The 144,179-nt window shown below is 43.1% G+C and overlaps 3 protein-coding genes across 9 annotated transcripts; all 3 read right to left on the bottom strand.

Moving 5' to 3' along the window:
* Positions 1–14,342: 14,342 nt before the first annotated feature.
* On the bottom strand, positions 14,343–21,706 carry SLC35E3 (solute carrier family 35 member E3). Its single transcript, XM_006267066.4, has 5 exons — positions 21,227–21,706; positions 20,499–20,609; positions 17,853–18,011; positions 17,231–17,313; positions 14,343–16,762 (listed from the first exon to the last, which is right to left on the bottom strand). The coding sequence occupies exons 1-5, from the start codon at positions 21,614–21,616 to the stop codon at positions 16,576–16,578; spliced, it is 930 nt and encodes a 309-aa protein (XP_006267128.1). The 5' UTR covers positions 21,617–21,706; the 3' UTR covers positions 14,343–16,575.
* Positions 21,707–24,240: 2,534 nt separating this feature from the next.
* NUP107 (nucleoporin 107) lies at positions 24,241–68,402 on the bottom strand. Of its 5 annotated transcripts, none has more exons than XM_059726076.1 (29): positions 68,323–68,345; positions 65,491–65,544; positions 64,841–64,926; positions 63,430–63,519; positions 63,015–63,130; positions 60,812–60,947; positions 60,301–60,404; positions 56,832–56,959; positions 55,333–55,381; positions 53,933–54,004; positions 53,333–53,421; positions 52,114–52,192; positions 46,930–47,043; positions 42,685–42,775; positions 41,741–41,817; positions 41,064–41,123; positions 38,128–38,273; positions 37,978–38,026; positions 36,651–36,720; positions 35,973–36,091; positions 32,253–32,291; positions 31,759–31,909; positions 30,469–30,575; positions 29,184–29,286; positions 28,772–28,932; positions 28,114–28,239; positions 27,192–27,305; positions 26,469–26,636; positions 24,241–24,590 (listed from the first exon to the last, which is right to left on the bottom strand). In XM_059726076.1, exons 1-29 carry the CDS (start codon positions 68,328–68,330, stop codon positions 24,483–24,485), a joined length of 2,814 nt encoding a protein of 937 aa, XP_059582059.1. In that variant the 5' UTR covers positions 68,331–68,345; the 3' UTR covers positions 24,241–24,482. The 5 variants fall into 5 exon arrangements, with proteins under 5 accessions (XP_059582059.1, XP_059582058.1, XP_059582060.1 ...); XM_059726075.1 differs by having other exon boundaries at positions 65,493–65,549; positions 68,323–68,344; XM_059726077.1 differs by lacking the exon at positions 65,491–65,544 and having other exon boundaries at positions 64,822–64,926; positions 68,323–68,402.
* Positions 68,403–77,030: 8,628 nt separating this feature from the next.
* RAP1B (RAP1B, member of RAS oncogene family) lies at positions 77,031–137,504 on the bottom strand. 3 transcript variants are annotated; one of them, XM_019493343.2, is made up of 8 exons: positions 137,346–137,504; positions 109,237–109,323; positions 100,181–100,249; positions 97,710–97,766; positions 94,094–94,234; positions 86,278–86,421; positions 83,103–83,218; positions 77,031–78,273 (listed from the first exon to the last, which is right to left on the bottom strand). In XM_019493343.2, exons 2-7 carry the CDS (start codon positions 109,291–109,293, stop codon positions 83,132–83,134), a joined length of 555 nt encoding a protein of 184 aa, XP_019348888.1. In that variant the 5' UTR covers positions 109,294–109,323; positions 137,346–137,504; the 3' UTR covers positions 77,031–78,273; positions 83,103–83,131. The 3 variants fall into 3 exon arrangements, with proteins under 3 accessions (XP_019348888.1, XP_006267129.1, XP_014451371.1); XM_006267067.4 differs by having other exon boundaries at positions 137,350–137,503; XM_014595885.3 differs by lacking the exon at positions 137,346–137,504 and adding an exon at positions 106,555–106,708 and having other exon boundaries at positions 109,237–109,324.
* Positions 137,505–144,179: the final 6,675 nt, after the last annotated feature.

Here is a 144,179-nt window from a genome sequence, read left to right as displayed (position 1 = left end):
TCCTTGGTGAGACTGGTACGAAGGAGGTCCTCGCCACAGCAGTGGAATGAGCCATTGCTTGTGCATGATTCTGGAAAAAAACATCTAGTTTATGACACAAAACAAAGAAGTAGCAGCTTTCTTTCTATGTTCTTTCTGAAAAAATAACAAATATACTCGTGAAGCAACTTTGTATCTTGATTCAATATACCTCATTTTCCAAGACAGCGACAAAAGTCAAATGATGCCACATCATGGAAGTAAGCAAGTCCCAGAAATGCTGGGACTTTGCTGGCTAAAATAAATATATAGCTGGCTCTACCCATAGGATGAAGAACTGATCATCAATCACTCAGTTAAGAACATGAATCTGTGTAGTCAATGTAGTTGTTTACTGGGCCCAGCTGGACTGGATGAGTAGCGTTCTTGCAAATGAATTGTTTTTGTTCTTAAAATAAACTATTTCCGTTAACTGTGGAACAAAGAAAGCACAAGGGGGTTCCCCCACTGCTAGCCCCATAGGTCCAAATGCTCAAGACAGCCTTGGGAGTTAAAGCAGATAAGAGACCAGGGGCATCAAACTCACTTGGCTGGGTGGTGCAGGACCTGCCCTATGAGCTAGATCCAGCACTCCAACCGGTCAAGGACTGGGTGGGAAGAGACCTGGCATCCTAGACACAGCTGCTGCTGCAGGAACAGGTTGCAGTGCTGGGCTGCTTCTGCAGTGCTTCTGGGGTTCCAGCACCGGTGCTTTTACCTGGGTGCTTGGCAGCCAAGACAGCAAGAGCCAGGTTTTGGCCCCTCAGCAGCACCATGCTTCTTCCCTATTACCGCAGTCAACCTGCAGTGCCAGGTTTCTTCCTGCGGCACAGTTGGGGGGGCTCCAGCACTGCAGGTCTCTCCCAGGTGCTTGGCTGCCACCAGGGGGAGGTCTCTCGTCAAGGCTGTGGGCTGGATGACACAACTCTATGGGCCAGATGTTTGGCATTCCTGAATTACAAGAACTGGTGCATGTTTTATGAAGGAGACAAGATTAGGGAAAAATAAATAAAATTTCTGGAGAAAGGACATCTGCAAAGGAAAGAGATGAAGAGGAGAGGGGACAGAGAAACTGCAAACTGAGAAGCTTCACAGTCAGTCAAAAAGGGCATTGTACTTCCTTTGCTAAGTGATTCCTTCAAGGTAAAATTTATTTTAAGAATCACTCAAGAGACCATTGTTTTAGGATCAGAGTAAAATCCATGTTCTTTACAAGGGCAGGCAAAGTTATTTGAGTAGATGTGATATCTTTTATTAGGCCAACTGAGTAGTTGGAAAAAAGGTCTTTGCAAGCTTTCAGGTGCAATCACCCTTCTTCAGGCATAGGGAGTCTCTGCTGTTCTGAGACTCCAAGGAATGAAAGAAGCTAAAAGTGTGACAGGATGTCTGTGAGAATGTAAATAGGTAGAAATTAGGAAAACCAAAAAGGTAGTGGTGCAGGGAAGAGAGGGGGGAAAAAAGCCAAAGGTAAGTAAGGGAGACTCTACTGTAGTAGTTTTCCAAGGTAGGAAAGAGGCTATCTGTGAAAAAAGGAAATAGCTGGAAATTAGGAAGACAGAGTAGAAAAGGAAGGGAAGGGCGGAAGCGGAGGGGGTGGAAAAGTATAAAAGGTCAGGTCTGGCAAGTAGCTGGTAAATCAGATGTCAGGCAGGTTGTAATGCGTCATAAATCCAATGTCTATATTGAGTCCATGATTTTTGGTATCCAGTAGATTTACAAGGGATAAGCAGAGGAATTTGCTAGTAACAGTGCCATCTAGTGGCAACAGAAGTAAGCTTTGTAAAAAAAAAGACCATTCAGATAAGGATCCTGGAAGTTAATGAAAAATACTATAGATCATTTAGTTTTGTGGGGGCCAATCTTTTTGGCAGGTGTCACGACCCAAAGGTCTGATTTCTTTTTGTGTGCGCTTCGGCACTAAGAATTATCCCTGTGGGTTTACAACTTCGTTGCACGGAGGAGTTCTGCTACGCAGAGAACCCGCATGCAGGGAAGTTTTCCCGCCACTTTGCAGCGATCTTTGCAGGGTGCATTTCCTTTGCAGCACAGAAATGCACAGTGCAAAGGTTTCCCGCTCGTCGTATGCAAATTTGTGCCCCGCAATTGGCTAGTTCTAAATTATTCACACGTGGCGGCTAGCGATTGGCCTGCTAGCCGTATAAGAGGCTTGAGCAGTTTCCGCCCAAGCCAAAGAGGACTCCGCATCCATCTCGTGGGGACTCTGGGTGTGCGCGGCAGGGTAATAGAAACCCTGTGTGTCGCTCAGAGGAGTTTTGCGGCCTGATCCACCGCCCACCTCTTCCCGTCCTCGAACGGAGCCTACTATAGGACGTAACGACGAGTTTAATGCGCGCTTGTCCTGGACATCCGGAGTTTGGCCGTGTGGAGCCTAGCAACCTCCACGTGTGTTCGTGTTCTGTCTGCATGGAGCCTTGCAACCTCCACGTGTGTTCTTGTTTTTTGTTGTAACCGCAACTCAAGCAAGTTCTCAGCCTACATCACGACCATCTCGGTGTAAGTAAAATAATCTTAAAATCAACCATTACGTGTCTGTGCCTAATTCTAGCTCGGCGCCCGCCCTCTCCGACCTGGCCTGCCCGGGCTGCTGGCCACAGCCCGCGTGCAGAGCGACGTAAGCGACCCGGGGTCAGACCTGGCGCGCACAGCAGGCATGCCACAAAGTAAGCCCCACACCCTCCAAATGTCTCTCCAATCCCCTTCCTGATATGTTGCTCTGATTTCTGCTCCCTGCCCTATCTGCCAGCGTGTTTCTTCCTCCCCAATCTGTCACGTGCCACACACACAGGCCCTCTGCTCTGCTTGTGGCGTAGATTCATAGATCGTAGAGTCGGAAGGGACCACAATGGATCATCATGTCCAACCCCCTGCCCCTGGCAGGAAAGAGGACCAAGGTCAGATGACCCCAGCCAGGTGACTGTCAAGCCTCCTCTTGAAGACCTCTAAGTTGGGTGATAGTACCACCTTTCTCAGCAGCCCGTTACAGATTCTGGCCACCCTTACTGTGAAAAATGTCTTCCTAATGTCTAACCTGAATCTACTCTCCATTAGTTTGCCCCCATTATTCCTAGTTATTCCCTGGTGTGCTCTGGTAAATAGCGCATCTCCAATTCTCTGTTATCCTCCCTTGATAAACTTATAGGTGGCTACAAGTTCTCCCCTCAGACGTCTCTTATTAAGGCTGATGAGATCCAGATCCCTCAACCTCCCCTTGTAGCCCTCCTCTGAACCCTCTCCAGATCCTCCGTGTCCCTCTTGAAGTGTGGCGCCCAAAACTGGACGCAGTACTCCAACTGCGGCCTGACCAATGCTGCAGAGGGGGAGCATCACCTCCCTCGATCTGTTGGTCATGCATCTGCTAATGCATGACAAGATGCAATTGGCCTTGTTGATGGCTTCGTTACATTGTCGGCTCATGTTCATCTTGGAGTCAATTATGACTCCAAGATCTCTCTCAGCCGCTGAGCTGCTGAGAAGGTCATTCCCCAACCTATAGGTGTGTTGGGGATTCCTCCTCCCTAGGTGGAGTACCTTGTATTTATCTTTGTTGAATTGCATCCTATTTCGTTCTACCCATTGATCCAACTTGTCCAGGTCAGCCTGTATCTGCTCCCTGCTCTCCGGTGTGTTAACTTCGCCCCATAACTTGGTATCATCTGCGAACTTGGAGAGGGTGCTCTCCACACCCTCGCCCAAATCGCTGATGAAGATATTAAATAACATAGGTCCAAGGACCGAAACCTGTGGGACCCCACTGCCCACCTCCCTCCAGGCCGACAACGACCCATGCACCACCACTCTCTGGGTGCGGTCCCCAAGCCAGTTGCCACCCACATGCATGTCATAAGTGGGCTACCCCTGCCACAGACCATCTAGAGTCAGTTCCTCTACGAAACCAGAGAAGTCTGAACATCAAATTATTTCTACTCTTGATCACAGAAGGCTGTACTCACTTTTCTATATATTCTGCCCCATATTTTATTTGATTCCATTCAAATTTGACACATAATATAACCTATCTTTTGCCTCCAAAGTTTAAGCCAAAGAGTTTCAGCTTAAGCACCTTCCTTACAGTTCATCACAGGCACAAATAAAACTGGACAAAGCAGATGCTGCAGCTTAAGAGGAGTACACTAATAAAAGAAAGAAATTACTGGGACATGCCCAGCATCACTCTAAAGCAGCTGCATTGCTTCCATTGAAGGAGGAAGCACATGTGGCATGCCTCACAGATACACCAGTTTAGAACGGTTTAAAACTTCCTGGAACATTTCAAAAGCATACCTGGATGATCAAGTCCCTTGTGAAACAGTTTGATGTCATGTATGGACACCAAGCTCCATGACTAGTATCTGGTCAGTCTTTCAGGCATCTCACAATGCATGGCTCCTCAATGCCCTGCTTCCCTACTCCAACTTTCACAGGACAACAACAACCACCATAAATGCTGACTTTCTGAAGGAACATCTTGAGAAGCTGGATACCTTCAAGTCAGCCGGCCCTGACAATCTTCACCCCAGGGTACTCAAGGAGCTGGCGAGCATCATAGCCCAGCCTCTAGCGCAGATCTTTGAAAACTCTTGGCACTCTGGTGTAGTGCCCGAAGACTGGAAGAAGGCCAATGTGGTGCCTATCTTCAAGAAAGGGAGGAAAGTGGATCCGGCTAACTATAGGCCCATCAGCCTGACTTCTATCCCGGGGAAGATCTTAGAAAAGTTTATTAAAGAGGCCATCCTCAATGGACTAGCCGACACCAACATCTTAAGGGATAGGCAGCACGGGTTTGTTGCGGGTTGGTTAAGCAAAACCTCTCTCATTTCCTTCTATGACCAGGTGACCTATCACCTGGACAAGGGAGAAGAGATTGATGACATATATCTTGACTTCAAAAAAGCCTTCGATCTGGTGTCCCATGATCACCTCTTGGAGAAACTGGCCAATTGTCGCCTTGGGTCCTCCACAATCCACTGGCTGGAAAATTGGCTCCGGGGTTGGACCCAGAGGGTAGTAATTGATGGAAGTCACTCATCATGGTGTCCTGTGACCAGTGGGGTCCCCCAAGGCTCTGTCCTTGGACCCATACTGTTCAACATCTTCATTAATGATGTGGACACTGGAGTCAGAAGCGGACTGGCCAAGTTCGCCGATGACACCAAACTTTGGGGCAAAGCATCCACACTAGAAGACAGGCGGGTGATCCAGGCTGACCTGGACAGGCTCAGCAAGTGGGCGGACGAGAATCTGATGGTGTTCAACGCCGATAAATGCAAGGTTCTCCACCTTGGGAAAAAAAAAACCGCAGCATCCTTATAGGCTCGGCAGTGCTATGTTGGCTAGCACTATGGAAGAAAGAGACTTGGGGGGTCATCACTGACCACAAGATGAACACGAGCCTGCAATGCGATGCGGCAGCTAGTAAAGCGACCAAAATGCTGGCTTGCATCCATAGATACTTCTCAAGCAAATCCCGGGACGTCATTCTCGCCTTGTACTCGGCCTTAGTGAGGCCGCAGCTGGAGTACTGCATCCAGTTTTGGGCTCCACAGTTCAAAAAGGATGTGGAGAAGCTTGAGAGAGTCCAGAGAAGAGCCACGCGCATGATCAGAGGTCAGGGAAGCAGACCCTACGATGACAGGCTGAGAGCCCTGGGGCTCTTTAGCCTGAAAAAGTGCAGGCTCAGGGGTGATCTGATGGCCACCTATAAGTTTATCAGGGGTGACCACCAGTATCTGGGGGAACGTTTGTTCACCAGAGCGCCCCAAGGGATGACGAGGTCGAATGGTCACAAACTACTTCGAGATCGTTTCAGGCTGGACATAAGGAAGAATTTCTTTACTGTTCGAGCCCCCAAGGTCTGGAACAGCCTGCCACCAGAGGTGGTTCAAGCGCCTTCATTGAACACCTTCAAGATGAAACTGGACGCTTATCTTGCTGGGATCCTATGACCCCAGCTGACTTCCTGCCCTTTGGGCAGGGGGCTGGACTCGATGATCTTCCAAGGTCCCTTCCAGCCCTAATGTCTATGAAATCTATGAAACTGTCTGTTCTGGTAATGCTCATTGCTCAGGGGGTGGGGAGGGATGAATTGGAATTAATTGAGCAGCTTTTTAGGAAAAATCTTTTTAAAGCTGCAGGCTTAGAGGCAGAAACCTTGTGCAGCCCCCAGAATACCTTGTCCCCTGGCAATGCACAAGCAGGGGTTCGGGCAGCTGTGACCAACCCCATCCAGGCAATTGGGGTCTTCCCCCCTAGCTAGGAGATTCCTGGGGTAGTTCCAGGCACTGGGAGGCATGCTGGGCTGGGTACTCACCCCCACCCCCTGGTCACAGTGTGTCAGCACTGCAATGCCTGAAGGCAACTTCTTTGATCCCTCCTTGGTTGCGTACAAGCAGATACCTCTGATTTATGAACCAGTTCCAAATCAGTGACATTCTTGAAACAGTTTACTTGTTATGTTTCTGCACCCTTGTTGTTTACAATGAATTGGGTCTAATCTCCAGCAGTTTTCCTCTGCCAATAATTATTCACAATTATTCTGTGTAGGAGAATTAAAAGGTGTATATATTACCTCTGACGCTTGCTTTAGCTTGCTCTGTCACATTGAACTGCAAGAAAAGTGGAAAAGTCATTTTCTCTGCAGCACTTGATCCAAGATACTGATTATAATCATTTTCAGGGCAGCTGCTGTTCCCTTTCCCCTAGTTCTTGGACCTGTACCTCAAGCTGAACCTGCTTTATGGAAACTTTTTCAGCTAAAGGGCTTCTTGTCAGCTATAAAGTTACACCTCTTTGTTTTGGAATCCTTCTGTACCTTGGCTTATAGGAATTACTTATTTATGATGGCAAGAGAGGCTGAAACTCACATCTTTTCAGCTTCATCTTAATTCCAACCAGTACTGAGAACTCCTTTCCTGGAGAATCCTTTGCAACTTGATCAGCAGAAGTTTCCTGCACTGAACACTTTCAAACTGCAATTTTGATACTCCTCTATTAGCATGCATGATTTGTCATTATAATTTAGATTAATTCAGTTAGTAACACACTTACTAGCAAATATATTCTTTATGAATACAGAAAGTAAAAATTGAGCAATGTTTACGGTTGTTTCTTTGTGTATCCGCCGGGCTTCGAACATTCGGTTGCGTGTGGCCTTGGTTTGGGTGGCCGGTAGAGGGCGTCCTACGGTCTCATGTAGGCCTGTGGACAGCCGTTTATCACTCGGGTGGCCTCCCCTGATCTTGCCTGCCACAACTTTGGGTATTATACCAATGGGGGGGCCAACCACCCAGGGCTCTGCTGCAGTGGGGAGTCTGCCTGGCAGTCGTCCATGGGGCTCCATCTCCCCTACACCCCAATCTCACACCAACCTCCAGCGAGTCACCAGATCTTCTCGGCCGTACCCCCGATGATGTTGTCTCCCTGGAACTCGATGGCCTTCATAGCCCTATCATGTTCTAGGCCCTGCCTCCCGAGATAACTAACTCAGCCAGTAGTAGGGCTTTGGAGAATCACTCCCTCCTGTCTCCCAGCAGTCCCTGCCTGGGACTCTAAATTTACCCTGCGCTCAAATGAAAGATTGAGGGCCAAAGAAAATACAATACAGCGCTATCCTGCCTGCATCGCCTTGTCCTACTTCTCAGCCCCTCCAGAAGGGGGAAACAAGAAAGGAAAACTCAATACGAACTAAGTGTGGAAGGACCTGTCCGGTCCTTTCCCCTGTCCTTCTGTTAGGCCAACGGAGCAACCTTCGTTCCCTATGATCCTGCTGGGGTTTGGCCCGTCGTATGGTCAGTGTCGACCGTGGCCCTTCACCCCGGGTCGTTTCGTCTCTCACGCCACCCCGCATGGTAAGTGCCGCTGCTGTCCTTCTCCGCTGTTGGAGACGTCCAGCTTCCAGCATCCTGTGGTATCTCCCCACATACCCAGCTACTTCTTATGGTATGGGCTGACACCCAGCCTCTGGCCGTTCTGCTCCGCAGCTCCGTTTGCTGCTCCCTTTTCTCCACCCGGAGGGAGAGCCTCCTTTGCCTCCTGCGTTCCCCCTGACACTCCCACCTCTGTTGGAGTAGAGAGCCTCTTCTGGCTCCCGTCTCCTCACCACGCTGACGTCTCTATGCCGTCTCCTCCCCACTGGCATAGAGAGCCCCTGCTGGCTCTCTCTCCCTCGGGGTATCCCAGACAGCATCCGGCATCGGAGTTTTCCCCGACTCTGCTCCGTTCTTCCCACCATCTTCCCCAGCAGTCCATCTTATCCCCGCTGGCCGGTGTTTGCTGATGACGTCACCAGCTGGTTTCAGCTGGATAAAGGGGCGGCTTATGACCTGCGCGGATTTCTTTTCTTGCTCCAGCTGTGCTGTGGGTCCTGCTGCTGGTAAGTAATTTGAGTTATTTTTGCATCTTTTTCTCTTTCGATGCATGCTTCCCACCCCAGGGGGTCCCCGTTCATTGTTTGGGGTTCTTTCCTCCGCTCTCCCCCGGGACAATTTGTCCTGATCTGTCCTCACTATTTATTCCATCAACCTCCTTGTTTGCAGTGGAAATAACCTTTCTTTGAATCTTGTTGCGTTTTCCTGCCTTCTTCTGGGCTACTGCTATATTAGAACAAAACCCCAATCTTAGTTTGTCATCTTCCTGTGAAAAATCTGTTTCTAGATTCATTTTATTTGAAAGCCCAACCCCCAATAAATACATCGCCTTGTCCTACTTCTCAGCCCCTTCAAAAGGGATCTTTTCTTTTAGGCAAGTGATTGCAACTTGTCTAATAACTGGTTTATTAATGCTCCTTTATTCATGAGGGCAAGGGCCGTTTATGCCAGGGGTATCAAACATCCAGCCCACTGGGGTATCAGAAGTTAACAACAAGTTAACAGACACGTTTAGACAGCATAGCCTGCCACAGAATTTGGGGCCCCTGGGGCCTGACAGACAGGGCCACTGGCAGCTGAGGGGAGGGGAGACAAGTGAGGGTTGTATAAATACAGCCCTCCTTGCCTTGCTGCTACCCAAACCCTGCCGCTGCCCTTGGACCCTGCTGCTGCAACACCTGTTACCGCCACCAGACTCACCGCAGCCCCAGTTTTACGAGATTTTAATTGCAGCGTTTTCAATCTGTAACTAATGTTTAGCACAGCAACATCACTGTCTTTGCAAAGCTAAACCTATCCAGTAACTCCAATCAGAGAAAAATGGAAATACAAAATAAGTTAATAGCATCGCTTCCCCCCCCACCGAAAAACAATAGTGCAAGAAGACAGAAATCTTGAGGGACTCACCTAAGGTATACAGGACAGAGGCTCTTTTTGTTAGAATGTATCACAGATACAATGTTTAAGGCCAGATATGTCAAAGTAATGCAAAGTAATGCAAAACTCCAAAGTAATGCATCTAAAAGAAAGCAGCCTCCTTTCAGGGTGCAAGAATCTGCCATTCCCTATTTACTGCCATGGAAGTAGAGGAAAACTGCCTGTTCATCTCTGAAAAGTCTGATCACTTTATCGCAATACCTAACAATGAAGTTTAATGCTCACCTTTAGGCAACATATTGAAAATTGTGGACTATTAATAGTTCTTGTGTATATTTCTCAGTTTATTCCCTTATCCGGTTATCTGATACTTTGTTTTCAGCCTAGTACTTTCTTCTGAAGCTTCCAAGCCTCTAATGGACATGCAGGTTCTACATGAACTTTCCCGTTCGAACATAGGCAGAGGTGGAGAAACTAACCCACTTAACTGAAAAGCTCTCTTTCCCAAGGTCATTAGAAATTACAATTCTTTTTTTCTTTTTTTTCATCCAGGGAAGACTGGCCAATTCAGGTCCTCTATCTGCTCTGAAGGTAACAGAGCCCACTATTCATGGTTCTCAAAATAAGTCTGTCTCATCTGCGACAAATTTCTTGTGAATCCTGTCGGTGTTAGTTAACTAGCTAGTTTTTTGGCATATTTTTGTGCTTTGATATGGAACACACATTCTCATTCCAAAAAAGTTACTGATATTTTTATGAGTTTTCCTCAAGCCTCTCTTAATTACTCACTTCAAACAAAATAATTTATTCCTCATTGCTGCTGCAGTTAGTTTGCCAACTAGACTGTCATGGTTCTTGCTTAATATAACACATAATAGCAAGCATGCCCATTCACTGCTGAACTACAGGAACTATGTAGGGATACACAAGTACCATATTGGCAAATTACATATTATCTTAGGTTACATGACTCCCTATATATTTCTTGGAAAAACTGACTTTTTACTATGTTGGAGGGCATATCCAGGGTGCACACTCTGTGCAACAGGTAAGGGATCCAGGTGAGAAGGGAAAAGGTAGAGGTCTTGGTAATAATGTAAATATCCAGGCATATTTTCTCTGATTTCCAGAACTAGTTGAAACATATAACATATATATTTAAATCATGGGTTTAAAACACCCTGAAACAGGAAAGAGATCTTTTTTTCTTGCTTCAGCCAAGGAGAACAGGGCAGGGTTTTTTGCTTGCCCAAGGCTGTGAAAGGTGGGGGACCTGCTCTGCACTCTTCCTTACCACAGGCCCAGTACAGAGGGGATCATAACCACCAGCCTAAAGCATTGGCTGGGTCCAGACAGCATAGCTGATCTGGTGATAGGATGATGTGTGTAATAGAATATGTACTCTCTAAAGGGCTGTGCCTTTTAGTTCCTGGAGTATTACAGCATAAGAACTTAAAAAAAAAGCAAACTAGACAAAAGGATTTTGTAATCCGAGTTCCACAAAAGCTCTCTCCTTCTCTCAGGAAGTGTAGGGCCTCCAAGAAAGCACTCTGGTAAAATCTCCATGAGATGCAGTTTTACAATGGCTGCAGCCAATTGTTTATTTTTCACATGGGATTCATATTTCCAAGCATTACTGAAAGCTACTCTAAACCAAATGTGCAGTATTATGGTGTTGTGAAAGTTCACATGTAATTCTGATCTTTGATAAAAAACTGCCTGGAGATAAACTAAGAGTCTCTTCTGCACTGTATTTCTTAGCCTGCAGGGGTTTCTCATGATGTTTATTTGTCTGAAACTAGAAACTTCATAGCTCAGGAAGTCATCAGCTCCTGCTGCTTATTTCTCCCTTCCTTAAGGTAATAATTTTCTGCAAGTGACACCACAATCTCCATAGTAATTAACTGTGATGTCAAATAGAAGGCTGGAACATTGGTAGGGGGATACAGGAAGCAGCAAAAGGAAAATGATTTTTTAAGGAACTAAGTTCAATGGCCCAGGAAGAGGTATTTAGTGATAACCGAGTGTAGAGAAGTATTTGAAAAGAAGATAGAGCTGCCTCATTAGAAATTATGAGAGTGAATCATGTTTTCAAGATCTTTTTCCAGCCTTCACTGTTTACTTACCATCACTATATATGTTTTGTTTTTGCTAAAAGGAGGTACTATTCTATAAGTAAGTTACTCCAGTGCATAATAGCTTCAGTTCTGCTGTAATTAAAATGCAGGTAAAGCACCCACTAATTCAAATGGGATGAGCACAGGGTGACTGGGGAACAAAACATTTTCCAAGCAGACTGACTGCTTGGAAGCAACTTTTCAGCCTCCTGCCTAGTTAAGCTTTCCATTAGTTTCTAAAAACTGCAGCCAAAGGGTTCTCTTGCCCATCATCTATTGAGTCCCTGTCGCCTCTGCCTCCTTCCTGCTTTTCCAAGTATGCTGGCAATCATCACTAGCAGGGCACTAGCACATGGCCTATAACTATATCATTGTCAAATGTATTACTACTATCTGTATAGCACCAAATTTGTATTCCCTCACAGGTGTTAAGCAAGAGCAAAATCCCTGAGCATTTACAACCCAAGTCCATAAATAGACAAAAAACAGATGGTGCAGGGGGTGTATTTCAGTGAGTTTTGCAGAGCAGATGTGCTAAATCAGCAGTTGGTTAGAACCAAGTTATATATCCAAATGCTTTAAATGTTTCTGCAGCTACTGCTGTGTGTGAAGTCATTTGGAAATCAGTCATTTTTATCTTCAGAGCTTCACAAATATTTTTTCCCTACCCTTATCTATAGAATAAACCCTTTATCAAAAGTGAACTACCTGCTGGTATCTGTCTCAGAGAAACTTAATCAACTGACAGGCAGACTGAATAAGGCTTTAATGTTCCTTTGGCCCCTGCTACAACTGTGCATTCATTTAGCATAAGCAGACAGAGCCAACATGTATTTCTGCTGAACTGGAGCTCTGTCCTAAAGGCAGACTTGCAGGAAGACAAGTTCCCTTTTCACTGAGAAGCTGTACAACACATTCCTTCTACCTCAAGTCTAAGAATTCAGCTGTTTTCCCATCAGCAAAAACTCCCCTGGAACTGTACACTGAACCCCTGCCCTAACTTATCAAGTCATACAAGATCAGCAGATACAAAATGCTGCCAAACGCACACAGTTATCAACGTTATAGAAAATAGCGGGCCTTGAAATAGCAAACAGTCCTAATGTGAGCCAAATTTAAAAAAAAAAAAAATCAAAGTGTAATCTTTACTTTTTTTTAGGGGTAAAAAAGACCCATCAGAGGACAGTGACCTCAGACATTTTTCCCCTAGAATTTCCTGGCAATATCTCTGATAGCAACAGTGCCAGTAAAGACAAGATGCCACAAGCCACTGGTGTTTCAACCAGTCAGTCTGCTTTGAGTATGCTCAGATAACACAGCGGTTGAAATGCCAGCAGAATGTCAAGCCAAGTACTCCAACTTGGAACTGCTGTGGTGGTGGCAATATCAAGAAAATTTAGAAAGAACAGCTAATATAGGGGATGCTTTGCATTTTCTTCATAAGATAGAACCATGGTCTAGCTCCTTAACACAGCTCAGTCACCTTTGGAAAATGAAGTCCAACAACAAGCAGCACATATTTACTACTCATTGCAGTTTTCCTGCAAAGTATTCTTACCTAGAGCTGGTTTTACTGGAGAACCCCTTGATTCCTCTCTCCCCAAACCTCAAAGACCTTTAAATAAAGAATATAACAATATTTTAGTGTACTGCTTGCTGCCCCTTCACTTCTAAGGAAGCGTAAAAGTGTAGTGAGTACATTGGAGAACAAATATAATAAGCCTACAGATGCATTCCTGGTATATTTCTAATGCATTATTTCAGTGGCTGCTCATTGGATATATAGTTATGGTTGTTAAAATATTATATACAGTGCAATTCTACTGGTAAGGTCAGGTAAAAGATAGGAAACACACATACTAAAGATGTTAATTGTGTTTTTCCTCTTCATGCAAACAAAAGTAACTGAAATATAGATGCTAGAAGAATAATATTAAAATAACATTGTGTGTATTCGAACCAGTTTCCCCCCCATTGAACAAACAACTTCAGACAGATTGTTGATTTGTATATATAAAACCCCCCCAAAACAAACAAACAAAAAAACCCTTTCAGTAAGCAGGATTATTTTTACCTCAGGTTTGCCAAGTTTGGCTGCATTTTCACTATATGACTTCTAGCACAGAGAACATCTGTAACAAAAATACAAAACACTCACAGACCACCTAACGAGCAAATGTCCCAGGACCACCAAATCCAAATACTTGTTTCTAAATCCAAGAACTGGCTGATGGCAACCATTTTCATTTTTCAGCCCCATCTCATTTCTGCCCGACATCCCCCATACCATTTAAAAGGTGGACATCCTGAAAGACTTCTTTCTTCATACACACAGAGCTCTGGCACGTGGAGAAAGCAGGATCCCTGCCACCAGACAAGGGTTGATGGGTGGATACACAGGGACCCTGGTGCAGGGATAAAGGATGACTACAGAGCCCCGGGTTATGGGAGAAGGGTGCGGGAAATAATGCCATTTATAAAAGCTATAGTGAAAATGGGGAACATACACAGTCCCTTGCATGAGTGAAGAGATCGAATGAGTTTATAAAGAACCCCTGAAGTAGAGAAGGATGGGAAGATGGCACATGAAGAGCCTGTCACGTAGAAGAGGGATGAAAAGAGCCTCCTGTGTGTGTACAATTAGCTTAACTAAACAAAAACTATAAAGGGTGCATCCACATATACAAGTTTAGCACTACTTGTAGCTTTGTGTCTTGTACTGCAGATGCTGTATTTAAGTAAAGAGCCGGGCAATTCAATCAATCTGGGAAACAGATGCAGCAGCAATTCTTTGCCCCCAAATATAACAAGTAACTAAAATTCTGTCTCCCCCCTAGGACATTGATGCTCAAGCCACGTAACTGTATCAAGACAGCAATGTCATCCCAAGATTAGATAAGTCTGGCTGTTAATGTTGTGAAACATTTGATAAAGAAAGAGACAAAAATAAAAGTCCAAGAAATTATTTTATTCATTAGGCATAATGGGCAAAACCCAAAGTAAAACTGTTCAATATATGAAAAAAATCCAGGCAAGCACCCTATAGGACTTGTACCCAGGAACAGAGTGTATTTATTGTGTACCCTCTTAAATAGCCAGTGTTTAAATCACTTCCTTAATTTTCTTTTGCAGTTCTGAAGATCTGCTCCTGTCTCATTTTTAAGGAGCCATTTTTACCATCACACATTTTTGGCTAGTTTTCTCCCCACGTAATATATTCACATTAATCCCATCTTAGGTCTTTTGTCATACAGGCTTCTAAACCAGTCATTTCATTTCTAACTCTAAGAATGTCCTTGTGATTTATTTACATTTTAGAGGAGCTTGTGCACAGCACAAATTAGTGCAACCTGCTTTCTCAGTGCACAGACTGAAGAATGTGCACCTAAATATCAGACAGTTCTAAACACATTTCTCAGCACTCCAGATTGGTTTTTAAGCTAACAAATTATAGGATTTATAAAAATGTTTATAAAAGAAATTTTCCTTGGACCTGTACAAATGCCTAAGACACAGTTGGCAAAGACACAAAATTCTTTAGCTGTTCATAATACTGAAACAATATAGTATGATGTAAACTTAGGCTACCCTACCCGAGAGAAATAGACTTTTTTTTAAATCAAGTGCTCTGAAAATTGAATAAATAATTTCCAAGCCTGAAAACAGGCTGTACTGTAAAAGGTGACAGATTGCTTCTTGCACATTAAAACAACATTAAGGGTTTTGATCATTTGTACTGTTAAAAAGCTGAGAGAACCCAGCTATCCAGTCATTCTTGTGGGCTGCTGTAGAACCCAAACACCTGTTTCTGCTTATAACTTAAAACTACTACAGATAGAGATAAAAATGCAATGATTAAAGTAGTGCAAATAAATTTTAAGCACTTGCAAATCCGGCAGACACATTTAACAGATTTATTGAAAGCAGGAACATTGTCATGTTAATGTTTTCTATAAGGTGGTACTTTAGCTTTTCCCAAATGGCTAAAAAACTAAGCCTGGCTTTGGCACAGAGCAGTCATTTATACACCACAAATTACTGCAGAACATGTGCCCAACCCAAGCTCCTCACTGGTTGCTGCAGATTTCCTGAAGGGACCCCAACATAAGATTCCCAGCTATTCTTTGGGTTCTTCTTATACAGTGAACCTTTTCAGGGAAAGGTGTCTGCATGGGTGAGATGCAGAAGAGCAAAAACTAGAACAGTATGAGGTTCATACCACACTTTCTACCCCATGACAGTTTACACATACTTATTAAAAAGATCTCTTTTGGGCCCTGTCCGGACATAGTTTTTTAGCTGCCCCCAATATTTCCACGTGCCAACCATAAAACAATTTTCATTAATGTAAGAAAACTGTGAAGCAGAAACAGGAAATGTTCCAAATATCAGTGACTTTATCAAATACTGTTACATGTAAAGATCAACTCAAAGTGCAGATCTTGTTTTCAACATCTCTACCATTTGCAGGGGGAGGGGTGGAAGGGATAGTTGGTTCAAGTTGATCATTACAGCTGCTGTCTCCATTCATCGTTTCACTAATAATTCTACTCGAACCATTCAGCTGAAAGTAATTCACATAGTTAACCAGGATCCCTGCACACATATTTTTGCTTTTCTCTGATTTAAAAAAAAAAAAATCCCCAATATTTGGTTAAAAAAGTAACCCCAAATCCACATTTTTCCATGTTTAAAATGAACCACCACTGCATGCATGCATGCATGCATGCATATATATATATATATATATATATATATATATATTAGTGGCGTTCCATTTAAATGTGGATTTGGGGTTACTTTTTTTTTTTAAGCTGGAAATTGGGGATTTTTTTTTTAAAATCACAGAAAACCAGGATCCCTATACATGAGGAATCATTTTGGAATCAGAGTTATGGTTGACAGCTCTTTTAACATAAACAGCAAAAAAGCAAGGTGCCCTTTCATTGTCTAAAAGTCAAAGAGGCAGCAAGTGTCCTTATATATTGGAATATCTGCACGTATGGGCCTCAAAGCTTCTTTACAATAATAATACTGTCAGATCACAGGGTCAGAATTCCTTCAATATTTACTGAAACAGTAGCCACCATTAGCTCATTTGGTATGGATGTGAAAGTCACAGCAACTCTTACAGCATTTACCTCCCGATATGATGAATGCTTCTCCCAAGAAATGTTGGTTTATGGACGCTGAACCAATTTACTCTTACTGCCTTCCTGTTCACCAAGTTTGAAGTGGGTATATGCTAAAATGCCTAACAATGTGCACAGAATCCCAAGACCTTGATTTACTGATAATGGATCCTTAAATAAGATGTACCCTCCCAGAAGAGTGATGCAGAACTTGAAGTGTCCAAACATATTATACCTGCGTATCTGTTAAGGATAACAATTGTCAAAAAAACAAATCACCATCTAAACCAAAAATAAACTGTGGCATTTCACACAGATTTCTTTCCCCACAACTTTCCACTTTAATCTGTGCAATTATGATACGTGACAAATTGTATTTACATGAGATGTTTCATCCAACTTGCTGCACAAATCAACCAATACACAAACAACAATCACTTTATACACTTCTTACATAGAGCCACAAAGGTGCATGCAAATGTTCTTAGAGACAAAAAGATCACATTACTGCATTAATGACCAGTGTCTAAATGAACCATAAGAAAACAGGCTAAAACTGGATTGAGCTCTTACAACTGTAATATTCAGGATAAAGTTGGTAAATTACCAATTTGCCAAGGCTTTTATTTCCATTATAATATATAGCTAAGTTACCACAAATCCTATTCATTTGAAAATAGGAAGTGACAAACACAAAGGATACGTGACAGGAGAGGTATTTCCAATGATCCAGTAAATGGACAAGTTTACCATAAAGGCTATTATACCAGACAGCAGCACCATTATCTGTGGATTAACAGACACAGTCAGTAATCCAACATATTTCTCACCAACTTCAGTTACACCTCAAGTTGTTTAAGTAAGTTTCTTTACTTTCAAATACAAATCGGGAAACATCACATAAGAGAACAAAGAAAATTGAGAACAGAAAAATGCAAATATGATTTCAAATTCAGTGCAGACAACTTGAGTAAGAAGTTCAGAACATGCTCATGAAAGGCAAACAGTGCTACAACATGCATTGTTTCTTCTTTACTCCCTCTGTCTGAGGCAGTGGCCCCAGAAATTCAACTGAGCCCTCACAACAATTTTATGAGATAGGTATAGCTGAAGGAAATTTGCTACTTTCTTGATTTCTTACATGCAAACATGAGTGGGCTGAAAAAGATACTCAGTCAAATCTACTAACAAAGATGCCAAAGTGGCACAAAGTCACCCCTCTTGCTTCCTTTACTGTTAAAAGCTATATTTGAACCTATTGTACTAAGTGATAAACGCACTGGTATCTAATTTAAAATAAAATAAAAAGAACAAATAAATCTTACCACAGCAGAAAGTGTCCATGGTCCAAATATCCCCCCTTCTCCAAATACTGGCTCAAAGAAGGGTACGGTGCAGAACAACATGGCACAGGACATTGGTGCCTGATAGTACAACAATTGCATAGAGTTCACCTGCAGCTCATGCTGCTTGGCTCCCACCCACTAAAACCAAGAGGAAAAATGGTGTTAAACATGAGAAAAATCAAACCCTATCATAAAAGCAAACTTAGCTACTAATGTGGAGGGAATTTAATACGGACAGTATTGTTTTCCACCTCTCCTTATGTCTCAAACAGAGACATACTGGTCTTCACTTTACTCTGGGTAGACAGTGCTGAGAAGACTGATGAGGAAAAAAAAAAAAAAGAACACGAATAATTTCTTTCAACAAGCTGTCTAACAGTTAGCTCTTGACTTTTTCTCCCTTTGTTTCTCTTCCCATATTTTATGAGAAAAGTCTTCTACCCGAGTACAGATAGAAAAGTGGAAGGACTGTAAAACTGCTGGCTCCTGTCTTTCTAATACTACACTCTGAACCAAGTGTAAAAACATACTGAGTGCCTTCCACAAAAAGAGCAAACAACATTGTGAGATCTACTAGTACTTGTAATATTCTGTATTGGGGGATGCCACAGCATGATTATCAAAGTTGCAACAGACTACACCTAGTTACTGGCATGCTGTCAACATAAAACTTAAAATCTCACATATTTTAACACAGAATATTTTATGCTGTTCTTCAAAGCATAACAACTTTGCAGTGTATCCTTATGACAGAGGTCCATAGGGAACCCATATTTCAAGTACTACACGGTATCATTACATTACAAATAAAGCTCCTACCATAATATGTATGTTACTTATCTGTATCTCTTCCTTTTTGTTTTCCACTTCATTTATCACTAACCACTATATGAGCAAACACACATAATGAATACCAATTTAGCTTTCAGTTATACTATGCATGAACTTATTTTGATATAGAAAACCCCAATTTTAAACAATATGCATAATTCAGAATAATTGCTGCATGTTAGTTTCTATGATTACTAAGATGAATGTTATAAAAAGCTGGGAGACAAAGGATTTTTAATGCTTAATTTAGCATTTTTGAAGAAATGCTCTACAGCTAACGTTTAATAAAATTAATATAGTGAAATGATCACGGCTCTAAATTAAAACACATCAGAGCTTTCTGTTAAAGGACAAGACATGATTTCACCTAAATATCAACTTAGATATCTGCAAGATACACGCAGTCTGGCCACGCCAGGTAACGCTGCCTGTTTCTCTTGTTTCTTTTAATACATTTTAAGACCAAAAGGAACCTTTATCTTCATGCAGTTCAGGGGTGGGCAATTATTTTTGGCAGAGGGCCGCTTACTGAGTTTTGGCAAGCCATCGAGGGCCGCATGACAGGCAGCCCAGGGCAGATAAATATTTTCTAAATTTTTTAGGGGTCTTGTGGGCCAGATGGAATGGCCTGGTGGGCCACATCCAACCCGCAGGCCACGTTTTGCCCACCCCTGATGTAGTCTGACCTCTTGAAATACAGGCCAACCAATTCACTCTACCAGAGCTACTTATTGTGCTACCACTTGTGAATCAGAAAGGCATCTAGTCTAGGAATTTTGATCTAAAGATATCAAGCGATGAAGGATCCACCTCAACAGGATGAGAACTCTATCCTGGGAAAAAGGAATTTGTAAAAGGACTTTGGGATCCTGGTGGATAATCAGCTGAGCTTCCAGTGGGAGGCCAGGGCTAAATGTAGCCCTGGATGCATAAACAGTGGAATGTCAGACAGGAATGATATACTACCTCTTTATCTGTCACGGGTGCAACCACTACTGAAATACAGTGTCCCATTGTGGTGTTCACAGTTCAAGAAGGATGTTGAAATATTGGAGATGGTTCAGGGAAGAGCCATGAGAATAATTAAAGGATTAGAAAACATGCCTTAAAGTGAGATACAAGAAGCTCAATCTGTTTAACTTAACAAAGATAAGGTAAAGGGGTTACTAACGGGGAAAGAATTCTGATAACAAAGAGCTCTTCAATCTCAGACAAAAGTGTAAGAAGATCCAATAGCTGCAAGATGAAAGTAAGCACAAGGTTTTGACTCTTAAGAATCATCAATAACTAGAACAACTCCCCAAGCACTGTGGTAGATTGTCTGTGACTAGAAATTTTAAAGTCAAGAATGGATGTTTGTCTTTTCTAAAAGATATATATGCCAATTCAAGTAGATATCAACTCAGGTAAGCCCAATGTCTTGCATTAAGACAGGAGCACAGCCTAGATGTCCACAATAATCCCCTATAATTTTATTAGAATCCTAAAATAAACTGTACCAATGGTCAGTCCCTTGCACTGTTAAAAATGTGCACCTTTTCTGAAATAGCTCACAAGCATCTTACAGTCACTATATCTATATACCTTTTTCTGCTTGAACAAAGAGATGTCTGTTAAATGAAATCTCTTCTCCATCTAGGCACTGGTATAGTGTTGCAATAGCTTTAAAACATTTCTAGACCATTCAACTCGTTGACATTATGTTCCAATATTTGAAACACTGTTGACCAGTCAGTTCTGTTGCAACATTTGGTGAAAAATAAAAAAAAGAAAGAAAGAATAATAGTTACCAACCACTTGGTACAGAGATGTAACCAGAACACCCAGAGTAGCAAACACAATTCCAAGGAAGTTAAACTTGACATCGTAATAGGAGTTTAAGAACACACCTAAAGTTATGGGAATCTGCAAGAAAAAACACACAGCAGTTGATATTATTTACATTTACAGGAGGTGGAAGTCAATGGCTTGAAACTTAGTGTACCCATGATGCTTTGGAAGTGCCTTCCCCCATCCATCCCGTAACCAGCTGACCCAGAGTTCCCCAGGCCTTCCAGCAGTTACAGAAGAGCCACCGCATTCAACTTCCACACACAACTTCGCAGCTTACCTCCTCTCCCTGCTTCAGGCAAACCTGCATTTTCTCCTGGGCTGGCTCCTACCCAGGCTTGTCAGAGACGTGACTCGAGCCACGTATCCCTCAACACAAGAAAAGCAGAAAACCACCACACACACACCAGACCTGAGCCCGGCGTTAGGGCTCTGTTGAGCGGCCTGGCAGGGCCCGCGGGGCGGCTGTGGTGTTGGTTCCAGGGGGTTCAAGGGACCGGGATGTACCCAAGGCAGTGGCACCCCAGCACAGAGCAGCCCAGCCCACCTTTCTTGCCCAGAGGCTTTGCCAAAGGGCTGGACCTGGAAGAGGCAGGGCAAGTGAGGGAAAGGCCCCTGCCACACACCCTTGGCCCCTCACCCATGGTCCGCCCCAAGCTCTCCGAGCCCCGGTGGCAGAGGGCCCCCCTCACCAGGGTGAGCTTGATGCGCAGGGGGAAGGTCTTGCCATAGGCCAGGGTCTGGATGGCCACGATGGCCGGGGTGGTCATGGCCTTGGCCAGCTGGTAGGTGCCGATAGTGTTGTTCTGCAGGGACAGGTTGGTGAAGACCACGAAGCCACAGAAGCTGAGGGCCAGCGGCAGCACCTGCCCGGGCCGCAGGCTCTTGGGGGCGAAGACGCCCAGCGCCTGGCACAGCGACAGGCCGAGCCAGGTGGCGCCGAAGTGCACGAGCGTGAGGCTCAGGTTGGGGAAGCCCAGGCGCACGTACAACCACTTGTTCAGGAACACGATGCAGATGGACGAGCCCAGGTTGGCCACCAGCGCCGCCGCCAGCCGGCCCCGCGCCGCCGCACCGCCCATCTCCTGCTGCTGCTGCGGCGGCCCCAGCAGCGCGTCCGGCGCGGGCAGCCCGGCCCCGGCCCCGGCCAGCGCTCCCCGGGGCGGGCGCCGTGCTGCTGCCCCCGCCCACCGCGGACTCACGTGTCTCCGGGCGCAGGATCTTCCGGTTGCACAAGGAGGGGGAAGGGGGCGGGGGAGGGGCCGGCGGGGCGGGGCGGGACCCCGGGCAGGGGAGCGCGGCCTCCGCCCCCTGCGCAGGCGAGGCCGACCCCTACCCCCCGCCACGCACATGCACCCCTCCTACCCTTCTCTGACAGGCGCGTGCACCCCGCCTGACACGTGCATACACCCCTTGCCACAGACATCTCCCCCCACACACGCATCCTCTACAGCCCGTCACCCACCCCTCACACAGCCCCTCTCCAACACCCCCCATACCCAACACCCCCCCCAGCACACACACACCTTCTGCCATCCCCCCACCCAGAGATTCACCTACCCACCTCTCACACAACCTCACACATGCATACCCTCTCCCCAGCCCCGCTTGGCGCGCAGGGTCACTCATCCCCTCAGGCGCACACACTTTCACCCCTCACACACCCACTTGATACACTGCTGCCCCCCCCCCGCTGGGGGGCAGTCCCTCCCCCCGGTCAGCACTCATCATTTTTGGTTTTTGGCCGGAGAAAAATCAGTTACCCCAAATCATTTTTTCATCCATTCACACCCCTGTGCCCCTTTAGGGGTCACATAGGAAACCCCCGAATCCCTCTCTGAACAAAAACCCTTCTTCAGGCAAAGGGAGAGTTTACAGGTTCTCCCTCTGCCTGAAGAAGGGTTTTTGTACCCAAAAGTTTGCAAAGAACAATTTTTTCCAACTATTTTGTTTGTCTGATAAAAGATATCACATTTACCCCAAGAAATAGTTGCAACATTCCAGCTGCTTCATTCTCCAGTCCTTACAGCACAAGCACTTTTGAGGACTTATACACCATGAAATTGAGTAAATTAATTGGAGGTTTGAAGTCCAATTTTTAGTTCTTGAAATTCAACCTTGACTTACTCATACACTGTATCGCCCTGCAAGTGGTGCCGAGTCCACTCACAGCAGACAGGACCTGCTGGTGTGGCCCCATCCCCTGCTAGCCCGGCACTGCTTGCAGGGGATGGGGATAGTGCTGGTGCAGGGTCTGGTCTCGGTGCTCGGCTGGGGATACCCGCTTGCAGAGGACAGGCTTGGTGCTCGGCTGGCACAGGCCCATCCTATGACTGGCCCTGGGCCTGCAAGGGCTGGTGTCCCTGTGTGCTGTGAGTGGCACTGCCGAGTGCTGAGCCCAGTGGTCAAACAGCGCCTCTCGTAGTGGATGGGGCCGGGAATTGGTACTTGGCTGGTGCAGCACAAACAGCACCACTCGCAGATGGAACCACAACAGCCGAGTGCTGAGTCCAGCCCCGCCTTATACATCATGCTTATGAAAATCCTCACTTTTCAAATCAAAAAGCTGGGGTGGGGTCAACCTATACACCATTAAATACGGTAGGTCTGCAGAACTTTTATTACTAGTAGCAAGGAAAGAACAAAGAGAAGCCAGGGCTTGACTTGTATCTGGGAAATTTGTACTTAAACTGAACTTAGAAGACACTAAGTTCTCATACACACCACAGCTAGCATCCAAGCAAGACCAACAAGCTTGTTCTGGAAACTATTTTTTGTGGCTGTAACAGGCTCCTTGTCACGTGTGAAAATCAGTTGATATTAAGAAAACAAGTAGAAGACTGGCCTGATGGTCCTTATGATTAGCTCTCAGAGCCTCTAAGTGAAGAACTCAAAAGTCCTCACTTTCTGATTCCAGCCTTCCTGTTAAGCTCCCCACTACTCCCAGCCCTTGAAAGCAGGGAGGTTTTTTTTGTTATTCTGTGCCCACTATAGAGAAAGCAATGACAAACAGAATAGTATTGCCCAATGCTTACTAGTACAGTTTCTTCATATACATATAGTCTGTGTGAAATAATAGGAGTTTCCTCTTCTATTGCTGCACCAGAAATTTCCAAGCATGGACTACCTAAATTAAAAAACTTCATGCAAAATGCCCCTAGGCTCTTTATATTCTTTCAGAGATGACCAGAAATACAGCTTCAGCTCTCAGTTGAAATAAGAACTAAAACAGATATGAACAAGCACAGGTGAGTTTTGTTTTGTTTTTAAAGGAAATAGCAATCAGTCAGCCCTGTTTATGTATTCTCAGATCTGCATAATACAGACCGATTACTTTTCCTTCCAGTTTGAGATCACACAACCCTGAAGCAGTTACGTGACTTACAAGCAGCAGCAGTAGTGCACACACATGCACACATTTTTTTAACAACCTTGAAAGCAGTAGGCAGCCTCTCTTTTTGAGAAGTGTTAGTAACTTCAAACTATTTTTTCCTTATCATTTAATGCCCCTTCTTTTGGACTGTTGTCTTCTGTGCATTCCAAGAACTTTTTTTTGTAGCCTCACTTCCTTCTCCACTGCACTCCTAGACATTCTTCTTCTGTTCCAAATCACAGGCAGTTCCTGTGGAAGTTGCCTGGTTACACAGGCACTGGGGTTTGCTCGCATGGAGCCACTTGCACATAGGCTAGAAAAAACCCACTAAGATTTGTGCCTGTCAGCAATTTTATTGGAAAAAGACATACTAAAAAATGCTGAATGGCCAATGTTATGTTATCTATGCAGCTTAAGTCAGCATTTTTCCAATACAAAAGTTCAAATTTCAATTATTTTATTTTACAAATGTCAAGACATTACAGTCCCCTAAACCTGATAAATATATTTACTTTTTCAAACAGAATATGATATCCAAACTTCCTGTGCAGAAGTTCTGTCAATATATTCTAGAGCTATGACTGAATTTCATATCCCAGAGGATCTAGACCCTGGTCCAAAAGCATTATAGAAGATTCCCTTAGCTTCTGTAGTAGCTTCTTGAGTTCTTCCTTAGAAAACACCTATGAATAAAGATATGAAAATATGAGGTTATATTTTCTTTTGTACATGAGAATACATTTGAAAGTAAACAATGGACTAGCATGCCTAAAATAAGTTGAATAGTGTCTCAACACTTAGATATAACAACAATTAGAATAAAAAGCCTGGTAATTGTCAATCAGCCCAGAAGAGTGGCAGTACTCCAGCTCCACAGACAATCTTCCAAGTTGCTCATAAATCTCAAAACTGCTTAACATTTCTACTACAAAGATCAGCAGAGAAACATTTAATAGTAACGAAGATGGTGATCAGAATTCAGACCCCCTTGTAGAAATAGATAGATCACGGTTCTTAGAGTAGTTGGTTTACCTGCAAACTCTGCCTCTCAGTCAGTTGTTAAAACGCAGTTTCCTCCTTCCCCCTGCTATTTTGCTGCCAGAAGGATTAAAACCAAGAATGCTTCTGTATCTTTGGAAGCACTGGTAGGCCATTTCCAGACAAGCATGGATGTTTGTTTCCCCGGGGACAAGGAGAAGCAGCAGCACACCTTGTGCCACAGCTTCTTGTCCCTGGGGAATTCCCATGCTACACGCACTGTGGAGTGCAGCTGGTTACCCTGGGTGGGGTAGGGGAGGCTGGGGCCAGCAACTGGGCTGGCCCCAGCAGCCTTACATGGGGTCCTGGGGGCCTTGGTGAGCTAGGAGTGTGGCTTTGGCTGGCGAGGCTAAGGTTTTGGGCAGCATGGCTTTCTTAGACCCTAGGATCTCCCAGGGTCAAAAAAAACCAAACCAAACCAAACCAAACCCGTGCTGCAAGATAGCAGTGGAGGGAATGCCTGCATGTTCAGTGTGTGGTGCAGTGCCACAAACAGGTCTGTGGCACCACATACCGCACATCCATGTTTGCTTGAATGTGGCCATACAGTGCATTTGCCAGTACTGGCTCAAGGGGCTTGATTGCTAGCAGTGAAATGCAACAGCAGAACAATGGCAGACAAGGTTCCTTGGGTGAATTTGATACCTTTATTAGACCAACCCAAATGGTTGGAGAATAGTTATTAAGCAAGCTTTCGGGTTCAAAAACCCTTCGTCAGGCTAAGGAATTTTCAGCAGTTGCTGCGTGCTCTTCCTGGATGGAATGAAAAGTAAACAAGCCAGGGGCTGGGCTGGGCTGGGGAGTCAGTTGCCAGGCAGATTGTAATGTATCAAAAATCCAATGTCTGTGTTTAGTCCCTGATCTTAGACCGACACGGCTACAACCTAAACCACTACAGGGATTTGGGAGGGAAATACGCACGCGCGCGCACACACACACACACACACACACACACACACACTATTTAGAGGAAATATTCAGATAACCAAATTTCTCAGGCCTACGTCTTACAGGCCTTAATGACTTTTAACGAACACACAGCAAAAGGCCAAAGTTAATCCTTTATACACCAGTGGTTATCTATCTTTTTAGATTGAAAGCACCAGCCTCAGAAAACGCCAGCTCTTAGCTTTCACTTGTTTTTCAAATATGGAGAGCAATTTTTCTGCTGTAAAGACCTCAAAAATACCCCAATATCAGAATATTTTTGACACTACGGATTCCTATTTGAAATCTCTGAGGTTATCTTGTGAATCGCATGTAGGTGTGTGCATGTTTAACAGTGGTAATACTGCGTGGTACCCTTAAAGGGTCTCAAGGCATCCCCATGGTGCTGAAACGCCATGGCTGAGAATCACTGATGGGGAAGTCCTTTACTACTGCAACTAATGGGATAAAACAGGAAAGACTCCAGATTATACTAATCATAACTTTGTATCTTCTTTTATTAACAGCTATTTTCTAAGCAACTGTATGCTTCTTTAAATTAGTTTTAAAAGCAAAATCAATTTGCTCTAACTCACCATGTACAGTTTATGCCGCTCAGAAGCGACAGTATCAGACAGCCTCAGACATTCCTGATACTGCCCAGTACTGTGTAGAACTGTATGAAGTAAAAAGCACATCATGGGCAGGCACAGCTTTCTCAGCAAGATCATTTGATGTGTTCGTTCAGGATCATCTACAGCATCCTTTTACCAGGAGAAGATGCATTAGTTTTAAATACATTTCCCTTTACAAAGTTTTACAACAGGGATGGCCAATCTGTAGCACGCATGGCACAAGCAGCCTGTGTGCGCGCCAGATCAGGGATGGAGCAGGCAGCACAGCTACAGATATGGTAGGGAGCAGGAAGCAAAGCAGAAGATTGAGCAGGCAGCACAGGACAGGGAGCAAAAAGCAGAGCAGTAGATTGGGCAGGGAAAAGGATTGGAGTAGCACTTGGGCAGGGCGTAGGGCTTATTTTGTGGCATGCCTGCCAAAAAGACTGCTTTACACCCCCACCCCCACAAACAGTGTCAGAATCAAGACATTGGAACAGACAGACAGACTACAGGTCTGATGGGTATGGCAACTGCTCATATTCCACACCAATGAAAAAAATTCATTCAAGCTAGTAAAGCCATGAGAGCAAATTATATAAGCAAGCAGACAAGAGCAACAGAAATTTGAGAATGCCAAAAATTCTTATTATTGAGTAAAGACAGCAATTTAAGATCTATTCCAGGGTACAAGAATCTGTTTACCTCTCTAACATCAACCATCCATCCTCCATCAACAAACAGCAAGACATTATACATTTTTTCTTTTACATCAGCTGTTAGTGCATCCAAGAGACCTTTCCAAATTCCATAATCCATCTGGAGAAGAAACATTACAGTAAATAAAGTATGTATATATTGCTGAAAAGAACAACATCCAAAGCCTATACTAATACAACATCTCATGTACAGAGGCTAACGTGCAGTTCTAATTCTAAACAAAAAACTTAAGTTTTTAGCTGTTGGCCTGCAATGCCAGCTGCCCACAAGCATTTGCATGCATGCTTAACAGCCTGTTTAAAGAGAGTAAAAACAGATGGTTCAGGAGTAAATGCAACCCTTCACAGAAAGCAATAATATTTTGACAACTTATTCTGCCATATTCTCTAGAACAAATTGCATGTTTCAATTCAACTGCATGCTGTACATTTCATACTTTCTGATGTATGCAGTGGGGATTTTTGGTGAGAAAAAACAGCAACATTCATATAGGAAGGGTGTGATAAATGTAGTAGGTCCTTCCACAAAACAGTACTGCCCTTTATTCTCCATAGAAGAGTTAATGGCAAAACATTGCAATGGAGTTTTATATTACTAAAACTGATTTTTTTTTTAAATCTACTAGTATGCTATGAAGTTCTGCAAGTAAAGTTGCAACAGAATACAAATAGAAAATACAAACCTTATAAAGAAGTCTTATGCTTTTTGGAGTTTTTAATTCACTCTTAGGGTTCACAATGGGTCAATCAATCATCCCAATTAGTCGATTTCTACTGTATTCTATTCAAACCAGAACTGTTCCTTTAAACAGGAACATGCAACACTCATGTCTGATAATTTATTACAATGTATTTTATCAACAGAAGAACTGTATTTTAGTAGATCTTAATAGCCAAGATCTACATACCTCATATTTTTTCTCTTTATGTTCATGAGCTACTTTCTCAGTGAAGCTTGCTTGTGACAGCAGTGTAGGTTTCTGTGGAGCTGAGTTCATATGTTTAAACCATTCGTTGAAGGTTTCATGGGCTTCCTAAATTTCATTGCAGAAAAAAAGTTTGCCATTAAAGATTACTACTCAGACATTTTGAATTGATCCATGGATCACTCTGTTATATCTTCTTAGTCTTGTTTTCATTAAAAGCTAATTTAAAGATTTTTTTCATGAAGTCGTCAAACAGAAAAAATTAACATCACTTGCTTCTCTAATTGTACAGAATCAACATTTGGTATGTACTACATTAAAAGCTTCTCAATCCTTTAAAACAGAGGTCAAACTCATCAGGCACAGTGGGCTGGATGAGTAGCCCAGGGCTGGTCTGCAAGCCAGATGAGTGCCAGAGGGCCCCCCAGGCAGTACCATGAGCCAGGTAATAGGGCTCCATGGGTAAGATCCAGCCTGTGGGTCATCTCTGACACCCACCCCCTGCTTTAAAATCCCCCCAAAAGTGCACCCAACACAATAGACTGTTGCTCAAATACATGCAACTTCTCTGGAATCGTAGGAACATGTTTACTTCTTTGGCAAAGTCAAGTACTCATCATTCAGTGCATTTGAGTCTTACCAGATATGCTCTAATACATAAATGTTCTCTTATAGCATTATCATCTTCAGGTGGAAGAGGACTATCCATTCCTTGTTCCTCCCACTGATTATATATTTCTGCTATGGAGTCATGTGGAATCTTCACAAACACGTCTTTTGCTGCTTCATGTTTTTTGGATGCTATGAGAACATAGTCTTAGTGTCAGCACTTTTATTTTACAAAATTTGTTAATGCTGTCAATTAAGCATGATGCAAATTCTCTATAATTTCAAGACTGAGAATACTTCACCATCTTGTTTCTGCTCTTTAATAAGATAGGTAGGGATGTATCCAAAGTCCAATGCTCTTAGATAACCATTATTGCACTTACGAGACTACGAATAGTATGTTTAAATCTACTAAATCAACAAAATCTATAATGTTATCATACCCAAGAACTTCCTCATTATAGCATTGCTTTGCTTAAGTGCCTCAGCCCTCTGTGCAGGATCAAACACCAGCCAGTCAATTACATCTATCTTCAAGCGATCCTCCTGTAAGAAGCCAATATACTTAATTAGACATAAACAAAATTTCTTCAAGGATCAGCCAGTGTTGAATCTACTAAGTAAAAAATATGTATATAAACAATGTTCTTCCTAAAAGTCTTCAGGCAACATTATGAGATACTTATGGTAGATTACTTTAAACACAATTTTTGTATCAACTATCTAAGAAAAAGAGGAACACTGTCCAGTAGCCCAGATCTATTCAAATCCATTCCAAGCATCTCTCTCTCACCTACAGGGCAAACTGCTGATCTTCCCTTAAAAGTCCTAGCAGAATTCGTTTAAATTGTTAGTGGTTGCATCTACATGTGCATTAATGTGCTTTTGCTAACGCATATTAAAAATGTGCGCTTTTGGTACTGTGCATTAGGGCAGCCTAATGCATTTATTTAGCACCTCACATTGGAGGTACTAAATTTAAAGCAATTCTTATGCACAGTAGCTTATTTTACTGCACATTAGCATAATTGCACCTTACATAACGCTTTAATACACAGTACAATAGGCTACTACGGATTAAAGCACATGTGTAGATGCACCTACTGAAGAAAACAAGTCATCAAAACTCCTTCTTCAGCTCCACTCAGTCAATTGTTTCCTGAATAGTAATTTGAGAAATGCCCATAGCCAATTACAATATGCCTTTATCATGTCACTGTTATTGTCTGATCAGAGGCATAACAGTTCAATGGTGTTGACAAAGAACCCCTGGCAGAAGGCAAGTTTTCAATTTCTTCATTTGATTGAGAATTAGAATTGGGCACATGTGCACATGTGTGAGCGTGTGCACGCATACACAGAATTATTCAGGCAGAACAAGCTTGCTGTCTTAGCAAGAAAATTGGTAAACTATTTTAATAACAGCTGCCATTCTCCCTCCCAGCAGACCTTCTTTCACATTTTTGCCACAGATAAGCCACTGATTTTATCTTCCCTTCCTGTTACTCAAACGCATACTGCAGCCACGAAGATTCAAGAAACACACAAAAATCAAACCCAAACTCTGTTCTCGCTCCCTAAGTATGCATCTCACATTCACTCACTCAGAAAGTGCTGCTCTCAGCTTTAGTTAAAAAAAACAAACACTGAGGACACTGCACGCCCCAAGACTCCCATGTTCAGTTGTTACATGGGGGAATATTTGTTTTGCTGACTGTGGACATTTACCTCTGTTGTGCCACTATCTAGAGCAAGGTCATGGTGAGTGAACTCGCCAGCATCTTTCTTGCGAATGTTTTCAACAACTGTTTTTGTTATGGTTGCAACATCCAGACCTACATTTAAAGACAAAATTATATAAGCAATATTTAACTACCAATTTAGATTGCCAGCAAGAGGTATTTTTATTGGGAGTTTATTGGTCCTTAGCATTCTTAATTGTTTGTTTTTATGTTCAGAGTTTCAGGCTGAGCCATATGTTTCTGCAATAGGTAATTTATGGTTGCCTTTCAGAAAGAGGAGACTGGAGTTTAAGAAAAAATAAGAACACTGGGAAGGGGCAGGATTAAAAAAAAGCAAGTTTGACATATGCTTTTCAGTCTGTGTAAAAGGAGAGGCATATAGACACATTTCTTAAGAATTATCTATTCCCATAACCTTGGATTAAAGAGGCAAAAACTGGTTTAACAGGAGTTGGATGAGGGGGACCCCAAAGCCATGCAGTTTTGTAGATTCTTCCCAAATGTGAGAGCCAAGTTGTCTCCTACTCATATAGTTTGTCTTGCAAAAAAAGAAAGAAGGCAGGATTTGTCACATATAACAAGAACTTTGAAACCCAGGTTATATGGGTAGGAGTTAAATTAACTGAGAAAGTGCAGCAGTGGAGACACTGGTTTGAGAATGGTACTAGGTGTCTCCCAAGAAAGGAGTCAAGCAGATCATTTGACTTTTTTTTGTTTTTTTAATTTCGTGGGGAAGAACAGAAAGGAAAGACTGTAAATTATTTTGGCTACAGTAGATATTTTGAAGGATCATTACAAAGCAGCACAGAAGAAAGCTTTACACCAAATACCTGAAGTAGTGTATGGGTCCGTCATGAGTCTTTCCTACATAATCTTTAGTTTAGGGAAAGACAAGAATTGGGAAAAGCCCTGGCCTCTTTAATATGTCTGCTTTTAATTTAGCAGTTCTTTTTGTCTGGCCTGGAAGTGACTGCATGTTCAAACATTGTGCTGAGTTTAGAAAGAAAAGTCCAACCTCAGGAAGCAAGTACAAAGACAATGTTATCCTCTCAAACCAGAAATCATTCTGATTAACTTTAAGAAAAAATTACCACCAATCTAAAAACTTAACGGAAAAAACAGAGACATCGAAAAAGTAGAAATCCATCAAGAAGGAATTTGTCCCACGTTTGTATGGCTGGGACTGGTGGTACTGAATTAACATCACTGAAAGATAACATAACTAGACAAAGAATGGAAGGTAAGCACTTAATTAGCTAGCTTCAGCTGGTCTCACCTGCTTCCTTTGCTAGTTCAAGACAGTGATGGCGTTGCTCAGTTTCCATGACATCTTCCAAGAATACAGCATACTGAGCAACAGCGAGCTCCTGAGGCAAATGGCTGACGTAGAAGGCTATCAGATCTGTGTGCTTCTCAGCCATCATTCGCTGAAGAATAAAACCCAGCAGCATGTACACAGGTAATGAATGTATACTTCTGTACAAATTCTATATTTCCTGTGGGTATTTTTAATACATACAACTGAACACAAACAACAGCTATCAGACAATACGGAACAAATTTCTAAGGTTCCCCAACTCCCCACTCTTACTTTGGCATTGCTACTACAAAGTCTGACAGGTGTGGCTGAGGACCTCGATATCTATTAGGAGACTATAATTAATATTTTTCTGAAGGCTCATGCATTTTTTTTTTACAACTTTAAAGCTTATTTTCTTCCTCAACCATTAACCATAGGCCAAGCAGGACAAGATACTTTTGAAAGCTTACCTGAATGTAGGTCTTTAAGACTTCAACAGAAACTTCTTCCTGAATGGGAAAGAGGAATTTTAATTTTGAATAAAATAATCTTATGAAAGCAACTAAACTTCTCTTTGTGCAATTTTATAGCTTACTGCATACCTAAGACTACATACATAAGAGCTACATACATACAGAGCTAACTGCATACCATGTCTTCAGTAATCTAGTCCTTGTAGCAAGTATGACAGAGAATGCATTTCTGTGATGTGCTCTTCTGAGGCTGACAGACCCAAAAGATAGGTCTACATAGCACAAGGTAGTGCAAGGGTGTCACACTTGCCTTATGCCTTGGGCTGGCTCTGGACTGGAACATGTGGTGGCAGCAGCTCTGGCTTTGGACAGGAGCATGCTTCAGCTCTGTACCAGAGCACATGGCGGAGGCTTCTGCCCATGTGTGCCCCATGCCATAGCTCCAGCCACACATGCTCCAGTTGAGCTCTGGCTCCCACACAGGGCACATTGCAGAGGCTGATGGCCAGAAAGGGAGGGCTGTGGCAAAGTGGCCAGAGGGCAACCAAGGCTGTGTCAGCCATTACTCATCCTTCTTGCCACTGATTGCCATTCTGCAGTAGGCCACTCCTATCAGCCCCATCCATAGTCTGGTGGCCAGTATGGAATGGCTCTGCGGACTGGATCTGGCCCACAGGCCACATGTTTGACATCCTTGCTGTAGAAAAAGCTGAGCTGGTTCTCCGTGCAGCAGCTCCCAAATTAGAAGCGAAGCAAATTAGAAGCAAATTAGCAAGCGACTGCACTTGAGACAATTGCTCTGCTGAAAAGAGGTTTCAAAATTCTCTGGATTTTATTGCTTAAAGTTTCTGGTTTATTAGAAGTATATAACCATTAGCTGTCCCCAAAATACTAATGGAAGAACCTAGATCTCTTTTCTTCATGCATTATCTCTAAGTTACCATGTTCTTCTGATTATATGAGGCAGAAAGGTCAAGTTGCTACTGGCTGAAGAGTATTCTGAGCATCACTGGCTATTTTACAGAGAATTTCTGCATTCCTATGTTACAGAAAGATTGAAGCAGAGCCTCTCTCCACATCAGCTGGATAGCCTGTCATATTTTACTCACAGGAACAGTTTCAGACTGTAGAGAATGCAATTAACTGAGGCTACCTTAGCTCTGAAGAATGGAGCATTCCTTGTTATTAGCAATTGCTAGTTTAATGTAATGATATAGTATCAAATACACTGGTTCTGTACAAGCACAACTGCTTACATGGTAGCGGAGCAGGTGGTGATAATGATACCACTCTCACGTGGTTTTCAATCTTGTACTGCTTTGAACTGCTAGATGTGCTTAGAGAGCTGTGTCTAACTACTGGCAATTGGCTATATTTTGTGGCTTCTTATGGCCACCTGATATTCCAAGACCATAACCATGGGGAACTGTTACTGCCTACCCTATATAGGCAAAAAGTGTCAACCATCTATCAAAAGGTGGTGATTGGTTTTGTTCATGGGCATCAGGCTTATTAGCTCAGACAATAACCTGACTATCCTTTATCTACCTTAAAAAAAGATCTAATGAAGTGGCAAAGGACCAAGCTCCAGAAAAACTTGGATTTGATAGATCTTCTACATCTCCAGTCTGGTTTCAGACTTGGAATTAACGATATTCACTATCTCTGACAGGTATTCTTCTGCTGATAGACTAAATAAAACTGATTATGAGATATTAACAGCTTGAATGCTACTGAGGTTGACATCTCCAGCACTGCAAATCCCAAGAATTACAAGTCATGAGATAAGATCCACAAAGTCATGAGATAAAAACAGGGTTTTTTGCCTCTATTTTGACCTGTTTAGGGTACTCAGGTCATGTTTGAGCCTTCCTCTAGAATCATGAAGGATGGAATTTTTTTTTTTTTTTAAATGAAAGCTAATATTCTCCCATGACCACATGAATGAAAAAGAAGATGCCTTAAGAAAAACAACATAATGGTACTTTTCAAGACTGCCTCTTTGAGAAGTCTACTGAAAAATGATGGCCCTTTAACTAAATTCACTCTGTTCCTCTTCAGAAATCCTAAAGTTTAGTAATCAAGCTACAGGGTCTGCTGGTTATCAGAATATAAAATTTAAGAGACTCAAGCTGCATGTTAGCATCAAAATACAAATGCCTATAGCATTCCAGCATGGGCATTATCCAACACTTCTCAATCTCACTCAGTAGAATCAAAGTCTGAAAGCACACTGTGTGTACAAGCTTTTACTCTACCAGCTGTTAGAATCAGGTCTGTGCACACATACTCTCTGCACAACTAGGTTGCTATGCAATGGTCAGTAACTACTGAGTATGAGTGTGGCCACTGTGTCCAACAGTAAGCAAGAGTGGAAAGACTTTAGCCTCTCTAAAAGAACAACTTTATTGAAAGAGTCACAAGCAGCTGGGAAAAAACAAAGGGAAGTGGCAGTTAAACTTAGCATCTCAATCAACTCTCAACAGAATTTATAGCTAAAAGGTAAGCTTGAATCCACTGGCATTGGGAACCTCTATGACTACCATAATATGCAAGGGAATAGGGGGAAAAGACACTGAGACAGAAATAGCACTGCTGCTTGGGTATGCACACACACACCAACCTAATCAATGCATTAATCAATGTTGAATTTGCTCTTCACTCTGCCAGTGTTTATCAGAATCACTGTTTATTAGCATCAAAAGGGCTCTGCCCCATGTGATTCTAATAAGCAGTGGATGCTGTAGTCATCCTCTTTCAACTGTGCTTAATCATCTTCTCACCCCCTTCTGCTAAAAGTTTTATGTTCCTTTAGCTCTCTCTCTTTTTTAATCAAATTTAGATTCTACAGTTTCACTACTTCCTTGGTGCCTGGCTGAGAAAGAGATCCACCTATAGACTAAGTTTTGAAGAAAATCCTGACAAATTATTGAAGCATCAACTGTAGATATTGGAAAACAACTAGAGGGAAGGGCTAGGATAGGATCTGCATCAGGTAAGCTCTAATCATCTCTTGCCAGAATAGTTTGCAACTATCATCTTCTACTGAATTCATACCCACAAGATTTTTAGGTAGAAGAAATGGTTTTATAGTGCTTTTCATTATCTGGGATTGGTCATGAAGCTGAAGCTACACATTTCAAGGCAGTCTTTGTCTCTGAGAGGCAAGATGGGTATGCTATGGGTGTGGGTAAGCTTGAACACCTGACAGCTTCAGCTGGTGCAGAAATGGAGCTGCACATCTTAACTGGAGGACCTTAAAAGCAAATCAACACCAGGTGCAATTTCAGGTGCTGGTTATGATCCCTAAAAGCTTGAATTCTATGACATCTGGCTATCCATGAGACCTTGTCTTCCCTCATATCTATATTAGCCAAAATGCTCTTGACATCAATTCTTAAATCCAGAGACCAGCAGTAATGTGTCTCTCTCAGTGACAGGCTATGTTAGATTCTCCTTACAAAAGGATCTGAGAAGCACTGCAGGATACATTAAATTTGATTCTGTGTTTGTTTGATCTTTCCATTTTATTTTGATGATGAATTTGGATAATAGCATTGACAACTGGTCTATTTAGGTATATCACTGTTTGGCAGTCTATTTGTAATTTAGCCAACATTTGTGTATAGCTTATGCTATGAACTTTTATATTATAAAGCACATATTTTCAATGAAGGTCCCACTACACTAGACAGAATACAATTAAAATTAACTTACCTTTGTCTGAAGTCCCAGAGCGCGGAAAAATAGAATGAGATGCGTCACGAACCGAAGGAGGTGCCCTGGGAGGACACTTCTGTCTTTGGAGAGCCACTTGTTAAATTCATCCATCAAACCTACAGGCACCAAGTACACATTTATATTACCGTTAGGAAGAAAAGGGAGGCAAAGAAATATTTTAAAACAACATATATGCTCAATAAATAAAACATACATGTGGGAGCCAGAACACACCACCAAAACTGTATCAATTTGTAAAAATTTATGTGGTTGCCATGAAGTCTAGTTCTCATTCTGAAAAGTGATAATATAAAAGTATCATATACAAGTTCAAATTGATTTAATATAATTTTTTATTAAACTAATCTTTTTCCTACAAGTATTCAGATTTGAACACCTTCGTTACTAAATTAAAATTTTATCAATATTTGCTTCTAGAACTGCCAGGGTCAGTGTAACTTGGGGAAGCAGAGCTAAAATTCTGATAGCAGATGCTTTCTTGATCTCATCGTATCAGCCAGAAAAAAAATCAATTTAAGTTTCAGATTGAGTATGCATAGCTGGCAGTAATAAAACATGTTCACTTATGGAAGACTTCCATAAAGATCCTAAGTACTGTAATGAATTAACTTAAAAAAAAAAAATCATTTGAAAAAAACCAACCAAAAAACTTACCATCTACATCTCCCAAAATAATGAATTTCTGAATCACATGATAGTGTTCTTGATTCTCCTCTAAAACTCTCTGAAAAATGGATCAAATTTTCAGTTAAAAAACCCAACTGATGCATGATGAAGTATCACCTTTTACATGCAGAAAAGTAGGTTCCTCTCTGGTGTATCTGAATAAAAGGATACTGTGAAAAAACCCTCAGAGAGTACACTTGAAGTACAGCCTGCTACTATGGAGGTTATGTTATAAGGAGAGAACTGGTGAACAGAAAGGAAAAAAAAAAAAGCAAAAAGGAACAGGTTGATAAGCTAAGGCGTTAGTGCCTGGAGGATGAAGGGAGTGTGTGTGGATATCTAAGAGTGTGTTTTTCAGAGACAAGAATAAATATGAGGCTGCAGAAAATAGTGAGACACACCTAAGAGGATGATGGAGCAGATACAGGCACTTAAAGAAGACAGTGTGCCTTAAGGGGATTTAGGAGGCATTCCATCACAGACAGGAATACAAATGCAACTGTAAATAGCTCAACAATAAAATTCATCCTTGTCAGAGTTCCACAAGGTAGAAGGGATGGCAACTACACACTTAGTTAAACAACATAGATCTGCATGTTCTCCTTCAAACCATTCAGATGAACTCTATAAACACAGTGCTAGTATATTCCGGCAAATATTAATAGGGAAATTCTATGCAAGCAAAAAGGCATCTGATACATGTATAATTTTTAGTTTAAATTGATATGCTGCATATTAATAGTACAGCAGGTACCTAAAGTGAATAAAATCTTATACAGCTCAGATTTACACTATGCATGTTATATAAAAGCTTAAACATCTTAATAGCACATTTAACTTAATCATAGGTGAAAATTTTACCTGTTATAGCAAACAAGATTAGAAAAAGTTCTATTTTTACATTTTGCCCATTCTGTACATTTGATGGGACTTCATAATTGGCTTCACCGTTTCTTTAGTATAACCAGTCACTCTGGCATGGGGACAGAGCCAAGTATGCCTCATTTTTTAAATTTGATAGGTTTTCAGTTTGCCCATTTCCCTTTCACTGTCAAAGGTACTAAAAATATGAAGGAAGAGGAAATTTTTATCTTAATTCCTTTATATTCAAGAAAATATCTGCTGGAGACTGGGAATATATGTTAATTCTATAAAATGAGGAGATTAGAGTCTGACTGACTTTTAAAAAGTCCAACTTTACTTTTGATTTCTTCAGTCTCAGCGTATTATTTGTAAGATCATTCTCTTAAGTACCAAATTAAAAGTAGCTGCCCAAACAAACAATATCAATAAAAAAAGCACAATACATATTTACCTTTTTGTCTGTAGCCTGCAGTTCTTCAAAAACCTTTTCTAATGTCCAGCTTCACAAGGAAGAATGCAAGAAAAGTTAGTCTGAATAACGATTCTAGGTCACAGGGGACTTTTATTGAGGTTAAAATATATAATGCTACTGAAAACCTACTTTGTCTCTAAATACTCTCTGGGGAGTTCTTCCATCTCTTCTGTGCTCATTACTGATGTACGGATTTCCTGTTCTACAAGAGTGTCCACCATAACCCTGAAATATGCCCAAACTGTATCTTCCCAGGTGTCACAAACTGGAAGAAGCTTTATGTTTCAAACAGACAAACAAACGAAGACAAGAAAAACATCAACATTAACAAATCTGAAAAAATACCAGAATGAGATCATACAAATATGAGAGGCACAAGAATTTCTTAGGATGATAACTTTTATTGGACCAACTGCATAGTTGGGATACAGTTAGCCAAGCTTCAAAGGCAAGACATTCTCTTCAGATCTCCTGATGCAAAAGAATGTCTTGCCTTCAAAAGCTTGGCTCGCTCTATCCCAATTTTGCAGCTGATCCAGTAAAACAGGTGTCAAACATCTGTCTGCAGCCTTAATAGGGGACCTTCTCGCAGCAGCAGGCAGGTGCCTGGTTGAGACCTACAGTGCTGGAGCCCCAGCAGTACCACAGCTTGTTCCCGCAGTGGCAGCCAAGCACCCGCAATGTCAGTCTTCTTCCCATGGTGCTACTGAGGCTACAGCACTCTTGCTCTCACCCAGGTGCTTGGCAGACAACCCTGTAAAAGTCATGCCACTGGAGCCCCAGCACTGCAGGAAGACACCTAGCATTTCAGCTTGTTCTCATGGTTGCAGTCAATTACCCAGGTGAAATCAGTGGCATCATGGCTTATTCCTGTGGCTGCAGTCAATCATCCAGGCAAGAGCAGCAGCGCTAGAACCCCAGCACCACAGGAAGTCCAGCACCGCAGCTTGTCCAACAGTGGCAGCCAAGTGCCCAGGATGCCAGGCCTTTTCCAGGCAGTGACAGCAAGCACTTCATGCACTGGATCTGTCACGGGCAGGGGTCGAGACAAGATCTGGCCCGTGGGATTAACCTTATGCCATTGATCTGGGCCCACGGACCAATCATGTATAACGCATGCAGCCTATGGGGCCAAATCAGTTTGTCATCCCTGCAGTAAAAGATATCATCCTAAGAAATCCTTGCCTTTTGCATAATTCCTAGACTAGCATGGCTACACAACATAACTCTAACACTACTATCATACAAATGGCCATTTGAGATCAGATGTATGGTCTATTTAGTTGAGTGCCCTGTTTTAAGCAGCAGTCTGGGGCTTCAGTGAAAGGTACAAGAAAACTTGCAGTAGTTTAACCTTCCTAGTTAGAATTTTTTTTTTTTTTTAATTATTATGATGTGCTGAAGCATATCTTAGCTTTTAGTTTATATACTTTAGCTTTTCTTTGTTTACCTTGATATTGTAGCTCTAGAAGTTCTTGCTCCACTAAAATAAGATTCCCAAAGGAGCAAGGCCACCATTTGAGACTGAAAAAAAAATCAGTGAGATTTGTACCGTAGTGCACTTAAAACTCCCTTGAAATTCCCAGGCCTTTTGACTCCTCTCTGAATCCTGGCAAGTTCCTGGCATCAATGAATTTGTGTGGCAAGGAGTTCAAAAGGTTAACTTTAGGTTTCATTACAGTTCCTTCCCATAACAGTTCTAAATCTGATGACTTTCAATTCTGTCCAATGTCCCTCTATTTGTAGAAATGTCAATATTATTGCATAATTTTATCACATCTTTACATTAATTTCCTTTCTAAAGTAAACAATTGCCATAATCTCAAATTTTCACATGGAATCTTCTATGCCTTCATTCATTCCTCCTACTATTTTCTGAATCCCCCTCCTATGATACTTTTTCATGATGCAACAACCAGAACCAAACATTATATCCAAAGCAGAAGCATACTACCAAATCATACAATGACACACTAATGGTCTGTTCCTTTCCTTGTGCATCCCAGCATCACATCATTTTATTTTTGTTACTGTTACACATCAGAGGTTCACATGAAGAAATCTACAGCAATGCTCAAGTCCTTCAGTTACTAGTTAATGCAGTACTTAGAAAAGCCTACTCCTATATCTATGTGCCTCCACCTACCTATTCTGCCACTGAGGGTTGAATGACTACATAAAGAAAAAGCAGACAGAGCTTGTTAATACTTCAAGATAAAGGTGCAGAAGAAATTAAATACATCTGAACTGTCCCTAAGAAAAAAGGAGATTAATTTAAGATGTTAAAGTAGTCATAAGAAAAACTAAAGGAGGTAAAGTCTGGCTCAATATCATGAATACCTTCCAAAAGTAAGGCGAGGTTGCTATAGTCTCTTGAGGTTGTGAGAACCCAGTTATTTGAAATTTAAAATTATACTAGACAAGCCAATGACACAGTATTTTGTGTGTCAAGCAGAGATGGACTAGCTCAGCAGTTCTCAACCTTTTGCACCTCATGACCCATCAACCATTTTGTCAAAAAACCCTGGTCCCACCATGATAAAAAACAAAATCCCTGCAACATTTCACTGTTCAAGATAGCTGTTGATTCATCTATTTGAAGTGAAAACAACTTCGATTTTTTCAAAATCGGGCAATGAGTTGAAGTCCCATCTACACAACCTTCGCATCCCACCAGTGGGATGCGTCCCACTGGTTGAGAAACACTGGACTAGATAACCTAGCAGGGCTCTTCCCTCCCCAATCTGAAACATCCATGATTAGAGAGAAAGTAGTTTAATACCATCATCAAAGAATTCTGAAATACAGGCTAACCAAAATGGCAAAAGTAGAATTGGTTTTACTGGCCAAATGTATACATGTATTTATCTTGACTGCTTAATCAAATATGATAAAAGATGTCCACTACAATGGTAAATTTAGTGTTTCTTTTTTGGTTACTAAGCTTTTAGAAATGGAAGATATTATACAGGGAATTACTCTATTTTAAACAGCTGGCAGTCCGCTACGAGAAAAAAAACCCAACATATTTCCAACAAACATTACTTACATGAGGCACCACATACCTGTTTGAGGTTCCCACTGAGTGCTGCATAGATTGCTCTCTCATATCTATTAAACTGATCCTACAATAAACATTAAAAAAAAAAAAAACACCAAAAAGCAGAAATTTAGGAAGCTTGAGAGTTTTTTTCAATTGATGTCAGAATCGATTGACATTTTACTAGGTACTACTCCACACACAACTTATTTAATAGTTTCCACAAGAACTGAACTGTAGTGAGAGATGAACCTCCATGATGAATGGATCAAGAGCCCACTTACTCCAGAACCATTTTCTGCCAGTTACCAATCAGATCACTTCAACAAAAGGCACACAGCCAACAATATACCCAGCCAAGAGATACTACAATGGGGTGGGAAAATGTGATTTTTCCTGAGCTCATCACATGAGCTTATATAAACCAGACTGAAGGACAGTCCCTGTTATTTTATCCTACTCATATCTGCATGTTTACTCTCCTTAATCCATTTGCTGCAATAACTGGTTTCAGTTCCACATATTCATTAGGCCGCATAAATATGCTTAAGGAACACTTTTAGTAATATTGAAAACAAATTTCTATGAGAAACAAGTGCAAAAAGCAGAGACTTAACTATACAGAAGCTGACAGAAATATCAGTTCAATTAAAGCAAAGAAGTTTTCCATTTACAGTATCAAACAATTCAATATCATCTTACATCTTCCGCCATTCGCCAACAACTTATTTTCCAAATGCATCTGTATGGATTCCCTTCCACCGGTTCCAGCTCTGTTCCTACAAAGAAAATAATTTAAAAGCAGTTGGTATTCAAAATGGTACTAATTACTAACTGAATTTACATATTGCTGCTATTATGAGCACAATTTTCAACTCTGCTGGGACTTCCCCAAAAACATCAGATCCTTCTGAAGCTGAGGGAGACATCTGGCTCCAAAAGTAATTTCCTGGGAAATGTGGTATATTTCTGTTTTAAAATGATAGCACTTGGAAGTTTAGCCACAGGTTAGTTGATCACTGAAAAGATTTAACTTTTTTTTGGCGCTCAGTCTCTACATTAACTAGAAGCTCCATATTGATTTTGTTAACGTTGTTGAGATGTAGCCAAAAGCAAGGGCACGGAGCATGGGATACTGACTCAAAGATGCAGCAGGGCAGGAGGCTGGACTGTAAAGGGAGCTGTGTTCTCTCATTTTGGAATTCAGGCATAGAAAGGGGAGAGACTGGACTAGACAAGAGGCAATGTACAGAGGGGTAAGACGCTGGTGGGACACAGATGAGAAACAAAGGAATGAAGAAGACCCAGATGCAGAGGATTTGTTTTAAAGTGTTCTGAACAAGGTAAAAAGGGGCTTAGTGACTATACAAAGTGTATGCAAAGAAAATGGCAGGGAAAGGGGAAATCCATTTCACCCATGTGGCTGAAAGTATCGTTTTTTTCTGCATTTCCTTCTCCCATAAGTGGGAAGAGAAAGTATCAACTACAAAGATACAGAAGCCTCTCCCTCAATACACATAGCACTTGAGCATTTTTTTAAGAAACAAAGGCACTTTAAGCTGGCAAGGAAAGGCTTGTGCCTCTTTGAGACCAACTAGGCATCTAATGTTTTATGTTTATGTTTTATGCTCACTTGATGTGCATACCTCCATTTATGTTGGGATCATGATGCAATTTCCATCCTTCAAGTGTTGCAGCTCTCCAGGCCTGACCACATCGTTTGCACAGGCGTTGTGCCTGAAAAACAACAGACTCTCTCAGCAAGTCTTCCAGATGGTGAAAGTGCTTGTATCTAAGTGGTACTAGAGCCTGCTGGTTGCACAAAAACATTCTTATTCGCTAACTCATGCTTATGTTTCAAAAATTCTAAACTCAAACTAAGTTTTTGAGACATGAAAAATATTTACACAATAAATACAAGTATTACTGATTTTTAACACGATTAGAGTTTTGCAAAGATACAGGATGACAATTTTTTTCATTTAGTCCAACTCTTTGTAGATGGACTGATATAAAAAACTAACTTTTGTTTTATTTCCCAATGAATATACTAAATATTTTTAAGTCAGAAAATGCAAAAATGTTACTTCTCATTTTACAAAGACACCTTTCCCAGCTTAATCTGTTACTGTACATCTTTTACTTATAATTTGTTTTAGGTTAAATCTTTTATAGTTTGTGAAATCATACCCCTTGTTGCAAACACCTAAGACTTGGGGGATAAATGCCAGAAGTCCACAGGTGCCTTTAAAAATCCCATTTTGTGCTGACAAGGTGCATCACGCTATTCCCTGGCACAGTCTGTGTTATTTAAGAACTATATTTCTCCCAGGCTGGTTTTAGTGTCTTGTCTAGCAATATGAAACAGCAAGAATTAAAGTGTTAGGGAGAACAATAGGCTGATTAGCAGTAAGCAGATCTCTGTGAAGTAAACAGGCAGTGCTCAAGAGAGATTAATATGTAAGGACATTAGTAAAATAACTAAGTAACTTCATGATTGACAGAGAACAACCAAAATAGTATGGCAGACTTAAATTTTGGTTGTAATTTTTAAAAATCAAACTTTACTCTTTTCAAATAGTAAAATCTTCAATAAATTGACTTTTTGAAGAAGAAGGGAGAAGGGACTTAGAAAATGAGCATGTAGGTGATGCTGCAACTGGGAACCTTTTCTCCAGAGACATAGGACTGATCCTGCAAGAATACCGCTGGGTTAAGGGTACTGGCAGCACATGCATGCGCTATCCCTACCTCACCTCAACAATGTTTGATTACCAAAAAGGAGTATACCTCCTCTGCTCACACTTGTAGGGAGGCAGTTAGATGGGCCAAAGCTACCATGGAGCTGAGGATGGCATCCCAAGTTAAGGATAACAAGAAATTGTTTTTCAGCTCTATAGGGAGCAAAAGGAAGGCCCAGGGTGGAATAGGACCCCTACTAAATGGGCAGAAGCAATTGGTGACGGACAGGGGGGGACAAGGCTGAACTCCTCAATGAGTTCTTTGCCTCAGTGTTCCTAAGCGAGGGGCAAGACAAGCCTCTCACTGGGATTGTAGAGAGGCAGCAGCAGGGCGCCAGACTACCATGCGTAGACCCTGAGATGGTGCAGAGTCACTTGGAGGAACTGGATGCATTTAAGTCGGCAGGCCCAGATGAGCTCCACCCGAGGGTACTGAAGGCACTGGCTGATGTCATTGCACAGCCACTGGCGGGAATATTTGAACACTTGTGGCGCACGGGCCAAGTCCCGGAGGACTGGAAAAGGGCCAATGTGGTCCCCATTTTCAAGAAGGGGAGGAAGGAGGACCCGGGCAACTATAGGCTAGTCAGTCTCACCTTGATCCTTGGCAAAGTCTTTGAAAAAAATTATCAAGGCTCACATTTGTGAGAGCCCAGCAGGACAAATTATGCTGAGGGGAAACCAGCACAGGTTCATAGCAGGTAGATCATGCCCGACTAATCTAGTGTCTTTTTATGACCAGGTTACAAAATGCCTGGACGCAGGAGTAGGGGTTGACATCATATACTTAGACTTCAGGAAGGCCTTCGATACAGTATCCCACACCATACTGGTGAACAAGTTAAGAGGCTGTGACTTGGATGACTACGCAGTCCAGTGGGTGTCGAATTGGCTAGAGGGTCGCACCCAGAGAGTTGTAGTGGATGGGTCGGTATTGACCTGGAAGGGTGTGGGCAGTGGAGTCCTGCAGGGCTTGGTCCTAGGACCGATACTCTTCAATGTCTTCATCAGCAACTTGGACGAAGGAGTGAAGTGTACTCTGTCCAAGTTTGCAGATGACACAAAAACGTGGGGAGAAGTAGACACGCCGGAGGGCACGGAACAACTACAAGCAGACCTGGACAGGTTGAACAAATGGGCAGAAAACAACAGAATGCAATTCAACAAGGCGAAGTGCAAAGTGCTGCACCTAGGGAGGAAAAATGTCCAGCATACCTACTGCCTAGGAAATGACCTGCTTGGTGGAACAGAAACAGAAAGGGATCTTGGAATCCTAGTGGACTCCAAGATGAACATGAGCCGGCAGTGTGACGAAGCCATCAGAAAAGCTAATGGCACTTTATCGTGCATCAGCAGATGCATGACAAACAGATCCAAGGAGGTGATACTTCCCCTCTATCGGGCTCTAGTCAGACCGCAGCTGGAATACTGAAGTGCGGTGCCCAAAGCTGCACGCAAGAAGGATGTGGATAATCTGGAGAGGGTCCAGAGAAGGGCCACTCATATGGTTAAGGGCTTGCAGGCCAAGCCCTACGAGGAGAGACTGGGGCACCTGGACCTCTTCAGCCTCCACAAGAGAAGGTTGAGAGGAGACCTTGTGGCTGCCTATAAGTTCATCACGGGGGCACAGGAGGGAATTGGTGAGGTTTTATTCACCAAGGCACCCCCAGGGGTTACAAGAAATAATGGCCACAAGCTAGCAGAGAGCAGATTTAGACTGGACATTAGGAAGAACTTCTTCACAGTTAGAGTGGCCAAGGTCTGGAACAGGCTCCCAAGGGAGGTGGTGCTCTCCCCTACCCTGGAGGTCTTTAGATAAGCATCTAGCTGGGGTCATCTAGACCCAGCACTCTTTCCTGCCTATGCAGGGGGTCGGACTCGATGAGCTATTGAGGTCCCTTCCGACCCCAGAATCTATGAATGTTATACTTCCTTTCAGATCTGTAGGCAGTGAACTTATACCACAAATTCTGTAAGTTAGCAAAAGAACCAGAACTATATTTAGCTACAGGATTAATGGAAAAGAAAAGCAATCTGCTGGTGAAAACAAAGATTCTTAATTTTATAGTCAAGCCTATCCACAGGTACTTTCAGAGAGATTTTACTTCTGAAGTCCCTGTCAAGCTGTAAATGCAACGGAAACAGAACCCCCCCCCCCCCCCCCCCCAAAAAAAAAAAAAAGAGTAGAATACAATAAGTGGAGTCATTTCATATACATTTGAAAGCAATTAATAAGTTTTTACACATCATCCTGACAGGGTGAAACCTTAAATTTTACTGTCAGATGATCAGGTGCTATTTTCCTAGTTTGAAATTAGAGTTAAATGTAAGAAATTATTAATTGTTAATATCTAAACAATCATAATAGTAATATATCAATGGAGGAAAAAGTGTATTTGTAATGAAGGTACTTTTTAGAAATCTGAGAACTGATTTTATATTCCAAGTTTGTGCTGTTCTAACATATAACGGACATGCACATGACAATGTAGTACTCACAAGACATCCATCTTGCAAGTTCCATTCATGCATTATATAGCATTCCACCATCAGTGCAAAACTACCACAGTAACAAGTCTGATAATTAGCATGCTAGCTTAACAGCATCAAAAACTGAAGTTCAGCTTATTTACTGTAACCATCCTCAACTCATGAAGTTGCATCAGTATAGCTAAAGTCTTAATTAAACCTGTGCAAACCTCTAGATGCAGAAAATTCATATAATTTTAAGCCTGGCTTATAGCAGTTCAGCTGACAACTACAGTTACGTAAAAGTTGAACTGCTATAAGCCAAGTTTAAACTGTATGAATATGCAGGCACAGAGCTCTGCATTAGTTGCAACAAAATCAGGGCGCCTATACATGAGCATCAGGCTCCAGCAGCCTCCTGCATCTCATATATCAGCATCCCTGTGTTTAAAAATGGAGGCATTGAATGAGCTTTAGTTCAAGTTCTCCCGCTACCATTTTTAAGCGCAGGATACTGATAACAGGTGACACAATGGCACTTCAATTACAGCAGCTCTCAGAGCTGCTCTAATTAAAGCGCCCCCCCCCCCCTCCTCCCTGCCCAAGCACATGTAAAAGTGCCCTTAGCTTGTAAAATGTTGATATAAACTCTAAGCAATGCACACTACAAGTGCCTCTTACCTCATCTGTCATTCCTGCTCTGATAAGTGTGAAAAGGTACTTGAGTAACCTTGCATCATCTTCCCGATCCAAGTCATCAAGTGGCATTTTCTGTCTTATGGAAGCATCTGGATCCTGCAAGGGAAAGCAATAATCAGTGAAACCTTTATTCTACACACTGCAGATATTTGTCTCCGTCAATGCATAAAGATTATAAGTGACAGTAAACCAGTCTGTAATCACTTTTCCCTGTTGAGGCAGCAGTCTGACAAGCTGCATAAAATTTGGCATGCTATTCTCTCTTCCTTCTTCCTCAAACATTTTCTCTCCTACTCACTGGTCAGTAGCCCTGGGCAATTACTCACCTGTTTACTAATTTCAATCTCTATACCCATAACTCCTTTATCCTCAGGCTCTTTTCACCTATATATTATTCCCCCACCCTTCAGCCTTCCTTATCACTTGCATTTCTAACCACCAGAACATCTCTCCCTTCTTTTCTAGGAATTCACAGAAGTTTGTTTGCATTGCACAGACTTCTCTCTCTCTTGTGAATAATGTATTTAAGTTACATGTCTGCTTTCACACAGTTATTAGCATCTTATACTCCCTTCTATAAAACAGCTAATGACAAACTTGATCACAATCTTTTCTTGAACAGCCCCTCCTACCATGGTTTCCTTCAATTAAGAAAGTATATCACTGTTCCTAAACTCACAAATCAGTACTGTGAGTGCTTGTTTAAGGACGTTTATTTGGGCATCTCTAATATTTTGGGGAATTAAAAAAAAAAAAAAGGTGGTGGAAAGTATTTCTACAAAAAGGGAGAAGGTTGAAAGGGAAAGAAAATCCATGCATCTAAATAACATAGGATTAGAAGAGACTTATGGATCATCAAGTTGAGTCTTCTGTAATCAAACTAATCCAGGTCTTAAAATCCCCAATAACTGATCAAGTTACATCTCAAAAAATCATTCCGTTTCTTACTCTCACTACTCCGATGAGAAGGCTGTTGCAGAACCTCATTTTCTCCGACTGTTAGAAGCTTCTTTTTAATTTCCAGTCTAAACTTAATTCATAGCTAGCTGATACCTATTTGGTCTTGTGCCAAAGTTGTCCTTTAGTTTAAATCCTTGGTCCCTGGTGTATTTAGTGTGTGTACAGGAAAACAATAAATACCCACTCCTTCCCAGGCTAAACATGCCTAGCTCTTTCCATTTTGTCAAAACAGGATCTACATTTCTCAAATAATTCTATGGTGGTGTAAGAGCAATGTGGGGCTGTGATGGTAGAAATTGTGCAAGAGGCAAGCATTTCCTCAGGCAATATCTTTTACTGGACCAACTATGTAGTCTGAAAGTGATCAGAAAACTCACCAAACTACAGCTTATGGTCAACAAAGATCAGACAATGAGAGAAATATTCCTAGCCCTTCTGCTCTTGGCTTTCAAACAGCTCCCTAACCTTGCTCAACTCATCAGCAGAAGCAAACTCTCCACTGCCTAACAGACATCAAGTGGAACACAGCCTTGCCCTGCCAAGAAATGCTTAACCTGTGACGCTTCCTCTGCCTGATGAAGGGTAATTGTACCCAAAAGCTTGCAAAGAAGAATTTTTCTAACTATTTGAGTTGGTCTAATAAAAGATCTATAATCATTTACCCAAAGAACCTTGTCTAACCTGTCAGCACATCTCCACTACCACTACTACTAACATGCCTCCGCAGCCCCATAACAAAACCATCAGAATCCACGGTTCCTACCCATGCTTTTCCCAAAATGCAATATAGCTGATCCAATGTACCAAGTGTCCTCGCAACAAGCAGACCTGCAAGCAGAACTGGACAGGTTGGACAAGCAGGCAGAAAACAACAGAATGCAGTTCAACAAGGAGAAATGCAAAGTGCTGCACCTAGGGAGGAAAAATGTCCGGCACACCTACTGCCTAGGAAATGACCTGCTTGGTGGAATGGAAGCGGAAAGGGATCTTGGAGTCCTAGTGGACTCCAAGATGAACATGAGTCAGCAGTGTGACGAAGCCATCAGAAAAGCCAATGGCACTTTATCATGCATCAGCAGATGCATGACGAATAGATCCGAAGAGGTGATACTTCCCCTCTATCGGGCGCTGGTCAGACCGCAGTTGGAGTACTGCATGCAATTCTGGGCACCGCACTTCAAGAGAGATGCAGATAACCTGGAGAGGGTCCAGAGAAGGGCCACTCATATGGTTAAGGGCTTGCAGACCAAGCCCTACGAGGAGAGACTAGAGAACCTGGACCTTTTCAGCCTCCGCAAGAGAAGGTTGCAAGGCGACCTTGTGGCTGCCTATAAGTTCATCACGGGGGAACAGAAAGGAATTGGTGAGGTTTTATTCACCAAGGCGCCCCCGGGGGTTACAAGAAATAATGGCCACAAGCTAGCAGAGAGCAGATTTAGATTGGACATTAGGAAGAACTTCTTCACAGTTAGAGTGGCCAAGGTCTGGAACGGGCTCCCAAGGGAGGTGGTGCTCTCCCCTACCCTGGGGGTCTTCAAGAGGAGATTGGATATGCATCTAGCTGGGGTCATCTAGACCCAGCACTCTTTCCTGCCTATGCAGGGGGTCGGACTCGATGATCTATTGAGGTCTCTTCCGACCCTAACATCTATGAATCTATGAACAACTAGGTGGGTAAAACAAAGCAACTACACAGTAGAACGCGTTCTACGAACTCTCATAGAAAAAACATGAAGGACAGAGACCCACCCTGCCTCCACCCCATTAGGAGTACAATTCTCACAGAACAAACACTCCCACTCTGATCTCACTATCCTCATGTTCAAGAGAAATCTAATTAACACCTTTATAAGGCAAACTTGGGGACAGACATGCATAAGCTGCTCCAGACACTAAGAACCAAGGACTGAACAATGCCACATCAGGGTGGATTTGATTTAAATCAAATAGATTCAAATCATGATTAACATCACTGGTCGGGAAGCCTAGATTTAATCATTGGTTTCTACAAAAAGTGCATTCTTGCTGTTTGATGTCCTTTATTTGTTTAACTTCTCAAAACCTTGCACTTTTAGAGAGAGGCAAGGGCTTGACTCTGTGTACACAAACTTTCAGAGACAAGAGGGCTGATTGGTGGGTAATCAGCAGGGATCTGGGTTTTCCGTTTCCCATGGAAAAACAGAGAAAACCATGGATTCCTTCCTTTTTACCGTGGAGAAAATGTGGATTTTCCCTTTTAGCAGAGAAATCTGCAGATTCTCCGCTTTTGCAAAGAGCTCTTGCAGACTGGCACAGTTCCAGCTTGCTAGAGCTGACTGCAGAAAGGGTGGGAAACCTCCAACCTCGCCTGGAGGGGGAGGAGAGGGGGAAGGGCACAGCCTGAGCCTCTAAGTCATCCAAGGCTGGGCTCAGGCTCACTCTTCACCCCTGGAGCCTGGAGGTAAGTGGGGCAGGGCTGGGGGAAAGTAGCTAGGGGCTGAGACGGCATGCTGGGCGCCGCTGGCCCCAGGCAGCACACAACAGTGCTTCCTTACCCCCGCCCCTCCCATCTCAGCCTGTTCCCAGGAGCAGGGCCAGGGGGTGAGGCAGGGGTGCCCCTCTGTGGGCGGCACACACACTGGCTGGCCAGGGGGATTCGCACACTGTGGCTTTGCAGGCAGGCAGCATGGGGCGTGGCAGTGGTGGCTGCCACATTTGGGCCACACACGTCACCCGGCCAGCTGGCCGACAGGGAGAGAGGGGGTGGCTTGCACGTGGCGACTGCCACCGTACCACTGCTGCTGCCCCTCGCGTCCGCGGACCTGGGGGGGAGACGGATGGATGAGACGACGACGACGACACATCTTGCGCCCAGCGGATGCATCTGCACAGGCGTGGCTTCATAGGCAAGCAGAAGTGGTGGCAGCCCTGTGTGAGAGCCCCCCCAGCCAGCACGCAACCACCACCCTGTGGAGCTGTGCAGCCAGTTGTGGCACAGAAGCAGTGGTGGCTGCCACATGTGAGCCTGAGCCTCCCCCCACCAGCCTGCTAGCCAAGCAACATGTGCGCTGCCTGCATGCTGTTGCTGCCACTGCCACACCCCACGCTGCTTGCCCATAAAGCCATGTGGCCATGTGGCATGGGGTGTAGCAGCAGAATTGGGGTGGTGGCTGTCATGTGCAAACCCCTACTTCCTGATTTGGCTCCCCCAACACCTTCCCTTTCCTCTGCCCTGCCCTCCACACACACTTACCTACTGGGGTGGGTGTCAGTATCTGTGCGTGTGTGTTTGTGGCTCTGTGTGTGGGTCTGGGGGGCTGTTGGGGGGGGGGGAGGAGAAGGGAGTAAGGGGCACCAGCAGCACCAGTGGGGTGGGGGGTGGTTTGTGTTGGGGGATTTAATTTTAATCACAGATCTGTGATTATTAAATCAGAGAATTTGCAATTTAAAAAAAAAGGAGAAAACAAGGATCCCTGGTAATCAGGTGTTATCTCTCATCTCCATATACTTTTGTTAACAGGGATGTTATCTCTGGAGACAAGTCCAGTCTGAGAACTGAAACAAAGCATCACAGAGATATTTAATGAGCTCTTCTAGACTGAGCACTGAGTCCCACTGGATAGAGTGGTTACATGAATATATCATTTCAAATAGTACATGATTAGCAGCTATAATCCCTATTCCACAATGATATCTTTGAGCTTTAACATATTTTAAATTAAAATCATCTTTATATAGGTTGTTTGTTTTTTTTTAAGTATCTTAACAAAAAAACACCAAAATACAATTAAATAAAAAAACTGATTTAAATAAAAAATGTGAATTTTAAACTTTTTAAAAGCTTGTTCCAGTTTGAATTCACCTATTCAACATGAGCAAGCAGAATTATACACAATATTACAGATGCAATCTTCCCAGTGCCTTGGCATTAATATTTCTTTATCTCTACTGTGAACTTCACTTCATAGATCTACTGGATACAAAAAGTCATGGACTAAATATAGACACCGGGATTTATGACACATTATAACCTGCCTATCTGAGAACTCCAGGTAACTTCTCTACAGTTTACTAGCTGTATTCTTTCACCAGGTCAGCATTGCCTTTCCCCAGCCCACCCATCTATTTTTGTGGAAGTTGTGTCATTTAAAAAAAACAAAACCCTATTAATCACATATACAATTTATTGCTACTCTGAAATCAAACTTCATTTAAAATAATACTTACTAATTCAGTTACCAGGGGCCGACTGCTTCCAACATGTGTGTTTAGGCGTCTCTGCTTCAAGATATGTAGAGTGTTCTCCCTGAAGACAGCAAAATAAGTTATTTTTAGAAACACATTTAAGCTACCATCAAAAAAGAAGTAATGCATATTTTGATTAAGGACACCAAAAGTACATAAGCCAAAATGGACACAGTTTGGAAACTGTATACACTGAGAATCATTCAGATGTAAACCTGAATTAATCTGAAAACATGAAAGTGTAACATCACAAGGTATGTGATCCAATTAATCTAGATCAGTTCTCTTTCAAAAGCCTAACTCATAAGCCAATCATTCACTTGTCCAAATTATGGAATCATTCCACCCTAAGATAAATCTAGGACAGTACATTAAGATCAGGACCAACTCAATATTTCAGAATTTATCATCATTAGCTTTTAAAATATGATTAATTATAGAGATGAGAGAGACATGTGGTATTTGATATTTTCTATCTTGAAACCCATTGCTAATGGTGTGTAAAACAGTAACTACTGTTGTGAAAAGTTTATTAACTAAGGTAAAAGAAGTGATCACTGTAAAAAAAAAAAAATACATAATAGTATGATCCACTTTATCCAGCTTAAATAATACTACAACCTGGCTAACAGGTGGCCATCTAATATCACTTTTTACTTCCATTGCAATATACCCAAAAAGCTCAAAACAGAGATTAAGGTTCCATTGTACTGGGCACTGTGCAAACAACACAGATATCACTTTGCTGGAGAGAAATAATATTCTAGTTTGTATTTTCAAAATCCTATAAATAAGCAAATGAGGAATATGGCAACAGTGAAGAAACATCTATAAAGGATAGCCACAGTGATGTCAGCAGCCTAACAACTATGGGCAAATGAATTCTTTTCCTTCATGGACACTGTAACACACACACACACACACACACACACACACACACACACACACACACACACACACACACACACACACACACACACACACACACACACACACACACACACTATTAATTTACTCCCAGGTTAATCTTAAACCATTCACTTTAACACTCACTTAACCCCAGAGAAACACACCAATTCTTTTCTTGAAAATCCCTGCATCAACTATTAGAATCAAAACCTAAACCTTACCTTCTCAAATTGCTAAGACTTAATGAAGAATAATACAAGAAAAGAAAAGCCACAAGGGTTCTATGACTCACCAATACACAGATTTTGCATAAAACTCAATGTTGTCAGAAAAATCTCCAATTTCATCTTTGGCAATGCTCTCTAACCAATCTACCACCAGCTGGAAAAAAAATGAAGGGTGGTTATTTTTTAACAAACAACACTGCTGCAAATGTTACAATACCCCCCCCAACCCCTTACAGTATTCTGGTCTGTTCATGTATACTAATGAATTTGAAATGCATTTATCTGCATATCACTCCACTCTCATTTCCAAAATATCCAGCAGAACTGCCTGCGCTCACATCTGTTAGTGGCTGCAGTTAGAGCAATACGGCTTAACAGTTAAAGAAGCTCAATATGTAAAGAATGAGAAGCATAGCACCCAGGACTGCTAAACCTCTTCCCTTCTAATATATACATCTCAAGAGCACATCTGAGCTACAGCAGGCCATTCACACATAGTATGTGTAAGGTCCTATTGAGATTATAGAAAAAAATTCAGTTAGTTATCAAGAAATCTATTACATTAGGAGTTAAAATACCTCAGAGAACTTGCATGACTCAAAAAGTGTACCAAATGTCCAAAATTTATCCATTCCTATCTCTCTCTTAAAATTGTTCTGTCCTACCTGGCTCTGTCGAACCAATGAATCCTTCTGAAATAAGATGCTCACGGCCATCTTTTCACTAGCATTTAGAACCTATTTAAGAAAAAAAATCCTGATTATTTTGGAGTATATAAGAGGATGTGTGTCACTAGAATACATGCAATATACCATATTGTTTTCTGAATAGACAAAACTAGAGGGGAAAATACTTGTAGGAAACTGGTAAATGTGATATTTAGGAAAGACTTAATATTGTTTGTATTGCCTCTCTCACTTGAGAGGAAGCTTTATATTAAGAAATAAAGTCATGGAGAAGTATGACTGAAGAATCAATTTGTTACAAATTAGATGATGACACCAAATAATGGTTCTTCATGAGTCTGGTTAGGTTGTTCAAGTATCCTTTTCAGATTTGAATAAAAATAAAAAGGGGTATTTATCCAAGACCCTTAGCACCCCACATAACAGTATAAAACAAAAATGGAATTAAGCATACATAAGATTCTAAGATTCTCCTTCCATATAAATTTATCTCTATTATCAAAAAGACGTAAAGGTTTTTTTGGGTTTTTTTATTTATTCATTTTTGCAGAGAAAGGGTGGGAGGACAAACTGCAGGAAGGGGGTTGATTTTTGGCAGAGATAAATTTAATTTAGATATGCTGATAGGCACTTCCCTCCTGAATTAAAATAGCTTCTACTGATGTTGCAAGACAAAAAAGAGTATCTGCAGTTCACATTTCACAAAATTATTTTATCTTTCTAAATTTATTCTATCAGCACAGATTACAACAGTACTTTGTTATACAAAGAGCAAGGAGACATGCAGCCTAGAAAGGGGTTTCAAAACTCCAGCTTCTCTAAAGGAATAAAGATTGTGAAATATTAGAAATCCTGAGACTCCGCGATGAAACAGTACTTCAAGGAAGTGTCTGAACTCTTGCCTATCCCCAGAGGAATATCATAGTCTAGGTTGATGGAACGTGTCAGAATGGACAAACATCTACTCATAACAGTGATTTTCAACCAGGTGCTGGGGCAGGATCAGGCTCTCCCTGCCTAGCTGCTCTTCCACCCCCACTACCTGCTCCCTCTGCAAGGAAGTATAAATACATTTGTTTTTGAAATAGGGTGCCACTGAGTTCACAAAAGTTCACAGGAGTGCCTCAAGTCTGATGAGAGGTGCTGTGAATCTAAAAAGGATCAGAACCACTCACTTCCAATTGTACACATGAGGATTCCATGTTATAAATATGCAGTTTTTAAATCTTCATCTCCATTTGGATAATGGAATCAGTTTCAATTTGTTTATATTCACTTTTACTTTCAACCTTCAAGTAGAACACTTAGATAGCAAACAATGTAGACAAGTGGTTTTAAATTTTAAAGCTTGAAAAGGCTTGCTATAGCACAAAACTTACTGCAATATCAAATGCAGTTTCATCTTCTAGGGCAGACTGTATTCTATCTCTAAAAAGTGAAGCACAAATATTATCAAAGTTAATACTAAGATTGTTAATTCATCCAGAATATAACAAGATGTTATTTCAACCAGAAGTACTAACTTATTGTAAAAACAACTTTAGAAATATTCCTACACTTAATTTACATGCTAGGAAGTAAAACAGTAATACAACTGGGTGGCTACTTACCAGTTTGAACATACACATTATTTCCATCAATAAATGGTTATTAAATTAAAAGACTTAAACTGCACTGCTTAGCATAAATGCACGACAGTTCTTAATAAAGAAGATGAATTTAACATAGACTGTATGATTGGTAAAAAAAATAATGTAATTGTTAATGTCAGATTTAAAGCTGAAGAGAAGAATTTAAGCAAGTGCTCCATCTCTCTTATTTTATTTAAAAATACTTGAGTGAAGAGCCTAGGAAATAACTGACAGAGAAGAGTAAAGCTAGAGACAACAATTATGGAGAACATCAACCATTCTTATTAAGCCAGTTTTGAACAGAAGATTCTGCTACAGAAGCATCAACTTCTTTCTTCTTGAAAAGCAATTCTACAGCACTCCTGTCAGGAATGACTTCATTTTGCTCTCCAAGAAAAAAATGTGAAGCAAGTGACTCACAAAGCCAGGTTGAAGAAGAAGAAAGAATGGACTCCTTACATTTGGTACCAACTAGTTTTCGTATGTTGGGTCAGTGACTCATTTATGGTGTGTCAGAGCAAGAATATATTGGGAGAAGGGAAGCGTTTGATAATGCTCAAGGACAAGCCACACGTGAACAACTACGAATTTCCAAGATAGATTACTGTGCCTCAGCCAGTTTATCTGGACCCAAACTACACCTGGAATACTATCAAACTTACTGAAAAATAATAATTGCTAGAAGACACCAAATACATTCATTGTGTTTGGGAAAACTGGTTTATATGGCTATTATGCATTTCCCACTAAGAAACATGGCTTAATTATCCTTCTTCCAGCCTCCAAATTTGTAATCTGATAGGCCCTACAACCAAATGACAACCATATTCTTCTAATTATAAACTTGGCTCTGCATACAAATCAAACCCATTCTTTTCAGATTGAATTTAAGGATGAGCAACTTTCCCTGTATACAAGTCAAAAACCACAGACGTACTTCTACTATCTCTACAAAGTCACACAGGAGAATCAGATATCTAAGAAAAGGACCCAAAAGTTTAAATGCACTGAAAATATTAAAATTAATAATAATTTTAAAAAATGTACTGAATAAATCTGATCTGGTATTTTTATTGTGTGAACAAAAACAAATAGAAGTACAAAAAGTCCATTTATTGGTTGATCCAGTGTTGAAGTCAAGTGTAATATTTATGTTTTCTTGAAGGGAGGGTGGAAATGGTCAACTTAGAAAAAATACAGCAAGTCACTGCAGAAGTATAACTGAACTGCTTTTAAAAAAGAATTACCTATAGAGTGAGGAGAGCAGTCTCCATGTTACCATTTCTTGCTTGAGAAGCCACAGCACACTGGCAGTTTTTGAAAACTTCTGCTGTCCAGGAGTTGCTCGGTAAACTATTTTCCCCAGTATGTTCACCTGACAAAAATACATATTGCACACAGCAGGTTACCCATTTTCTATTTTGTTGCATGCCTGTTAAATCAATTTTTTCATTGCCCTGAGTGCTCTCACTTGATGCCTAAGACAGCTTTTAAGGTAAGCATCTTTCATCTCAGTTGGGAGCAGACATACTAAGCCTATACAGACTGTGTGAACAACTATTATCGTTATGACAGAGTTTAAAGATCTCAAATGAGATCAAGGCCCTGCCAATCAAGCACAGAAAACAGAACAAAAAAAGTAGTAATAAACATTAATCCTGAACACTGAAAAATCCTATTTTATCTGCGAGACTATATGTGGCTCTTGAAAAAGTGTACTTGCCAACTTACACCAGGTAAATTTTGGGGACCCAAGATGCTACTTTCTGTAGAATTTAGACTTATTTAAAAGAGTTTCTAATAATTATGAAGACAAAAGTGAATGGAATATAAGTTAAGCAATGCTGTTTTCTTGCGTTCAAAGAACTGTAACTAAATACTTAAAATTTGGCCTACCAGTCACATTTCTGAGAGGGTGATATTCAAGTTGGCCAAGTATCAACTATCCAGGGGTTGATTGGAAACTGAGACCCAAGCTGATAGAAAAACAGCTATTTGGCTTTTTTTAGACCCCCAGGATCCTCCTATCTATAGCTGTAAATGAAAGCTGTTTCTCCTGGAGCACAATCCAACTTCAAACAGAAATAAAATACCTAATAGGTGCTTGGCCTTGGATTTTTTTACATATTAAGAGAAGTAAAACACATCCATTTGTTACTTTTTCAGGCACAGAAAGGAAAATCACCACCTTTTAAATTCAATCCCAAACTCCATAATCTCACATAAAGGTCAGTTTCCATTTATTATTTCTCTTTTTTCTCCCATCCACAAGGAAACAAGGACTGCAAAGGCCAGACACAGATATCTTAGACTGAATTATGCATTTTCATGAAGAACCTGGGATTTTACACTGGCTCCTCAACCTACAGACAATTTTACACACACACACACACACACACACACCCCCGCCCCACCTCCTACCCTTAATTCCTTTGTCTAACAGGCACCAAGGGGCAAAGTCCCTTGATCAACACTGAAATTCTGTTCAAAGCATTACTTCTCTTTTCTGACCAGTAGTTTTACAAACATAGTAGCTCAAATCCTCCCCCTTTTAAACTTAGTGTCACTTAGCTGCAATTAATTCCTGACAGCCCATCAAATTAATAACACCAGGAGGCTAAATCAGAGGAGGTTACAGTTTGATACCTAGACTTGTAATGGCAGCTTGCCAGGAGCTAAACAGGAAACATTTGAATTACCTTACCCCACCGCCAAAAAAACCAAAACATCTCCCCCCACAAATGCAAATAAATATTCCACATTTTCAAAGTCTGCAGGATGTACTGTGGGCAATCCTGAGCTAAAAGAACACCCCTTTCTAATAAACTAGTATCTAGTACAACTAATAAAGTTACTCTATTTACTTGAAGACAAGATGAAGTTTTATTCCCTAATCAGTATAGGGGGAAAAAAAGCTCCTCGTCTTACAGCAGCATACAAGAAAACCTTATTAAGTACACTGTATCATTAAACTGATGCCAAAAGCAGCATATACTTAACAATGGAAACCAAGTAAGTCGATTAAATGCAGCCAACACTAAGCAGGACTATAAATGAATTACTTCCCCCCCACCCTTCCCAGTCATGAGTGGAGGGCTAGTTAGCACATAGAGCCTTTGGGTGGGTGGGTGGAGTACACACACACACACACACACTGAATGGTGCCGAGCTGTGAAGCCATCATGGCATGAAATACTGGTGACTGCCAAGGCACAGCCCAATGATCGACATAGTAAACCATTACCCTTTTAGGTTTGGACTAATATCATGCATGGTTTGTACTACATATAAGTAGGTACAAGAATGCTGCTTAAAACTATATTTATGAAGTACTTGTGCTAAAAGTTGCAGCAGTTTCAAAAAGGGTAAACCGCATCAATTCTGGATGAACTAAGTCTATGGGTACCTGTAACAATTTGCCTATGTGCAAATTACTACAGGTATATTTACTTCAGGGTCAGTGTTTTCAAATTCAAATTTCACTTCCATGTGCTCAGAGAGAGCAGGGTCTGACAGTAAGGTGTGCGGGCTGGGAGTGGTCCGAGGCCCTTTTTTCGCACGGCGGGCTGTGGCCAGCAGCCCGGACACGCCAGGTCAGGGAAGACAGGCGGCATGCTAGAATTAGGCACAGACGCTTAGTGGTTAAGATTATTTTACTTACACCGAAGATGGTCGCGGTGCAGGCAGGAAAACTTGCTTGAGTTGCGGTTACAAAACAAAACAAAAAACTCAAACCTGCAGAACGTAAGGGTACGCTGCAATGGGGTTTCGGCGATGGGAGATGAACAAAAACCTCAGAAGTACATCGCAACGGGGTTTCAGCGACAGGAAGAAAAAAAAAAACTGCAGGACTCGAACCCCGGGTAAAGCTCTGGATTCACTCACACGAAGTTTGCTAGGCTCCATGGAACTTTGCGCGCAGGGAAGGGCACGTCGAGGGATCAGGCAGCGACGGGGAGAGGCAAGAAGCTGATCAGACCCCTATAGCCTTCTTGAGATACACGCTGGGTCCGATAGGCTCCGCAGCGCTTATAGATCTTCACAAGATGTGAAGTTCTCTTCCTCCTGATAGTCATGGAGTCCTCCAACTTGGGCGGAAACCACTCAAGCCTCTTATACGGCTAGCAAGCCAATCGCTAGCCGCCACGTAGGAATAATTTAGAACTGACAAATAGTGGGGCACAAATCTGAATACAAATGGCGGGAACTCCTTGCAACGTGCATTTCTGTGTTGCAATGAAGAAATGCACCCTGCAAAGAAAGCTACAAGTGGCGGGAAATAATTCAGCAGTGCCGAAGCACACACAAACAAAAATCACACCCTTGGGTTGTGACATAAGGAAGGGGAAAGGGCTGCAGGGCAAAGCAGCTTGGGGAGTGGCAGAAGGCAAGGGGCTACCTGACCTTCCATATTTATTTTTCCGGGCTGTAGCAGTGGGAAGAGAAACACAATCAGGGCTAACCTCCAATAATTAGATATTATACTTGGAAAATTATAACAAATCTATAAAATGTTCCCTATATGGAATCTATATATTAGAGGGCTGTCTTATAATCAGGGTCATCTTATATCCATGCAAATGTGGTATATTCAGCTGTCAGATTATGGGGATCAGTCCTAAGTATAGTGACCTCTTAACTGAAAGAAAACAAATTCCTAGTTTCAGCAACCAGTTTTCACCACACTCCTTTCCAGAAACATTTCAAACAAATTACCTGACTGTTACAAATATTCTCATATTCTTCTACAAGTTCAAAGACCGTAGTTGAAGTGTGCTTCAAAAAGGAATGCAGAAAATCCGAGTACATGCTCATCGTAGCTACAACACATTAAAAAAAAAAGAATGAGAGGCACATCAGAATGCCATAGGAAAAGTATTTTTCACAAACAGAGAAATTTAAAGTCTTGACTTCCCATGAGAGTTCAAAAGTCTATTTTACAATGACATATCACTTGCAGATGTTATCCAACATAACAAGAAAAAGTAAAAAGCAAACAATGCCAATATGAATTGTCATCGACTGTCTGTGACCAATGTTGTATGGAATGTTATCTGCTCACACTAAAGTCTCACAAAGTTCTATTAAGTGGGAAAGAGACGTTAGGAGCTCTCTCATCAACTAGCATAAGAATGAGGAAAATAAAGTAAAGAGAGCGCACAGGTCAGCATGCCACAGTCAAAAATGCTGAGCTTAGCTTTTTAATAAAAACTTCAAGTCATCTCACCAGCTTCTCCAGGATCATCTTCACGCAACAGCACAGCACTCATTGTGATATCTTCAGTCATATTGGACAAGTCCAAGTTTGCAAATATTCCTGTACGGTGAGGCGTGAGTGCAACTGTCCAATTACTCTCATCCATCTAAAAAACAACACAGAACAGCAAAAGGAAAATAAACAACAAAAAAAATCTCAGACTGTCATAAGCCTAACTCCAGGCTATTATTAGGTCTTGTAGCCATAAGCAGAGTAGCACTTGAAATGCAGAATGAATTGATCACCTTTTAGACATGACACACATGCCTCTTAAAGTGTACAAGCAGATGTGACAGAAGATTCAGCTTCATTTATTCAGGTTAAATCAGCAAGATCTTTGTGTCTCGTATGAAGTGTGCAGTATTTGACTCCTGAGCTTAAAACACATTCCCCCCCAAGCCTTTTGTGCTTTCATCCTTAACCTGGTTCAAAGTCCTATGGTGTCCAAGGCAGGTAGGAGGCAGAATCATTTCAACTTTTATAAGTTGTTTGCAAACCAAATGTTGGGAGAAAGACCCCAAAGAACAAAGATAAAAAAATTATATAAGCAGAATTTATCCAAGCCGGAAATTTTCATTAGGGGTTTTCAAGTCTCCCAGAATGATTATAAAAGATTATATTATTGTCAGATTACAATATCTTTAAAATAAAAGGGAGCATGCAGAAATGGATTATGCAAATTATTTGGGTTTAAATCTGTAGCTACAATAGAAATATTAAAAAAACAAACAAAAAAAAAAAACCTAAAGGGACACCTGTTAATTCGCCCAGATGACATAGCAGCAAGTTGACCAAAAGTAGCAAAGACATCACCTCCCAGACTTAGTTCCTTAACAATAGAAGTGTACCGATACATCAGTCCAATATCGGATCGATATTGTGGTGCACGCAGGACTGAGGCACAGGTCACGGGGTGCGGGCAGCTCCTGCCACTGCTTGCACCAGGCCCGGGAGGGTGGGGGAGCATGGTACCCCAGATCTGCATGGCATGGGGCAGGCTGCAGCTGTGGGCTGGAGCCAGAGCCAGCACTGCACGGGGTGTTTCTTGCTGGTGGCTGGGCTCAGAGTGGGCTCTGGCAGTACTGGGAGGAGGCTGCAGCCACCCCAAATTTCGCTGCAGCTATGCTCCCAGCTCACCTCCGTGCCACGGCAGCTCTGGCTTTTCTCTGTGCTTGGGTGGAGGCGGGGTATTCCTCTCATCCTCCAAGACCCTACTCACTGTTTCACTGGCAACACACAGCCCCAGCCCTGCTAAAAAGGCTGCTGGCCATGAGGGCTGCACTGATAGCACACTGCCCCCTACTCCCTGCCACACACGCTGAACTGGCCCTAGGTCCTTCCCCATTGTGCAGCAGCAGGAGAGGCAGCCAGCAGGGTCCACAGATTGCACATTAACTGTCTGTGGGCCACAGGGCAATCAAGTAGACAGTCCTGTGTTAGAAAATGTGTTTGTGCAGTCTTTGCCACAGAAAACTTTTAATCTAACAACATAAGTGTCTTGTAGTAAACAAGTGGAAGTAATGGGGAGGAAAGATGTTAGAAACAAAAGAATTTATTTATGAATGACAAAGCTATGTATAGATGGATTACTTACAGTCAAATTAAAAAGTAAATGTAAGGAAACAAGAGTATTAAGACATGCTGCATGGCCATTTTTCTAGTCATTAACAATTTCTGTAACCATCAGGGTAAAATAAGGACATTGTTAACACCATCTGAAAGGCTGTCAAACAAGACGATCCTCCTTTGAAAAGATGAATACTAGCAGAAAGGGATGGTAAGGAAGGTTAAGTGTAACATTTTTAAAGGTTCAACACTTTTCTATTTTTTTTCTGTTAAAAACTTAACTAAATATTATTAAATCATATATTTTGGGGGAGCATAACAAGCAAAATCAAGTGTCTTGCAACAAATCTATGACCCCAATTTACTTTTAGTTCTGGGAGTACTAAATTAACATACAGAGTAAAATAAAAATACCACTTTAAAACCCTTATTTATTTCTCAAAGCATCAACCTCCTAAGACAATTCATGTACCATAATTATGCAGCTGATACGCAATTAAGTGCACCTTCTGCTTATGTCAAGCTATGTTTAAAACACTAGGAAATTCTACCATTTTTAAGATTCATAGGAACAAAGAAGGGAGAACATGAAGTATAACGTGCATACCATAGACAAATTGCCATAAAATCCAGTAGTCTGCATAAGTTGAGGCGATTTCCCTACTGTTCCCAAGAAGGCAGATGCATCTGGCTGCTTCATGGAACTTCGAGTTTGTGAAGTAACTGAAAAGTAAAGAAAATGTTAAAAGCCAGAGTGCTTTGCTAGGGAGTTCCTATGATTAGTAACCAAGATTAAAAGTGTTTATAAAGTCCTGTAATTAACTGTGGAAAAAGGTGAACCAGTTTCTCTCTCAAATTATTCTCTATTAATTTTCTGGATTTTGAGAGCAGGCTTGAACAGAAAGAGAGTATCAGCTCCAGCAAACTTTATATATAAAGAAGTAAAACAATGCGTGTAGAATCACAAACTGCAAGTAAACCATAGATGGAATTACACATCAAAGGAGAAAAAGGATTCTTACAGGGGTGATGAAATAATGATACCGGAGTTTGGGGAACCAATTGGTTCTTTGGTGTTACACTACCAGGACTGTCATCCAAGGATGCAAGACCTGTTGAACAAGTTAAGAAAAAAAGTCTCCTAAACTTTGTTTCATATTTACTAATAACAGAACTACTACTGAAATACTTTATCAGATAAGCAAATTATCTCTTCTACTACCATTTAAAAAAAAATTGCAAAGCACTTCAGGTATGTACATCCAACCCAGGAGTGGGCATATTCCAGCCCACGGGCTGCATTGGGTCTGCAACGGACCCCATTTCCTAGCAGCCCCTGCCTGTGTTGCTGTAGCTGGATTTCCATGGAGACTCCAGGAGTGGCAGGGCCATAGGTTTCCATGCAGTACTGGCAGGGTGTGCAGCTGGGCAGGGAGCTGCTCTGGGACCAGGATCTTGTGGTGGAGACAGCATGGTCTGGAGCTGGAACAGAGCTGCCATCTACTGCTCACAGTACCCTGCCTGCTTATACTGCACATTTCCCAAGCAATATCAGCAACAGGAAACCGACATGAATCCTGTCAATTTTACTTCTGGCCTGATGATTTGGAAATGGAACAACAAAAAGGGCCACCACCTTATTAAGCTAATTTTGCAGTAGTTCCAGAAAGTAATAGAAAGAACAGATGCACTAGAATTTTTTACCATCAAAATCAGATAATTACTATTGCATTCATTAAATTTATACAAAATGGTTCTAACAATAAAATAGCTATAGTGAAAATGAAATATTAACATTTCCATTTCCATAGTCAATTATATTCATTTGCTAAATCAAAACCCCCAAGTTTTCTAATAATGTTGAAAAATTTTGAAGGGAAACTGAACTAGAATCTAAAAATAACAACACAAAAGACAGAATTAAAACATTCCAGGTGTTACTCCGAATTCTCACTACCAATTTTTTCTATCTCTTTCAGCTTGACAAACATGCATGAAATAGGAATAACTGGCTATATGTTGGATACAGTAAAATTGACAAAATACAAATGCTGTTGAAAGCCTAAGTACAACAGAGGGATTGTTTTTACTATGTAATCTTTCACCAGTAAACACACACTACTTTTGAACAGTAGATTTAAAGGTCTTAGAAGTGGTATTTCAAAGTTAGTGAGTGATATTTCAAAGTTAGTGATGTTCCTTTATATTATGAACGTACAGGACAAGAAAATGCAAGTTTCATACTAGTGTTATTTCAAATGTGCATAATTTCAAGGAATACAATACAGTACTCTATAGCAGTTGAAATTAACTAGATCTCATGGGAGCCATAATTGCTATAAGCCAAAACCAAGAAAAAATAACTATTCCATGGTGCAGTCAAAATATTAGAGGTTTCACAAACACGCAAAAACCTTGACAGAGAAAGGATACTAGAAACTCTTTTTTGAGAACTCTGTTTTCGAGCAGGCCTAGTCATCTCCGCATCTTGTGGGGATGCCACATTTCCAAAATCAGTCCTACAAAACAGAAATGTAGTAAACAAACAAATACAAATAAACAGATTTAAGCAGGACAAACTATGGGAGAAGAATTCTATTTTCTTTTGCTAATTAGATTGTACGATCAATAACTACTTTCAAATACTTTAGAAAAGTAAATAAGTGTAGCCAGTATTTTATGAAATTAAAAAGAAACTACTTTCTCAAAATAACCCCCTCTCCTCACCCCCCCCCCCCGCCCCAAACTCTTGTGGTTGTTTCTATCCAGCAATGTCCTTTAACTTAAAAGAAGAGGGAAATGCTTGAGAAGAAACAAGTTCTCCACAGTGCTGAAAAGATTACGCTACAAATATTAAGTAACTAACTTCACACTCATGGGAAATATTCTAACAGATGCACAGTAGTCCCTCCCACAGCTAGTCCAATTTTAACTAACATCTTTGACAAACTTGAACATTTATGCTGAAGTTCTAATACTAGCTGATTTTACATGAGAACAGAATGTTTTTGAAAAAGTTTAAACAAGTCACATAATGGGTTTATGAGACATGATATTTAAAATAAAGAATGAAGTGAACTCACACCTTTGATTCTTTCCCCAAATATTTTGATTTATCTTTGGCCCATGAAGTTGACCTGTGCTAAGGAGAAGGGAAGATTTAGCTTTCCCATAAAGCAAAATGCTTGTGAAATGCAAACTGCATATAGACCACCAAATACATAATATTTGTAAAGTTCCTAGACTCTGTGGGAAGCTTCAGAATCCAAGAAGTTAACTTATATGCACAGACAAAACTGGAACTTCACTTAGATGAGTAAGTTCAAAGGCCTGAAGAGACCAGCCTCCACACTGAGACACTCCTATACAGCACAGACCTAAGGAACTCCCACAGCAATTCCTGATCCGAGTGCTCAGCTTGTTTGAACTATAGCAGGGCTGTCAAAGTTGATTGGCTCATTTCCCCCACACCACCCCGAGCTGGATCTGGACTGCAGGGCTCCTGGATCCAGATCTCCAGCAGCAGGGCAAAGCAGTGGTGGCATTAAACAGGCAGTTTATGCAGAGGCTCAGACATTTCAGGGAATCAAAGCTTAATACAGCTGTTGCTCACCCTGCCAAAACACATTCCCAGTGGGACTTCATACTCTTAAACTCAGAGGAAGGCCTCACCCCTGCTCACCCCCAAGTTCCCAACCCCTTCAGGAGCCCCATATGCCAGATGACACAGCTCTGCAAGCCAGATCCACCCTACAATGACACCCCTGAACTACCACATTCCTTTAGAAAGATACCTCACCTTGATTTAGAGACATCACATGACAGACTACCCCATATCTGCAGATAAGTTGTTCCATCGGTTCTACCCTCATTGCACCTCATTTCTAGTTAAAGCTATGTGAGCTCCCAACTTCTGATCCCCGTGCCTCCTTGTAGCTTTTTCTACAAGGTACGTGTACACTCAAAACCTCTTCCCCAGATAGCCCTAACCTCATTGCCTTCTCTGATATAAACCAAATAAACTGAACTCTGATAACACATTTTTTTTCAACCCTTGTTAAAACCCCTGGCAGTTTTTCATAGATGTTAGAGGCTGGAAGAGACCTTAGAAGATCATTGAGTTCAGCTCCCCTGCACTTGGGCAGGAAATACTGCCGGGGTCAGATGACCCCAGCAAGGTGCATGTCAAATCGTTTTTTTAAGCTCTCCAGGGTAGGTGACTGTACCACCTCTGGGGGGAGTCTGTTCCAGACCCTCAACACTTGAATGGTGAAGAAGTTTCTCCTTATGTCCAATCTCAAACGATCTTCAATCTGTTGTTGTGGCTGTCGTTTCTTGCCTTCCCCTTGAGGATCCCTTGGTGAACAGATGCTCCCCCAGGCCCTGCTGTGCACCCCTGATATACTTAGAGGCTGCCACCAAGGCTCCTCTAAGTCTTCTTTTCTCCAGGCTGAACAGTCCTATGTCATTTTGCCTTTCCTTGTATGACCTGCTCTCCAGACCTCTAATCATGCATGTAGCCCTCCTTTGGACAACCTCGAGCTTCTCCCCATCCTTCTTGAAGTGTGGCGCCCAGAACTGAACACAGTACTCCAGCTATGGTATCACCAAGGCCTAGTAGAGTGGGAGGAGAACAGGCTTAGTCCTGCTTGAGATACATTGGTAGATGCATACTCGTGTTTGATTTGCTCTGTCAGCTACAGCATCACATTTGTGGCTCACGTTCATTCTGTGATCTGTTACAACCTCCAGATCTCTTTCAGCTGCGGTGCTGGCAAGTATAGCACTGTCAAGCCTATAAGTGTGCTGTGGATTATTCCTCAATGGAATAACGATGGAGCACTTTACATTTCTCAGTGTTAAAGATCATCAGGTTTTGATCCACCTACCTTGCAAGCCTGTTCAGGCCTGTCCTATATCCCCAGCCCCAGCACAGTCCTCCAGTGTGACTGTGCTCCCCCATTATCTGGTGTCATCCACGAGCTTCGCCAGTCTGCTTTTCATATGCAAATCCAAATCACTGATAAACGTGTTGAAAAGCACTAGTCCCAGCACTGAATCCTGAGGGATGCCACTGGTCACCTTCCCCTGTGTTGACTCAGTGCTGTCCATTAATAGACTCTGGATGCATCTTGCACTCAGAGCCAGTCACCTAGCCTGGCAAGTGCACTACCTAGCCTCAGAGCCAGTTTCAACCCTTTAAACATAGTCACTCTCATAGCTTTTTTCTGAACCTAACCCAGAGGACGCCGCAGTCCTGCTCCCATTGCATTCAGGAATACCACACTGCTACGCCTGCTTACATCCTCCTGCAGAGCTCTCACTCCCCCTTTCCTCAACTGTGCACTTGCCTCAAGGCTAAGTCTCCCAGAGATGCTGCTTTCAGGGTACACCCCTCCTTCAACACATTTCCTTCCCTCCCACATGTACCTCCTAGCGCTAAGGGGCACTGAAACGCACGGTGTCAACTAACGCAGACTAGCAAGAGGGTGCGTGTGTGAACAAGAAGGGTGCTTCCCCACCAGCACAAGAAGATACAACGCGCGCTGGCAGAGCGCCCTGCTGTTTGGTCGGGAAACCGGCGGTGGCAGCGGCTCTCGCCCAGGCCGGGAACGAGCTGCCAACACCGCGGCCCCGCTGTCAGTCCGCTGAGGGAGGGCGGCCCTGCGGCGGGGGCACCATACGAGGGCCGGCACAGCCCCTCCACGAGCTCCTGGAGCCGGCGCAAGAGACCAAGCGGAAGCCTCCGACACGAGCCCTGAGGAGAGACCGCGCCAGCGCAGCCACCTGCGGCAGCCCAGGCCAGGGGGGGAGCTACTGCACAGCCCGCGCCTCCCTCCGCCCTGAGCGCATCGGGCATGGGAGCCCCTGGCCACCTCCGTCCGGCGCTGGCTAGAGAGAGGAGAGGCACTCACCAGTCCATGCCGGCAGCCCCGGCCGTGGCCACTACTTGAGCCTTCCCGCGTTCCGGAAGCACCCGCCCGCCACCGGAAGCTGACCCTGCACCGGCGCCGCGCGCAGAAGGCGCATGCGCCTCCTGCCTGCGCGCTGCTGCCTGCGATGGACGAGGCGGAACTGTGGGTGCGCGCATGTGCACATTAGCCTGCGGTGGCTCGGGTGGGCTGCGTCCCTCAGCTCTGGGGCAAGGGGCGCCTTTCCTGTGCGGCCTGCTGGGGGTCGGGGGCTGTCAGTGAAGCTTAATGCTCCTCTCAAGAGTGTCTTACGCCAGGCATTAGGCCTGAGCAGCAAACAGCGCTGGGGCACGCCCGCCTCTAGGAGTAGGTGGGGCCGGGGGGCTGCCCCCTGCGTCACTCCTGCCTGCAGAGTTCAGTGCATCTTGCACTCAGAGCTCCTCTGGCAGCATAGCCTGCTTGTTGCAGGCACAGGTTTGCACTGATTTTTTTTCTCCCATTAATATATTTCGTGTTCCGGATCAAGTCAGCCAAATCATACTAATTGGTCAGAGCTCAAATCGTTCTGAAAACCTCATTGATTGAGCAGGCAGAACTCAATCTCTTCAAAACACCATGCATGATGCTACAACCGGCGGGCATCCTCCGTCGCGGGCTCTCACTCTAGGAATTCAGATAGTCCCAAATCTACTGGCAGGCATCCTAGTGCAAGCCTAAAGCCAGAGGGCTTCAGATTTAGGTACACGATCCACAGAAGCTCGCACTCCGATGGGGCTGGTGGCTAACATTATTGCAGCAGAACAAGGCGAGTAGAGAGGGGTGAAGATGCTACGTCAGCCCTTTAGGGACAGGATCCTAGAGAAAGCAGGAGGGATGGGGACTTCCAGGGTTAGCTAGTCCGGCCCTATCCAAACCATCCGACAAAACCGTAAGTTAACTCCACTACCCTTTTTATTCCTTCACTACCCTTGCACAAGCACAAACCTAACATCCTACGCTAAAGCAGGCAACATCCTAGTTCTGTAAAATATTGTCAACATTTACAAGGGTTGAAAAAAAAAAAAAAGGGTTCAAGAGATCTGGGGTAGAGGGCAATACCCCAACTCTGCAAAGGAAGGCAAACCCCCCACCCTCCCCCTCTGCCCCCATTGGTTGAGACCTTCCCCTCCCTACCTTTTTGCTTTTTTTTTTTTTTTTAATTTATTTACTTCAGCCATAAGCACCTGAACCATGCTTGGTTGTCCTTAAGCACAGTAAATAAGAAATAGTGGGTTTTTTACATTATTTAGTTACACCTACCCGATAATAGTTTATCATTGCTGGTGGACAATGCCAGGAGTTAGTTCCAAGTAATTTAAATCAGACCAATTTTTAATAGATAAGGATCACCCACAATTATGCCAGTACATTTCAAGACGAGATGCACAAAAGGGGTTTTGAGCCATCTGGGGCACCTATCATCGAGTCTTACACCATATGAAAATAAAACTTTAACACAGGCAGGCAAAGTCAAACCCATGGGCCAGATCCAGCCAGCAGTGGACTCCGTTTCCCAGTAGCCCCTGCTCTGTGGCTGGAGCCACTTTCCATGCAGAACCCAGCAGCAGTTGCCCCATGACAGTAGGGGGCAGGGTTTCCATAGAGACCCCTGGGAGGGGTGGCTGTGGGGAATTGAGGGGTTGCTCTAGCTGCTTCAAGCCCCACCCCCGGCACCTCCCCTGCTGGCAGGGCAGAGAGCTGCGTTGGAGCTGAGCTGGGATCTTTCAGCCGTGACAGCGTGATCCAGAGCCAGGGCAGAGCCGTGACCTGCACACCCCAGTCCGGGGCATGCATGCTGCAGATCACAGCTCTCTGCCCTGGCTCAGGATCACGTCACCGCTGAAAGATCCCAGCCCAGCTCCAGAGCAGCATTGCACCCTGCTATTTGCCCTGCCAGTGCTGGTCTCGATGGGAGGCCAGGGTTTCCATGATCACAGCAAATCGGCTGCTGGGGTGTCCATGGAGACTGGCCCCAGCCGTACAGGCAGGGGCTGCTAGGAAATGGAGTCCAGCTGCTAGCCGGATCACCCATTTTGTCTATCTCTGCTTTAACAAGTCACGAGTTGCTAAGAAAAATACCTGCTCTCCCAAAGAAAAAGCCATTAAAATGATTATTAAAAACCAACAGTAAGAAATCCATCATACAAGAACACAGGAAAACTAGCAGAAGCAAAACATTTACTTGAACTCTCTCCAGTACAAGCAAGCAATAAGCACATTGTGTTGCTTCCCTTACTCTTGGCAGTAGGTAGGGTGCAGGATCTTACCATCCTCCCCTTCCAAATTATATACACCATCAAAAGCTTGTAATGTCAGATTCTAAACTAATATATTGTCTTATACTAGTGAAGGAAAGTGCATGTGACAACTTTATTTTAAAATTGAATCTACTCTTTCATTTACACAGTATAGAATGTAGGAACCCAGCTATCTGGATTTTGGCTCACAAGCCTACTACTCTTAGGTGTTATAGAGATGAGTGGGGCAGCCTTCCTAGTTTTTTATAAATTAGAGAAGTAACATGCTGTGCTAGAGACTAAAAAATTCTATTTTCTTAAACTGTAGAACAATCATTTGGTAGCAGGGGGAGGGACAAGAGAAGGAAGCTTCATTGTGCCCAGTATAAACATAGGAATTTAATATATGGGTAACTAGGAGTTTCAGGGATTGAAGTGCATACTCCTCTTTCACCTGAAACATTACTGTTTTTTTGTAGAGAAGAATAGAAGCTTTTATTCTTGAATATGTATACCCAGCATGACTGAAGCAACTGATCAACTTCCTGCTAGGTCTTAAGGAAGTATGTATGATGTGGTTAAAATGTGAAAAGTTCAGTTACACTGAACAAAGGAGGAAATAACTACAACTGCAAATTCATTTTAAAATCAGACACAGATCTTTTAATAGACAGGCAGAGATGCTGCATTTGAAAAAACAGTTCATTTCCCAATAATTTTAGTTCAGCTATGGTCCTTTCAAAAAGTGGTGGCAGTGAAAGTAGAAAACACTGAAGCTGCAAGTCTGCACTCTGCAGAGCTTCCTCTTCAAATATGTTACAGGAGCATGGAATTAAATGCTAGTCAGTTCGTTTAGTCTATGATTCTGTCCCTTTACCATACTGTTTCAGCAGAAAAACTTATACAGCCCTGATACAAACTAGCCCCAAAGGAAGTGGAAAGCCGGTCCTCATCTTATCCAGGTTTTAGATTACCAAATAAATTTAAGAATTTAATGAAACTAAGGCTACATGAACGGATTCCATAGCCGTTTAAATATTTGTATGAAGACAACCACTTTCAAAACAAAATGAAGATTTCCTACAGGGTTTAAAACCCACAGTGTAACACAAATTTGAAATCAGAGTACAAATGGACTCAGCTGTGCCATTTCATTTTTCTACCCAACCTGGAAGAGAGAAAAAAAGTGAGAAACCATGGAACCTTAAAATCATAAGTATGTTATTTAAAAAAAATAGAACAGGTTTTTGTTTTTTTTAAAAAACAAAAAACAAAATCCAACTTGACCACAGCACACACACTAAAAAGAGAAAAGCAAATTAGGTAATTGAGGAAGACCAACTGCAGGTATAAGAACTGAATTTGATTAAGAGTTCTGTTTCTCTAATCTTGTTAGATATGCTTTCAGGTATAAACTTCAAAGAACTACAACTGTGTAAGTTGCTTTTGCTCCAGTTTTCCTGTTCCTATTCTCTAAACAAGCTGGACACAAAAGGTCTAGAGACTGTTGTCATTCATGTATGAAATTCTTTGGAAAAAAAGTTTGGATGGAAGTTCAAGGATTTTTATGCATCTTCATGCTTAGCTGCATCTGCATTACAATTGAAGGAAAAATGTTACACACACACACACACACACACACACACACACACTGTATGCAGACTATCCAATTTTTCTTTTTCAAAGAGGAATAGTGTATTGTTGCTCAAACAGACAGATTTCAACTAAAAAAACAACCCACAGAAACTCTCATTCAAACTGAATAACCACTGGGGGTTTAGAGGGTGGGGATTGGAGAGAGGCTTGGCCTCAATTACAAGAGAAGAAAAGCTTCCAAGTCTAAAGAAATGTGCAGTAAGGTTTGCAAAGCACCAGAAATCTAAGATTTTTATCTATACTACTTAAGTCTTCCCCAAATTTAAGTTATTTATCATCTCTAACTCTCACGTGCCTTGCAACAGCAATTTACAGATGTAATCCATGAGCAAGACAGAAACCTACTGATCTATCCAGAACTCTCTCAAGCTTTTTCCCACCTCCTTTTAAAGGCAAAAGTATCAATCTATCTTTTAAAAACAAATAAGCATGCAACTCTGCAGTACTTTTCTGCAAGTTTGGGTACTGTTTTACTTGAGATTACTTGTGTACAGTGATGAGGTCTTTCAGTTACAGATTTAAAGCCATTTTACAAATTAAGTTTCAAAACACCCTTACAAGATGTAAAACGTAAATATTCAGAGTTGGGACCCAGCAACTCCCCCAAGGTAAAGGCAGAGTTTGGGAGGAAGCTGACATACAGATTCTACTCTTAAAGAGGAATGACTTTATACATTTGGGCAATGAATAATATCTACCCTGGCTCTCCAGGGACCTAGCAGAACTCCTGAGGCTAAAAAGAAAGGCCTACAAAGGATAGAGGATGGGAGTAACCTCCAAGGAGGATTATTCTGACTGGTCCGGTCCTGTAGGGAGCAGACCAGGAAAGCCAAGGCTGCAACTGAACTCCAGCTAGCTTTGAGCATCACGGACACTAAAAAGTCCTTTTTCAGATATGTGGGGAGCCAGAGGAAAAGCAGGGGCAACATTGGACCCCTGCTGAACCAGATGGGGCAACTGACGCCCAGGAAAAAGCCAACCTATTAAATAGGTACTTTGCATCAGTCTTTCATCAGCCCCATGGGATGCCCATGCCCGCTACAGGGCCGGGAAGTCTGGGTGAGGGTGATCCCCTGCCCTCCATTGATGCTGACTTGTGAAGGAACATCTTGAGAAGCTGGATACCTTCAAGTCAGCCGGCCCTGACAATCTTCACCCCAGGGTACTCAAGGAGCTGGCGAGCATCATAGCCCAGCCTCTAGCGCAGATCTTTGAAAACTCTTGGCGCTCTGGTGTAGTGCCCGAAGACTGGAAGAAGGCCAACGTGGTGCCTATCTTCAAGAAAGGGAGGAAAGTGGATCCAGCTAACTATAGGCCCATCAGCCTGACTTCTATCCCGGGGAAGATCTTAGAAAAGTTTATTAAAGAGGCCATCCTTAATGGACTGGCCGACGCCAACATCTTAAGGGATAGCCAGCACGGGTTTGTTGCGGGTTGGTTAAACAAGACCTCTCTCATTTCCTTCTATGACCAGGTGACCTATCACCTGGACAAGGGAGAAGAGATTGATGTCATATATCTTGACTTCAAAAAAGCCTTTGATCTGGTGTCCCATGATCGCCTCTTGGTGAAACTGGCCAATTGTCGCCTTGGGTCCTCCACGATCCACTGGCTGGAAAATTGGCTCCGGGGTCGGACCCAGAGGGTAGTAATTGATGGAAGTCACTCATCATGGTGTCCTGTGACCAGTGGGGTCCCCCAAGGTTCTGTCCTTGGACCCATACTGTTCAACATCTTCATTAATGATGTGGACACTGGAGTCAGAAGCGGACTGGCCAAGTTCGCCGATGACACCAAACTTTGGGGCAAAGCATCCACACCAGAAGACAGGCGGGTGATCCAGGCTGACCTGGACAGGCTCAGCAAGTGGGCGGATGAGAATCTGATGGTGTTCAACGCCGATAAATGCAAGGTTCTCCACCTTGGGGAAAAAAAACCCGCAGCATCCTTATAGGCTCGGCAGTGCTATGTTGGCTAGCACTATGGAAGAAAGAGACTTGGGGGTCATCATTGACCACAAGATGAACATGAGCCTGCAATACGATGTGGTGGCTAGTAAAGCGACCAAAATGCTGGCTTGCATTCATAGATGCTTCTCAAGCAAATCCCGGGACGTCATTCTCCCCCTGTACTCGGCCTTAGTGAGGCCGCAGCTGGAGTACTGTGTCCAGTTTTGGGCTCCACAATTCAAAAAGGATGTGGAGAAGCTTGAGAGAGTCCAGAGAAGAGCCACGCGCATGATCAGAAGTCAGGGAAGCAGACCCTACGATGACCGGCTGAGAGCCCTGGGGCTCTTTAGCCTGGAAAAGCGCAGGCTCAGGGGTGATCTGATGGCCACCTACAAGTTTATCAGGGGTGACCACCAGTATCTGGGGGAACGTTTGTTCACCAAAGCGCCCCAAGGGATGACGTGGTCGAATGGTCACAAACTACTTCAAGATCGTTTCAGGCTGGACATAAGGAAGAATTTCTTTACTGTCCGAGCCCCCAAGGTCTGGAACAGCCTGCCACCGGAGGTGGTTCAAGCGCCTTCATTGAACACCTTCAAGATGAAACTGGATGCTTATCTTGCTGGGATCCTATGACCCCAGCTGACTTCCTGCCCTTTGGGCGGGGGGCTGGACTCGATGATCTTCCGAGGTCCCTTCCAGCCCTAATGTCTATGAAATCTATGAAATCTTTTAGAGAAAACCTTAAGAGACTTATTAAAAAAATAAAGCGACAGACATGCAAATTCCAGAGTATAACCAATTTCCAGCTCAGTATCTTTTGCCTACTATTGTGTAGTTATTTATATATGGACACAGTAGCATAAGTAAGAATGCCCGATTTTAGTGCAAACATTTAATGATGATCAAGTGCAGGAACTAGCAAAACTACATACAGTTCTTATATTTGCTGGGGGAAAAAAACCTTCAAAAGCCAGTGAGAAACTTGTATTTTTAAGACCCAACATAAAACCTTGTTTCTTCTGAGATCAAATTTTGGTTCCTTCACCAATCCCGTAGAAAAAAGATGAAATAAAAACAAAGATAAGGCAATCTATATTCCAAAACTGTACTTGTTGCACTATATTACTACACTGTTAACCAACAGCATGCCCTTTTTAACACAGATGCAGAAAAATGTTTGCCTTACACCTTTTATTATATTCCAAAATGTTAAATTCCTACATAGAAGTGAGTCTGACCTTGGACCTTTCCTTCAAGGTCTTTCAACCCTTCCTTCCTGGCTTGCTAACCAAACAGGTTAAATATAAAAGGAACCTCATCACAAAAAAAGCATCTGTTCATGATACTTTAATTCATGAAAACATAGTAATTCCTTTCACATTGAACAAACCATCAGCAACATTCCAGGAACAAAAGACAACTACAATTCTTTTCTACTTTCTCAAGTGACAGTGGTATCTCCTTCATTTTTACTCAATCTCCATTGCTGCCACTCCATCAATGTCTTTCCTTAGGTGGCTTTCCCAGTTGCTGAAGTAGTGTCCTCCTCAAGTCTACCAGGTTTTGCTTATGAAAGGTTCATCTATAAGAGGCATACACAATACTACAGAACTTCACTAAGCCTATGACCTGGGTAAAAGGCAAGCATCATATTACCCATATTTGGGAAGTGAGCTCAGCATCAGAGAGGTGATATGCAAGATGCATTTGCTTTTTGTTTTTTTAAAATGACACTTGGTCTATATACAGTTAATACTTCCACTACTTGCCAACTGTGTGAACCCTCATATATACCAGTTCCTTTCCCCTTCACAGGAATCCACTGAAGTTGGATGCTTCCTGAGCAACTATAGTCAACACTGCTGCCGAGTTATTTCTAGAATTCAAAGATTCATAATCAGCTCAGGTTTTTATCCAAGCTGATTATGCTGCATTTACCAAAGGCTCCATCTTGCTACAGCCAATAGAGCACATTCTTCCTTTAAAGCAAATGACAGGAAGGATCAGAATTCCCTTTTTCCCCCTCCCCAAGACCAAACTTGAGTTTCCAACAAGACTCTCAGAACTGTCAGTTTGAAGGTCACCACAATCTCCCACATTACAAAATTTTACTGAAAGATTAATTTATGAAATAAAATGTATTGTATGTGTACATGCCTGTGTGTGTAAAATTGAAAATATATTCAACACACACAAAAATCCCTTGAGCAGGGAAAAAATTAGTGCTAATGCTCCCTTTTAGTGTTAAATTTTGGAACTTTTAAGGTCCATTTTATACTTTCACGAGTATGGCAGAACATATTGGCCAGCTATAGAAAAGCTGGTCATACCTTCTCACTAGCAGAAACAAGCTAACTGATCTTGTTATAAAAAGAAAAACATTCTATACAGGAAAGTCAGAACAGTAGTCATAGGTAATACACTTCGAGTACCCCAAACCCATCACTAATTAATTATTAAAACAATACCAAAAGCCCCATATACACTTTCTATATACAGCTTCCTTTAGAAAAAATCTGTGCCCCAAAGGGAATGCTTAAAAAAAGTGGAAGTTGCTAGTATTTTGGCAACTAACCAGGATTAGTCTTTCACCTAACAAGGTATTTCTTTAAAGAGCTTTTACTTACCTATATGTTAAACTGGAGGAACTGTTAGGTCTAGCGTCATATATACGAGACCAGATGGTAGTATAAATAGCCCTTTTTGGTCTCAGATGTATGAATCCACGTTGTGCAAGATGCTCTGCTCGCAATTGTATTTAGCGAGATGATGTAATATTTACTAGCACTGTTAAAACACTACACAAAGCATTCAAGTAGCAGATAACTGTAATGCAAGCCCTTGCATGGCAATCCAAATTTATTGAACTACTGATGCTAAGTCATACAAAATTGCACCACTTTAATTAAGGCTTTTAGTTTACATTTGGCCACCTCAAAGCAGTTGTAACATTAGGTTGGTCAATTTAAATACTGTGGCTCCCTGTTGGATATACACACAATCTTTACACCCAAACGTTAATGCATACAAAGCAACAAGGCATTGTTAAATAAAATCAGCAAAAGTTAAGTACTGCAACTTAGGCCCTGTGACCAATTACACATGATTAAAATTACTTCCCACATTCACATCCACAGTACTCTTCCACCATTTAACATCTCAACCAAAACGTTACACATGTAAAACAATCACTAACAGGCAAAAGTACTAAACCTGTATATTTGGTATTGCAAATACACTTATGCATGAGCAAGCAAGGGAATTCACAGTGAGAATCTACAGCTGCAGAAGCCCAAAAATGATTTACAAAAAATTGTTAAATCATTAAAAAATTGTTTTAAAATATACACTTCTTGTTGTAGACCCCCACTGTACACACAACTATAAACATTGTTCCCTATGTAAACAAGGAAAAGGAAACATACAATAAAAGGTTGAAAAGTCTGGACATTTCCTTCCCAACAGATATTAAAGGCCATGTCTTTAGTCAGACATTATACTGAAAGGACTCTTAAAGACTAGATTCACTGTCTCCACAGGTTTTTCCTAAAATTAAAAAACTATATAGCTGTTGTGTTAATCAAAGCGCTTTTGTACAATACAATGATGATGATCCTGTATTTCTTTAAAAAAGTTACAATAAGCTACAAATACCGATGAAGCAAAGTTATCTGGAGTAGTCTATAGAGGAGCTCTTTGGACTTTCTTTTATTATGCTAAAATAGTGGTGCTTTTAGGATTTACATTATTGTACTCTCCAATAGAAAGTATGGGGATTGTTGAAGTATACAGTACATAGCTTTCATACATGTACAACATTGGTGGATGAACAATGTCTCTTATCAGTAATACTGGATGTAGGCTCTGGTTTTACCAGTTGCATACATTTAGAATATTTATAAGTAAAAATCTCTCGTGACACTGGAAAGTGATTAGAATGTGCAAACTGATGTAGTAGCTTTCATCCATTTCTTAAAGGGTACCACCACAGGAAAGTCCATTTATGATGTTGGTAGGTTTAATAAAGTTGGAATGCTGGCACTGTTGAATTGGGCAACAGTTCTTCAGACCTGTAACAATGAAACAAGTAATTAGCCTAGGAAAAACATGGATAGTGACATACTGTTTTGCAGTTAAGAAAACTAATACATTTTAATCGTTCATCACGTATCTACAAGACTTTCCCGATGTGATTTTTTGAGGGTTTTTCTTCCCCCCAGAAAAAAAAAAAATCTCCCCCCTTTACAGAGGAACTGACCAAAGAGATATACACATACCAAAAAAAACCCCTGGATGTGTGTGTGGGTGAGTGTGGAGCAGGGGGTCTGTTCTTTCAGGTGCACAGCTTCTCAGGTGCTACTTGAAACACTATTAGATACAGACATGATTTAAGTTACTAGTACCCACACCTCTTCTTCCCAACTCCCCAAAGTACTTGTTCATCCTGGGTCTATAACAGGGATTGGACTAGATGATCTCTGAAGTCCATTCTATCCAAATAATTCTATTCTTTACATGTCTATGAAGATCAGATCTTTAGAAGAGAGTTGTGCATTTCCCCTGAAGCACCTCACATTTGCATTCAAATACAGAGCCACAGATGTTCACTTGTGAAGATCCCAAGCCACCATATAGTAACTAAATAGATTTTGGAATGAACAACACAAAAGGCAGTTATGAAAGTTATACAAAAGGTGAGATACTTGATGGCACTCAAAAATGTAGGTGAAGTAGATTTATTAAAAAAGCCAAACTTTTATGCACAGTTTTAGTTTAAAAGAAAGAAAGGTGCGTAACTTGTATGCACAGATAACAGGCTACAACCAAGAATGAATGAAGTTCCACAGAGTGTTGTCCAACTGGGTTTTTGAACACATTCATTTTTTTTGAAGTGCACCAATATATTGGTCGCACCAATAACAGAAAAATTAACATAATTGGCAATCGACTTTTTTTGGATGATAATGTTACCGATAAATGCTGTGTGCATGTGTACAGTTGCAGCAAGCATGCAGCCACGAACGCAGCCCGATAGTTTGGAGAGCAGACTCCTGCCTGTAAGTCTCTGGGGGTGAAGGGGCATGGGGAAGGCAAATCGAGGCCCCCCCAGTGAGAGAGGGGCAGGGGCTGTGCAGCCAGAAAGGCAGATGTGACCCTAGAGCAGGGCATGGGGCAGAGCTGCAGGTGGCTCATCCAGGGGGTGTGGAGGGCTGGGCCGCTCCCGCTGCTGCACGTACCCTAAGGAGGGGCATGGGGGGGTATGTCCCCCTCGGATGTGTGTGGGGCAAGGGCAGGCTGCCCACTGTGGGCTGCGCCAGCCTCTTCCTGGTGGGGACTGGACCAGGGCTGCACTCGGCGTACGCAGGCAGCAGCAGTGACACTAGGGGGGATTTGGGGGGCTATGGCCACCCCAAAATTCTCAGTAGTACCGCTCCACCTGCCCTGTAGCCACTCCTCCCAGTGCTGCTGCCACCTCTTGCCCTGTACAACTGAGCCTGGACCTCTTCAGCCTCTGTAAGAGAAGGCTGAGAGATGATCTTGTGGCTGCCTACAAATTCATTAGGGGAACACAGCAAGGGATCGGAGATGCTCTGTTCACCAGGGCATCTCTTGGAGTAACAAGGAGCAACAGTCACAAACTAACAGAGAGCAGATTTAGGCTAGATATCAGGAAAAACTTCTTCACAGTAAGGGTGGCCAAAATTTGGAATGGGTTTCCAAGGGAGGTAGTGCTTTCCCCTACCTTGGGGGTCTTTAAGAGAAGGTTGGGTAGGCATCTGGCTGGGGTCATCTGACCCCAGCACTTTCCTGCCACGGGCCGGGGGTTGGACTCGATAATCTGTCGAGGTCCCTTCTGACCCTAGCATCTATGAATCTATGGATGGAGTTACATAACAGGCAGCCCTCTCAGCCAATCAGCAGTGAGGTGCAAGGTGGCAGCCATCTAGGTGGCAGCCCCCCTCACCCTCCAGCGAGCTGCCACAGCACTTGGTGGGACTCTACCCCTTCCCCCACAGTAGATTTTGTGGGCATTACCGATTTCATGTAATCCACACAATTGCAAATTCAGTAGATCCCTACCTATAAATCAAGTCTCTAAATTCATTTCAGTCCAGAAACTAAAAAAAAACTGGTTTGGAGCGCTAACAGTTTGCAAAGAGGTCATCCAATTTCACTACTTCTATTAAAGTGCCAAAATAATGAGTTAAACATGCTCATATATTTTTGTTAGTCACACTTCAAAACCAATTTACATTAGAAAAAGAAAGACACAAGCATTGTAGAGGCTTAGGTAAGGATTATGAGATTTCTGCTGTGCACAAGAATCAATCTCATTTTTAAAGGGGACACACCCAATCCTGTAGTCATTACACTTTAGACCAGGGGTTAATGTTTTCAGGTTGTGGAGCCCTGCTTCAGATTACAGAACATTCATAAAAAGTCTAACAAAGCACTCCAACAGCTATTGTTCTGCTGTATTTCATATGATGCAACTCTGTGCAATGTTATTTTTATATACTGCTCTGAAAATTGAATTCTGCCATAGCTAGGGCCAGAGAGAAAGATTCCATTGGAAGACTAATCTCTAGATTTGAAGATCTAGGGACAGGCTAAATGACAGCACTGCTACTAATACAGCACCCTTATGAGGGAGAGGATTGTTCTTGAAGTAGTATCCAAATTGTTTTAGGGCAGCATACCAGTGTATGCAGATATATCGTATTTGGTATGCTACTTGAAATTAGAGTATAGTTATTATAGATTATTCAGATATACTTTAAGTTACCTTGATGCCAATGTACCAACTTGAAAGTTAATTATGTATGGCTTTAAAGATCAATAGTGACACACTGAGTCACACCAGCAACAAAAAGGTACCATCACAGGTTTTAGGCTTGTAACACTACAAACATAAGCTGCTTTATTTTACACCAGCAGCAGCCTGAGTCATCTTCAAGGATGGCCTCAAATAGAACACGCCTTACAGTACCCTATTCCTTTGACTTCAAGTTTAGCTTAATTATATCAGAGGGATGTAGGGAAGATGTACTACCAAAATTAACAACAACTAGAGAACAAGCCCAATCCTTAAACTGAAAACCCAATTCAACATATGGCACAAATATTCCTTCCATCCTCCTCATATGCGTCTGGCATCATAATGTAAATCTCAAAGTCACTTCACTCAGCCCAAGGCAGTTTGCCTATAAACTGTAAAGCAAAAGACACCACACTGCCTGCATATTAGCATAGATCTCCATGCTATAGCTGCATTAATACAAAAGCTACAACAGTAAAATTATCTCCCTCCAGAGACCTCAAATACACCAAGTAGGAAGGATGACAAGGATGACAACCCCCCCCCCCCAAAAAAAAAAAAAACCTTTGCAGCAGGGCACTGACAAAGAACAGAACCAGTAAAGTGTAATTCTATCCATCTGAACAGCCTGGATCAGCAGACGAGTCAACATCTCATGGTCAGTGATATCAAAAGCTGAAAACAAGCCTGAAAGTACCAAAATTAATAGATAGTTGTCCTTGCTAAGGTAAGCACTAAAAGCAGGGGCAGGGAACCTGCAGAACACATGCTGGAGCATGGCACACAGGCATTTTGCTTGACAGGTATACCTCAGAGCAGATGCCAGTGGAGCCACAAGGAGCCCAATTCTTGTTGTGGCAGTGCAGCCCCAAACCCTTCCCTACCATCCACCTCAGACAGAGTGCACATGAACCTGCCACTGGCAACAAGCAGCCCAGGCTTCGTGGCAGACAGCAGGGGCCTGCCCAGAGCCCAGGCTGGCTGTGGCAGGCACATGGGAAGCTGCAAGCAGCTGCAACAGAGTCAACTGAGCCCTGGCACAGCTTACCACTGGCAGTGAGTGCATGCACATCTTGGGTGTGGATGGTGGGGAAGGGGCCAGGGTTGCACTGTCATAAGGATCGGACCCCACATGGCTCCCCCGCCATCTGCCCCTAGCACGCCAACATCTTACAGGTTGTAAGGTTAAAGGTAGGGGTGAACCGATAGAGATTTTTTGGGGCTGATACTTACTAATGGCCACTTTTTAACGAGCCATATTAGCTGATACCAATCTAATTGCCGATATGCAGCCTGGCAGAATGGAGAACAGCATCTGGCTGGTAAGTCTGTTATGGGGGAAGGGGCAAGAGGGGAAGGAAGGGGCGGGAAGGGAGAGGGGGCAGATAGAGACCCCTACAGTTAGGGAGGGAGTGGGGCTGGTGCTGGGGCAGATGCTGCACAGCCAGGGTGGGGCAAAGCTGTGGTTCGTCTGGGGGGTACAGGGAGGCAGCTCCTTTCACTGCACAATGCCGGAAGGGCATGTGGGACATGTGCTCCCCAGATATGCATGTTGGGAGAGGGTGGGCTACAGCAAATTTTGGGGTGGCTGTAGCCCGCCCCTATAGTCTCCCTTCCCAGCACCACCACTAACGCAGCCCCAGCCCAACCACCTCCACACCCCCAGTGCCAGCCCCAGCCTGCAGCAGTAGCTTGCCCTCACCCCAGGCACAGATTCAGGGGGCATATGTCCCCCCCGTGCTCTTCCTCCATGCATGCAGTGGTGGGAGCAAAAAAACACACAAAAAAACCATCCCGGATATACCACGCTAATTTTGAAGATATTAGGTTGTTCCTTTAGTCTGTCAGATCACTTTTGTCCATCACTACAAGCACCACACCTTAAAAGCTACAAAGGCATTCTTACGCTATAACGACAATGTCAAAACAGTCATTTGAAATACCTTTATCAAAGAGCTTGACTCAATTTGCATTCACCATTACTTTAAAAGTAAAAAAGAATACTTAAAGCAAGGTACCCATAAGTCAATAGAAACAAACAAACAAAAAAAGTGAGAAACTAAAAATAGGAGAACTTACCTGGCTCAGAGCTACAGTACACCTATGCATTAAAGTAGCTGACAAGATGACTTTTTGCGTGCTTTTCCAGGCACTGGAGTTTTTCTGTTAATTTGCCGCACAAGGTCATAAAAGATCTAAGAACACACACAAAAAGAGAGCTGCTGAAAGGGAGAAAAATAAACCTGTATGCACCTCATGCATTTACCCCACAGAAACATTTAATTTAGTATCAGAAAACATTAAACTCATTATGTATGCAACTAGTACCTACTTGCTTTCTGAGTCAGATATACTGAATGATGCCAAGGTTCTTCCAGCCTCAAAGTGAGGTGTGTAAATAACACTACATTTGGCATCCACAGCAGACACTGACAAGAAGTTTTCCATATCAACACTTGGAATACCATGATAGAGCATGCACAATTTGTAATCGGTTGTTCATACCAAGACAGCCAAGTACACTAGACAGAGCCAAAAGCATGTTTATGCTTTTGTAGAATTATGCCTAGAACGAGCCATTTCCCTTGAAGAAAGGTCTAGTCTATTTGTTTTGTATGTTTTATCATTTTACATATACTTGTAAGTGGTTAAGGTTACACACTGGATACTGCTCATCAAAACTTCTGAGTTGCATTGGACCAGGATTTGTTTTTATAAGTTACTTTTGATATCTCAGTACTATACTATATTGATTTTGTACAAAGAATTAAGACATTAATTTGGTAGCACCTTCAGCAGTACATGACACCAGTAACAGCCCACAGCAAAAACACTTAAGGTTACCACACTCTGCCTTAACTCATCTACATGAACTGTAAAAGGATGAGGATTTTCCAAGATCTCTAATTAAAGAGCAACTCAATAAGCTTCAAATACTACAATTAAATAACTTCTGCTTCAATTGACATTCCCTCCCATCATGTCTCCTTTCAATCTCTGAATATTCTAAAACAAGGAAATGCATTGGCTGCAGAAACGCTAGTAGTTTTAGTAATTTTCCATATTAGCATATGCTACTTCTACAAAAGGAACTTTTTAAATACATGAATAGAAGTTCTATAAGCCATTAACTATACTGCTTTAACAGTTTACATAATGGAATTCTCAATTTGTTAATATACAGATGAATAGTCTCCAAAAAAATCCAGTGAGTCAAATGTTTGCATTTACTGATACATACTTTTAAAACCAGATACGCCTCAAGTCATTTATATTAACCAAACTGATAGCCACATTGTGGAGGGGCATTTCCTGTGGAATAACTGGCTAAGGTTAACCATACTCAATACAGGACTCCAAGTTAACCAACACTTCTGTTACAGTCACACATCAAAAACCCTTTTGAGAAAAGGCAAAACACACACATTCTTTCCAACATTTTCAATACAGTATATTAACATGGTCCTTACACACTACACAGAATGCATTAAGCAAGCAGAAATAAGAGATTAATACTCCAAAACCATGCATTTATGGCTACGAAGCTAGCTTTAAGTTACAACTAGACCTATCTGTTAGATCTGTGAGAACAGGGAAGTATTTGATTTGGATTCGGCCGATTTGGAGGACAGTGATTCGATTCAGAGATTCGGAATACTGTCCTGAATCGATTCGGCTGAATTGGCTTCGGAAGATTCAGTGATTCGGATTGGCCAGGGATGCAGGCACAGCCAGGCAGCTGCAGGTTCTCCCGTGGCTCCTCTGGTTGTGCCCGCCTCTTCCCGGGCAGGGGGAGCCATGGGAAAAGCCCCCCATGGCTGCCCTGTCTGGCCCCAGCCTAGTCCTGGCACAAAAATAAAAAGCGCCTGGTACTCACTGACTGCAGGAGCGGCAATTGGGACCTCTAGACACTCATGGCAGAGTCCCCCCACACAGTGCAGTGCAGGGCAGTGGGGATTGCCCCCCCCCCCCCCCCGGCACCCACATGGCAGCTGTCCCATGGCATGGGTGCAGCACAGCTTGGCAGGATGCTGAATGCTGTCTGGGAGCTGGGGTGGCTCCATGTGTTGGCTGGAGCCCGGCAGCGCTCAGTCCTAGTGGCCCCAACTCTCAGGCAGTGCACGGTGTCCTGCTGAGGTGTGCTGTACCCATGCCATGGGGCAGCTGTTACACGGGTGCCAAGTGGGGGGACAGGAGTAATTCCCACTGCCCTGCATTGTATTGGGGGTGGGGGAGAGAGAGGCGCTCTGCCACAAGTGTCCAGAGGCCCCAATTGCTGCTCCTGCAGCTGGTGAGTACAGGGCTTTTTGTTTAAATAAATAAATAAATAAATAAATAAATAAATAAAAGTGCCAGGACTAGGCTGGGGCCAGGCAGGGAGCCATGGGGGCTTCTCCCACGGCTACCCAAGCTGGGCCTGCCTCTGCCCCAGCAGGGGGAGCCACAGGAGCTATGCCCTGCTGCCGCTTCCCCAGTTGGTGCGAGGGGGCAGGGGCTGTACTGCAGGCCCAACTTGCTTCAGGCAGCAGCAGGGCATAGCCCCTGCTCCCAGTGCTGCCACGCCCACATCAGCACTGGGAGAAGGGGCTCTGCCTTGCCGCCACCTGCCATAGAGGGGGTGTGCGGAATGCAGGTGCGGCAACGCTGCAAGCAGGGGCTCTGCCCTGCTGCCACGTGCCCCCTTCTGCCTGGGGCGAGCCGCACCCGCATCCTGTCCCCCCCTCCCTACCCGCCCACCCCAGCTGGGCAAGCAGCAGCAGGGCAGAGCCCCTGCTCCCATTGCTACCAGGCCTGCATCCCGCACCACCCTCCCTGAGTAACGCGCCCCAGCTGAGCAGCTTGACCCAGCCCTGATCCCTCCCCACTCCGCCAACCCGAACAGACTTACCAGTTGGAGGCAGCTGCCTGTTTAGCCTATGGCTGAATCTCCGAATCTTTTTCCAAATCAATTCGGATGCTTTGAATCAATTCGAAGCTTTTACTTGGTCTCCTAATTTGATTTGGATTTGAAGATTCAGTCCACAAATCAGGCCAAATCTCCTCTGAATCAAATCAGCTACCAAAGCTTTGCACAGCCCTACTATCTGTTACTACACATACCTGACAATGTAAAATTTCTTGCATTGTTACAGTAAAGTTGTGCCAACCGAACTCAAGGGGCACTGCTAAGAGAAATGAAAATTTGGTCCCTAGGTTAACATTAAGCAGCAAAACTGAACATCAATTTATTTCTTTATTAAGTCTGAAATCTTACCTCATTAACATTTATCTTTGATTTTGCAGATGACTCTAAGAATGCGCAATTATTCCATTGCCTTGCTAGGTTCTGACCTTGTTCCTTTCCCACAACTCTTTCATCTTCCAAGTCACACTTGTTGCCAACCAGAATCATAGGCACCTAATCAGGACAGATATTAAGTTATATATAAACTTTAAAACCAGAAATAGAATACAGTCATAAACAAGGGACAACACAATCCTACATGAAAAACTGATTTCTTTACATCAGGGGTGTCAAAATTCATGTGGCCCTATGGGCCACATGAGTGGCGCAGGACCAGTCCACAGTCCAGATGTAGGGCTGGCCTCAAAGGTCCAATCAAAGCCATACAGCTCCCCTCCCTCCCTGCACAATGGATCCAGCACCCATAATGCTTGCTCCAGCCAGGACTGCAGGACTGTACTGCACACAGCAACAGATTAGGATACACATTGTACATGACACCCACTCTGAGGTGGGTGCTGAGGGTCCTGGACTGGCTGGACTGGGCACTGTGTGTAGCCTGTCCCCTGAACCAGCCAGAGTGGGTACTATGCCAACAGTGACAAGACAGCACAATCCTCCATCACAAAATTAAGTTTCATTATGGCTTAATCCTGAAATCCTCAGTCTTCTTAGGTTTGTACATACGCAACACAAACACAGCCAGTTAAAGGTTTGTTCATCAATTAAACACATTTAGAGCCTTTTACCACCTAACAAATTTAAGAGATATCACCAACTTTCTTGAAACACAAATGACCATATTTACTCAAATACAAGACAAAAGTGCCTTCCCCTCCCCTGACCAAACTCAACCAGCATGTGGAAAAAGCTACTTGTCTTACATTCACATACAAAGCCTCATTAAATACACTGTCTATTGTTAAACTGTTGCCAAAAGCTGCACATGCTCAGTAAGAAACCAACTATGAAGTTGATTAAATACAGCCAACACTGAGCATAGCTAAGACACATAGGCCACATCGGGCAACCATATTGACGGGAACCGTGAATGTACACCTTAAAAAAAGCAAAAAAGTCCAATAAAATAAAAGGGTGGGCATTTTCTCCACAGGGAACCGGTACCAGGCCTGGAGGTACTACAATACCAGGCTGCCACCGGGAGTGCCAGAGCCAGCCCTGACACCCGCCCCTTTGTGCCAAACATGCTACTGCTGTTCTTAACCAAAAAGGTAGAGATGCTGATGGGAAAGATAGGATACTGCAGCCCATCTAAATAAGATATATGATAGTGCCTATTGTACTCAGTGCCCTTAAGGGCCAACTCTTTTACAAGTCATGGTGAACCACTACACATAGGCTATCGGAGTGAAGAGGAAGTTAAACTGCTTTGTTTCCCATTTCCCATGTGTCCTACTTCTTCACCAGCCTTAAACATCTGGAAGCATCACCAAACAAGTCCAAACAGCTCGCTCAGAATCTCTCAGCCTGTCACATAGGATTAGTGTGGCCTTGCCCTTTGTGAGGCGAAGCCTGACCTGGCTGCCCTGTGCCTCATCTGCATATACATTTTTGGAGGATCCCAGGACTTGTGACAAGAACACATGGTTCCAGTCATGAGGTGGGGGGGGGGGTGTGTGGAGAGGGGATGAGGGGTGTAATTAGCACATGGATCCTTTGGGGGTGGGAGGTAAAGGGGAAAGTCCATATCTTTCCTCACTTCTATGTGCTCAGGGAGAGCATGGTCTGACAGGAAGGGGAAGAAATTCAAGGGCAGAAGGGCCATCCCCCCAATTTAAAATTTTCCTTGCTGTAGCAGCAGGTGGACAAGTTCAAGATAAAACCAACAATAATTAGATTCTATACCTGGAAAACAATAAATCTATAATTTTTCCATATACAGAATCTAATTATTGAGGGGGAGGGGGGAGTTGGTAATGTGTTTTCTAAATTCACAGTTACCAATAAAAAAAGTAGAAGAATACATCTAAATGTATACTTAAGTTTCTCTCTCACATGTATACTTGTTCCTCCCCTCACCCAGCTACCACCAAGTACCTGCAGTGGTGGCTGTGTGGTAGTTTTTATCTAGCTGGGGTCATCTAGACCCAGCACTCTTTCCTGCTTATGCAGGGGGTCGGACTTGATGATCTATTGAGGTCCCTTCCGACCCGAACATCTATGAATCTATGAATCTATGAAAGGCATTAGCTGCAGCCATATAGCTTTTTCAGGGGATCGATGCAAAAGCACTGGCTGCTATTTGGAATAGTCAACTTCAAAGAAAAAATCCGAATGCCTTCTCCCCCACCCCCCAGAAGATAATTCATAAGCCACCACCGCTAGCAGAGAACCAAAATAGCCTGCTATATCATGCAAGAAGGGAAGAGATGTGTTTGTTCCTTCCTCCCAATCTTTATTAGCATCCAAAAAGACCCCAAGCAGCAATGGAAAGATGAGCTGATGTGAACTGGATACCAAGCATATAAACTGAGCACTACCAGACACATATGGACCTCTAGCTACAGAATTCCCATAAATGTTAATGGCTTTTATTAGACCAACCCAAACGGTTGGAGAATAGTTATTAAGCAAGCTTTCGGGTTCAAAAACCCTTCGTCAGGCTAAGGACGCTGCAGCAGTTGCTGCGTGCTCTTCCTGGATGGAATGAAAAGTAAAGAAGCCAGGGGCTGGGCTGGGCTGGGCTGGGGAGTCAGTTGCCAGGCAGATTGTAATGTATCAAAAATCCAATGTCTATGTTTAGTCCCTGATCTCTAGTATTCAGCAGGTTGATGAAATGGAGCTCATAGGCTCATCTCTGGGATGTGTTGTGTAAATTTCCCTTGAGGATCAGGACTGAGAGATTGGAGAGAGAGTGGCCCTCCTGTGAGAAATGTGCCCCCCACCGGTAATTGGGTGTTTCTGTCTTTGATAGATTTCCAGTGTGCGTTCATTCTAGTGCGCAGTTGTTGTCTGGTCTCTCCTACATATCTTCCATCAGGGCATTTGGTGCATTGGATGAGGTATACTACATTCCTGGAGGTGCAGCTGTAAGATCCTGGGATGCTGATGGCTCCTTTGTGGGGTGTAATAATAGTGGGGGTGGTGGAGATGTGGGGGCAGGTTTTGCATTTCTTGTCATGGCACGGTCTGGATCCTTTTGGTGTGTTCTGGGGTTGAGGAAGTTTGCTTCTGGTGATGAGGTTGACAAGGTTTGGTGCTTGTCTGAAGGCTAGGATGGGTGGCTCTGGGAAGATTTTTTTAAGAATAGGGTCTTTTTCTAATATGGGTTGCAATTTTTTGAGGATTTTCCGTACAGGTTCAAGGGATGGGTGATATGTCATAACCACCGGTGTGCGATTTGTGGGTGTTTTTCTTCTGTACTGCAGCAGACACTTTTTAGACACAATGATCAGTATCCAGAAGGGTAAAATACAGACCACAGTATACAAGAAACCCACAGACAAACACACATATCTGCACAGAACCAGCAATCACCCGAAACACATCAAAAAAGCTGTGATATACAGCCAAGCCCTCAGATACCACCGCATCTGTACTGAAGAGAACACCTGGGATTGCCACCTCACCAATCGTAAAAAGGCTTTCACCCAGCAAGGACACTCCTCCAGAGAGGTAGATCGCACGTTTGAAAGAGCCACCTGGATACCGCGTGAAGAACTGCTGCAGTACAGAAGAAAAACACCCACAAATTGCACACCGCTGGTTATGACCTATCACCCATCCCTTGAACCTGTACGGAAAATCCTCAAAAAATTACAACCCATACTAGACAGAGACCCTATTCTTAAAAAGATCTTCCCAGAGCCACCCATCCTAGCCTTCAAACAAGCACCGAACCTCGCCAACCTCATCACCAGAAGCAAACTTCCTCAACCCCAGAACACACCAAAAGGATCCAGACCGTGCCAGGACAAGAAATGCAAAACCTGCCCCCACATCTCCACCACCCCCACTATTACTACACCCCACAACAGAGCCATCAGCATTCCTGGATCTTACAGCTGCACCTCCAGGAATGTAGTATACCTCATCCAATGCACCAAATGCCCTGATGGAAGATATGTAGGAGAGACCAGACAACAAATGCGCGCTAGAATGAACGCACACCGGAAATCCATCAAAGACAGAAACACCCAATTACCAGTGGGGGCACATTTCTCACAGGAGGGCCACTCTCTCTCCAATCTCTCAGTCCTGATCCTCAAGGGAAATTTACACAACACATCCCAGAGATGAGCCTATGAGCTCCATTTCATCAACCTGCTGGATACTAGAGATCAGGGACTAAACATAGACATTGGATTTTTGATACATTACAATCTGCCTGGCAACTGACTCCCCAGCCCAGCCCAGCCCAGCCCAGCCCAGCCCCTGGCTTCTTTACTTTTCATTCCATCCAGGAAGAGCACGCAGCAACTGCTGCAGCGTCCTTAGCCTGACGAAGGGTTTTTGAATCCGAAAGCTTGCTTAATAACTATTCTCCAACCATTTGGGTTGGTCTAATAAAAGATATCAAATTCACCCAAGAAACCTTGTCTGCCTATATCCTTAGACCAACACGGCTACAACCTAAACCCCTGCATAAATGTTAGTGTGATTTAGGTAGGATTTTACCCACAGTTTTCTACTATGTCAAGGAGGAAGGAAATTTTAGCATATCTACATGTATGATCTGCGCACAATTCCTCCTCAAAATGAATGAAGATAATGAAAGAAACAAAAAGAGTACCAATATTTGCTGCTGTGATGCTCTAGAAGTTAGCCTTAAAACACAACTGAGAATAGTAGCCCAGCTGCCTCTGAAGTATTTTAAGCAAGAAAACGAAGAAGAGAAAGGAGTTCCTGTTCTATGCTGCAGTCCACTTTAAGCACTTAAGAAAATCTACTTTTGCTAGAGAATATTGCAAAAAATAAAATTTTTGAGCCTATCTGCAACTTGAAAATAGATCCTACTTATTAATCTAAATGCCTTTAAAGTTCAGCAACTGAACAGCAGGGGAGGTAGCAGCAAAGACCTGAAATATGTATTTGACACATTAAGCTAAGGGGGAGTGAAAAGGAAGAGAGCCTTTTCCTTTACTTCTTATGTAAGTAAAGAGCATGTAAACCCTGTACAAACCAGGGGCTGAGACAAGGTTAGTGATGCCCCACACATGCATTTTATAAAATAGCTAAACATTGTTCTGATATAGAATTCTCCCCAACAAGCCAACATAGAAAAGAGAACAGTAACAAAAAGTAAATAAAGAACACAGATATAACGCACACAGTGGTGCAAGTCATCTTCACTGAAGTCTCTTCTCACTAGTTATCCTGGGGTTTTTACACTGGAGGGAGAGGGGGCAAGAAAGAAGCAGGCATGGGCAGCAGCACAGGTACATGGAATAGAACAAACACCAGCTAGCTTTAACAGTTAAAATTGCAGCCAGTTTAAAAATGGGCCTATTTGCCCCCCAGCAAAAGACAGCATGGAATCTACAGAAAATGAGGAGGTAAACAAAGCATGAAAAGATTTCATATAATCCTTTGCTAGCAAATAAGTGGCTACAGGAGTTTAAGTTTAGGACTTAACAGATGATTTGTGGTCAAGAAAAATCCAATGGATATAGTTTACTGAAGGTCCTTTGCCAAAATCTTCTGGCCTTGCCAGGAAATATTAACTTCTTTATTCCTCCATCTTCCCATAAATATATGTCTTTCCTAACTGCATTTAGGAAAATACTGCACAGAAAAGATTTAGTCACTATACAGGGGTGGGCAATTATTTAGGGCAGAGGGCCGCTTACTGAGTTTTGGCAAGCCATTGAGGGCCGTATGACAGGCAACCAGGGGCAGATAAATATTAATTTTCTAAATTTTTTAGGAGCCCCACAGGCTGGATAGAATGGCCTGGCCCACGGGCCACATTTTGCCCACCCCTGCACTACCAGGTACCAAAGTAGTGCGAAGTGAAACAAAACCAAAAAAGTTATGCAACCTTCCTTGCATCTGACTTTGAATTTATGACAGACAGCTATATGAAAACTCCAGATGTATGGTAAGTTAGTGGGTGATCTACACAAGTAGCCAGTTTTGGACAGCCTGTGCGCACAGCCACAGGATTCTCATGCTATTGGGAATGAAATTTCAGGAAACACACGGATTTCCAGCCACCCCTTATTTATATGAAAAAGGGCCTGTTCCCATTTAATTTTCCATCATTTATCAGATCAGAGATAATCCAAAGTGATTTGGAAACATCAAGAAGATTATATGAATGTGTTAGAATTAAGTATTTTGAGAACACCTGTTTCTAGTAACTCAGCTTTTGCCTCCACACATCCCATTTGTTGTGGAAGAAACAACAGGGCCTATACTACATTGATACAAGGGCTACGATGTTAATAACTTGAGGGAAAGTTTGCACAGCCTATCAAGTTCTGTCACTGACATTTATAATATAGGCAGAAGCCAGGGTAGAATGGTACCTTATAGACCACAGGTGGTCAACCTGCAGCATGTGAGCCCTAAGTGGCACAAGAAGCCTCCGTGTAGCATGCAAATCAGGAAAAGAACAGGCATCACAGGAAAGGATCAGAGTAGGCAAGGAGCATACGGCAGATAGCAGAAAGCAAAGCAGCAGATTAGGCAAGGGAAACGGATCAAAGTAGCATGCCTGCCAAAAAGGTGGCCCTCACTGTTACAGATTAACTCTGCCCTGGTTTGGAACCAGGTGATTTTCTAGGATCATCCAAAATATATTTGCTAAAAAGTTATGAAAGAAATACAGGAAACCCTTGCTATTCACAAACTCTGGGTTCACGGATTCAAATATTTGCAGGGGAGGGCAGAGCCAGGAGGCAGGCGGAGAGTGAACACTGGGGACGTGGAGGGAGGTGGCAGCGGGATCTTCTCCCCTGGAGGCAGCCACAGCAGTGCTTGGGGGGAAGGGGGCAGTCCTCAGGTGCTGCGGGGGAGCCCCAGGGACGGGGAGGGAGGCGGCAGCAGCATTTTCTGTGTCGCCACCGCTGGAGGCAGCCGCAGCAGCGCTTGGAGTAGCTGCAGCGACACTCGGGGGAAGGGGTTGGTCCCCAGGCGCTGTGGGGGAGCAGAAGGCAGCTGTGGGGCCTGACAGGGAACCCCATCAGTATTCGCAGATTTCGACATTCGCAGGGACCTCCGGAATGTATCCCCTGCACTGCTATTCAATTTTACCAGAAGTGTTTTGCTTCTACTCAAGTCATACTGGCTTACTCCAGTAAGACAGTTTTTAACTCCACTCTTGTTATGCAGGGCTACAGTTACAGGAGGAGGCTCTCCTTGTGCCTTAATAGACTATCTATTTATAGGGCCAGCTACATTATGAAAACCCTTCTTAGAGCAGCAAGTTTGCATATATTACCGAGATGATGCATGAGGAAGGGGTGCGGGGGGAAATAATCACCTGACATGGCAGAACTAGCAACTAGAAAATAACCTTAACATTTAACCTTGGTGGTACAAAAATCCCACAAAGCCTTTATTGGATCAATCAATTAGTTAAAGCAAAACTGCATTTAAAGGACAAATCACAGTTTTTCAGGCAAAACTTCTATCAAGTTTGATTACTCAAATAAGGGTTGTAGAATCTGGCTGACGAGAGTCTACCTGGACATATCTTAAAATAACTTTCTGGACCAAGCTGGTCAATTTGTCTTTCAAATTAAAGCTTGGAATGAATAAAAAAAAAAAAATCAAAAAAAAAAAATCACACTTCTGGTTAAAGTACGTACAGTTTTTAAAAGTATTAGGATGAGGACTTTATAATATTAGTTTTTCTATAGTGTTTTGATAGGCTACTCACATCATCAGTGTCTTTGACTCGAAGAATCTGTTCTCGTAGGTCCTGTAAATCATTAAATGTGGATTGTGCTGTGATAGAATATACTAATGCAAAGCCTTGTCCATTTTTCATGTAGAGGTCTCTCATTGCCGTAAACTGTTCCTGTAATAAGCGAGACATTGGATTTGATTTTGTGCATTTTACTTACTGAAATCATACACAATTGAAGGATAAGCCACACATGGTTAATGAAAGTAATGACAATTTTTACATCTTAAAACCTTTTGTTAAAAAAAGTTTAACCCATGCATTGTGCCTTATGAATAGCATTGGGTTTTAAGTATGTGCATATAAACAAAATATCTGCACTAAAACTATTATCTGGGGAGATGCTAAGAACTACAGTCTCCAGGTAAACAGTCATTTGATCTGGCTGGAAAAGCTTTGTAAGTCCAAAAAAGGAGACATGATACAGAAAAATTACAATTATTCTAACCTCAGAGAACCCTATTGCCTCCATGAAAAAGTAGGAACAACTGCAAAGAGTTTATAAAATAATGCACTGTTTTAATTTCATAATAACTTATTCAGTCATGAGCAACTGTCTGAAATGAAAGCTCCTGGTTAAAACAAGTACACAATCAAGTTCTCACTAGTTAAGACCCATTCTCTCTCATACCCTAAACACTAGGGCAAACAAACTCATGACAGTGACATTTACTTGCTTTTGCTGCACCTGACTGAACCTTGGGATAGAACAGAACAACGAGTGGGGTCACATTCAACTAAAATGAGGAAAGTATACAGGAGACTGGGTCTTCTAAAAACTGACAAGGTTCTGATTTGACCCTCTTCCATTGTATGGATGTAGTGAAACATGAAACTAAGGTAGAATTCTCCGATTTTTCCATTCTAAAAAACACACAAGCAAGAAGAAACTAAATTCAAATTAAGTTCCATCAACCACTCCTTTGTTTGGCCTCAATCCATGACATTTGTATTGGAACACCAGATACAAGACTGGAAAGGATCTCCCACATTGTTAAATCCAACTCTCCAACACTGCAGGTAGGCAAAACACAATCCTTTCCACAAACTGATTAAATTGATTCTTAAAAACTAGTTTAACAAAAAAACCTCAAAAAACAACAAACCAAAAAACCCACTTAACAGCACCTCCTTGAAATTCTAATAGAAGACTGCTCCACATCTCTCTGCTCTGTTTATTATGTGGCTGCTTGAGACTATAAGAGACCAACTCAATGAACTGGCATTTCCCATCCAGGCCTTTATTTTGGAGTTCAGCTACTCCTTCACACCATTAATACCATATTTTTTAAATTCTAGGTGGGTGAAAATTAAATAAGTGTTCCTGAATTAAGTGAAATATATCAGATGATAGATGGCAAACAAGCTCATGACAGTGCCATTTACAAATACACAAGCTTCACATTTCACACAGGGTCTCATGTCAAGGGTCTAACAATATTTTGTTCTACTGTAATAACTGAAGATAAGACTCAGCTGTACATTTGAATGCTCAATCCTGAGCAGTCTGAAGAGATTCTGCACCTTTTGAGAAGCACAAATCCCTTCCAAATGGCTCTTTGTTATTTAATTATAGAAGAGGATAAGTACAAAAAAAGACAGACAGACAGACACCCTGGCAAAGATTTAAATTAGATTTAACTAAGAAAAATTAAAACTTGGTAAGACCAGAAAAAGTGTCTAAAATTAAGGGCAATGAAACTTTAAAGTAATAAATTATAGCAAAAGGCAGCCAATACTATGCAATGCCTCTGCATGCTGCCATTGTTCTATTACCAATGCTTCTGGCATTCAAAGTTGGATAAAAATATTAGCTGTTTTGATTAAAATGCTACTCTGTCTTTACATAGTTCTGCACTGCTTTAAGTGAAACACTGTTATTTATCCCATGGAAGTGATACTGGAGCACAACCCCAGAGCTCCCAGTTTCTTGCTACTGTACAACTGCTTGTCCCAAGGAAAAGGCTGAGGTTTGCCTTGGAATAACGCCTTATCCCCACAGGTCTCAGTTCCACTGCCCTTATAACTGGGAATCTCTGGCAGTTCTAGGGGGGCTGTGAAAGAAATTTTAGGTTTCCCTTTCCAGATAAAGGTCTAGCCTGGAATATCACTTGCCCAGAAATTACTTTCTCTGCAGACAAGCAATAAAGGAGACAAAGCAACAAAATGATTTATTAATACAGGAGAAGAAAATTTTACAAGAAAAGCTGACCATAAGTTTGGAAACAGAAAAACAAGCCACGTAAAATTACTTACACTCATCAGGCTACACCCTAGCCTTTGTGAGAGCCCTGTCAGTATGTCCAGAAAAATAAGGCTTCTTGCTGATTCTGCCAGCTCTGGCTGCTGGGGACCCTGGACTCTCCTCAGCCTGGGATCATCTAAAGACCCCAATTCTATTCTAGCTAAACTCTAAAAACCTTTGAGTCAGCATGCCATCATCACTATTATTCTAATTGCTGATGAGTCTCAGAATTCCCCACAGATTTATCGTCTTGGTTCTGATCAGACCTAAGGAAGGATGTCTTGTATTCGAAAGTCTGTCTAACTCTATCCCAATGACAATTTACCCAATAAAAGATAACATCCTAAGAAATCCTTGTGTCTCAAATAATTTCTGGACCATCACAAATACAGCATCACTCTTACACTACCACTGTCTCCCCAAGGCACTTGGCCTATTAGCCATAGGTGCTCTATTTCTCTCAGATGCCTTTGCTATTGTCCAGTTGTTTTTCCCCAGTACAGGCAGACAATGCCTTGTGTGTCCAACCCAATAATGTCTCCTGCCTGTGTCTGGTAGTGGCAATTGTTTCAGTATGCATGCTTCAGTCCCTTGGCTAAACTATGCCCCAAATTATAAAAGACATACATAGACTATAGAACAATAAAAGCAACATAAATGGACACAGTTTAACATGGGCTTTCCAGTGAGACCACACATGGTATATCAGAACAAAACAAAAAAAAATTAATGATACCTGATGTTTTGGTGGTTTAACGGGTTTGTGACAACTAAATACTGTTACAGTATACACCTCTTCTCCCGAACACCGCCCCCCGTTCACTAAATTTATGGCCTGATAAAAAGGCAAAATTCACCCGTGTGTAGCAGGTCAGCATAAATGGTATTCAAGTAATGTATGGGCTTAAAGTCCAATGTTGCCTAAATAACAGGAAGCAACACTCAAAGTGTTAGAGACCATCCCCTAGCTTAAAATAGAGGAAAAGACGGAATGTAAAATCTCTAATAGTAATACTGTGACTACTCCGAACTATCACCTTTGGGTTAAATTTAAGACTCATGCACAGGTGAATTATCCTTTACAAAATCCTGGCAGAAGGCCTATGCTGATCACCATGCTTAATTTTATGCTTTCCTAATAAGACAGAATGAATCATAAGCAACTACAATTTATTTTCTGCAGTTCCAATTCTGCTTAAAAAAGACTGGTCTTGTGAACAGCTATCTTCAGGGGATAAGTGTGATCAGTATAACCATTTTTGCCATTCCCTTTCCTGCAATAATTCAACTTTAAATTGCCTTAAGTCTTGTGAACATGTACTTAGGATAGTTGGTTTTACATACCGTTCCTGCAGTATCTAAGATTTCAAGCATACACTGTTGTGCATCTACTTCAACTTGCTGCCAAGAAAGAGAGAGGTCATGTTAAAATATTTTTCTTCTCAAAACCAGTACAATCACATAGGGAACTTATTTTATAAAGTCAAGCTTATTATGCACAAGTTAAAGTAATAGGAAAAAAATCTTGAGTTTGAGCTCACACACCAAAAGCAGGCAGTATTTTCAAGAATGACTGACAATTCACTTCTGAAAGCAATACTCTGGTGCTTTTAAACTTACCTACATACTAAAAAGGAGCCATTATTTTTAAACATAGCAACTAGCAGTAAAACAGCTAATTTCTACTTGTTTCAGGTACTCACTGTGAACGCATACATACTCAATATTTTAGGGGAAAAAATATTCAGAAACTAGAGAGCCAGAGTAGCATCCCTATGATCATTAGAAGAGCAATTTAGATCAACAAGGGGATAGAAGAAAAGATAACATATATACAAGCTTATAAGCAGACTGATAAAACTAATCTGTGTTTTACCCTAGCCATATCAGTTCATCTCATCTGTTGGTTTGCCAATTGAGAACTGACAGCCTTGCTCTGCAAATTCATACCTATAGTGAATTTTTTTGCACGTGTATAAGCAACACAAATTTATTCAGAAGTGAGCCTAAGATTGAAGGAGGACAATGAAGATTAGGTTTTCATGTCCTTTGCTCCTTTTACATTCTTCTGATTCTGAGAAAAATTAAATCCTATCAGCAAGAAATATTCACTTCAAACTACCTGTACAGGGAAGCTGTTAAGTAGAATTAGTTTCCTTTATGAAGGTATCTTTGGGAAATGAATTTCAAGCTTGAAATTTCAACCCAACACTACGCCTAAATAAATCAGATATGTAATCATTGAATTAAAGTTTTAAAGAAACAAATGTTATAAATAAAGCAAATCATAAGCTTAAAATATTTTGTGAAAGTTATATCAAGTTAAGATGCCAAAATGTTTTCTAACACACAAGCTATGAAGATGGCTAAAAATACCACCACTCAGTACCAGTTTTCTCCCTCAATTCAAGAATCAGGTCAATTCAGAGAACAAGAAAATTAAGGAACTTCCTTAGTCAGTCCAGACCCGCACCTAATGAGGCAGATTGTTTTTTGTTTTAATGAGGTTTTTCAGCAAGATATTTATAATGATAAATCAATGATTTTGTTTCCTGAACCCACCTGACTTTTACATAGCTCATAAAACAGCTAAAGGTTCTATCTAATCTTGTTTGAAAGTTGATTTGGAAGATGTCAAGTGTTTTAAGATGACCTCCCAAATGATGAAAACACAGTACAGAAAATGTTTTGCCATACTTGTAATGTCTGCCTTCATTTTGGTGTAGTATAGTACAGGGGACAAACCAATCTGTGGCTCAAAATTCCTGTCCCTGTTCGTAGAACATATTTTAAGCAGCACGTTGCCGCGTCAATTTTTCTTTCTGGTATATTAATTTCAGCTTCAAATCAAGTTTTGTATGCCCAGCAGGCAGCACTACTGCAGTGACTCCAGTCAATGGTAATCAAGTAAAGCCACAAAATGCAGGATTATCCTTTTGGCTCTCAGTGATCCTTCTTTGGAGCAGTCACCTTGCTGACAGAGAAGCAAGCTAGATGGGGGGGGGGGGGGGGGGGGGCCTAGATGAAACAGGCAAGGGTTAGATGGGCCCTACACCTCCAGGCTGCAGACAGGTGTTACACATGGTGCTAGACAACTCTAGAATAGCCATTTCATTGCTCTGCAAAGCTAGCTATTTGTAGCAGAATGACTTTTCTTTTTTTTTTAAGACCACAAACTGCTTAAATGTCTATATGCTTACTATCTGCTGGGAACAGGGCAATTCAACCCTACAACAACTGAACTCGAGAGATCATCTAAAACAGCGGTTCCTAATCTGTGGTATGCAGACAACCTATCAAATGGTATGTGGTAACAGACTTTTATAATTACTTGATATGACAAAAATTTGCTAGTGGTACTTAAGGTTGAATTAAAAAATTTGATAGTACTTAATGTTGTATCATTTTAAATTGGTGGTGCATAATCTGTCAGTTTGGAAGCTGCTGACCTAGAATATTTACCACCATTCCAGGTTTACTGCATCAGAAACACAGTACTACAATCAATGTATCCCTGTAATGCACACCAAGTTAATTTACTTTGCTAGCCAGTAAAACTTTTAAAGTTTTCACCGCAGGATTTTAAAATTGGAGTTATCCTTTTAGACAGGCTCTTCAAAAGGAGGTCATCAGCAGAAAGCATACTGATATGTTTGAGCACCAGAGGCAGTGACCTAAAAGACTTGCACTTCCTGGACTTGACATGGATGTGCTATAAACGCCTTGCTTGTCATTTGTATTTTGATTGTCAAAATTTGCTAGCTTGTTCATTTCAGCATTTTAATATAGTATTATTGTGCATCTATTGCACGTACCTTTCTGTAAGAGTCTTCTATCGTTGGATCGTATTTTTCAACAAATATTCCTTGAACAAACTGTACTGTCTGTAACAAAAAGAGTGTTTCCATAAACAAACTTTTCTTGGGTGCATATATGAAACATCTTCAACACAAAGCATCTTTCCAGGTCTACATAAAAACTGCCAAAAGTATATTTGTTTTTATTGTAGGCACATGTATATTTGGGTAATGTTTCTGAACTGCTATAAAAAAAGTTGTACAAAAGAATTCCCTCCCCATGATTATTAAAGAAAATAAAAGTTAAAAGTCTACAGGCATGGTTATCTCAGACACATTTATATTTTATGTATGTCCCAAAATAGTTTGGTTGATTGTTTAAAAGCACAATGTGTGTTCATAGTATTGCGAGCACTGAAGTCACTAAGAAATCATTATTTAAGTATACTGGAAAAATCTTAATTAAAAAAAAAAAATCAGCAACAAAGAATTTAATAAATAAGAGTTACACATTTTGTTATGCACCCTTTAACCCAACATTCAGATTACAGACCTGTCAATAGCTGATTTTTCTGAATACAAATCTAAAATATGCAGCCTAGACTAACTGCCAGGCTTTTTTAGACTTCTAAACTATTCAGGCCAAGCCCTCTTCCTCTTTTTGCAACAGGATGTTCTGCTGCAAAGATGCAATGTATCAGGGCAAAATTCAAGCAGCTTATGAAAGACCACTCAAAATGGATCCATGCTGCAAAAGCTAATCTTTCTGCATGCCTGCTGAGCCTCTATGGGTCTAGCACAGTGGTTCTCAACCTCATTAGATTCAAGGCACCCCTCAGAAAATGCCAGGTCTGAAACTTTCACTCATTTTTTTTTTAATATGGAAAATAGGGACAGGCCATACAACTTCTGAGTGGTTATGGGCTGCAACACATGGTCCCATTCCTCCAATGCACAGTGGGTGAATCTTTCTGCACTGCACTAATACCCTCTAGTTGCAGGTTATTTTAGCCCTCCCACCTGGTATGAACTGCCCTGCCCCTAGGGGTGGAAGCAGGAAGCAGAAGTTTAAAGGAGGGGGGGATCCTGGAGATTTTGGCAGTAGCAAGAAAGCAATGTGGGGAGCACCATGCAGACCAGGAACCTGGGGGGCCACAGGTTAACTCTCCAGGGCCACATGTGGCCCACAGTCCAGGTCAGCATGTCTTTGGCCCTATGGATTCCTTTTTGAAATCTCTGGGTTTATCCTGTGAATTGTGTAGGTGTCTGCACACCTAACAGTGCTAATGTTGTATGGCACTCTGGTTTAGAATCATGGATCTAGTATCAGTGTACAGGGACCATGAATGACTGGTGCCTCCTGAGACTGGGGAGGCACCATTTGTAGGCAGCAGCACCGAGCAGAGACCACCTGCAGATGCTGGCAGCGGTGAGGGGGAGCAGGTGGCGGGAGGTGACCGCCTGCAGATACCGGGGGGGGGGGGGGGGGGGGGGGGGCGGCACATGTGCCCCCCTCGTATCCTCCCTACACCTTGCCTATAACAGGAACTACAGAAGTCCTGCTCTGTTGAGCCAACTAAAATAGCCTTAGCAGAAAGTTTGCCTACTAATGTCTTTTTCTTATAAAAACAGGTTTTGTTTTGGTCCTGCAGGCTTTTGACCTAAGCTGAAGTGAGTACTAAAAACCTAGAAATTCTGAAACCCAGAATTACTTTCCCAGCACGCACAGGAATTCTGAATTATAGGTCAGGGTTACCAAGATTTTCCATGATGCAAGATCTATTTTACAATATCTTGTTATTGACATATCTCTGTAGTTGGAAGATACGTTGGATGTGCCCAAAATCTTATCTTCATATCTCTGCTAACTATAAAGTTGTGTCTAAATAAGAGAGACCCAGTGCAATCTCATTTTTAAAAACAACACACTGCAAACCAAGTGACCTTATTATAGCAAACACCATCTTTCAATAATCTTTTTTTCCTGGCCCCACGAGGGTTTGTTATAAATGAGGTTGTAATTGTATTACACAAGCAAATCTTGCCCCTCACATATTCCCTAAACCATTATAGCTACAACACTACTACAATTTTTTCCACAGCCTGGACAGTATTTTATTAGACTTTCCCGGACACCTTCCGTCTCATTCATAGTTATGTAACGTTTGTTACAACTGCACAGGTTGCTTGCATAGGAAGTTTAATGTGTTTACACGAGCCCTTTAAATACAAGTTAAAAATGCAGGAGACGACAATATGGTACAAACAAACCACTGTCCACAAACTATTAGCAAGTGTTTTGCAGGTTGATGTTCTAGAGTCACCCTAGGTTTGTCCAGTGGGAAATAAACTTTCTAGGAGGCAGACAAATTTAGGAACAAATAAAACATTGCCTACTGTCAGTTTTGCGTTAGTGTTGTTGCATTAAGCTTAGGGCCCCTACACATAAATGTAGGCCTACCACACTAGTCATTGCTCAAAAAAGACATCCTTTGCTCAAGTGAATTCAGTCTGTAATCTAAACCAGTGTTTCTCAACCCATGGGTCGCAAGAATATATGAAAGGGTTGCAAAAAAACCCCCACAACTTTACAATGGATTCTCCTTTAAAAGAGAAAAACATGGGAAACTGTGGCTGCTATAGTTTCAGCCTGCAAGTGGCTGCTTGGGCTCCCTCCCCATGTCCCCTACGCTGCCCCCCCACCTCCTTCCAGCCCCAGACACCCACCTTCTGCCCCACACACCGGGGGGGCAGGGGGGACTGGGGCAGGACTAGCCAATGTTTACAAATGGGTGGTGGTACAAAAAAGATTGCAAACCACTGATCTAAAAGATATGCAACATGTTGAGTTTAATTGCAGGAAACATCAAAGATAAGACATAATGCAGGACTGAGTTGCAAGGGAATAGCTTATCAAGGGGGAGATCTGCAAGTCATTGGCGTGATGGTAATCAAAACTAATGATCTAAATCACCATTTTTAAGTTTGATTTAAAACATGCAAATCAACCATCGTGTCACCACTTACCACCTCAAAATTATGTAAAACTGCCAAAAACAGCCTTCTCTTTCACCCCATCAGTCCTCAGTTTCTCCCCAACTTTCTTCTCCACTCAGAAGATAATTTCATGTTTTTATATAGGATTTCCTGAATAAGGGCGTCTCCATCTACATTCGTGCTACAACTCTCCCTCTCTGCTCTTAATGCACATTGCTGCTGCACTTTCTAAGCTTGAGACCCAAGGGGACTTTGGACCTAAATTCTGTGGCACACTGGCACAAGAGACTGAAAATTCTATTAGATATGAAAATAATTAAATAGAATCAGTAAGTAGCCACCCACCCCAACACATTTTCTAGAACTATACTATTAATGTCATTAACATACTGCAAATTTCTATTGGTAACATGCAATTTTATTACAGAAGTTTCTATAAGCTCTGGCAGTTTGACACAGCTGAAATATCATTGCATCAAGGATGAATGTGCTTATCTAGAAGTTTCAAATAAAGTGATACAACAGATCAGTTTAGAAAGATCAAATACAATTTATACTAAAATGTTACTCTTCTTTACATTTCAGCCAACAATCCACTGAGATGAACAGGTTAGTTCAATCCTCTTACAACTATTGTCCAAGCTGCTTATAACCTCAGGAAGAGGCTACTCTCTCAACACAGACTTTCTAATTTAGCTTGACAGCCATGAGCATGGTTTATTTATTTAAGTACAGAAATTGTAGCACCATTCTGTGACAGCCAAAGATGCTGCCCTGTCAACAACAGCTTCTGCAGTAAGATCCTCACCCAAACTATGATATACTCAGTAACAGGTTCTCCAAGATACATCTATCCCACAGTAGCTGCACTACCTATTCTACACATGAGACTGCATTATTTTTAACTACAGCATCCACTGGGGTTATACATCTACTTTGGTTGTGTCCACACATGCACTTTAATGTGCATTAGCCTATTTTAATATGCATTAAAGCATGACAAAAACATGCTCTTTAGCTAATGCACATTAAAATAGGCTAATACACCTTTTTCTAGTACCTCCCAGTAGAGGCACTAGACTTAATGCGTATTATCTAAAGTGCATTAATGAATGTGCAGACATGCCTTTTGTGCCTACTTGTGATTCTAAGTGATCACAACCCTCCTTCTGTTTCTTTCCAATTCAAAAAAGATCCAAACTCGCTGACGACTCCAAAAATATGAATGTAAAGATTCATACCGACTATACTACAAAGCAAGTAAAAAAGTTTACTTTGAAGTACATTGATTTTAAACACACAATAGTTTGTGAAGATGAGAAAAACAGATTTCATCTGCAGTGATTGTAGGACACACTCCTAAACCTAGCTTCACGCTTATTCCTAAGTCCAAAGAGTAGAGCTCAAAATATCAGTGGGTTATTTCACACTGTTGAAGACATCCAGTATTAGTCCATTCCTGAAGCAGGCAAAATACTGTAGCTCATTCTACATTATTCCAAGGCCAGTGAGGAGAGAGATACTAGATAACAAGTGTGATCCATTTGGAAATTTTCCACATACTCATGCAGCGCCGCCATAACCCCCCCCCCCCTTGTGCGAGGGTCTCAATCTAGCTTTCATCTTTTGAAGAGTGCAGTTTTGGGTAGATTTAATCAAATCTAATCACAGCTTAAGACCACCACCTGGGATTGAGACTTTTTAGGTGAGACTTCACTACCAAATGGTCCCTACAGAACGTCACATGAAAATTCAAGTGTCAGTGGTTGAAGCTTGGTCACTTCTGACCAAAGTGGAAACCATAAATAAAAAATAAATCAGCCATTTCAAAATTAGCTTGAGGACTGATGGAGGTCCCTAGCAAGAGTAGGTAGGATAAACATTTGTTCGAGGGTTAAGCAAGGATATTCTACTGTTAAGCAAGAAAAGATCAAACTTGACTGCACAGGCAGAATTCAAGCTGAATTGCCTTGCAGATCTTAAAGCCAATTGAAAAGGCAGTCCATTTCAAGCGATAGGAAAGATCTTCAGTACATACCATGCTGGTTTGCCCATGTTAAAGAACATCTTCCATTTAGTTGGATAATTCTTGTTTGTCTATTTCTTTTACCCTGCAAGAGGAATTTTTGGACCTGGAGAAAACAGTCCCTGTATGCTCCCTCAATCATCACTAACCACGTCAGATCCAGCAGCAGTGTGTGCAGACAAAAGTGCAGTTCCCCGCTGTAACTCAGAATGCTTTGCAGGAAGCACTGAGTTACAATGATCTCCTGAACCTAACAGAAGTTCACTGTTGGTTCCAGGGGGGAAGGGAATCTAGCTGCTGGCTGCCAGCCTGTAGCTGGTTTTCCCTAGCAACAGCCCCTCCACCCTGCCAGCCAGAGCTGTTTTCAGAATTGGAGGGAGAAAAAGGGAACTGAGGGAGCTTGTTCTAGGGGGTTCCCCCCCCCCCACCAGTGCTGGAGGGTGGGCTGGGAGAATTGGAGACCTTATACCTCAGAGATGGAAAGGGGGAGAGCTCCAATTCACCTACCCCACCCTCCAGTGGGGGCCAAAGAAGTCCCAAACTGAACTGCCTTGGCTCCCTTTCTCCACTCCCATTCTGCAACAACTCCAAAGCTGGCAGGCAGCACAGACACAAATTCTAGAAGACGTTATGTTTTGAAACATTTTCATCTGAACCCTTATGCAATGAGGGTTCAGATTTTCGCCCAATCAGCCACTTTTAAGTGGTCTCCAGCCGTGCACTTCTGTTTGGCCACAACTATAAACTGCTTTCTGTGGCCAGATTGGGTGAAAATTGTCACACTTTGTATGTACGTCAATAGTGTTGCAAGGTCAAAATCAGATGCATTCAACTCAGGAAGTTGAATATATGTTTTAGGTTGATCAGCCAAAACTGTCTTTCCAGTTGGGAGTTATGAGGATTTGTGGGTTTGTCTCCTTTATATTTTATATCCCTCTGGACATCAGGGGCAAAGACAAAATTTTCAAAATATGTTCCAGATAGGATGTGAGCTGAGGATCAAGAATTCTGCCACGTGGTGCTGGTGCTGACACTGATAGTAAACGAGTCTATCAAAGGGCTCCTTCACAGGAAAACTCCTTGGGATACACTTCTGTAGTAACTGCTTGCAAGTTAGAAAAATTGGAAGATACCTGCTCAGAAAATGTGAAGTTATTCACCACTCTTGAGAGCCATCTAAGCTGTTCCATGTTCAGAGTTTGATAGCTTCCAAAACAGAAGATGGATGTGTTCCTTTCTGTCAGCTTACATAATGCATTGTGTGATAATGCCCCATCAGGATCCACACTTTTGAGTTTTGAACAACAGGCAATTAAGTCATACATGCTAGTCTAAGTGTGGATGGCCATAACATCCGAGGACAAGGTACCTGGTATTTGTAGGTTTGCCCAAGTTGGCTCCCCAATCTGGCCCCGATGCATCCATGATTAAAAAAAATTCATGGCTGAGTAAGCAATGGTACACCTCCAAACACATCCTGCAGTCTGGAAGTGGAATTATCACCTTGTTCATTTGGAATTTTACTGGAGAATAGGACAACCAAAACAAAAGATGAAGAAGTCACAAACAAAAGTTGATAAGCATTGTGTTCATACACACAAATATATGGCTTAGTAACCTCAGAAATGCTCACACCATCAGAGTACGTTTGGCTTCTATTCAAGTAACAGCAACTGAAAAAATCAACAGACCTAGGTTTGAAGAGGTACACACTATGACCTGGACTCTCAAGGCTTTCAGGAGCTCCTTATGATAACAGTATAAAATGTAGCTGAGTCAACAGTGAGAGAACAATCTAGGCTCCCATGATCTCCTGCTGGGATCTACATTTGATAAACCCTCCAGATAATGGCTGATATGAGAATAACTTCCCTTCTGAGATTTCCACTACTGCTAGGCACTTTAAAGATTCCCGATGCAATCCAAAGCTCAGGAATCGGTATTTTCTACTAGTACTAGCTGGTTCTACAATAAGCTTCTGGTATTTCCTGTGGGCCATATTGTTTACTAGATAGATATTTGTATCCTGTAAATAGCATCATAACTAGCATAAGGCCTTCTGCCTTAAAAGATGAGACAATAGAAGCATTACCTTAAATGAGGCCAAGTCCTTCAATTATAAGTAGTGAGAGAGAAGAGTTGGCAACTCTTAATATTTCCTTAGGAGCTACTACTATGGGTCCTAGACAAAACATCAAGGCCGCACCTGTTTGCAACAGGCTCTTATGCAAAGGATCCCTGAAGAGGAATGGGAAGGGGGTAAATCAAGATTTAGAAGTGTAGTTGATAGCTCTGAATAATGTCCAATGCCTGTTTGTTGTATACTAGCAGCCCACACCAAAAGGTAGGGAAAAACAGTTCCTAGAGGTGGGGGCAGGTTTCCAGTGACTGAACACTACAGTAAAACTCCCTGCATCTAAGGATAGAGAGCATTCCTCAGAGTAATTTGCCTTCCTTCAAGCTATTTTGACAGTTTACTCTAACAGTGGGATGAGATCCTCTGCTGTGCTTGGAACTTGTATGGTTCCCTATAAAAGGAAATTATTATGTACATTTTAAAGAACTATAATGCAGTCCATGAGAGCACAAGGCATTATTCCTGTTCTTTGGCTGAAGAGCACTATCCAAAGGACAAAGTACTGCAGAATCCATGCATCCTCTATGGCAGTGTTTTTCAACCCGTGGGTCACAAGAATATATGAAAGGGTCACAAACAAACTTTAAAAATGGATCAACACACTTTAAAAATTAATTCTCTTTTAAAGGAGAAAAAAAAACGTGAAATCACGGGTTTTCCCTTGCAGGTTGGCAGAGTTCCAGCCTGCAAGGCTGCTTGGGGCCCCCCATTCCCCACATCCCCCACTTCCCCACACACTGGGGGGCTTGGGCCTAGGGGTGGCAGGCAGTGGGTCAGGAGTGAGGGGCACCGGCAGGGCCAGGGGGCTGTTTTCTTCTTAAACTATTTACTGGGCTGGGACTGGCCACTGATGTTTACAAGTGGGTCCTGGTACGAAAAAAGTTGAGAACCACTGTTCTATAGTATTTCAGATCCCTAGGGCCAGAAGATCCAACTTACTGTGCAGTCAAATGATTCTGGAGCCCTACCAGATAGGGACTAGGCCACCTATTATTTATGTTCTTGCAACCATCTGGCCTACCTTGATGCATATTTCCTTCAACTATTTCTTATTCTCCTGTGAAATTTCAGATGGGTAGGTCTCGCCCAACTAAAAACTAGATATAGAAAACAGGTCTTCTTCATAAAACTGAGGGGTTGGTAGACTTTTTTTGGATACAGTGTATACTAAAGGGCAGGGCTAGGATTCAGAGAGACCTAGATGAATTGGAGTATTGGACCAAAAAAATCTCATGAGGTTCAATAGGGACAAGTGGTGATTATATCACCACTATGCTGGTGAACAGAAACAAGGAAATATTAGGGTGTGAACAGAAGATACCATTGTCTAACTAGCTGGCAGGTTTATCCAGACACAGCACTGACTGGACTCAGAATCTAAGTCCTGGTTCTATTTATATTTACAGCTCCCTGATCCTTTGAGCTAGGCAAATCATTTCACCTTAGTAGCCAAAATTTCTCATCTGTGAAAGGATAATGATACTTGGCTTCAATTGCAAAACAGATTTATGACGTAAGAGAACTGTACAAGGGCTAGGTATTATTAGCAAAAAACAGATGGATAAAGTCAAACATCTCTCAGATTCCAATTTTAAGCTTCAAGCTGAGACCATATAGAAGACTGAGTTGTTGTTAACATTTTAAACTTAAGCACTCTTTTTAATACCAAAAGGATCTGATTTCCAGAAATTGAATAAGCATACTTTCTTGCACAAAAGTAGTTACAGCTGATGTCTATGCACAAACCACCGGAGGCAGAGACGAACATTGTCAAGTGACTATCTAGCAATATATACTCACAAGTCACAGTATGTTTATGAATGTACATCTACCTGCTTACTGAGAAGACCTTATAAGCAGCATGCCCACTAAAAGAGAAAAATTACTTATAGTAGTTAAAGAAATACTACTTACCAGAGCAGACTTTCCAACACCTCCCGAACCAAGAACCACTAGCTTGTATTCACGCATGATGGAATCGTTGGCTTAGCCCCTTGATACCTAAAATATACAATAAATTACTTAGCAATCCGTTAGTTTAGATCTTTATTTTACAGTGTCTTTATGTTAGCAGTTAATACCTATCCAATTGACAAACAACAAAAAGCTCTTTTTAACTTTAATTTTATATCCACTAACTGCAGAATAGATACCACTCACTACATGAGAAATAACCATTATTATTCACAATGTTACTTTCAGGGTTAATATCTATAATGCAGTTTATCACTTACCCACATAGTAAAAAAAGAATCTTTCAGAATATTTTCTTCACCATCAGAACAGGTAAGCGGGTATCTTTTAAAAGAACCGTTTCTCACTCAGTGCTGAAGTGTTCAGTGAATATTTGTGAATGGGACCTGTGCTAAGCTTCATTAAAAAACTTCTAGTTTTCCAGCTCCCCAAAACTTGTGCCCACTTATCTCCAGCCCCCAGGCTGCCCTCCACAAAGTTAGACACAACCCCACAGCCCATTTCTCTCCCTCATCTTTGCCAATACTATGTAAAAGCAGCTCTGCTACTTTTCATGCTAAAATCAATCCACAACTAAGCAGTTTGGCACCAGGAACATTTAGCTGGGTGTGCGGGGGCAGGAAGCAAGGAAGTAATCAGCAGGCTGCTCCCTGCTAATGGACACTCCACTGAGCCAGGGTATCAAATCTTTTGTTTAAGGGCATTTTGTCCACTGCTTTATAGATTTCATAGACATTAGGGCTGGAAGGGACCTCACAAGATCATCGGGTCCAGCCCCCTGCCCAAAGGGGCAGGAAGTGAGCTGGGGTCAGATCACCCCAGGAAAACAAGCATCCAAGTGTGTCTTAAAAGGTATCCAGAGTAGGTGCTTGCACCACTTCTGGGGGGAATCTATTCCAGACTTTGGAGACTCAGACGGTAAAGAAGTTTTTCCTTAATGTCCAGTCTAAAACTGTCTTCCAGCAATGGTCTTCCTGTTTGTTCCATCTGTGGTTCTCTTGTGAACCCTGTCCAACTTATCTACAATTTGGTTAGAATGCTGACACCTCAACTAGATGCAGTATTTCACTACTGGTGTCACCAGTGTTGTTGGAGAGGGTAAAGTCTCTACTCCTACCCACTTGTCCCACTATATGCATCCAAGGATCAAACAGAGTTCAGAGTGGACAAATCAAATAACCCTTAAATTCTTTTAAGAGATGCTACTTTTCAGATACTCTCTCTTACTTTTTCTTTCATGATCATGGCTTTTTAGTCGAGCAATGGACCCCTCTTAAAGAATGCTCTTAAAAAAGAGTTACCTTGTGTAAGATGACGAGCCTTCTCCACTACAAAGTGACCTATAATTTTAGAAACTAATAATTTGTTTTTATTACTAGCTATACAAGATCTTTATTATGGATGCAAGTCCCCCATGATAATACAAGGGTTCCAATTTGATTCAGGGCAATTAAAGGGTCTCCTGATTTGATTCGGAGATTCAGTTGCCAAATGAGGCCAAATCTCTGCTGAATCAAATCAGTGACCGAAGCTTCACACAGCCCTACTGCATAGATTCATAGATTGTAAGGATGGAAGGGACCCTGGAAGATCATCAGGTCCAGTCCCCTGCACCACGCAGGAAAAACAACTGGGGGTCAAGTAACCCCATCAGGGTGACTGTCTAGTCTCCTCTTGAAGATTTCCAGGGTAGGTGATTCTAACAGTTAAATCAGGGGTAGGCAATTATTTCAGGTGGAGGGCCGCTTACTGAGTTTTGGCAAGCCATCGAGGGCCGCATGACAGGCCGCCAGGGGCAGATAACTATTAATTTTCTAAATTTTTTAGGGGCCCCACGGGCTGGATAGAACAGCCTGGCGGGCCGCATCTGGCTCACAGGCCGCATTTTGCCCACCCGAGTTAAACAGTACACAAGCATCCTGAGGCCAGCCTTCCTTTTACCCTGCCTACTGTCATGTCAGTCCATTGACAAAAGTATGCTATCTTTCAGGGAATGGCTGCTAAAAGGCACTAGAATATCACAATACCACATCTGAAATAATCTAAATAGGCTCATCAAATAAAGGACTGCTACCCTAATATTCTCTGCTGTACATGCATTAGGGATATTTGTAGCACTGATGTCTCTTTGCTCTGCATTCTCTTCCCATCCTCCCCTTCATATTAGAGTCAGCTACAAGGTACTATCATCATTTCAGATGGTAAAACATTCACTTATCACACAGGTATGCATGTTTTCATCCAAAATTTCAAACTGAACACTGGCAGCACAGAAGGCAAAAGAAGAAATATAGTAACAGACAAAACAGAGGAGTAGCTTTTAGCTCCATGATACATTTACCTGAATTAATGCTCAAGATTTCCATACATGAAGTTTTACATTCAGAGAGTATAATGCAAAAGAACATCCCTAGCGAACACACTGCAATTACTCAAATACAAGTCGACCCCCTCTCCTCCCCCCCCCCAACCAGTATTGGGAAAAAAGCCCCTCAATCTTGCATTCATATATGAAGAAACCTCAATAAATACAGTCCATCTTTGAATTGCTGCTAAAAGCAGCATGTACTCAGTAATGGAAACCAACTATGAAGCTGATTAAATGCAGCCAACATTAAGCGTGACTATAAAATACATGGCCCATATTGTGCAAACCTTTTTTTTTTTTATGCCATTCCAAAATTTGGGTTCCCAACACAGCTCCTAGCACCAGCAAATGGTTCACCTGTCCGTTGCAAACATGCCAATTAGCAACCTATCAGAATAAGAAACATGGGTATCTTAGTGCCCACTGAGCACAGTCCCCCTCAGCACCGACTCTTTTAAAGTCATGGTGAGATACTAACTTTTGACTTCCTCTTCACTCCCACAGCTAAGCTGCACCTTTCCTTCCCATTTCCAATGATTCCCATTTCTTCACCAGCCTTAAATGTCCAGCAAACATCACCAAATGGGGCCCCAAATAGTTTGCCTAGAATCCCCCCTTTCTCAGCCTGTCACATAGAATTGGTGTGGCCCACCCTCCATGATGCGGAACTGGACCAGGTTGCCTTGCACCTCATTTGCATATCAACTTCTGGAGAATCCCAAGACTCGTGACAAGAACACCCAGTTCCAGTCATGAGCGATGGCTAATTATCACATGGATCCTTTGTGTGTGGGGGGGGCAGGGTGGTATCTGGAGTACACACATACTGAATAGCACTGAGCTATGAGGTCACCATGGCCTGAAATGTAGTCGACTCTGCTAGGACCCAGCCTGGGAACTATATGGTATATTGTAAGCCTTTCGGCTTTAGACTAATATCATGCATAGTTTGTGTTATACACAAGTAGGTGCCAAAATACTCCCTGAAAGTGTGTTTGTGGAATACCCATGCTAAAACTTGCAGCAGTTTTTAGAAAGTTAAAATGCATCGATTATGGATCAACTAAATCTATGGGTACCACATGCAAAGGACTGCAACTGTTTATTTCAAGGCCTTCCCTCTCCCCACCCCCACATTTGCTCCTCATTTCTAAAGTGCCAAGAGAGCAGGGTCTGACAGTGAGGAGAAGGAGCTACAGATGGAAGCAGTTGGCAAAGGGGCTACATGACCCCCAGGTTTATTTTTCCCTGCTGTAGTAGTGGAACTGGGGGCAAAATTAAGACAAACCTCTAAATAATTAAATTCTATATATAGAAAATTTATAAATTTTCCAGGGATTAAATTTAATCTTATAAAGCAGATTCATCTTGTATTTGAGTAAATATGATACTTCATTTCCAGTCTGTTTTACATTAGGAGTGAGCAATTAAACACTAAATTACACTTGCGGTGCATTATCCCCAGTTTTTAAAGCCGTTTGCAACAATTTTATTCAACAAATTAAGAAGAAAACAACTTTTCCTTAGGGTAATAAATGAGTTTTACAGTGCTAAAGTTTATGCGATAACTACTTTTAGAGATGCACTGATGCATTGGTCCCCTATCGGATCGGCACTAATATAGGGAAAAATGACAGCATCAGCAACTGGCTTTTTGGGGCTGATGTGGCCAGTAAGTGCCCCAGCCCCAGCCCGCAGAGGCACCCCACCTCCTGGGGTGCATGCAGTGGCAGGAGCCGCTCCCCTCCACCCCCGAAATGAGCCGCTCACAGCTCCGTCCCGCACCCCACCCCAGCTGTGTCCAGCCCCAGCTTCTCCCTCACCTCAGGGGCCTCAATCTGCACCCCCCAACACCCCTTCCCTCCCCCCCACAGCAGACTTACTGTTCTCCAAGCTGCCGGGCTGCTTATTGGAATTGGATCAATATAGGCCGATACGGCTCGTTAAAAGTCAGCCATTGGTATCAGCCCAAAAAAATCTGTATCAGTTCACCCCTAACTACTTTGTTACAAGATAGCAGTAACAAGAGATGCAGACAGCAGTATTTAAGTGAATACAACATGTATTCTCTTATGAACGCTTACATTTTGTCATCTTTTCAAGTCAAATGCTATGATAAAATACTATTTCTGTAGGAACTACTATGCTAACACAGACCAAAAACTTCAGCAACAAAATTCTTTTGGGGCTAGTACTTCGGAGTGGAATGTGCAAACTCCAGAAGCATAAAGCTCCTGAAGAAGGAAGGTGAGGCCCCTGAAATAAGTATTAAAAAAAAAAATCCCAGTTTTTATCTGAAAACTGACTGAATGCTTAGTCATTAAATTAGTTAGCATAAAAGCACTTCAAGAGCTGCAATAAATGCTTGATACACATTTCACTTACTACCTGCGTGTGCATATACACCGCATATTTCATTAAAATGCGAACAACAGGCAATCATGCTATCTACGTAGGTAGCCAACAGCCTGGACACTCCCAACTGCATTTTTAGCTGCAGACAGAAACCAAAACAAGTTGCTGGTTAATTCTGTTCTTGTGCAACACACTGCCACGTGGGAGATCAGTTACGCATCTAAAAAAAATTCTAACACCTTTAGCAAGCAACAGTTGGGAGCACAGGGAGGTGAAAACAGGCAAACAGAACTAACTAGATGCTCAATAAAAATCAATACAGAAGGTATTCCTCCAGGCTAGTAAAGTTGTAATAAGCATCATTAGTAATTCTAGTGCATCTTACATGGAAGTGAACCATTTCAGGCAGATATGGGTTTGGGGATTACAGAACAGAACATCTTTCCAATCCTTCCTCTGAGACATTTGGTGTCCTCCCTGTACTAAACTATTTCAATTGCAGATCCTACTAACTAGCAGAACCCATTTACATGTCATTACAACACTCCTCACTTTGATCTGCCCATTAAGCAGTTCTCTAGAATAGAGATGCAATACTTCAGTGCATCACTATGATATGCAGGATCAAGCCTAATGACATTCAGCTATTTCACTAATCACTTTTTGCAGAAACATTCAAATGATACAATTATCCAATAATTCCTTTCATTTTGGGGATATGCCACTAGAATGAGGCTGCAAATTCAGTGGGAATGTTACAAGGTAAAAAACAGGGTAGAGTCTGAAGGAACTAGGAGAGTTAAAAGCAGTGAACTTGCAGGACGTTGAAAGAATCAGAGACATTTGCTTGTCATAGACAAAGATTTAAAGCAACAATTTTTGCACCTGGAAGCCTGCAATAGAGGTGCACTGATAAAAGGAAAATTAACATTACTGGCAATTGGCTTTTTTTGGCTGGTGTAGCTGATAATGTCACCAATAAATGTTGCATGTATGTGCGCAGCCACAGCTTGCATGTGGCCAAGAATGCAGCCTGGCAGTTTGAAGAGCCAGTAAGTCTGTGGCAGAGAAGGGGGGGGGGGGGGGCAGATCAAGGCCCCCCACAGTAAAGAGAGTGGGGCAGGTGCTATCCAGCCAGGGTGGTGAATGCGACTCCACGGGCTGTTCATCCAGGGGGTGCAGGTGGTAGGGAGGGGAGGCGGCTCCCCAATGCTGCACCCCCCCCCGGGAGGCATGGGGGGCCTGTGCCCCCCAGATTTGTAAGTGGGTCAAGGGCGGGCTGCCCACTACAGGCTCAGGGCCAGGGGCTGTGCTGACCTCTTTCCAGCAGAGAGACTGTGCTCAGGGTGGGCGGTGGGAACAGCAGCAGTGCTGGGAAGGGTGGCTATGGGGTGAGCTATAGCCACCCCAAAATTTCCCAGCACCACCACCTGCTCCAAGCACAGCTCTGGCCCAGACCCTCCTAAGGAAAGAGGCTAGTGCAAGCCCCTGGCCCCAAGCCCACAGCCTGCCCTTGCCTCACGCACAAATCCAGGGGGCACATGTCCCCATGCCCTAGGGATGCACGCAGCAGTAGGGAGCCACCCCACCTCTTCCCAACCCCTGCACAAGCTGCCCTCAGGCTTGCATTCACTGCCCTAGCTGGGTGGTGCCTGCCCCTGCCCCCACCCCCCCCCCTCTCCCTGTGGGGGCTTCAATATGCTCCCCCACACCTCTTCCCTCCTCCCCCCCAAGACTTACCAGCCAGATGCTGCTTTACAAGCTGCCAGGCTGCATTTCTGTATAATGGTTATCAAATCAGTATTGGCCGATATAGCTGGTTATATATCTGCTATCAGTACTGCCCAAGAAAATCTTTATCAGTTCACTCCTAGCTAGCAATGCTGCAAGCTACAAGCATTCAAAATATTTTTTTTTATATTGAAATGCAGAAGTCCACTTTCCCCTCTAAGTAGGGTGTTTAACATTAGCCCATATTCAAATTTATATTTTATTTCACTGCATACTGTTGTGGTCTGGTGGCAAGTTGCATACCTGCCTGCCTTTAGGAGAAATTTAAAACTCCCTTTTCAAGGCTCTCACTATAGCCAAAAAGCCTAGGTAAGCCTCATCTAATCTCCGATCTGTAATCAAACTAAACCCAGATTCAGACAATTTGGGCAGAAAACTCTGACCCCCATCTCTTTCCTCAGCTCAGTAAGGAAGCAATAAGCAACACATACTAGATCCCACCGTCCTTTCCCTTGGAGAGCTGCTTTATTATCATGCTCAGCCAGTTCTCCTCCAGCTAAACAAGAGGAACCTCAGGTCAGCATACCTACATCAGTGTAGAGCAGGGGCCCTCAGAGCACCCCTGCGTAATTTTTTTGAATTCAAGAGCACCCTTTGTAGATGCACAGGCCACTCCTCCCCCCCCCCCCCCCCAACATTTAGTTTAATGCATGAAGCCCCAGGGGCACCCCCGGCCCACTGGAAAGTGCAAAGGCAAGGGCTGCGTATACTGTGTCTTGTCTACCGTGGTGGCATTGACAGTCTCCTCCTGCAGCCCAGCAGGAGCAGCATCAAGGGACCCCTTCTGTCAGGCTGGGGTGCAGTCCAAGTCCCCACCTCCTGCCATAGCTACCACAGGTGCTTTCTGGCCTGGCTCTACATAGCCTCTCATTTAAACATAGTATAGGAGGGCAGTTCTACCTGCTGGCCAGGATGGGCACCATGGTTGAGGAATCACTGGTGCAGAGAACTTTAAACCAGCGTTCCTCAACCCGTGGGTCACGACCAAAACGTGGGTTACAAGAATATATAAAAGGGGTCGCAAACAAACTTTAAAAGTGGATTAACAAGCTTTAAAAATGAATTCTGCTTTAAAGGAGACAAACATGGGAAACTGTGGCTTTTCCCTTGCAGGCTGGCAGAGTTACAGCCTGCAAGGGGTTGCTTTGGGGCTCCCCATGCCCCACACATTGGGGGACTGGGAACTGGGGGTAGGGGCCATCGAATCAGGAGGAAGGGGCACTGGGTCAGGACTGGCCAATGTTTACAAATGGGTCCTGGTACCAAAAAAGGAGTTTAGAACCATTGCTTTAAACCACCTAACTCAGGTACCAGACAACAACCCAGCCACAGCACCATGAATCAGGTGCTTTACATCCAATAACTTCATCATAACTATCAGAATTCATATCAATACAGATGTCATTACTATGAAAATTGCTTTGTTATTAATGCCATCTCTGTGGACAAGGCCTCAATTACAGCTTTCCAAAACCAGGGACAACAGGTATCAATTAAATACCTGCTATGTGGTGTAAATACCTGCTATGTGGTCTACTATGTGGTGGAAATTGCTTGAGACTGGGATTTATTTGGGTTTAAGACTACCATTTGGCTAGGCTTAACTACTGAGAGTAGGGGAAGTGGAGAGTTGACTTTTACCAAGACATGAAGGAGATGGGTCTTTTACAAAAAAAGTAAAAAGGGGAGGGGGCATATATGCTCAGGGTCTAAGCCTTACAGACAAAGTAAATCTTTAGCTGGAGGAAATGATAAAGAACAGGTCAAAGGAAGCAAGTGGGACTGGAAAAACTAAAATAGTATTGGAAGAGAAATCACAAGCAGCAGAAAAAGTTTCCTGAAGGATGTCAAGAGAAACTGACCCAAGTTTTAAAAATATATTCCAGAGTAGGGAGGGGAAGGGGGAGCCTGAAGCAACAAAATGAACTAAGGTTGTCATTTTTGCCTGGATCTCAGGATTGCTTGCATTAATAGAAAAAGAACAAAGTTGCATGCAGAAATTCCTGAAAAGTTGGACATAAACCACAAGGCTTCTACCTTCAGCAACCAGTTCTGGTATAGCAGGGGTGGGAAAATGCGGCCCCAGGGGGCGGCGGATGTAGCCTGCCAGGCCATTCTATCCTGCCCATGGGGCCCCTAAATAATTTAGAAAATTAAATATTTATCTGCCCCTGGCTGCCTATCACGCAGCCTTCTGTGGCTTGCTAAAACTCAGTAAGCAGCCCTCTGCCCAAAATAATTGCCCGCCCCATGGTATTGGAAGCTACTCAGCTGGAAAAGAAATAAAACAAAAACAAAAAAAACTTCTTGCATAGAAAAAAGATTATTGTTATGCTAAATATGACCTAATCTTAGGTTCACAAAAGCACTTCACCATCTAAATTCCACCTTAGCCTAAGAATGTGATCCACAAAACTTTTGCTTAACTTTACAGGTGCTTAAGTTGTTGTCAACATGATCCTATAGCTCTGTAAGTCCAGAACCTGTCTGGAATTCAAACACAAGATTTCCCTGCACCTAAAGAGCTCTAATTCAGCAGATGATCTCACATGAAAACCAACATGTGATGACTAATTCAGACAAAGAAGATGCCCACCTTTCATATAAAAAAATTAAAAAGTTAGGCATGGTAACACCTAGAGTTATTTGACCGTTACTTCCTTGTTGATTTGGACCACAGCTCCCTTAAAAAGATGCTAGATCAAGGATGAAGTCCTGGCCCCTATGGGAATTTTGAATTCCAAGCCAGAATTCCTCATAAAAGACTTACAATATTTTAACTGGACTGACTGACTATACAGAGAGAGGCAGTGAGCTGCTGGGAAGGGATGGCCTCCACCTCTCTCCGGGGGGAAGGAGGCTCTTCTCAGCCAGACTGGCTGACCTGCTCCACCGGGCTTTAAACTAAGCCTGCAGAGGGACGGTGAGGGAATACCGCCACTGCTGGCCCACTGAGCAACCCTTGCAAAGCCAGCAGGCCAAGGCGCTTAAGGGAGCTCACTTCTGCCCCAGAACAATCTGTAGGCAAGGCAAGGGCCCCCAAGGGGACACTTGTCTGCCTGTACACAAATGCTGGTAGCTTGGGGAATAAACAGGAAGAACTTTTCCTACTGCTTAATGCCAATAATTACGATGTTACAGGGATAACGGAGACGTGGTGGGACTGGACCATGGGTATAAACAGCTATGTCCTGTACAGGAGAGACTGAGTAGACAAAAGGGGCAGGGGCGTAGCTCTCTACGTCAAGGAGAGCTACGTGTCCCTGCAAGCTGATATTGGCAACCAGAGTTGATGGCTGGAGACCCTCTGGGTTAAAATCTGTGGGGAACATGGCACAGGGGACCCGATGGTGGGAGTCTACTACAGACCTCCCACCCAAAAAGTCAAGAGCTTGACCAGGAGTTCACCAGGGAACTGGCTGAGGCTGCATGCTCCAGGTCCATGGTCGTCATCTGAGACTTCAACTACCCAGACATCTCGTGGGAAGAGCGCTCAGCTAAATCCGAGTGGTTGCAAAACTTCCTCTTGTGCGTGGACAACCTCTATCTAATACAGGGGGTCTACGGGCCAACAAAAGGTAAAAGTGCTGCTCGACCTGGTACTGGCAACCGGGGATGACCTAATCAGCGACTTAATGATTGAAGGGAAGCTGGGTGACAGCGACCACAAGCTGATCACCTTCACCATCCACCGTAAAGCTGGCAAGCCAGTCAGTAATACAGAATTCCTTGACTTCAGGAAAGATGACTCTGACTAGCTCAGGAGGCTTGTCGGTGAGGCCCTAAAGGACCACGACCCCAATGGGAGGGGAGTTCAGGAAAAGTGGTTACTCCTCAAGGGAGAGATCCTCGATGCACAAGCTAATGCTATTCTGTCTCAGAGGAAAGGCAGCAAGAGGGCACAGCAGCCCTTCTGGCTGTCCAGGGAACTAGCAGACCTTCTGCGGCTAAAAAGAAAGGCCTACAAAGGATGGAGGACGGGATCCACCTCCAAGGAGGAATATTCCGTGCTGGTCTGGACCTGCAGGGAGCGAACCAGGAAAGCCAAGGCTGTGACAGAACTCCAACTAGCTACAAGTATCAAGGACAATAAAAAGTCTTTGTTTAGATATGCGGGGAGCTGGAGGAAAAGCAAGGGCAACATTGGACCCCTGCTAAACCAGATGGGACAACTGACAACAGACACCCAGGAAAAAGCCAACCTATTAAATGGGTACTTTGCATCGGTCTTTCATCAGTTCCACGGGACACCCCTGCCCACTACAGGATACGGAGGCCTGGGTGAGGGAGATTCCCTGCCCTCCATCAATGCTGACCTCACGAAGGAACACTTTGAGAGGTTGGACACCTTCAAGTCAGCGGGCCCTGACAATCTATACCCCAGGGTACTCAAGGAGCTGGCTAGCAACATAGCCCAGCCCCTGGCACAGATCTTCGAAAACTCCTGGCGCTCTGGTGAAGTGCCCAATGATTGGAAGAAGGCCAATGTGGTGCATATCTTCAAGGAAGGGAGGAAAGTGGATCCAGGAAACTATAGGCCCATCAGCCTAACCTCTATCCCGGGGAAGGTCTTAGAAAAGATTATCAAAGAGGCCATTCTTAACAGACTGGCTAATGGCAACATCCTGAGGGATAGCCGGCACGAGTTTGTTGCAGGTAAGTCTTGCTTGACCAATCTCATTTCCTTTAATGACCAGGTGACCCATCACCTGGAAAAGGGAGAGGAGATTGATGTTACGTATCTTGACTTCAAACAAGCCTTCAATCTGGTATCCCATGATCACCTCTTGGCAAAACTGGCAAACTGCAGCCTCAGGTCCACCACAATCTGTTGGCTGGGGAATTGGCTCCGTAGTCAGACCCAAAGGGTGGTGGTTGATGGAAGTCAATCGTCATGGTGCCCTGTGACCAGTGGGCTCCCCCAGGCTCTGTCCTTGGACCTATCTTGTTCAACTTCTTCATTAATGATGTGGACATTGGAGTCAGAAGCAATGATACCAAACTCTGGAGTAAAGCATCCACACCTGAGGACAGGAGGGTGATCCAGGATGATCTTGACAGGCTCAGGAAATGGGTGGACGAGAACCTGATGGTGTTCAACACCGAAAAATGCAAGGTTCTCCACCCTGAGAGGAAAAACCTGCAACATCCTTATAGGCTCGGCAGTGCTATGCTGGCTAGCACTATGGATGAAAGGGACTTGGGGGTCATGATTGACCACAAGATGAATATAAGCCTTCAATGTGATGCTACGGCTAATAAAGCGAACAAAACGCTGGCTTGCATCCACAGATGCTTCTCAAGCAAATCCCAGGATGTCATTCTCCCACTGTACTCGGCCTTGGTGAGGCCACAGCTGGAGTACTGCGTCCAGTTTTGGGCTCCTCAATTCAAAAAAGATGTAGAGAAGCTTGATAAAGTCCAGAGAAGAGCCACAGGCATGATCAGATGTCAGGAAAACAGACCTTACGACAACAGGCTGAGAGCTATGGGGCTCTTTAGCCTGGAAAAGCGCAGGCTCAGGGGCGATCTGATGGCCACCTATAAAGTTATCAGGGGTGTTCACCAGGATCTGGGGGAATGATTGTTCACCAGAGCGCCCCAAGGGATGACAACGTTGAACAGTTATAAACTCCTGCAAGACCGTTTCAGGCTGAACAGAAGGAAGAATTTCTTCACTGTCTGAGCCCCCAAGATCTGGAATAGCCTGCCATCGGTGGTGGTTCAAGCACCTACATTGAACGCCTTCAAGAGACGTTTGGATGCTTATCTTGCTGGGATTCTATGATCCCAGCTGACTTCCTGCCCCTGGGGCAGGGGGCTGGACTCAATGATCTTCCAAGGTCCTTTCCAGCCCTAATGTCTATGAAATGTATGAAACATACAGAAGACTACAGGAACAGACAGAAAATAACATTTGTTGACATTTTCAAAAACTTCTTTATCTTTGGCTCCAAGTACAAGCATCTTGGAAATGAGACTCTCTTTTCTAAATACAAAGCTGTTAAAACAAAATTGAAGCTGCAAGACTACATGTCTTAACCAAGAAAGGGAAAGAGTGCAGCCTTTACAACAGTTAAGCAGGCCAGGCTGCAACTATTTTGACAAGAGCCAAATTTGCTTCTAGACCTGTAACACAAAGTTATCAAAACAGGTACAAATTAAATCACTGCTTATGTTGGCTGAATACCAAACAACTTACTTCAAATCACTCTTATGAAAATGCAAAAAGCATTTACACAAAGCTGCCCACTCAATGCCATCTTCAAATTGTAAAGAGTTAAATTAATGTCTCAGACTAAGTGTTTATCATAAGCAGGGATCCTGGTTTTCCCTGATAAAAACAGCAAATTCTCCAATAAAACCCTCCATATCCATGATTAAAATGAAAGCCTCCTCCCCCCCCAGCCCTGATGGTGCACTTTGCCCCCCACCCCACAGCTCCTACTCCCCCAACCCTGCTGAAGTAGGTTGCCAACTGCCAGGGCTATGAAGCCAGGGACCCAGGTCCAGACCCCCCTGCCTATGGCAGGAGACAGCAGCTGTTGCAGTAGAGCAGAGACCGGTTCCCCCCTCCCCGCCCACTGCCTGCTTGCTGGGAGCTTAGCCAGTAGGGGGTGGCTCCCCACTGTAGTGCACACTCCCAGGGGGCAGAGGGACCTGTGCTCCCCAAATCTGTGCACGCAGCAAGGGCAGCGCACTGCCTACTACAGGCTCCCACAGTGCTGTCTTCCCCCAGGGCCTCCACAGCCCAGTGTGTGCGACCCATCACAGCATGGCCGCACAGCAAAGCTACTTGCCGCTGCGAGCTCCACGCTGCCCTGACAACAGGCCCCCTGTGCACAACCCTGCGCTGCTGCTCCCACTGCAGCCACAAGCACAGGGGACAGTGTTGCCTGGGCAGCGCAAAGCTCGCAAGGGTAAGCAGCTTTCCTGCATGGCCACGCTGTGCCCTGCAGCACAGGGTCTCACACGCTGGGCTGTGGAGGCCCGAAGGGAAGGCAGCAAGGCAGAAGCCTGAGTCTGAATTGGGCAGCCTGCGCCCATGCCCCACACACAGATATGGGGGCATGGGTACCCCTGCCCCGGGAGTACATGCAGCAGTTGAGGAACCAGCCCCACCATCCCCCCAGACAAGCCACCCACATCCCCATCCTGCTCCCCACCAGGGCCCTGCAGCCATGCATTGCAGCCCTGGCCCCAAGCCCCAGTCACTGCCCGACTGGGCAGCTTCCCCAGGCCATGGGGGCCTCAATCCCCTCCCCCCCACCTTACTTGCTGCCACTGCCCTCCAAGCTACCTAGCAGCCATGTTTATAGCTGCACATGGCACCCCCCCTGCCTGATCACCCTCCTCTCACTCTCTCCCAGCCCTTTGCAGGCTGGAACTCTGCCAACCTGCAGAGAGCTTGTTGCAAAACTTCAAAATCTATGGGTTTCTCCAATAAAATGAGAAACCAGTGTTTGCCTCTGGTAAGAGGTTAAATCTGCGGTTTTCTCCATCTTCCCCGTGAGAAATGGAAAACCCGGATCCCTGATCATAAGTTAGGATGAAGAACGTTGTCAAGTGATATGATCACAGCAGAAAAGAACTTCATTCATTGCCTAACATTACACTTCACAAGTTGAGTTTAATAAATTTTATTCTTAAGCTTAATAAATATTCTTATGCTTAAGTAAAAACAATGTATTCAACAAATAAAGCTTTATATTTGTTGTATTTCAAGTATATGTGCCAATCACCATGGTTATTTGAATACATTAGTTACAAGTCAAACATTCAACTGTCCAGTGAATTGTGAAAATTAATGTTGCATGATTTGTATTTTGCCATCAGGAAGAGACCAAGAACTGCTGCCCTTTCATGAAGTTTACCTCTCAGAAGGTACAACATATGCAGGGGCTTACTACTGTATTAACAAAAATACAGGCCACCACTACTGTGCTTCATGAGTAACTGGGCCTTTGAATAACTTCCTTGGATTGGGGAATGCTCTACTTTAAAAGCAAAAATAGGTGTTCATATGCACTGTGTTTCTAATTTCTGCATAACTAATTTCACTTGCAGGTTGGAAAACATGAACGTTTCAGACAGAGTCATGCTACTTGCTTAATGCTTGCTGATTGTGGTTCAGTTCTGCCTGAGATATTGATTGCCTGCTGAGCCACTAAGCCTTTGTGTTTGGTTCCCTTGATGTGAATGGCCTTTATTGACATTAGACGACACTCTACCCGGTTCAGGAACTATGATGCTATCCTGTTGTGACTGTAGTTCTTTGTTAACCCCACTTGTTTATGTCATGCAAGCAACAGATGTTGCATACATCATTAGCAAGCACTCCCACCTGGTGGTCTGGGGTAAAGAATCATCAGTAACTGTACTGCCTTTAATGCCAGCAATATTTTTTCCCCGCTTATTTTTCATTTTGACACTTTTCTGTGCTCCATTATGTACCAAGTAGACTCCACAGCTGTTTACATGGGCCTGGTGTTACTAAGGCTCTTGAAGGAACTGGTACAGGTCCTCTGCATAAACATACAGCTGTTCCAAGCACCACCTGGGGGATTTTTCTAACCCAAAGGGTTGCTGCATCTCATCTCCTAATTAATGGCTTATAGTCACCAACTTGGAAAAGACATGCTCATCAAAACTACAGTTGATTATGAAGTACCTATATATATATATATATATATATATATATATATATATATATATATATATATATAATCTCAGATTTCCAGTAATTTACAACAGTTCAGGCAAGTAGTAAAATACCTACTCACTGAGCCACCTTTTGAAGTTTTGCATGCCTTGCCTCCTTTTTCAGTTAAAGGATATGCTATCCACAAGCATTGAACTTATCACATCAGACTGATGTTATATGCTTACTAGAACAAAAGAATCCATTCTTTTCAATAACTGCTACTGCTTCTGGAGAATTAGCTACACAATAGTCCAGATATGAATATCTTCTACAAAGATTCCTAAGATTCTTAATATGATCAGGGCAGACCAACTGAAAAATAAGGCAGCCACTGATTAAAGACCACCAGTGATAGCAATTATTCATATAAAGTTATCTATCATACTTGGAATGCATCATGTTTTCACTCTTCAGAGGGAGGTACTTAGCCCTGTTAGTCTGAAGTCAAACAAAAGGCAAGGTAGATTTGCACCTTATAGACCAACTAAATGAAGCAAGCAGCTTCTAATGAAAACGTAGGCATCTCTGATTCAGTTAGACCGGGGTGGGCAATTATTTGGACCCAAGGATCCACATATCCTGTTCTGGTGAGCTGTTGTGGGCCGGGTCAGCCCCACCCCTCTCCTATGCAACAACTCACCAATACCCCTTCGTGGGATGGGACCCCAGACAGGGTGTTCAGGAATGGGATGGGCAGATACAGGTTCCACAGGCAGGGCCATGCAAAGCAGATCTCAGCTCTGCTCCACCTGTTCCCCATGCTGTCGCTGCTTCACGATCAGAGTCCAAGCCCCAGACACAGATCCCTGCCCACCCCACAGCTTCCCAGAACTGTCAGGGGCTGGGATCTTGATGAGGTGACAACACGGGGTCAGGGCAGAGCTGGAAGCCACTGCCAGACCTCACTGGGGGTCACAGCACCTACAAGGGGGACAGGAGGGCTGTGAGCCCTGTGGAGGAGGCTTGGGAGGCCAAGGAGGGAAGGCAGGGCACATCCACATGTCACTACCAAGCCTGCTAAGTGGGGGCAACTTAGCTTCCCTTCACCCTTCCCTCACCAGTCCCTGCCCTGGCCTGGGGCATGCAGCCCACAGACAGAGGAGAGAGAGGGTGGACCTGGTGGCATCTCCACACCCCGCCACACACTTGGAAGCAGTGGCCAGGACCAGGCCAGGGTTGGGAAGCCAAGTGGCTCTGGGGATACCCCTGCCCTGCCCCAGCCCACAGCTCGCTCCAGTATGCCTGCATAGTGGCAGTAGCCACCAGCCCTACCAGTTTGGCATGAGATGAAGCAGCACAGAGCAGTGCAGGGGCAGTGGCAACCCCACTGAGGGTGCTGGGGCCAGAGCCGCAGGGAGACTGCAGGTGGGGAGCAGCATGCAGGGGCAGGTCCTACTAGGGCTCCTGCTGCTGCCACTGCCCCCACACTACTCTATTCTGCCCCATACCAAGCCAACGGGTCTGGGGGATGCCACTGCCACATAGGCATCCCAGAACAAGCTGTGGGCTGGCACAGGACTGTGGTGCCCCACTGCTATCCATCTCTCTTGGCCCCAACATGGTCCCGACTACTGCTTCCGCAGCCCCCCACCTGGCTGCATGTGGTCTCCAGAGAGACTGGCCCCCAGCCCCAGATGCAGCTCCCCATCCAGCTACACATGGTCTCCATGGAGACTAGGCCCTTGCCCCAGACAGCACCCTCGCTGGGGCTCCTGCTGCTGCCACTGCCCCCACACTGCTCCACTCTACCTTATGCTGAGCCGGAAGGGCTGGGGACTGCCACCACCATGTGGGCATCCTGGCAAGCTTCAGGCTGGCATGGGACAGGGTGCCCCAGTGCCGCCCAGCAGGGCCAAGGAACCTGCTGTGGGCTGGGCAAAAATAAATAAAACAAACAATAACAATCGCTCTCCGCAGGCCACAACTGGCCCATGGGTATTTTGTCCACCCCTGAGTTAGACTATAGGATGCAAATTTACCCTGCTGGGGTAGGGGCAGGCGCTGCCCAGCCAGGGCGGAGCGCAGGATGTAGCTGTGGCCAGCTTGCCCGCACCCTGCACACAAATCCAAGGGGCACGTGTCCCCCCCATGCCTGCCCTGGAAGTGTTCGCAGCAGCAGGGAGCTGCCCCCCACCACTCCCCAGCCCCTGGATGAGCTGCCTGCTTCTCCGTCCCATGCCCCACCCCAGCTGGACAGTTCCTACCCCTGCTCCAGCCCCATGCCCTCTCTCACCATGGGGGCCTCAATCTGTCCCCCACACACCTTTTCCCTTCCCCATGCGCCTTCTCCCCCCACAGACTTACCAGTCACACACTGCTCTCCAAGCTGCCAGGCTGCATTCCTGGCCACGTACGTGCTGCAGCTGCATGCACGCACATGACATTTATCGGTGACATTAATCAGCTACACTGACCAAAAAAAGCCGACCACCAATAATGTCAATTTTCCTTTTATCGGTGCCGATCCAATATGGACCAATATACCGGTGCACACTTACTGGTTTTAGTGAATCTTCGTAAGGGCTTTGCATCAGATCAACTAGACTGACTTTAAAAGTCAGCTTTGTAAAGCCAATGCAAAATTTGTGCCACCAAGACCTGACTTCTGGTCCCTTTCATCTTTTAGGCAAGTTTGTTCTTACTGTGTTACACATCTCTCCAATAAAGCCACTGTTACAAGTACATTAATGTCTAAACTGGCACTTTGGATTACTGTACAAGAACTTTTCTGGTGGCTCCACCTAGTTATACAGATTTAACAAGAACCCCCAACTCTTGTTGGAAAGAATTAAGTTGGGGGTCGACAATGTTTTGCTACTGTAGGGGTCTGCTTAAATGAAGCTTACCTCGAAGCTCTAAGTGCATCCAACCTGGTCCATACTGCTGGAGTTGGAGCCAGGCCTGCTGCTTCTCTTGACTTGAAGAGGGAAGCCCCCAGCTTTGGGGGCCAGAAAACCCCCCCACAGGTTTTCTGGCCACAGGTTGCCAACCCCCATTATAAGCAGTTCAGAGTATTCCTTTGTATATGCAATATTTGATAGCTATCCCCACTATGACCATAAACATAGCAAAGGAGCACCTATCACTGCTATCGTTAGTTAAAGCTGTCTTCTTAAATTATGACATTCAGTTATGTCATGTAAAACAATTTTGGCAAAGGTCATACAGCCACTCTGGGACTTTTGGCAAGTGTTAGTGCAGAGCACAAACAGAAGAGTTACTATTTTGAGAGAGAGGGAGAGAGAAAACATAAATAAATAAATAAAATCTTGTATTGGACCAAACTATACAGCTGGGAGAGATGGTAGACAAGCCATTAGGCAGAGTGCCCTTCCTCAGGTCTGAGCTGAGGAAAGAAACCTAGCAGACAAGCTCTCCCAACTATACAGTCTGGTCCAATAACAGATAACAGCCTTAAAAAAAAACAACCCTTGTTTCAATATGAAGCAATTATCTATCCCAGCTATAAGCTTTCATGAATCAACAGTCCTCTACATTTGTTATGGTGTTCTCATTCTGGCAAAACTGTCCTCTGTTCTAGTGAGTAATAGTACTTCAGTCTGTTTTGTAGGGAAGTGTACCATTGCTCTTCTATTTCTGGGGGGAGAGGGGGAGCTTATTTTGTTTGTTTGTTTGTTTTTTTAATTACCAGACCAGTCAGACCCTCATTATAAAAGAACACGCCCTCAAATGTTGGCCTACAAGAGTTATAATACTACTAGTTCTGAAATAAAGGCTTACAAAGATATCAAACTGATGTAGACAACTTTTACAAAATTACAGGTTATCTTAAAAATGAGCTTGTGTACTTTTGCCTCCTTGACGTAGAAAAAGAGGTCTAGAAACTGTTTATAGAAAGGCCTTTTTTTCAATCACCTTGGAAAAGGTCTGCAATACAAACTCTTCTTCCCTAGTTTTACTACGATATGTTGAAGGTCTACATTTTTATTTTAGCACTTGCACCTAACCTGAAGTGGCAATTCAATTCAATTTTAAAGTCATCCTTTCTTCATAATGTTTAGAAATATAGTTAACAGAACTTTAAAGCTAGTTTTAAGAAGTCTCCCTCCCCCTTCTGGTTCTTCAAAACTACTGAAATGAAATTAAAAATAATCATAACTTTTCAAGTAGATAGGATCAAAATTTCTAATGTAAAAAGAGAATTCAGAATGATCAGGACTGTTATACACAAGAGGAGTTGAAGGGTACAAACACTTTTTTTTCCCTTCCTTTAAAAACTGCAACATGTAATCTGCTGCCATTTCCCAGTTGGCTTCTTAAATATACAAGCATAACGCAGGGCTGTTTTCTTTTATTTAAAAAAAAATTAAAGAACCAAAAAAAGAAAACAAAACCCAGTAACTTCAAAGCTCAGCTGAATTGGAAAACATCTGGTGCTAGTAGAAATACTGAACGTTAAGGTGGCCGAACACTTTCCAGTATGAGACCCTGTTTTCAGTTGTTCAGAGGTTTACCAAACTTCATCTGCTCATACTGACATCTTCCAAGAAGGATCTCTGCCTCAAAATGAATTTTTCACTTCAGCCTTTTCCTCAAGAACGTTTAGAGGGTTTAAAAAAAAAAAAAAAACAAACCTTAAAAAAAATGTTAAATTTTCCTTGAAACCATTTCACTGAGTTGTTGAGATCAGGTGCCTGTTCGAGAATTGCTGATGTATAGGATGTGCCTTTGACATGAAAGTCCATACAACTAGGCCAAGTTTAGCCGCGCCGGGAGGGGGGGCAGCAAAAATCTCAGTTTACATTTCTTCGGACATATGTGAATGATGCCAGCTTCAAACACATGTTGCCACCTGCACAAATAATACTTAATTCCCATATTGCTCTTACATACCAAGCAAACACTCTGTCCTCACCAGAATAGCTAAGCACATTTATACTAAAACAGCAAGAGCTGAGGAAGCAGGGAGCTTTACCTGAATTTGCTCCTCCAAGCAACCAAGAGGACTGTAGAGCCACACTAAAACGTCCCACACTGCCTCTCCTGCTTTCTGTTTCTCTTGCTGACATCCAGGCAGCATCAAGGCGGGGAAAAAAAGGCTGCCTGGCTTGCCCAAATGCAGCAATGAGAAGAGAATGAGTAAGAATATGCAAGAAAGAGCAGAACTCGTTAACCATAACACTCATTCCCCTTCTGAACCTGGAATTGAACTCAGGATTAAGTCTCAGAATTCAATCTATCACTAGCTGCTGACAACACCTTTCACATGCATGTTTCTTCACCCCCTCTAGTGGCTCATCTACACAAAGAATAGCAACCCACTACTGCTACTGTCTATCCCATTATATTTAAGTGATAGAAAACTGCCGTGGATCCGAAGATTCCCACTCTTATGGGCCGTATGGGGATAAATGTGTATTTACACTATAAAATTTGATCATTCAGTTTGTCTTCCCTTTTTTTCTAAACAAAAAGCAAAGCATGGTAAAAGCTACATCTAAACACCATCGCTCTTCAAAATCAAGCACTCAAAAGTTAGATGACATGACAGTTGTTTGGGTTTTTTTTAATAGTACAGACCCCAGTCTCATTCAGTGGACCATTTTAAGGAATGATGTTGCTGGCCTTAAGCTCCCTACCTTGCTTACTGCTGCAGAAACCAGAAGGTCTGTAAAAAAACACAAGCATGGAGATAGAGAATAAGGGTGGTCTTGTGGTTAAGGAAAATGAATGCCATGATGCAGAATTAAATTCTATCCCTACCTACTCCAGAAAGTTGTTAAGCAATGCTGGGTTGATCACTTCAACTGATCTTTTCACATATAGACATTTAATGTTCCTTATTATCCGAGTACCCCCCAAAAAAATACAAGGCTTAATTCCTAAAAAGTATTGAGTACTCAAATGCAACTGAAGTAAATAGGAGCTGTATTTAGAACATAGTAAAAGTTATAAAAATGCTAAACACTGAAGTCTGGATCTAAGCATTAAACCTAGTGAATTCTTTACTTGTCCTCGGCTCTTCACCTCTCAGATAAAGATATCAACTCAACAGTGAAAATGAAGAGAAGTAAATTAGTTTATAAAGCACTCAGATCCTATAATGATACACACACTCAGAAAAGTCCAATAAGAAGTTAAGACAGAATTCAATAAATAAGGCATACAGCTATTCAGTAAATCGAGAGAAAAAAAAGTGAATAGCTACTTATTCAGTATAGAGGAAGAGACCCTGCAGGGGAAAAAAAGTTTGTTTCCATGCAGCTAAGATAACGCAAAATATGTACAGTCTTCATCAACGACCTGGACGAAGGGGTGAAAAGCCCATTGGCCAAGTTCACGGACGACACCAAGACATGGGGTTGTGCAGACACACCTGCAGATAGGCTGCAAATATAAGCAGACCTAGACAGGCGGGCTGGCATGTTGGGCAAAACAGAACCAGATGAGGTTCAACAAAGAGAAATGCAAAGTGATGCATCTGGGAAGGAAGACCCCCCAGAACACCTACAGGCTAGGCATTGCTAACCTGACCAGCACTACAAATGAAAGGGATCTAGGGGTAACAATAGACCCCAGCATGAATATGACCCGGCAATGCAACACAGTAGCCACTAGGACCAATAAAACTCTGGCATGCATCAATTGATGCATCTCCATTAAATCCAAAGAACTGATTCTCCCGCTTTACTCAACATTGGTGCAGCCGCAGCTGGAGTACTGCATCCAGTTCTGGGCACCACATTTCAACGAGGATGTGCTAAAGCTTGAGAGGGTCTACAGAAGGGCCATCCATATGATCAGAGACTTGCATGGCAAGCCATCCAAGGAGAGGCTGAGGGATCTCGGACTCTTCAGCCTAAAGAAAAGAAGGCTGAGAGGGGACCTGATTGCATCTTACCACTATAACAGAGGCGTACATCAGGGGCTCAGTGAACAACTGTTCACCAGGGTGCCCTGGGAGAAAACTAGAAACAACGGCCACAAACTCCTGGAAGAGTTTCAGGCTGAACATTAGGAAAAGCTTCTGCACAACTAGGGTGTCCAGACTATGGAACGAGCTCCCCCCAGAGGTGGTGCAATCATTTACCCTAGAGGTTTTCAAGAGAAGACTGGACAGTCATCTGACTCCAGATGTCTTTCCTGCTCATGAAGGGGGCTGGACCCGATGATCCTTCAGGGTCCCTTCCAGTCCTGTAATTCTATGATAAGCCCAAATCAAGGTTTGAATAATTAAGGGCAACCTTAATTATGGCATTTCCTAACTTTTGAGAGTTTGACTGCAATTTAGTAACCACATTCTTAAAAGAACACTGTTAATAAACTGGCAATAACTCAACTACACCTCAAAACCCATCAGACCCCAGATGATTTCCTGCCTCTTGGGCATGGGGCTGGACCTGATGATCTTGTAAGGCCCCTTCCAGCCCTAACGTCTATGAAACCTATGAAATCCCACTTACCAAAACAAGAAGCCATTCTGAGAAAAAGAAGAAATTCACAGCTAAAAAAGCTTAGAACAGGGTTGCTGCCTACCTCTTTCAAACTGTCCAAGCCATATGAACTCCTTCACATTTTACAAGGTCACATGGATTGAGCAAAGGGTATCTGCAGAGATAAAGTATTAAGACACATGCACATCTAATGCTTGCGTAACTACTCAGCTAAGCTTGGTCACACATGCAAGAGCAGTTCAATTTCTCAACTGCACTGTTACAAGCTTAGCAAATAAATCCAATATGAAGTGTACTTTAAGTGTGGAGAATGAGATTCAGAAAGTCATAACATAAAGTCAGGAATAAGTTTCACTTAAGTGCACTTCAATAGTAGCTGGAATGTGGAATGGAAACGTTCTACTTCTGGTCATTTAAACTTTATTTATTTTCAGAATACTTCAAACATTTATGATCATGACTCCTTTGAGTGATTTTTGCTTAAACTTCTCCCAATAAAGTTAACTTTTAATTACAGGCAAAACATAGAAACATCAAGCCATGAGTTTAAAGAGAAAGAGAAATTGCGTTGAATTTTGCACAGGGATAAAATGGATACCACCAACAAACATATTAGCATATTCCCACTACAACTGCCTAACTAACCCAAGTTTACACACAGTACACTGGAATTCAGCTTCATCTTAAAAGTTAACTTTCTATCCCACCTTTTTAGAGCAGAAATATAGATGGGCTGTGGCCTGATCCAATGTCTGATGAACATAAAACTTAGTTTTCAAAGCTTGGGTTCTCCCTACCTCCATACATTTGTCCATTAAATATTTTGAAAAAAAAGCAAGTTTAACAAAACCCTTGTGAATGCTCCAAAAACAGGAAATCTAGAATACCTTCAAGAGTCTCAAAAAGTCTACTAGCAAAACGAAAGAAAGGCCAGAATTATGGTTATACAGATTTTCAATATACACGTGCCCTGAAGACCTAGTTTATACTATACACCAAGCAAAAAAGAATACAAGCCCAATTAAAAAAAATCATTTAAAAGCTTTCTATAACACTATTCTTTTGGTCCAATAAGAGAAAAAAAAATGTTGCTTCTTGCATATTCCCTGGACCATCACAGCTACAACACAACTCCAAACCTATCACAGCTTATGTGAAAAAGGAAGTTTCAGTGTAGTTCTAAGATTATTTAGCCACATTAATTCAGTTTTGAAGTTACTAGTAAAACACCACTGTCATAGAACCTTCTTTGTTTAGAAGAACTGGACAAGGAGCCCAGGAATCTCACAGTACATGTAAGATGTAAGAGGCATGAAATGCAGGGTCCCAGCCACAATTCCTAGGAAAGAAAACCCTAAATCCAATAGAAGAGTTAGGTCAGGGGTTTCCAACCCCCAGGCCACGAAGGGTTAGCTGCTGGTCCGCAGAAGGGTTGGCTGCTGTGAACCAGAAATGACCAGCATACCAAGGACCAGCAAACCACAGACTGGAAGTGATAAGCATACTGCAAATTGGCAGCCAACCCTTTTTTATATCGAGTATAAAAAAGGGTTGGCTGCCTGCCCGCAGTATGCCAGTCACTACTGGTCCACAGTCTGCCAGTCCTCAGCATAAAAAGGTTGGGAACCCCTGAGCTAAGCTATCCTGATCTGTTGTCTGGTCTTTCTCCCTATGTACCTGCTCAGCTGGGCAGTTTTTTCTTCCTGGCTACATAGCAGAAGTCACTTCAACTAGAGTCAACTCCAATACAGATTTCTAGTTGTGGATCCAAAATAAGATTGAGGGATACCACAGAATGTGGTTCCCCTCCTCACTCAATCCAAAGAGTAACCTGTAACTGTTAGCTAATTTCCTTAAGTTCTCAAGCAGGCAGAGGGTGTAGCTGGTGAGTAAGAAGAATTATAGAGTCAAAGTAGAAGGCAAGACTGGTAAACAAAAACAGCTCTTGAATGACAGAGATGAGCTACAAATTAATTTTGTGTCCCACGAAAGGACTCCCAACCCAACCCAACCCACCCGCAGCATGAGCAGCTCTGTAAAAAACTGATTTAACTTCATCTTGGAAAGGGGCCTTTTACTATAATACATTCAGTAGGGATGTTGATTTTCGCTAGATAGCTTCAACCATGTAGCCCTTGCTAAGTGCTGGTCTAACACATGGCAATTAACTGGTATAGCTACAAGAGAATAGTCATTCCACTGTAATGATACCAGCCAGTTTCTGTATAAGCACAAGGGAAAAACAAAAAAAGACTCAAAAGGTTCTTTAAGAACATATCCTAGACGTTTTAGTCAATGCTCTTTAACATGGTATTAGTAACTGGCACAGAAAAGGCTGAACAACTTACTCCTTGGAACAGCATTTAAGATATTTCACCTAACTTAAAAAAAGAGAAATAGATAGAAAAACTAGATCTAGAGAGTCTTTGAGGCCCTGACTCAAACACACCTGACCAGAGGAGGCGTCACATGCACTTGAAAGTTATTTCAGATAATGCTTCAACATTGTAGAACAGGAAGAAGATTGTGTAAAATCTCTCTGCCTTTGGTTCTGGTGTATCTGGCTGGACAGTATCTGCCCTAACTCAACAGGAACTCAGAGATCACAAAGCACATAGGTCCTAATGCCAAATGCATGCAATAGCTATGCAACCACACACCAAATGTACCTAATGCTATCATAATAAAGGAACTGCTAAATCTATTCTAAGTTAAAAAAGGGCAGGGAAATTTCCACTGAGAGTTGTGACAGTCTGAGGAATTTTAGTTTTTACAAGAAGCAAACTGAGGGTTTTCAACAGAGTATCCTTTAGGTACACACGGTGATGACAGGAGAGAGATTGCATTTAGATTCCTAGTAAACATTATGAACTGCTAGATGTTAACTAAGCTAACTACACTCCAGCACATCCTTTTTCCTTCTCTCAATCCTCTGAAAAGGTTCTATTTCCCCTCTCTCTCAGATTCGTACCTGTACAGCTACTGCTCCAGAATGACCCTTTTCCTTTTTGGTTCAGCCTGTCTTAACACATAAAGCTCTCACAGCATGAAACAGAGATTAAAGTAGGTGTGAGCCTTGCCAGTCTTGATGGACTGTCTGACAGTGGAGTTCTAAAAAGACTGCGCGGTTCTATCCAACATACTCTTTCCGCCCATACTGACCTGGCAGCTGAACCAAACACTATATAAAACCAGGGCACATGAAAGGAAATAACTTTCTTCTCTTTTATTCCTTCAGCTTGTATATTTTCAAGTCAGTTTCACAGTTTCTTTTACAGAGGCCTTTTTAAGGGGGGAAGAGAGACTGACTGACTGACTGACTGACTATGTAAAATAGTGGGAAGCCAGGAAAACTGCTAAGCAAACTCCAGGTTTATTCTTGAAGACAGAAATACACTTTTTCCAAGTTAGCAATAGTGAACTGATAGCATAGTTCTAGCCTGTAAGTAACAGGTCAAAAATTATTGCTGAGTTAGTCTTTACTAGGAGTAGGGTAAGGAGGGAAGGGCTGATCAAGTAGTCCTAAGCATGATCAATTTTATTGCAAGAGGTATTATGCAAGCAAGGCTTGAATACTTACAGTATCTATTACAACTTAAGTTCAAGACTCGTGGCTGTCTATAGCCTCCAGAAATCTCCTAACACCGTTAGATGGCATGTCCCTGCAATAGGCAGGAACCTAGAGAAGATGAACTGCTTTAACCAAACAGCCAATATCACTGCCAAAGTTTTTGCTACCCAGCAGTTACAGCAGCAGCCAGGGTGCATTTTACTGATCAGTTAGCAATCTCAGTTCTAGCCAGAAGGAAGAATACATTTTATACTGTAGACTCTTCCCAGTGAAAGGAGAAATAAGGAACCAGAATCCTGAACAAAGTAGATAAAAGCACTTAAAAGCACCCTGAATTAACTTCTTCCACTGGTTCCATTTAACAAAGGCATAAGTCAGTCATGAAGCCATTGCACAATTAAGGAAACCATTACTGTGAAGTTTACTGAAGGGTAGAAAAACCCTTTGCAGCCTCGAAGTATGACCTAGTATAACAAGGAACTGTGTCAGCCTTGTATCCAAGTATTTGTTGTACAGTACATGCATCAAGTAGGTTAGCAACACTTAATTAGGGCATCTCTGTTACAGGACATTTCTTGTTATAACTAAGAAATGAGTTTCCAATATCTTTTTTTGGAACAGAAATATTTAGGTGAACCTACGTTATAAAAAAAAAAAAAGCTTGGGAAAGCACCCCGTCCACTAGTTCACTGCTAAAACATTTGAAAGTGGAGCTGATGCATGTTGGAACTGAAACCAGACCTTTAAGGCAGCAAAATTCCTCTAGAAGAGACTGGTGTTCTGTACAATCACATTTTGGCCTAGATCAGTGATTGTCATCCTTTTTTGGACCAGGATCCATTTGCAAACATCAATAGCCAGTCTCAACTGAGTGCCTTCCGCCCCCAGCGTGCGGAACCAAGGGTAGCTGTGTAGGGCCTGTGGGGGGCCCCAAGCAGCCTCTTGCAGGCAGGAGCTCTGCCAGCCAGCAAGGGAAAACGCATGGTTTCCCACACTTTCCTCCTTTAAAGGAGAATCTGTTTTTAAAGTTTGTTTGTGACCATTTCATATATTCTTCTGACCCACTTTTGGGTCGTGACCTACCAGTTGAGAAAAGCTGGACTAGATGATGACCTCTGTAGGTCCGTTCCAGCCCAACTTATGATTCCTCTATGGTTTACTTAAGCAAACTTTGTAGAAACAACCCAACCCAGATTGTTAGAGCTGCCTGAACCAGACAATATCTATGACAAACGCTTAAGCGTTTTCCTTTGGACCCGGACGTTATTTCTTTAAAGGGACAGCTTGCAGGAAAGGGCGATACACAGCAGATCGGTAGAGGTTTCGTGGCCCGCCACCCCCTTCGAGCTGGCCAAGAGCCTAACACGCCCTAAACACAGCCCGGGGCTTATTCCACTGGGGCGCGGCGGGGGCTCCGGAGCCAGGGTCTGTTCAGGCCCCGACGACTCTCCGACGTGCTGCCCCCGACATCCGGGCTGCGAAGGCGACTGGGGGGAGGGGAGACGGGGGGACCCTCCGCAGGGCACCGCTCGGCGCAGCTCCGCACACAATAGCGCACGGGGGAGCGGAGACCCCGCGGCAACTTGGGCAGGACCCCGCGGCCGGGAGGGAGCTGCGGGCCCCTCCCCGCGGAGGGGCGCCCAGCCTAGGCGGGGCCGCGGGCTGCCGGGGCGCCGCCGCCCGACCCCGCCCCGCCGCCGCCTCGCAACTTTCCGCTTCCGCTACAACTTGGGCGGCGGCGGCGCCGGGCCGGGCCGGGGCCGCCTCCGCCATGTTCCCGCACTTGCCCCCCTACCATCGCGGCCCCCTCGGCCCCGGTCCCGGTCCCGCTCCCCGCCTGCCTACCTACCGGCCGGCACCGCCGCTGCCGCTGCCCGTGTGGCCTCCGGCCGGACGCGCCACTCCCGCGCGTACTCGCTGCCGCTGCTGGGCGAGGCTCGAGGCCGCCGCCGTGACGCCACACGCCTAGCCTCGCTCTGGCGTCCCCGGCGCGGCCTGGGGGCGGGGCAGGAAGCGCGCGGGGGGCGGGGGTGACCTCTCTACCCCCGGCTCACACTGCGCAGGCGCAGGCTGTCGCGGCGCCCTCCCCTCAGCGGGGTGGCGGTGTTGCGGCCGCCTAGTTCTAGCGGGCGGGAGAGCTTCCCCTATCGCCTGTCAGGGTTGCAGACAGCGGGACCGGCCCTCACCCAATGGGTGCAAGTGCCCCCGTGTCCTGAACCCCACTGGCAGAGACCTGGCCTGGCCTGGGTGGAAGGCCTCATTCTACACCCGCAGCATTGCTCTGTAACCGGGTCGCCCCTGCTAGCCACGGATGTGAGCCTCTTCTATGACTCAAAAACCTGTGAAACGTGCGTAAGAAAAACAAGTGCGAGGCCCCTGATTCTCAAGCACCTCAGATGCTCGCCCACATGGCAGCAGAAACCACACAACGCTATTGCTCTTTGCTTGCATTACTAAGCCTCCTGACAACTAGGGTCAGCCTCCACCGAAATCCACAGGGGATCTATTAATGTGGAAAGAACGGCAACGTGTCTTGGCTCTTCTCCCTGCTCCACATACGTTCATTTTCTATTAAATAATAGAAGATGCCTTTTTTTTCCCAAAAGTCACCAGGGCTCCTTTTCTCTCCAGATCAGAATGGGTTGGAAGAGTAAGTGTTAAAAATAAAGAAGACAGCTCTTCTGGGAAATGCTCAGTAGCGAGCAAACAGTTAATATGCCATGGCAGATAACACTTATTCAGAGGAAGTCTGCCACAGTGAGAAACTGACAGGAAGTTGCAATGGCGCTGCTGGCAGAGGGAGTGGGTGTGGAGGAAGCACACACTTTCTGTTTGTAGCGCAGAGATAGAGAAGGGGGGAAAAAAAGATTACATTTCCCTCCAAATGCATGGTAGTGGCGCATTACTTGCTGTAGTGCTTGGAGTCCATACAACGTAGAATAAACGTAGAGAAGAAGTGGCTAAAGTAGTCAGCAGAGTGACTAAGTCCACATTACGTGTCCTATCTACATTCAGGTCACCAAGTTCTTTTTACTTCTAAAAATAGTTTTCCTTAGGCCCTTGCACCAAAACTCCACAAAGTGTCATAAGATTTCTTCTCGGTCTTTTATGGCTAATCCCGTGTACAGCACTTGGATAATGAATCCCTATAAATGGCAGATCATTAAAGGGGACTCAGGCAGGGAGAAATTAAGTACATAGGCAGTTGCTCCCTTCTGGTCCACTTTTCAGGGTAAAAATCATTCATCTGGGAGATATTGGTTGCTTAACTAGATATATTTACAAGGAGATATTTTAAGTAAAATGATACTCTTGTGTTTCTTGGGACTATTAGTTTTGTATTATTTACTCTTAAAATAAGAATATTTGTGTTTTAGCATACTTTTATTCCTGTTTGTGTAATTTCCATCAGCTCCCTCAAACATCCAATAGATTAAAAGAGAACACTGAAATACATTTCCTGTGCCTTCTCTTAAAAAACATCCACAGCTTTCCTGCGTGAACTAATCACAAATAATAAATGCAGTACTTAGTGCTGATAGAAGTACTGCTAATCGCAGCAAAAAGGTAGCAATGGCTATAGTTAAGGTTACAAATTAGCTTCTATTATGATAATACCTTACCCACCCCAGCACTTTTCCTTACAGTGAGTTAAATCTTGCCCCTTTATTATACTATGGATGACACAGAAGAGCTTGAGGGAGTTTGTGAGAGTCTTTAAGCTTCATAACAGAGTTTCTTAGAAATCAGCTAATAAGAAGTATAGACATGCATAATGTGGACTCAGAACAGCAAATTGCTAAATATTACTACAGTTAGAAGAATTAGGCAGGTGGGATCTCACTTGTGGCAAAAGGCTGAGTCTACTTTCTCACCCGACCACACACTTGTAAGGTAACTGAAGTCTTTAAGTTTGAGAACTCTCAGCCAGCCCTCACAAAAATACTTAGGCCTGCCTTGATTATTTTCCCTCTATTCTGCACTGGTGAAGCCACATCCAGAGTGTCCAGTTTTGGGCCCCCCACTTTAGAAAGGATGTGGACAAGTTCGAGAGAATCCAGTAGAACACAATGGAAATGGCTAAGGGTCTGTGGCATATGACTTATGAGGGAACTGGGCTTATTTAGTCTGGAGAAGAGAAGACTGAGGGGGAATTTGATAGCACCTTTTAACTAACTGAAGGTTATTTCCAAAGATTTTATAGATTTCATAGCTATTAGGGCTGGAAGGGACCTCGGAAGATCATCAAGTCCAGCCCTGTGCCCCAGGGGCAGGAGGTCAGCTGGGGTCACAGGATCCCAGCAAGATAAACATCCAATTTTCTCTTGAAGGTATTCAAAGTAGGTGCTTGAACCAACTCCAATGGCAGGCTATTCCAGACCCTGGGGACTCGGACAGTAAAAAAATTCTTCCTTATGTCTAGCCTGAAACAGTCTTGCAGGATTTTATAACCGTTTGACCTTGTCATCCCTTGGGGCACTCTGGTAAACAAATGTTCACCCAGATCCTGGTGAACACCCCTGATAAACTTATAGGTGGCCATCAGATCACCCCTGAGCCTGCGCTTTTTCAGACAGTCCCATGGCTGTCAGCCTGTCGTCATAAGGTCTGTTTTCCTGACCTCTGATCATGCGCGTGGCTCTAATTGCACGTGGCTCTATGGATGGAGCTAGACTGTTCTCACTGGTGGCAAATGACAGAGCAAGGAGCAATGGTCTCAAGTTGCAGCAAGGGAAGTTTAGGTTGGATATTAGGAAAAACTGTCTCACTAGGAGGGTAGTGAAGCACTGGAAAAGGTTACCTAGAGAGGTGGTGGAATCTCCATCCTTGGAGGTTTTTAAGGCCCGAGTTGACAAAGCCCTGGCTGGAATGATCTAGTTGGAGATGGTCCTGCTTTGAGCAGGGTTTTGGACTAAATGACCTCCTGAGGTCCCTTCCAACCCTCACCGTCTGTGATTCTATTTACTGTGGTCATGGTGAACAGGTTTTGGGGGGGAGGCAACCAGTTTGTTTGCTAAATGCTCAGCTTGTTAAATGTTTCATATTCAACTCCATCAGCTGCTCTAGTGTGGATGTACCCACTATGAGATATAAATTATTGCTGAGGGAATGTCCTTTTTCTGTGCCTTTCTCCCTAGTACTGCTAGGATGGGTTACATCATATTTTCTCTGGAGAACTGTTATTGAGAAAGAAGCAGAACCTTATGTTCCCTAACCATTGCATGCAAGTGCCATGTCAAGAGAGACTCATTTCCCTGTTACCAAAGGTCCCTATATGCCTTTTTTTCTAAGTATCACTCAGTTTGGGGGCTCAAAATGATCTACTGCTACTCAACCAGCAAAATGATCTATTGCTACACAACCAGCCAACTCTCAGAGGCAGCAGAACATCCTACCTACAAATACTTCTACTACATGCTACAAGGGAAACTACCTAATATTTCCATTGCTATAGTTAAGAAAAACTGCAAGGCTCATATAGGGAATATTCTATAATGTTCTAGAAAGGAGGACTCATGGAGAGGGTGGGAGAGAAAAGACTGATGTATTTGAACATGGGAATCTTGATAGATTTAACTAGAAGCTTCAGTGGATTTGCTATGGTCAAAGTTCTTCCTGTGCCTAACAGCCCATAAAGTAATGTGGCTAAAGCATGCCAGTTCAGGCAGCCAGCATCAGTCAACTGCTTTTGATTATGTAGTCTGAAGGATCAGATGCCCATTTACAGCTGAGTCAACTGAAGACTTTCTTTAGCACAGAGCAAGGCTTGAACTCATGTTTCTACAGCCAAAGTAAGATACTACCACTGTTCTGCCATTGCATCTGTATTCTCAGGTCTGCAGTGGGTAAAATGTGGACTTGATAGATTATTTTGGGCAGAGAGGAGAGTATGAAATGGATGGACTTTTGGGGACACAGGGGAATATGTTCTTAAAGAGCTCCTTGATGAAAGGTTAGCAGCATATCCCTGAGTTACCCCCGGGCACCTTTTCTAACTTTATTGTTATTATTCTCAGTAAAGCTGCAAGGCCGTAGCAGGACAAAATGTAGTGCTGTCTGTATATTTCACCTTCATTACACCTAAATACAGGGGCTGAGGTGGCATGTGCGCTAAGGCACACTGTTGACAGCCCAAAAGATTGCCCCAAAATTTGAGGCAATAGCAGAAGTGCTCACTGTTCTTTGCAAGCAACTCTGAAGTTTAATGACCACGTGTCCAAGAATATTAAGACAATTGCTTGCCAGTTAACTACTGTGGACTTTCTATAAATTTGTCCCAAAGGGAATGAAAATATCACTTGCTCTTTCTGGGTAGATTCTTTGCTTTTAGAAGAAGGAAAATCCTTGTTTTGTGAGTGAAATGAAGGGCTGAATTCCTAGCTTGAAACCTCAGTTTAAGAGAGCAGATTGTGGTGTTATGGTGGGAACAAACACTCCAATTCTCAAGAAAGTGATAACAGTTTTATTAGTGAACACAGAGCCAGATTTATAGAGGGATTTAGGCCTCAGCATCGCCATGTCTAACTTTTAGGTGCTTGGGTACTGGAGTGGGGAAGAATTAGGAACCTAGGAATGGGATTCACAATAGCAATTCATTGAGTTGAGAGGATGCCTATGCACCGAAGAAAGAAACGTGTCTCAAATCTTTCCTCTCTCCTTGATTTGCATATCTACATGAGACTAGGATTTGGATTCAAACATCCAAGTGGTCCCTTAGTGTCACTCATTTTTATGATGTTAATGGTGGTGGTTGCAGGCCTCTTAATAACCTATTGAGTACAGCACTTGCCCAGATGTCTAGTACCATATCAACTGGGAGGATTCAAACTTACATTTCCCACATCACAAGAGATTAACCTAACTGCCAGGGTTAGTTGAGACAGGGCCTTTTTCCAGCTTTTCCTTTAAATCTGTGCCACTGTTCAGAAAGGAATATGATTACTGTAGCCAGATATAGAGGAAGCATGACTGCAGTCCAGTGATAAGGGCACTGCCCTGAGAGGCCATATCTAGTTTACACCTCAGACTTACCATGTGATGCAGCAGTGTGCTCTGCATGCTGTTACATGTGCGTTACCTCCCAAACTAGAAGTAATGTAGCCTTGCCTGGCTCCATGGGTGGTTTAATTAGCACCATGTTTTGTGCTGTAGACGTGCCTTTAGATTCTTATGACCTTTCAGGTTTAAAACCCCTAATGGTCAGGCTGGGTTTTTCTGGATAATTCACTTGGATTTAGATGCCTAAAATGCACTTTAGGGCTGTGTCCAGACAAGCGCAGCCGTGCAGTATGTGGCACCACAAACATGTCTTTGGTACCACATACCGCACAGTCAAGTGTTCTCTATGCTTCAAGGTAGGAGCAAGCGGGGGGGGGGAAGGGAGATGCCAGGGCCAAAAAAACCCATCACAAAAAGAAATAAGGGTGGTGCACACAGGCACAGCATATGCCACCCAAAACCAGAGCCTGGCCACCCAGAGCCACACTTCAGTTGCCACCCATGTGCCGAGCAGCAGAATTGCCCCTGCTGCAGCCCCAGGAGGCCCTCTGGACCCAAGGTAAGGTTGCTGGGGCCAGTCCAGTGCTGGCCCCAGCCTCCCCTACCTCACCTGGGGTAACCTGCCATGCACCAAAGGGTGCATGGCACAAACATTCCCCAGGGACAACTAGCAGAGGTACAAGGTGTGCCGCTGCTTCTTGTCCCCAGGGAAACAAACATCCATGCTTGTGTAGATGTGGCCTAGGAGTGCGTATAACCATTCACCACACCCAGTCTACGTTCAAGTGGCTTACTTTAAGCCACATGTATATAGACCAGGAGTGGTGCATTCTGGTCCCAGGAGTCACATGGGGAAACGAGAATAAGTAACTTGGGGTTGAGTGAGGGGTGGATGGAATTGCAGAGGCTAGCAAATTGAGGAGGAGGATGGCGGGTGTTAGAGAGGGGTGTCCCTCTCAGGGTTGGGGAGTCAGGAGCTAAAAACAGCTTGCTCAGGGTTGAGGGGGTAGGAAGAGCACAGCCCTGGGGGTGGGGTGAGCAACTGGGGCTGCACTCCAAATGCACACAGGTGTTTGATAGATCAGGTTAACCCATTCCTGATCTAAGAACTAACTTAGATTGGGCCGACCATTTTTTGCCAGATTTAACCCCCCTGAATGCCTGCACAGATGATCATTTAGACTGACCTAACCTAGTGAGGTTGATGTAAATGTAATGGCTGTAGATACTTTTGGTGTAAGTCCTTTTTTGGATTTTGCCTATAGATGTTCTTTACAATACAGCATAGTTTTCATTTGGTATTTTTCTAAATACTGAATCTTGGCTTAATAAATACTTTGCCTAGTTTGTTCAAGTCTACCTCAATTTTCCCTTTCCCAATGTGTATATTTGCATATAGCTCTTTACCAGGATGACTTACACACTGCACACTACACTGTTTCTAGGTGTTCTCATCTTCTCATACAGCTTTAACTGTCTTTTTTACACCAATAACCCTTTCTCTTCATTCCTGACCTGACTTTCTCCATGCATTCATGAATCTTAGCCTGCCTCCCCAACATTTCCTAGATGTCTTTCCAACAGCTTAAACGCAACATGGCTTAAACTGAATTCCTGATTTTTCTTTCAAAACCATCTCCTTCATCCACTTCCTCTTGTCACTGCTGAACACAACCTTCA

This window comes from Alligator mississippiensis, chromosome 4, assembly GCF_030867095.1.
Source record: "Alligator mississippiensis isolate rAllMis1 chromosome 4, rAllMis1, whole genome shotgun sequence".
Taxonomy (NCBI): domain Eukaryota; kingdom Metazoa; phylum Chordata; order Crocodylia; family Alligatoridae; genus Alligator; species Alligator mississippiensis.
This window is presented reverse-complemented; position numbering and strand designations above follow the sequence as displayed.

Excerpts from the sequence above, each read along its gene's own strand:
- SLC35E3 (XM_006267066.4), bottom strand. The coding sequence starts at position 21,616 with ATGGGCGGTGCGGCGGCGCGGGGCCGGCTGGCGGCGGCGCTGGTGGCC. Across the intron at positions 17,314-17,852 it reads CATGGACACTTTCTGCTGTG|ATAATGGTGCTGCTGTCTGG; the intron begins GTAAGATTTATT and ends GTTAATCCACAG. Across the intron at positions 16,763-17,230 it reads GGAAATACCTCTCCTGTCAC|GTATAATATGTTTGGACACT; the intron begins GTATCCTTTGTG and ends ACAGATACGCAG.
- RAP1B (XM_019493343.2), bottom strand. The coding sequence starts at position 109,293 with ATGCGTGAATACAAGCTAGTGGTTCTTGGTTCGGGAGGTGTTGGAAAG. Across the intron at positions 100,250-109,236 it reads GTGTTGGAAAGTCTGCTCTG|ACAGTACAGTTTGTTCAAGG; the intron begins GTAAGTAGTATT and ends TTTTTGTTACAG. Across the intron at positions 83,219-86,277 it reads CAAAGATAAATGTTAATGAG|ATCTTTTATGACCTTGTGCG; the intron begins GTAAGATTTCAG and ends GTGTGTTCTTAG.
- NUP107 (XM_059726075.1), bottom strand. Across the intron at positions 63,520-64,840 it reads TTCTCAAAAAAGAGTTTCTA|GTCTTGCATCCTTGGATGAC; the intron begins GTATCCTTTCTC and ends CTTGTTCAACAG. Across the intron at positions 42,776-46,929 it reads GAGCAGGAATGACAGATGAG|GCACAACGCCTGTGCAAACG; the intron begins GTAAGAGGCACT and ends GTTGTTTTTCAG.